The 121,896-nt window shown below is 48.4% G+C and overlaps 1 protein-coding gene across 9 annotated transcripts; it reads right to left on the bottom strand.

Annotated features, from left to right (window-relative positions):
* Positions 1-10,139: 10,139 nt before the first annotated feature.
* On the bottom strand, positions 10,140-121,144 carry HDAC8 (histone deacetylase 8). 9 transcript variants are annotated; one of them, XM_054040008.1, is made up of 12 exons: positions 121,026-121,144; positions 118,881-118,933; positions 106,409-106,539; positions 103,731-103,831; positions 97,623-97,687; positions 91,422-91,534; positions 87,656-87,733; positions 85,456-85,564; positions 69,666-69,838; positions 67,710-67,804; positions 29,738-29,843; positions 10,140-10,721 (listed from the first exon to the last, which is right to left on the bottom strand). In XM_054040008.1, exons 1-12 carry the CDS (start codon positions 121,113-121,115, stop codon positions 10,699-10,701), a joined length of 1,137 nt encoding a protein of 378 aa, XP_053895983.1. In that variant the 5' UTR covers positions 121,116-121,144; the 3' UTR covers positions 10,140-10,698. The 9 variants fall into 9 exon arrangements, with proteins under 9 accessions (XP_053895983.1, XP_053895981.1, XP_053895989.1 ...); XM_054040006.1 differs by having other exon boundaries at positions 29,738-29,875; positions 67,710-67,808; XM_054040014.1 differs by lacking the exon at positions 29,738-29,843.
* Between the last annotated feature and the right edge of the window lie 752 nt (positions 121,145-121,896).

The raw sequence follows: 121,896 nt of genomic DNA on the forward strand, positions 1-121,896 counted from the left end.
ATCGTCCAGAAGCCCCACTGTTTTTTTTAGCAGGCTTCCTGCTTCTGATATACTTAAAAAAATGTTTGCTATTATTTTTTGAGTCTTTGGCTAGCTGTTCTTCATATTCTTTTATGGTCTTCCTAATTATATTTTTACACATTTGCCAGAGTTTATGCTCCTTTCTATTTTCCTCCCTAGGATTTAACTTCCACTTTTTAAAGGATGACTTTTTGCCTCTCACTGCTTCTTTTACTTCGTTGTTTAGCCATGGTGGCACTTTTTTGGTTCTCTTACTGTGTTTTTTAATTCATAGAATCTTAGAATCTTAGAATATTAGGTTGGAAGAGACTTCAGGAGGTCATCTAGTCCAATCCCCTGCTCAAAGCAGGACCAACACCAACTAAATCATCCCAGCCAAGGCTTTGTCAAGCCGGGCCTTAAAAACCTCTGAGGATGGAGATTCCACAACCTCCCTAGGTAACCCATTCCAGTGCTTCACCACCCTCCTAGTGAAATAGTGTTTCCTAATATCCAACCTAGACCTCCCCCACTGCAACTTGTGACCATTGCTTCTTGTTCTGTCATCTGCCACCACTTAGAACAGCCTAGCTCCAACCTCTTTGGAACCCCCCTTCAGGTAGTTGAAGGCTGTTATTAAATCCCTCCTCACTCTTCTCTTCTGCAGACTAAATAAGCCCAGTTCCCTCAGCCTCTCGTTGTAAATCATGTGCCCCAGCCCCCTAATCATTTTCGTTGCCCTCTGCAGGACTCTCTCCAATTTGTCCACATCCCTTTGGTAGTGGGGGGACCAAAACTGGACACAGTATTCCAGAGGTGGCCTCACCAGGCCCGAATAGAGGGGAATAATTACTTCCCTCGATCTGCTGGCAATGCTCCTACTAATGCAGCCCAATATGCCATTGACCTTCTTGGCAACGATGGCACACTGCTGACTCATATCCAGCTTCTCATCCACTGTAATCCCCAGGTCCTTTTCTGCAGAACTGCTGCTTAGCCAGTCGGTCCCCAGCCTGTAGCAGTGCATGGGATTCTTTCTTCCTACGTGCAGGACTCTGCACTTGTCCTTTTTGAACCTCATCAGATTTCTTTTGGCCCAATCCTCCAATTTGTCTAGATCACTCTGGACCCCTATCCCTACTCTCTAGCTTATCTACCTCTCCCTCCAGCTTAGTGTCATCTGTGAACTTGCTGAGGGTGCAATTAATCCCATCATCAATAAAGATGTTGAACAAAACTGGCCCCAGCACTGACCCCTGGGGCACTCCGCTTGATATCGGCTGCCAACTAGACATTGAGCTGTTGATCACTACCCATTGAGCCTGACAATCTAGCCAGCTTTCTATCCACCTAATAGTCCATTCATCCAATCCATACTTTTTTAGCTTGCTGGCAAGAATACTGTGGGAGACCGTATCAAAAGCTTTGCTAAAGTCAAGATACATCACATCCGCCGCTTTCCCCATATCCACAGAGCCAGTTATCTCATCATAGAAGGCAATCAGGTTGGTCAGGCATGACTTGTCCTTGCTGAATCCATGTTGAATGTTCCTGATCACCTTCCTCTCCTCCAAGTTCTTCAAAATGGATTCCTTGAGGACCTGCTTCATGATTTTGCCGGGGACTGAAGTGAGGCTGACCATTCTGTAGTTCCCCCAGTTCTCTTTCTTCCCTTTTTTAAAGATGGGTACTATATTTGCCTTTCTCCAATCATCCTCCCCTGATCGCCATGAATTTTCAAAGATAATGGTCAATGGCTCTGCAATCACATCAGCCAACTCCCTCAGCACGCTTGGATTCATTAGATCTGGACCCATGGACTTGTGCACGCCCAGCTTTTCTAAATTGTTCTTGACTAAATAGTCCTTAATTTGGGGTATACATTTAAGTTGAGTCTCTATTATGGTAGAAGTATGCTGGGCTCAGGGTGGGAGTGGGGTAAAAGGCTGCAGGGTATGAGCTCTGGAGAGGTCTAGGACTGCAGCCTTAGGAACAGGAGCACAGCACAGTTACCAGGGCAGAAGGAACTCTTACGACTCTGGTTACTGGACTAGTCTGGGCTGTGCTAGGTCCTGTCAGAACATAACAACGGCCATACTGGGTCAGACCAAAGGTCCATGAGAGAATTAGGCATTAAGTGGTTTGATGAGGCTAGGGAGCTGGAGATGTGGGAACCGCATACAGGCCAGCCAGGGGACTGCGGACAGCTGCACAAGCCCCACTGCTTTCCAATGTAACTGCCCAGCTCGCGCTGTCACTGGGAATTTGGCATTTCAGCTCTTTCCCCGCAACTGAAGTTCTGATTGAAGGGGCCACGTTCCTTGCAGCCATTCACTTCTGTTAGCAAAGGACACACGGGAACTAGCTGTAGAGCCTGCCCAGGGAGGAACAAGCTGCAGCTGCAGGGGAGATTGGGGAAGCCTACTGCAGTTGCCCAGGTTGGATAATCTCAGTTTCACACGCAGTGTTTGGTGCCAGTGATCTCTGCTGTGCAATGAAAGCAGCAGCTTCTGGCTTGTTCCTCCGGAGAGGGAACAGCTCAATGCTGGGGTTGGTCCAAAGCTGTGGGGTGCTCAAGGTGTCCCTTCTCCTGTGATTGGAATGTGCCTTTCCTAAGGCTCAGGGGACTACTTGTGTTCACTGTGTCTCTGAGGTTTGTACCATCCCACAGATCCTCCCCAGCTGCTGAGCAAGTGCCCAGACAATGCACAAGTCCAGCACCTGCAGAGGGGCATGTGCACAGCACGAGGGGAGGTGCTCAGTGCTATGACTGCAGTGCGTCTGGTGAAGACACTCCATACTGACAGGAGAGAGCTCCCGCATCGTCAGCATAATAACTCCCCCTCTGCAAGAGGCGGTAGCTATGTCGACAGGAGCTCTCAGGCCAACATATCACTGTCCACACTGTGTAACTTACATCGCTTGGAGGGGGGAGAGGGGCTTATTGTCCACAGGCCACAGAACTTCCCTAAAACAATTCCTGCAGCAGAAAAACAGCCCATCTGGATTTGAAGTGGTCAGTGATGGAGAAGCCACCACGATCTCTGATAAATTGTTCCCATGGCTAATTGCTCCACTGTTAAAATGTGCACCTTACTTAGGGTTACCATTCGTCCGGATTTACCCGGACATGTCCTCCTTTTAGTGCTAAAAATAGCGTCCGGGGGGAATTTGTAAATAACTCAAAATGTCCGGGATTTCCCCCCTCCCCCGGCAGAGCAGAGCAGAGCAGAGCGAGCGGCTGGGAGGGCTGCAGGAAAGTCACGGGCTGGACTCCGGAGCAGCTGTAGAGGAGCTCCGCCCTGCATTCTGAGCCGGCAGCTCTCCCCTGCAGCCTGGCTCCAGCAGCACTGTGCAGGGCCAGGGACCGGGTTTTGTTGTGCTGGGGAGCGCAGCCACGTGTCGGGCTCGCACAGAGCCCAACACCCTGTTCTGAGCAGCAGGGTAAGGGTGCCAGGGGGCAGGAGAAGGGGCAGGGAGGTTCTGGAGGGGGCAGTCAAGAAACGGGGGGGGGGTCGGGAGTTCAGGGGGGGGCTTTTTGGGGGGAGTGGAGAAAGTTTTGGGCAGTCAGGGTACAGGTAGGGGGTGGGGTTCTGGAGGGCAGTTAGGAGCAGGGGTCCCAGGAGGGGGCAGTCAGGGGACAAGGAGCGGGGGGCTGGGAGTTCTGGGGGGGAGCTGTCAGGGGGCAGGAGTGGGGAGAGGGATCGGAGCAGTCAGGGGACAGGGAGCAGAGGGGTTTAGATGGGTTGGGAGTTCTGGGGGGTGCTGTCAGGGGGTGGGGAGTGGTTGGATGGGGCATGGGAGTCCCAGGGGTCTGTCTGGGGGTGGGGGTGTGCATAAGAGTTGGGGCAGTCAGGGGACAAGAGGCAGGGAGGCTTAGATAGGGGGTGGAGTCCTGGGGGGCAGTTAGGGGCAGGGGTCCCAGGAGGGGGCAGTCAGGGGACAAGGAACGGGGGGAGGGTTGGGGGTTCTGGGGGGGCGGGAAGTGGGAGGGGCAGGGGCGGGGCTAGGGCGGGGCTCCACCTGTCCTCTTTTTTGCTTGCTGAAATATGGTAACCCTACCTTACTGCCAGTCTGAACAGTGGCTCATTGTCTTGCCATTTCACACTGGAGAGAACGTCACCCTCTACTGTGGCTAGGGACTTCACTAGACCAGCTCCTACTGCAGCTGTAACCCATAGGAACTAACCCTGTCACTAACAGCAATGCTTTGCCATGGCCTCTCCCAGGTCAGGCCCCCAAGGGCATTGCTAGTGCTAAGAAGTGCACTACTAGTAACACATGGTCTGTGCAGAACTGTTTGCTGGTCTCAGTGTGTTTTGCAAAGGTGGATCGGTGCCACCATCGCCCTCTCAAGAGGGAAGCTGAGCCCCACTTGCCCAGAAGAGAGAGCCTGGAAGAGAACCCAGGCCTTGAGCCCTAAGTAGCAGGATGCCACAATTTGGTTTACAGAAGCATCCTCGGGAGTAGGCTGTGAATCCAAATCCCAAGTCACACTCACCAGCATGGTGCCCACGTCCCCAAAACCAGAGCTCCATGTGGATTGAAAAGCTGGGGGGGAGGTCACACACCAATGGGTTCTTTTCCATTTGCCCCTCAGTTTGGATCTCCCTAGGCCCCTGGGGCCCATGTCCAGTGCTCGCTGGGGAGGGAGGTGTGTGCAGCCCCACTGCGATGCCTAGTGGGCAACTGCCTGTCAATCTTTCATTCCAACCAATCAGCAGAATATGGGCGGCCCCGGGGGGGGGGGGGGGAGAGGAGGTGTTAATCTGGGCATAAGTGTTTAACTAAAGACAAAAGGGAACAATCTCCCCCGGGAAGGAAGGAGGGGAAGAAGGGAGCTCTCTAGCACCCAGGGCTCAATGTCCTGTTCAGGGCAGCAGGGGCAGGGAGCGTTCAGTGGGCAGACAGGGACATGGGAACTGAATCCAGCTGAAGTAACTCCACGTTGGATTTCCTGTTGTTTGCATCCAAAGGGAAAAACAGCATAGATAAAAACAAAGCCTGGCCGCCCTGGGAATCCCATCACCCTGCTATTTATTCCTTCGCAATCTAATTAAAGCAGCAGGAAATTAGCTTTCCTGGAGCTACTGCAGGAGGATGCCAACGACTCTGCGTGAGTGGCTTTTTAAAAAGAAATGGCAAGAAGGGCCAGGGCACATGTGGGGTGGGGGATCAGGCCCCCGGGAACATGCTGTCTCTACTGGCTTGATTTAAAACCAGGTCCAGGGTGGGAATTTCCCCAACGCTGACCACAAGGAAGCCCCATCCCTTGCTGCCACTAAGGTGCAAAACAGAGCAGGCCAAAGCCTATAGTTAGGGCCCTACCAAATTCACAGTCCATTTTGGTCAATTTCACAGTCATAGGATTTTAAAAATTATAAATTTCATGATTTCAGATATTTAAATTTGAAATTTCAAGATGTTGTAACTGCAGGGGCCTGAACCAAAAAGGAGTTTGGGGGAGTTACAAGGTTATTGTGTGTGTGTGGGCGGGGTTGCAGTACTGCTACCCTTACTTCTGCACTGCTTGCTGCCTTCAAAACTGAGCAGCTGGAGAGCGGTGGCTGCTGGCCTGGAGCCCAGCTCTGAAGGCAGAGCTGCTGCCATCAGCAGCGCAGAAGTAAGGATGGCATGCTATGGTGTTGCCACCCCTACTTCTGTGCTGCTGCCTTTAGATCTGGGCCCTCAGTTAGCAGCCGCCGCTCTCCGGCCACCCAGCTCTGAAAGCAGCAGCTCAGAAGTAAGGATGGCATGCTGTGGTATTGCCACTGTTACTTCTGTGCTGCTGCCTTCAGAGCTGGGTGCCCAGCCAGCAGCTGCCGCTCTCCAGCTGCCCAGCTCTGAAGACAATGCAGAAGTAAGGGTGGCAATATCACGACCCCCCTAAGATAGCCTTGCAGCCCTCCCTGCAACTCTCTTTTGGGTCAGGATCCCTATCTTGAGAAACACTGGTGTCCCCCATGAAATCTGTATGGTATACGGTAAAAGCACACAAAAGACCAGATTTCAGAGTCTATGAAACGTTTTTTATGGCCGAGAATTTGGTAAGGCCCTAACTATAGGGTCAAGTGCTTCTTGGGATAGGCACAGCCAGGGCCTGCTGCAGCTTGAGAGTGGGGGGCGCAGTGAACGGGGAAGGTCTCTCTCCCCTTGCCTAGCTTCTGGCAGGTTCCAGGTGGTCCTGCAGCAGCTTCACTGGCAGAGAGCGACCCCACTGGTAAATCAGGCCAGCCATGGAGGAGGCTCATACTGCGCCCCCATTGCATCAGCTGATGGCAGGGGGGACCTAGCACCCGAGAATCAGGCCCCACTGCTACAGGGAGGCTGTGTTCAAACAGCAGGCCCCAAGCATGGCCAGTGAGGCAGCTGGCACTAAACGCTACCCCTCCCCCCCCCCCCCCCCCCCCGTATAGAGAGACAAGGTGGAGATAGTTTTTATGGGACCAATTTCTGCTGGGGGAAGAGAAACATAAGCTGAAAATCAAAGATATGCCTCCCCCACCTTGTCTCTCTAATGTCCTGGGACTGACACGGCTACATCACTGCAAACCCCTGGTATTGGCAGAGAGGCTGAGAAGTGGGTTCCCCTCTTGCCCCTATGGATGGTCCCACAGCTTAGCGGGAGCATGAGGCTGGAGCCCAGTAACCTGCAGTGGAGGTGCAATGGGGATTCATAGATTTTAAGGCCAAACGGGACCATTCTGACCATCTGCTCTGACCTCCTGTGTAACGCCAGCCAAATGATCCACCCAGTGTTTCCTGCACCTGGCCCAGAGCTGGGGAGGAGCGGAGGAAGTGTCCATCAGGGTGGGTAGGAATGACAGGGGTGAAGGAGCAATGCAGGCCCTGCTTACCCTGCAGCTGGCCCTGCCTCCACATCAGCTGTAGTGAAAGGGGAGTGCACTGCACAGGATGCAGGGATTGCTGAGCCTGGTGCGATGGATCGAGGACACCAGGCAGCACCTTTTGCCAGCCCAATCCCCCTTGAAAAACACACCACCAAGCGGTCTGTCCCTGCGGTGCCTTGCCAGGCTGCATTGACCAAGCTGAGCCATTTAACGCTCCCAGCTGGCTTCCCCCAACTCTGTTGCTGCAACGCAAAGACACTGCAAAAAGCAACCACCGATGGGCTCCTAGTACCCAGGGATAAATCAAAGGCTCTTGCCCCTATGTTTCTATGTCCTTCATACTGTATGTGAATGAATGAACACGCATGTACACCCCAAACCAAACCCATGTACAAGCCAAAACCACCGGACAGACATACAGGGGGACAGATGCACTGACTAGATAACCATCATTAAAAGCAGCTGCAGTGGCAGGGACTCCTGTTTCTGTATGTTTAAGGGAGCGCCTAGAGCAGAGGTGGCGATTTTCAGCAGGAGAAGGCAAGCATAGGGGGGAACTTGGCTTTCTCCAGGGTCATAGGTCTAGACCAGCTGGAGCTAGCATTTCACAGCTTGGTAACCACATAGTCTTGTTTTGCATCTAGTTATTGAAGTTTGCTTCCATCTTCCCCGTGGAACAGACGTGGGGACTGCAGGGTAGGCAGGGCTTTGCCATGCACGACCCTGTCTTCCTGCCTCCAATACCAGACCCACAATCCTTGCAGCTTGGCTCTCTCTCTCTTTGGTGCAGGTAATGTGCAAACAGCACATGTGCCTCGCTTTAGCCACCCCCTGGAGGGCTCACAGGTACAGCACATCTCTCTGTGCCAGGCAGAAAATGGGCTCAGCCAACGGTAATGCTAATGCTGGCAAGCGCTTTGCACAGGTCTTTAGAGAACATTAGCAAGGCTGCTTTAGGCTTCAGGGCAGCTGCATCTTGCGAGCTGCCCCACCTGAGGACTCAGAGCCAGGCCCAAATCCCAGCTCCCAGGGCTGCAGCTCATGGCCATTTCAAACAGGGTTAAAAAGTTAACCCTTTCTTTCCAGTCGTCTCCTCACACACACTGCCACCTTTAAATGTAACCACAGGATCTGCTCCCTCCCAACCTAGCTTTTCCTGCCCTGATGTCATGACCACAGCTTTGACACCTCACACTGATTTCCACAGCAGCACACTGACATTAGGCAACCCGGTATTATGACTTCAGATGTGGTGGGGGGGTTCATGGGGGACAGCCTTCGCTGTCACACTTCTATTCAAGGAGAGCAAAGGAAACCCCAGAGACAATCAATCCCCTTCCCCCTCTCCAGGCTGCCTTTCCCCATGTTTGCTTCATGCTAGTTATTCCCTTATGGATTCCAGGATTCGTTGGGGTTTCTTTTTTTTAGTGGGAGAGGGGGAGGAGCTTCTAAACCAATCGACAACCAACTAATGACAACTCAGCAGGACAAAGCTGACTGCTTGGACCACCCTGCTGCAGCCCAGGGGCAGGAGGCACTAAAAGCTTTATACACAGTGAAAAAACCACTCTCCCACTGGGCTGGGATTTGTTTTTAAAGGGACACAACTAATTTTAAACATTGTTTCTCGCTGTTCTGTTTCTAATAATCCCACAGAATCCCCCTGGGGGTACGTGTTTTCCAGTTGAATTTCTGTCTTTCTAGTTTCACAATTTGTTTTCCATCTGCCGATTCCTAGAGCAAAGGAGTGAGGTTGATGGCAGGTTCTGCTACGCGTTGTTCATCTGCCCCAGGAAGGAGACCTCTGTGCGTTTTCCTTGAGGGCTGGAATTTGTGAAGGGGACTGCTCAGAACTGCTGGGCATGGCGGGGGACAGCGCAGGATCTCACTCTTCATAAAACAGGAAGCACGTTTTAAGTGAAGTTGAGTTATATTTGCACCACTTCTGACATTCTCCCTTCCCCGCCTTCATCACCTTCCTCAAAAAATAACCTCCCACCTGGGAGGCTTTTATAGGGGAATGCCCCACCTACAACTCATTCACTCCCAGGTTTCCAAGCAAGCACTGCACAGCCCTGCACAAAGAGCTGGGGCTTCCAGGGCAGGGGTTCTAGATGCTAGTATTGGTGAGCTGCACAGCCATTCACATCTGTTTGCACTGTATTTTGTCAGCAAATGTTCCTCCTGGCACTGGGCCCAATTCATAAATTTTCAGATCTGGAGTCAAACCCTCCTGCATTTCAGGGTGGCTGAAGCTGGCGTGGCTAGCTGGCACTCTGCTGTGGCTCCTGCATTCAGCACAGCTGGGGCACCTAGTCCAGAGACCACCACACTTCACATGCTGCTGGAATCACCTGGAAGAGCAAAGTCCGTCTCCAGAGAGGCCACTCTAGCAGTGCCAGTTGATTGGCAAACAGGCCCTATGGTGAACGCAAGGTACTTTCTGCGGCATGGCAGATGTTTATCAGCTGGATCCACTGCTCCAGCTTCTGGTGGTGATTATACAGTAACTGCCTGTTCAGGGGATGTGCCCCAGCTATCAGCAACAGAAATAAACGGCCTCCTGGGGCTTGCCGGCAGCTTAGCTTGTATCTTGGCCCCCTTCCAGGGTCTGAGTGCAAGCTGCTTGTTGGTTTCCTGGCTGCAGGAGGTTTAGGCTGTGGTGACAAGGCACTAGCTGTGAACAGAGCACCAAGGAGGGCCATGTTGGCAGCTCATCAGGAGCCAGAGGGCTGCACTGACATCACAATGGGTCAAAACCACATGCACTGACAAAAGCACTGGGTGCTCAGCCTGCACTTAGCTGTACCCTTGTCAGTAAGTGTTCCTAGAGGAAGTGGCTTCTGGCAGGTGAAGCCAACCTCTGGAGGCCAAACCCCTGGAACAAAGGGTTAACTGTGGTGTCCGGCTCCCCCAGCAGAGTGCAGAAATCTGGATAACAAGCTCCAGTAAGACACTTTCCTCCTCCGGCAACTACAGACCAATCAAGCCCCTTTCCCCAGCGACAGAGAGCAAATGCTGGGGCCAATGCCACACAGGGGTAGCCTGGATCACTGAGAGATAGCAGTGCCTCGGTTAGGCTGCCTGGGAGCCCCAGTCACGGACCAGGACCCCACTCTGCTAGGTGCTGAACAGACCCAAAACAAAAAAGACAGTCCCTGCCCCACAGATCTTACAATGCACGTATAGGACAACAGATGCCTACAGACAAAGGGGGAGTCCAAGGGCACAGGGAGCTGATACTGCGCAGGGTGATAGGCAGCTTGCAAGGACATGGGACACAGCGGAAATATTTCAACTCTTTTATTTGTTTAAAAACACGTTTGTGGCTCCCTCCCCAGATAAGGGTGCAGCCAGGATTACAGGCCCTGTGCCTATCGCTCAACGCGTCCCCTCTGGAGTTCACGTCACAGCGTCTACACCTACAGCCTGTGGTCTCACCAGGAGGGCAGCCCAGTACAAGTGGCACAGGCGCCAGACTGTGGAGAGTCTGTGGCTCAGAGTGGCCCTCGCCCACCACCTCCCTTAAAAAAGATAATTAGAAAAACCATCTGCAAGAATAAAAGCAGTTTTGTAAAAAATAAGCTGGAATCTGTTGGAACAAGGGGGTGGAAGTTGGGAGCTCCCCTATCCCCCAGCACTGGGGCCACTGTGTGCTCACAGCCACCGTAGAGCCGCAGCCACTCACTGCTGCTTGGAAATGTCAAAAAAAAAGAAAAAGAAAAAAAAAGTAATTTCTTCCAAATTTCCCCTGCAGCCACGAATTCTGCAAGCTGCTCACATAAACACACTGTCTTCCGCACAGGAAACGCTCCGCTGTTGTGGAAACATGAGCTTTCCTTTTCAGCTAAACCACATGCTTCAGATTCCCTGTAAACAAAGGGAGAGAGAAAACAACATTTACATTCAGACTAGCTTCAGTCTCACAGGGAGGCAGACCAAGGTATTTTTTTGGCTGCGTACAGGGCCTAGGGTGACCAGATATCCTGATTTTATAGGGACAGTCCCGATTTTTGGGTCTTTTTCTTATATAGGCTCCTATTACACCCCCCACCCCCCGTCCCAATTTTTCACACTTGCTGTCTGGTCACCCTAATAGGGCCCTTTGCTTCGTCTTCAATGCTGCTGTACTCCAATTGGGGGTTGTTCCTCTCCTTCAAAACCCCAGGAAGAAGGGATTTTCGAAAAGTGTGTTGAAAAAGCACTGATGTGAAATCCAGCAGGGCTGACCTCTGGGAGATTAGAGCGCTGCTTATGACATGTCCCTCCCCCGTCACTGGCAGAGCTGACAAATCAGTAAGTGATACAGACACACTAGCCCTCAAAGCAGATCGAATTCCCAGCATGCCAGACAACATCTTGTTCTCATTGAGGGGGTTTGTGCAGGGTTCCACAGCCCTCTTTCAAACCCAGCTTTAAGGGGCTGCTAAGGGGAACAAATCATTTTCATTAAGCATTCGGACTGGAGGCTAATAATTAGTTCAGATGTATCAGCCATGAACCCTTAATTTCTTTAGGTCTTTGCTTGCTCAGGATGTCCTATAGAGCTGGAGGCACTGCCTGGCCTCCTTTCTTCGGCGACCCTCCCTGGCACTCAATAACAATTCTGTCTGGGTAAGAGACGCAGGATCTGATTGTTAACTGGAATCATGTTGGATCACAACAAGCTTTGAATTTTTGTTCTCTGACCACTCTTCTGTTGGAATTTTAACAGCTTTAAGCTAGGGTTAGAAAAAGGTCTTCAAGACCCGGGTGTTTAAGGAGCATGTAAATTAAATGCCTGGGTTTGAACCACATGGCTGGTGTGGAGAAAGTGAATAGGAAAGTGTTATTTACCTCCTCACATAACATAAGAACCAGGGCTCACCCAATGAGATTAACAGGCAGCAGGTCTAACACAAACAACAGGAAGTGCTTCTTCACACAACGCAGTGTCACCCTGAGGAATTCATTACTGGGGACACCGTGAAGGCCAAAACTCTAACTGGACTCAAAAAAGAATTAGGTAAGTCCCTGGAGGATAGGGCCACCAATGGCTATTAGCCAGGTTGGGCAGGGACATAACCCCATGCTCTGGGTGTCGCTAGCCTGTTTGCCAGAAGCTGGGAGTGGATGAAAGGGGATGGATCACTTGATGATTGCCCTGTTCTGTTCATTCCCTCTGAAGCTTCTGGCACCAGCCACTGTTGGAGACAGGACACTGGACCATTGGTCTGACCCAGTATGGCCGTTCTGATGTTCACATAACCCCGAAGCATGCAGCCCTGCGGACAAGAGCTGTAACCCTAGTAGATCTGCCCACTACTCAGCGTTAGGACTGGCTGGCACGCGAATGTGAGGCTGTGATAGGACACCGAGGTGCTGCAGTAAGTGATGCTGGTGATTCTCTGATTTCTTTTTCTGAGGCTTGATCATCATCCCTCTGCAACATGCTAGCCTGACTCTATTGCTGAAATCCTCAGCCAGGTCCCCATCTCCTGTCAGCAAGTCTCAAAGATCCAGCCCTCCCACCAGGAGCAGTGTATTGCTGCCTGCCTATCGCACAACTCTGACTTCCCACAGAATACTGACTCAAGTTCCAGGCCTTGGTCCTTATCTTCAAGGCGTTCCACAGCCTGGATCGAGCAGATAAGACTATTGTCAACAACTTCTCTCCTCTGGCATGCTGGATCTCTCTACCGTCTGCACAGGAGAGAGCTTCCTCAGGGGCCAACCTGAGTCTGTGGAATGAATTCACCCAGGAACTAAGGACCATCACAAACCACCCCTCCATCCGCTCAAAGGGCCAGACACATTTCTTTGGCCTGTCTTCTCTAATATAAACACGTGGCAGCATGTACAGAATTATACAAACCTGCAGACCCAAGCACTGTACTGCACACTTCTCCTGGGAGCAAACATGACAGATGTTAGCCCGCTGCTTATTGAATGACTAGAAGGCACTCAGATACTCCAGCGATGAGTGCAGTATGAGAACCCTAGATTTTCCCAGCCAAGATTAGTGGCCTGCTCCCATTGAAATCTAAGGGAGTTTCTCCATTTTCTAGGCTTCAGTGGGTGAAGGGATCAGGCCATAAGATGGGAAAAAACACATGGGCTTAAATTGTGAAAGTCAGGAGGCCCAAGTCCACGTATGGACTGATAAGCAAATTGATTACTGGCCTGACAGCCCTACATACAGATGGATACCCTCTCTACTGACACGATAACATATACAGGGCAAGCTTCCCTCTCACTGCCCTGTTGACTCACCTGGTCCCTGACCCTGAGAAATCTTCCCAATGGGTGACAGACTCCACTGGTTATTCAGTCCTACCCCTCCATGCTGAGGTCCCAGTTGTAACAGTGGCTTTTGTGATGGGGACACCATCCATATTCATCCCCACCGCTCTTGGGAGGCAGGGAAGGGCTGTTATCCACGTAGTACAGACGGGGAACCGAGGCCCAGAGAAGCCAAGGGTACATCCACGCAGAAATGCTACAGTCATACAGCAGTAGGGCTGCAGTTGCACGGCTGTAGTGTAGACACTTACTGCAGCAATAGAAGGCTTCTCCCATCGCTGGTGTAACTCCACCCCGCTGAGAGATGGTAGTGGTGTCTACCCCAGGGCTTAGCTTCATTAAATCACACAGAGCACAACATTTTCCACAGCCCTGAGTGATGTAGTTAAGCTGACTTAGCTTTGTAGCACAGACCAACCCACGGTGACGTGCCTAAGGTCATACAGGCAGTTTGAGCTGGAGCAGGTCTCCAGAGTCTTAGGCTAGTGCCATAACCACTGAGCCATCCTGGGAAACAGACGACTAATCTCGTCTCCCTTTGATGAGCAAAAACCCCTGTAAGCCCTTGGATCTCCTCAAAGCAGCTGCAGTGCCAGGAAGGTGAATGGCAATTCTGTATCTACACAGAAGTGAAGCTCTAGGTGAGATCCTCAGCAGATATAAATTGGCATCAATGGCGCTGAGGATCTGGGCCTATCTACAGCTTTTATTCTTTAGGTCTCAAACAGGAAGAATTGGCTGGGGCTTCCCAGGACTCTTGGCAAACAATTTGGCAACTCTAGCTCAGTTACTTTCAAATATGCAACAATTACAACTTGATAAAGATGGCACACAGGCCTGCGCTGGGATTCCCTCCCCCAATTTCAACACTACCAATTTCTCTGTAGAACCACTGCTTTACATCCCAAACAGATCATAAAGGCTTTTATTGCATGCCCGAGGAATGGATGCACCACTGTGTAAATTTACTGCTTTGCACAGTAGTTAGGGTCTGTTATGACCAGCACAGACTTGGCTGGAAAAGCCGACAGCAGCCAGAACAACTGAGCAGTCAGCAAAGCAAAGACTAAAATTAAGAACAGACTTGACTGTGTTGCAGAATTGTAGCTGTGCTAAGGTATCATTCACACCTTGCTGGCCCATGGTCATCGCTTCCCTAAACAAAGCCAGTGGGACCCTCTGCTTTTCACAGATGGAGACTCATGAAATTATCATCATCTCGCTGTGATGTTTCATTATCTCGCTACGTCACCACATGCATCACACAACAGCAGCGTAACAATGTCATCTCATTTGGGTCTCTCCCTAGCTGCTGGGAGGACAGAGGTCTTTTTCCTCTCCTCCTCCCAGTTCTGGATCGTGACCCAATACATGCTTGCTGGTATGGAGGGGAGGACAGCATTTAAGAAGCTAATCCCAGTAGCTTTCTGCTCTGCCGGAGCCACATGTGCACTAGGCAGCATAACACCATGCTCCTGAGTGGGGTATTGGCAGTGTGACTGAACCTGGCACCTTGGGATCTTAAAGCATGAGCCTCTCCTGCCTGAGTTAAGAGACTAACCCAGGCTGGTGCAGGCTCAGCCACTACTAGAGGAGGGCAGAGCACTGCACAGGGTGGGACTTGCCTGCTCTTGGTGGTCCAGGGCACTGAACAGAATGAGTTGAGCGATGACCAGATACATGCACCCCAGAAGAGGCGCTGACATGACTGCAAGTGGTGTGTAAATGCTGGTCTGAAGACCTTTCTCAGGCAGACACACGTCTTGGCTCTGGATTGTTTGGCTGGCTCGTTCACCAATTGATTTATATTTACTAAATAATGAAATTAAAGCTCTAAAGAAAGGAGAGGGCAGAAAGAAAACACACCATGCTGCAGTACAGGACACTTCGGTCTGGGCTGCTGCCACGCATTTGATGGCTCTCTATCCCAGGCCTTTGTTATTCTCCATTGTTCTGCTTTTTTGGCACCATGGAAAGCAACTTGTTTTATTTTCTGTTCTTCATGCAGCCAATTAAGCACTTCAGGCACATTTAATCAGTGATGCTTTCATTTTATTTGTTTCGGCCAGACAGCCTCTAAACACTTGGCAAGACTGGTGCCAACTGGCGAGCACACGCTGCATTCTTTCACAACGGCCTACGTTTCAACAGACTTGACAGTCTAACTTCATTTAAAGAAATGAACCCTTAGATAGGCGATTCTGGCTTGGAACTGCAGGGAGAGGAGTGCGTGTTTATATACATCCTACGCTACGGTGGGAACACTGTGCCCCTCAAGGCTGTTCACATCCCCGCTCTTAATCAAAATATAATTTAAACCGGGGTGGCTGAAGCCTGGCTCACGGGTCATTTAAAGGATTCTATAATGTGACACACAGCTGCCTTCATCTTTAATATAGAACTACAGGCTCCCAGCATGCAATGCTCCACGTAGAGCTGCAGTTGGGTCATGATGGAAAATTGCATGGCAGGAGCTGTACTCGCTGCAGTTTGCACATCAATACTCAACATGGACTGAGCATGGGTGCAAGTGGCTACATTTCATGCAAATTAAGTGAGGTTCTCAGGTTCCTAGCAAGTTACCAACACAGCTCTCAGCTGTTGTGAACCAGTTCTTAGCACCTAAAGTGCACAAGCAAGGGTGCATAGAGAGAGGAGGTTACAGTGATGTTAAACAGGCTGCAGCAGGGCCAGGAAAATTAGCAACAGCCAGTGTCTGGCTAGCTGTGAGGGCACCCTCAGCAAGTTCACAGATGACACTAAGGTGCGGGGAGAGGTAGATACATTGGAGGGTAGGGATAGGTTCCAGAGTGACCTAGACAAATTGGAGGATTGAGCCAAAAAAAATCTGATGAGGTTCAACAAGGACAAGTGCAGAGTCCTGCACTTAGGACGGAAGAATCCCATGCACCGCTACAGGCTGGGGACCGACTGGCTAAGCAGCAGTTCTGCAGAAAAGGACCTGGGGATTACAGTGAACGAGAAGCTGGATATGAGTCAACAGTGTGCCCTTGTTGCCAAGAAGGCTAATGGCTTATGGGGCTGCATTAGTAGAAGCATTGCCAGCAGATCGTGGGAAGTGATTATTCCCCTCTATTTGGTACTGGTGAGGCCACCTCTGGAATACTGTGTCCAGTTTTGGGCCCCCCACTACAGAAAGGATGTGGACAAATTGGAGAGAGTCCAGCAGAGTGCAACAAAAATGATTAGAGGGCCGGGGCACATGACTTACGAGGAGAGGCTGAGGGAACTGGGCTTATTTAGTCTGCAGAAGAGAACAGTGAGGAGGGTATTTGTTAGCAGCCTTCAACTACCTGAAGGGGGGTTCCAAAGAGGTTGGAGCTAGGCTGTTCTCAGTGGTGGCAGATGACAGAACAAGAAGCAATGGTCTCAAGGTGCAGTGGAGGAGGTCTATGTTGCATATTAGGAAAAACTATTTCACTAGGAGGGTGGTGAAGGACTGGGTTACCTAGGAAGGTTGTGGAAACTCCATCCCTAGAGGTTTTTAAGGCCTGGCTTGACAAAGCCCTGGCTGGGATGATTTAGTTGAGGTTGGTCCTGCTTTGAGCAGGGGGTTGGACTAGATGACCTCCTGAGGTCTCTTCCAACCCTAATCTTCTATGATCTGAGGTAGGGATCGGAGGACTTAATTTGCACTACTGCACTTCTCCATTCAGCTGAGTCTTCTCTTCAGCACTGACTCAAATTGCAGCCTCACCAAAGCAGAGATTGCCCCCTCCAGCATGCAGGAGTCTCTTCCCACTGTCTGGGGAGTGGGATGAACCCTCCCTCCAGCAGATAGCCAGGGTAAGGGTTTCCTCCGCTTGACCAAAGCCAGTGCTGGCTACTGAGAGATAGACAGGCAGGGAGGACAGGAACTCCCAGGATTCATTTATGGGTTGTGTTCTCCAGGAGGTCGGACTATATGATCACAAATGGTCCCTTCAGGACCTGGAATATATGAATCTTTAAGTCTCTGTCTCCCTCAAGTTCATGAACTGAAATTCCATTTCCTTTAAAGCTGGCCTTGCGCTCACAGTGCTGAAGCCTCTTCCAGTGATAAATAGGCCTGACATCACATCCAGTAAATGCAGTTCCCAGGGCACTATGGCACCTGGAGGAAAACAGCTGATTCCCAAACAACAGGTGCTTGCAGCAGTGAATATTACCCACCTATCACCGGAGTCAGAGATGGGCTCTGCACATTCTCATGCTTGGGATGCACCAGTGGTGCAGCTTCAACTGGCAGAACCTTCTAGCAGCAGTGCTCACTGAAGCCCTCCCACCCCCTTCCCTCAGTGCTCCTGAATCCTGTTAGGGCAAGACTATAAAAGGGGATGCTATACTCTGGCCCCCGTCCTTGGTCCAAACAGGACTCCAAGGAAGAGAAGGCGGCAGGTGGGGAGGGTGAACATGCAAAGTCCGTCTCAAGGAACTCCGGTTACAGCTGAGTAACCTTCAGTTCTTCAAGGGGCCTTTGCACATTCCCAGGACTTCTGCAATGTTGGATCCCCAGCACTCCTGCCTCCGGATAATGGGCTGCAGCATGCTAGTTACACACTGACTGTCTTACTGAGCCTCTAATCTGGCTGCCAGATCAAGGGAACAGGGTTTCGTAAGGGTCTGACACAAGCTGCAGGTGGCAGCGCTATAGATCTCTAAAGTTGGGGTAGGTCTAAGGTAGGCCATGGACACTGCCTTGGCCCTTGTGCAGTGTGATCTAAGCCCCACTGGGATAGGATCAGAGATCTGCTGCACCATTCCTCCACACAAAGCCTCGCCCACATACACAGGCACTTTGATGCGACTGATTTCTATTCTTTCCCCAGAGGAGCTGCACAGTGTGGGTGATTTCTGAACTGCTCAGACCTGTCCAGCTAGAAAGCTGAGGCTCTCCTGCTATCTAAAGCATGTAACTTTGCCTCCCCTGAGTGAATAAAAGAATATCATGTTGATATTCTTTTATTCCCCTGAGTGACGTCTGGGGAAAATATACCGGCAAGTTAATGGACTGGTTAAGTGGAATTCTGTCACCACCTCAGAGAGGAACTGACGGTGTAGATGAAGAACCACTTTGTTTTTGGAGGGCTGTAAAAGATGGGGCAGCTGTCAGAGCCTTTAGCTCACTTGCTCTTCTAGCAGATGCCACGGTCACAAGGAAGCCTGTCAACTGAAAAGTGAAACAGGGAACATTGTTCCAAAGCTCAAACAGAGCCTCCATGAGCTAAATACCAAGACTGAGGTCCCATGTTGGGTGGTTCTTTGACTGCAGCATAGACATTCATCAGTCCCTTCAAAAGTCTCTGTACTGCATCATGACTAAATTAGGGTTGTCAAGTGATTAAAAAAATGAATTAATTAAATTTAAATTTAATTAAAAAAAAGGATTAATTGCGCTGTTAAACAATAATAGAATACTATTTATATACCGGTAAATATTTTTGGATGTTTTCCACATTTTCAAATATAGTGATTTTAATTACAACACAGAATACAAAGTGTACAGTGCTCACTTTATATTTATTTTTTATTATAAATATTTGGACTGTAAAAATAAAAAATAGTATTTTTCAATTCACTTAATACAAGTACTATATTGCAATCTCTTTCTCATGAAAGTTGAACTTACAACTGTAGAACTGTATTAAAAAAATCTACATTTGTAAGTTGTGCTTTCACGATAAAGAGATTCCACTACAGTACTTGTATGAGGTGAATTGAAAAATACTATTTCTTTTATCAGTTTTACAGTGCAAATACTCAGGACACAAAGGAGAAGGTAGAGCCTGATCTAGCCTCAGACTGTGGATCTGAGGTGGCTGTATGGGAGGCAGTACCAGCCCTGGTAAAGGAAGGATTGAGCCAGGTGAGGTATTTCCCACAGGGGCGTCGGTACATGTTCTAGGGAGGGGTTCCTGTATAGCTGGGGAAGCGTGCACCTGCCAGGGAGTGGGTTTAGTAAGTTTCCCCAGAGAGGAAGACAAAAGAAGAGAAATTGGCCCAATCATCTGTGGTTTCTTTCCTGTATCTTTCTGCCTGAGGACACTATGTTCCATGTTGTGTGAAGGGCTTTCTGATCTGACTGTGGATCCAGGTGCTGAACCTAAGCGACTATGGTAATCATGGACCTGGGAGGGACCAACGAATCCGAGGTGACTTTAAGTGCTTCATCGGCATCACCTCTGGAATCCGAAGCCTTGTTTCCTCAGGAGTATGCATCTTAAAAAGCCTTTTGCCCTCCACATCACCCCTTGATGTGCATCTGGGTTCCAAGGCATGAGGCTGAAGTCGCAGAACTGATCCATCAGTGTAAAAGCTGTTCTGACAAATCTGGGACACAGCGCTCTAGTGAGGCTTCTGGTCTGTCTGCTACTGTGGCTGGAGGGAACTGAGGTGGGCGGAACACAGCGCCGCCTTTTATAGCTATATCCTCAGAATAGTCCGGAACAGAGGAGCGCGCTGACGGGCACCATTTTGAGAAAGTTCCACTGGTCCACACTGCACCATCAGCATATCCCGAGGGTGGAAAAAAACAGTTACTCACCTTCTTGTAACTGTTGTTCTTCGAGATGTGTTGTTCATGTCCATTCCAAGCAGGTGTGTGTGCGCCGCGTGCATGCCAGCTGGAAGATTTTACTATAGCAGCATCCATAGGGTCGGCTTCGGCGCCCCCTGGAGTGGCGCCTTCATGGCGCTGTATATAGGGGCCAGCCAACCCTCCACCCCCTCAGTTCCTTCTTGCCGATACTCCAACAGAGGGGTAGGAGGGTGGGTATTGGAATGGACATGAACAACATATCTCGAAGAACAACAGTTACGAGAAGGTGAGTAACCGTTTTTTCTTCTTTGAGTGATTGTTCATGTCCATTCCAAGCAGGTGACTCACAAGCCCGAACCTAGGCGGTGGGGTTGGAGGTTACTGCAGATTGGAGGACTGCGCGGCCAAAGGCAGCATCATCTCTGGCCTGGTGTGTGATGGCGTAGTGCGTCGTAAAGGTGTGGACTGAGGACCAGGTGGCCGCTCTACAAATTTCCTGCGTTGGGACCTGGCAGCGGAAGAGGCCTGCGCTCTTGTGGAGTGGGCCGTGATAGGCGGGGCTGGTATATTGGCCCGACTGTAGCACTCCCGGATGCAGGTTCTGATCCAAGCCAAAATTCGCTGTGAGGTGACCGGGAGCCCTTTTATCCTGTCGGCCACAGCCACGAAAAGTTGGGTTGACTTACTGAAGGACCTTGTCCTTTCGATATAGAAAGCGAGAGCCCTGCGAATGTCGAGGGAATGCAGCCTATGCTCCCTCGCAGAGGAGCGTGGTTTCGGATAAAAGATCGGGAGAAAAATGTCTTGACCCATGTGAAATGGAGAAACCACCTTAGGCAGGAACGGTGGGTGCGGCCTGAGTTGGACCTTGTCCTTGCGGAAGACGGTGTACGGGGCTTCAGACGTTAGAGCTCTGAGTTCTGACACCCTCCGGGCTGATGTGATAGCCACCAAGAACGCTACCTTATATGAAAGATATAACAGCGAGCACGAAACCAGCGGCTCAAAGGGGGGGGTCCTGTGAGGACGGACAGGACCAAATTGAGGTCCCAAGCCAGGACAGGTTGACGGATGTGTGGGAACAGTCTGTCAAGGCCCTTAAGGAACCACGTAACGAGTGGGTTCGCAAACACTGAGGTACCCCCCTCTCCCGGGTGGAACGCTGAGATTGCAGCAAGGTGTACTCGAACCGATGAGAGGGTCAGTCCCAGGTGTCTCAGATGCAGCAAATAGTCCAATATGAGGGGGACTGGGGTGAGCGAGGGAGCCTGGCCCCGTTGTGTGGCCCAGAGGGAGAAGCGCTTCCACTTGGCCAAGTACGTGGTCCTTGTAGAGGGCTTCCTGCTACCCAGAAGGACCTGCCTGACCTGATGAGAGCATTGCAACTCCACCGGGTTTAGCCATGGAGCATCCAGGCTGTAAGGTGGAGCGACTCCAGGTTCAGGTGAAGCAGGCGACCGCGATCCTGTGTGATCAAGTCCGGGAGTAGGGGCAACCTGAGTGGCACCCGCATAGACATGTGCAGGAGAGACGTGTACCAGTGCTGGTGCAGCCAAGCTGGCGCTATCAGGATGAGCCGAGCGTGATCTCTGCGGGCCTTGAGGATTACTCTGTGAATCATGGGAATTGGGGGAAAGGCGTAAAATAGCTCATCTGTCCATGAGAGGAGAAAGGCATCTGTTAGGGACCCCGGACTGCGTCCCCTGAGGAAGCAGAATTGGTGACAGTTCCTGTTCTCGGTGGAGGCAAACAGGTCCACCTGGGGATGATCCCAGAGCCAGAAAATTGAGAGAACTATATCCCAGTGGATAGACCACTCGTGACCCTGGAACGAGCAGCTGAGTGCGTCCGCGAGCCCGTTTTGCACCCCCGGGAGGTAGGATGCTGTCAGGTGAATCACGTTCTGTACGCAAAAGTCCCATAATGCGAGGGCTTCCCAGCAAAGGGGAGAGGAGCGAGCACCACCCTGTTTGTTGATATAGAACATCGCTGGAGTATTGTCCGTGAGGACAGAAACGCATCTGCCTGCCAGCTGGGATTTGAAGGCTATGCATGCGAGGCGCACAGCTCGTAATTCCCTGACATTGATGTGGCGCGAAAGATCCTCTCGTGACCAAAGGCCTTGGGTTCTGAGGTCGCCCAGATGTGCACCCCATCCTCGATCCAATGCGTCCATTACCAGGGAGAGGGAGGGCTCGGGGTCAAGGAAAGGAACTCCTGCGCAGACCACCTGCGGGTTGAGCCACCATTGAAGGGAGTCCAGCACCTGCCGAGGTAACGTCACCACCGATTCTAGGGAGTCCCTGACTGGCCGATAAACCCGTGCCAACCAAGACTGGAGTGGGCGCAGTCTGAGTCTGGCGTGTCTCACTACGTAGGTACATGCTGCCATGTGCCCTAGTAATTTGAGGCAGCTTCTTGCTGTGGTGGTGGGGTAACGTTGGAGGCTGAGGATAATGTTGGATATAGCCGGAATCTGGCGTCTGGGAGATATGCTCTGGCGTGTGTCGAGTCCAGAACCGCTCCTATGAATTCGATTTTTTGGGTTGGAGATAGTGTGGACTTGGCCTCGTTGAGTAAGAGGCCGAACTCGAGGAAGGTTTGCCTGGCAAAGACCACCTGAGCCTCCACTTGCGCCCTGGACCTGCCCTTGATGAGCCAATCGTCCAGGTAGGAAAACACCTGGATCTTGTGCCTGTGTAGGAAGGCAGCCAGGACTGCCATGCACTTCGAGAAGACCCTTGGGGCTGCTGACAGACCAAAGGGCAGAACCGTAAATTGTAGATGAGCGTTGCCCACGAGAAACCTGAGGTAAGGCCTGTGCCGAGGGATTATCGCAATATGAAAGTATGTGTCCTTTAAGTCGAGGGCGGCATACCAGTCTCCTGGATCCATGGAAGGAATGATGAAGGACAGGGAGAGCATGTGGAACTTGAGCTTCTTCACAAACTTGTTGAGACCGCGCAAGTCTAGAATGGGTCTGAAGCCCCCTTCCACTTTCGGTATTAGGAAATATCGAGAATAGAAGCCCTTGCCCCGTAGCTCCTGAGGAACCTCCTCTACTGCCCCAATGCGAGGAGGGACTGAACTTCTTGAAGTAGAAGTTGCTCGTGAGAAGGGTCCCTGAAGAGGGACAGGGAGGGGGGCTGGTGGGGGGGAGGGAGGAAAACTGGATAGAATATCCCTCCTTTACCATGCGAAGCACCCAAGCGTCGGACGTGATCCGGGACCACGCACGATAGAAGGGGGACAGACGTGACGAAAAGTAAGGCTGGTAGGATCCAGAGTTCTGACTGGTAGGTCGTCCTCGACCGGGCCATCAAAATGGTGGTTTAGGCCCCTGTGTAGGCCTTGGTTGGGTAGAAGACTGGCTGAAGGGCTGCTGTTGTTGCCTCCTCCTGCCCGTCCTTGGCCTTCTGCGCGAGGCATCCCTTCGATTTTGAGGTTGGTACGGCCGAGGGGCCTGCGGTGGCCTAAACTGTCTATGCTGAGTGACAGGGGGGTGGAGGCCTAGTGAACGGAGAGTGGTCCGTGAGTCCGGTTTTCTCTGAGAAGAGCGTGGGCCCTTCGAAAGGGAGGTCCTGGATCGTTTGTTGGACCTCGTGAGGGAGGCCGGACACTTGAAGCCAGGCTCTACGTCTCATGACCAGACCAGTCGCCAACGTGCGTGAAGCTGAATCGGCCGCGTCCAAGGCCGCCTGTAGGGAAGCCCGGGTAATCAATCTTCCCTCCTCAACCAGGGCTGAAAACTCAATTCGCGACTCCTGCGGAAGGAGGTCCATGAACCTAGACAAAGCCGAGCACGTGTTGTGTCCATACCGGCTCACTATGGCTTGCTGATTGGCAATGCGCAACTGCAGGCCCCCCGTTGAATAAACTTTGCGCCCGAACAGGTCCAACTTTTTGGCCTCTCTATTTTTAGGCGTAGCCCCCTGAAAACCCTGGTGTTCCCTCTGATTGGTGGCATCCACCACTAGAGAGTCCGGGGGAGGGTGTGTATAAAGATGTTCATAGCCCTTGGTTGGAACGAAATATCGCCTCTCAGTCCTTTTGGCCGTAGGGGCCAATGAGGCAGGGGTTTGCCACAAGGTGGGTGGGCTGTGTCCGCAATGGTCTTTATGAGAGGTAGGGCTACCCTGGATGGGCCTGACGGGGTCAGGATATCAATCACCGGATCCGTGTCCACCTCGATCTCCTCAGTCTGGATCGAGAGGCTTTGGGCTGCTCAAGTAAGCAATTGTTGGAGGATCCTATTGTCCTCCAGGGCCGGTGCCACTGAAGTTCCCGCTACTGCCTCGTCCAGAGATGAGGACGAAGAGATCCCTTGAAGAGGGACTTCGTCTATCCCCTCTCCCTCTACGAGGGCCTGCGCACACGGTACTCAGGCTGCGTGGCCGGTACCGGGGTCGACACCGAGTGACGAGGTGTGCTGGGCGGTGCCTGCGATGTTGGGAGCAAGGTCCCCGTCGGTGCCATTGTCTGGCTAGGCGGTGCCGTGTCCCTTTGTGACACACTCCTGTCAGACGGTGGTGCCGGTGGCATTAGCGGCGGTACCGCGGACTTCGAAGAGACATCTGTCGGCTCGTGAGCGGGGTCCGTACGCCTGACCCACTGACTGGTGGTAGGCCCACGGCGACCAGAATGGCCACTGGGGGGGCGGTTGCCACTGCTGCTGCTGCCACTGTGGTGGGTATGGCTGGGCACTCGTATGCGAGGACCATCGCCTACTTCTCGATCTTTTAGAGCGGTACGAGTCCGCCTCCGAGTCTGAAGTTTCCGAGTAGGAGGACATAGGAGGCGCGGTACCCACTGTCGCCATAGAGGGTGCTGTCTGCACCGGTGCCGCAAGAGAAGCACGGCGTGGGTAGCGTGGTGAGAGCAATTCCGGTTTACCCCTAGATTGATAATGGGGCCGAGCTTTGCTTCCTCATAACCAAACTCACTAGCTCTTTTCCCATTTTTCTGAGAGCGAGATGCCCGACAGCTTATGCCCTACTGTAGGTTGGTCTAAATAGGGGCCTATACTGATGGGTTACTAGATTCCTGCTCAGTGAAGCAACCTTATGTATGCAGCCCAGCAAAGCTTTGGCTTTTTTGCTGCTATATTGCATTCCAAGCTCTGTCTCAATTGTTTTCCACTAATTTGCCTAGTTACTGCTGCTTTCCCACGCCCTGCATCTCCTTCCCGTGGAATATCTGTGCTTTGGATCTGCCCCCCCACCATGCATTCACTCATTGTTTTCCCAGGATATCATATTTTATTTCCGATTTCCTCTGTGTCCCTTTGTAAGTTTCATTCTGTCTCTCCCGGTCTATCTCTGTTTGACTCCACCCTCTCTTTAAATCATCAGCCCAGGTATAGGTTTAGTCAAGGCCAAAGAGCTCCTCAGGTTTAGTGAACAGTTCTCTTCCTTTAGCCCCTCCTGGCTGATGAGAGCCAGGATAAAACAACTGACACAAACTACTAAAAAAGTGATTATCAGTGACTCCCTTTCTCTTGGAAGTGAACTTGCTAGCCCACTCTAAAAACACAAGTCAACATGACCAAAATAAACCCAGTAGTTGATGCATAAAATCTTCCCAACTATCTTCCTTTCTCTGACTTTCCTTTCCTAGGCCAGCTCATTGAGAAAGTAGCTATGACCAAGATCTGAAAACAGGTGATACTGGTGGTCATATGGGACTCTTTGCACCCAGGCGTTGGACAGGAACACAGAACAGATACCACTCTAATGGATGAGCTCCACATCCCCAAGAGCACCTTCAGGGATATGTCCTGCCTACCCTCCTCTTCAGTATTACATGGAACCACTTGGAAAGATGCCAAGACACCCTGAGCTCCGCTGCCAGCAATATACCAACAATGTTCAGCTGGACATTTGGTTTTGTAAAATGCAACCAGCACCACCACAAGAATGTCCCAGCAGCTTCAAGAGATCAGCACCAGGAGAGCAGCTGACTCAAACTGAGCTCAGGCTGGGAAGGGAAAACACCCTAAGGAAATAGCTGAAACCCAAAGCATCTCCCTCCTATCCATCTGCCTTCCATTCTTAACTGCTGCTAAGCCTCCAGGTCTGTACTAACCCTGGACAAGTAGGTAGCAAGCTAAGAGACTTCTCCACTTTCTTCCTAGGGTAACGGGCAGTATAGAAAACCCTGTGACTAGATAGACACGGGACACGTGTATACACAATTTTTCTGTTTGCAGTATAACTAGCTTGCCCTCCATCTGTCCTTCTCAGGAGCTCCCTTCTGCTAGCAGAGATGCCTGTTGTGTTTGGAAGATGATTACAGCTAGGTGACTAGAATCCATCCCCCAAACGCTCTTATAATCCAGTTAGCAATATGATCATACCACATGGCCCCACTGTTCTCCATCATCTTTATTTTTCTACCTTCTTTTAACTGAAAAAATTATTCTAAACAAATACATTGAAGCATAAACCACCAATTTACAGTTCATGCTAGAAGCAGCAGTCCTTTCTCTGGTGTGATTTCAACAAAAGCAGGCTTTAATTTAGAGTGCCGAGACAGGGATCTGAATTCAGTTTGGCAAATGGAGCTCTGGGCACGTGGTTCCTATTAAGAATGTCCATCTGGATCTGCCACAAAGGCCCCATGCCTTTTGCATACATTTTGAATGATTTATCATGTACAATACAGAGGCAGAAGTTCTTCCTTCCTTCCCCACAACTGTTTAGAAGTGGTTGTAAATCCAAGGTGGTAATCATAAACCACAAGTTTGTACAGGACTCCAGAATGCCAAGACATTCCTAAAGTTAGACTCTAATCAAATTTATGGGGTACATTATTGAACAGAATACATGATGCAAAATAATCTGTTCCCCAAGTTTACATCATATGTAGTCCTCGCAACTCCAGTGACCTACCATCTATTTCTGTATGGAGCCTCATTTATCTCCCTAGCATGAATGACTTGTAGCACTATGTGTGTTCACAAGAGAACATAAAATTTTATACTTTTCAGAAGTCCCTTTCTTACAAAACAGCATCGGCACTAATCCAATAATCAAACACCCACTGTTTTCTCATAGGCCTGTTAATAGGCATTTGTGCTGTGCAGTCCAGCACACACCTTCTGATTTGTATTTTAACTGATCCAGCTGATATTAGGAGGAGTTTTAAATGGACACTGAAGTGACACAAATCTTTTCTACAGTGTTTCTACCTCTACGCAAGATTGTTAAAACTGAACACCAAGGTCAAATTCACTTTTCCCCAGTACTGCTTTTGGTGATCTTTCTGCAATCCACTTACAGTTCATTCAGTAAAACAAAACTGGTCAGTTTCAGTTTCCCTGCAGCACGTTTCCTGCGGTGTATCCAGCATGGCAGGAGGGTACATTTTAGAGCAGGGGTGGGCAAACTTTTTGGCCTGAGGGCCGCATCGGGTTTCGGAAATTGTATGGAGGCTGTGCCTCCCCAAACAGCCAGGCATGGCCCGGCCCCTGCCCCCTATCGCCCCCCCCCCAGAACCCCTGCCCCATCAACCCCCCACACCCGCTCCCTGTCCCCTGACCACCCCGGAACCCCCGCCCCTGACTGCCCCCTGCTGCCCCATCCAACCCCTCCTCTCATTCCTGACTGCCCCCCCCCGGGACCCCTGCCCCATCCAGCCACCCCTTCTCCCTGTCCCGACTGCCCCCCCACCCCATCCAACCCCCCCCCCTTCCTGATGCCTCCCCCCAGGACTCCGCCCCATCCAACCACCCCTTCTCCCTGTCCCCTGACTGCCCCTGGAACCCCTGCCCCAACTGCTCACTGCTGCCCCATCCAACCCACCCTCTCCATCCTGACTCCCCCCCCCCCCCCGAGACCCCTACCCCCATTCAACCCCCTGTTTCCTGCCTTCTGACTGCCCCAACCCCTATCCGCCCCCCCCACCCCCGACCACCACCCTGAACTCCCCTGCCCTCTATCCAACCCCCCTCCTCACCGCGCTGCCTGGAGCACCTGTGGCTAGCGGCCACCCAGCTGGAGACAGCCACGCACCGCACAGCACAGAGCACCGAGTCAGGCCCCGGCTCTGCAGCTGCGCTGCCCCAGGAACTCGCAGCCCCGCCTCCCAGAGCATTGCGTCAGCGGCGGGACGAGCTGAGGCTGCGCAGGAGGGGGAACAGTAGGGGAGGGGCTGGGGCTAGCCTCCCAGGCCAGGAGCTCAGGGGCCGGGCAGGAGGGTCCCGCCGGCCGGATGTGGCTTGCGGGCCATAGTTTGCCCACCTCTGTTTTTAGAGTAGGGTTAAACCGATTGTATAAGAAATCATATACCAAGTCACAACACTTTTTTTAAAATATAAAGGAAATTCTAATTTTTTCCCTACACAGAGCTCGGAGTGTCTCTTTATAACTCAACTTCTATCTAGTTCAGAATGGCAATGGAATCTGGGAATTGAAGAAAGAGCCCTAATCTGCATTTAATTAACTACAAAACTTTGCTCAAGCGCTTGTGACGCAGGAAGGGAGCGCATCTGGACTAAAATATGTAATTTACACTAATAGGGGTATCCAGATATGATGCTAGCCCCTCCACCTTTGGAAACTGGCTGGTCCAGCAGCTGTGATGTGTTCTAAGGATGTACATGAATGCTGCTGGGGCCAGGTAACCCTGCTCCTAGACATAGTGGCTTTACAGATGGGTTGCAAACTAGTTAGATTCAGTCTCATCTTATCTTTTCACAGAGTAGAAGGCACTGGAGAGTTCAGTGAATTGGGACTGGAACTGTGCTATGGAACTTTCCATCCTTCGGTGGTTATTTGGTGGTTTACAAGAAATGAATTTGGGTTCTCAATGTAGTTCCCAATGGACCAACATCCACTCAAGCCACCTCCATTGCACATGGCACTCACTGGCCTCCTTGACATCAGACTCCAGAGAGGCCAAGGAAGGAACGGGCCATGAAGAGCAATCTTCCCTCTCACCTCTAGAGATTATCCTTCCATGTTGGGGTGGAGCATGGTACTAAGGGGGTGTGGGGGAATCTGTCGCTGCCTGTGCTGGTCTGGATCTGGGGATACAGGACAGAGTGCAGTCGACAGGGCTCTTAATACAGCACCTGGCACAAAGCTAAATTTTAAGTTAAAACATTTCTAAAGGAGGGTGTGTGTCTGAGGCAGGCGTGTGTGTCCGCAGGGAGGGAGGAAGGAAAGAGAGTAGTGCAAGCCTGAGATGGTGCCAGAAGCATGTTAAGGGAATTAATGACTAAAATTGGTCAACCAAACTGGTGCAACCAAAGGCTGCATTCGGCAGCGTACCAAGAACCCAATGTCTGAAATCGATTGGTGGAGCACTGGGCATTTTATAGCCACTGTCCCATTCAATACAGAAATGAAGTCCAGTCAGACCATGGATGGCAGCATGGAATGCTCTATCCTGATCTAAGCAGCAGGGCCGGCCCGCTGTTCCCCACATGCCACTAGACAGTTCAGAACAGCTGAAGTGTGCTCCGTAAATGTCCCTAGAATTAGGCATCTTGAGAGGTGTGTGTGCAGGAGTGGGGAGCTAAGAGTCCCCTGTTGGTCCAGCAGAGCCCAGATCTGTTGACCTTTGAGGCATGGTATAAACACATTTCTCTTGGCTGGTGCTCAGAGATTTAGCTTTAGTGGACATGTGAGCCTATTGCTCTGTTAACTAATTCTCTGTGCTTGCTTTAGTGTCTGTACAGCAGCCACAGACAGGTTAAAACAATGAAAAATAAACAAGCACCAGGCCCTGGGGTTTCTGCAGGTTGCCCTTTCGTACTGAAGAGGATGACAGCTGTGGACTGCCTTTTTTGGAATTCCACAGGCCACAGACCACAGTGCAGCGGTCACGCCTATAGAAACATTTGCACTTCACAACTAACCCGTTACCACATCCAACACTGGGCAGAAGATGGATGTCATTGTATATTATGACTTGTCAAGCACATGGAGTTCAGCTTTCTAGACAGAGCCATAAAGATACTAACAGAAATATTCTCCTCCTCAATGTATTATTTTTGGGTTTTGCCACAGCCAGCAGTCTGTCTCTCAGAGCAGTAAGGTGGCAGGAGGTGGGGGAAGCTCACCTTTGATGATGCTGAGGATTTCTTGGACTTTATGTGGCTCGTTGCGGTCTGGCCTGCAGCTCGGTGTGATCTCCAGCACGTAATCAGGACCATACTTTGTGAAAAACTGCAGGGAAAGGGAAATCAGCAAAGTCGTCGCTGTGCAGGGCAGAAATGGTTTGGGTGAGGTTCAAGGAGAACTGACCTGAAAACAATGCAGTAGGGGGAAGCATCTGCGGTGGGACTAGGGGTAATGGAGACAGACTCCCATCCTTGTTGTTCACTAGGTTCCAAATGTGCTCCTGATATCCCAAATAGAGAGCTTTTGTCTCTCTCTAGTTTAGTGGCTATTTCCCCATCTCTATTAAGGAGACTGAGTTTCTTCCCAGCTCTACCACTGATCCACTCATCTGTAAAATACCTCTTCCCCTCCAAGGTGGTTCACATAGCTTAATTAATTAATGCATGTGTTATGGAGCTTCTACCTGCTTGAACTCTACAACTGCTCTAACAATTCAAGTTCCATATATGAGCCATATTTTATAGCACTGCAGCTGTGAATACAATTTTATTTGTCATCCCCTTGGCACATCCGGCAAATCCATTTAGCATTGTTATATCACACACATGGGTACCTACACACCTGTCTGTATTAAATGAGAACACACAATGAAATCAACACTCCGGCTGGATTTCCTTGTGGTAGAGTGGTGACACTTTGAACCCAACCCCCTGCACAGCTCTAGCACAAAACATTATTTCACTGGCATGATCCCTGCACACCGGGAAGGTGCTACATCAGATAGGAAATACAGTAAGGAACAGGGCTATGCACAAGGCTGTTAACATACCTCTCCATACAACGTGCTACAGATGTGCAACTAAGACCTGGTCTACACTACGAGTTTAGGTCGACTTTAGCAGCATTAAATCGAATTAAGCCTGGACACGTTCACACGACGAAGCCCTTTCTTTCAACTTAAAGGGCCCTTTAAACCGGTTTCTTTACTCCACCTCCGACGAGGGGATTAGCGATAAAATCGGCCTTAGCGGGTTGGAATTGGGGTACTGTGGACGGAATTTGACATTATTGGCCTCCGGGAGCTATCCCACAGTGCTTCATTGTGACCGCTCTGGACAGCACTCTAAACTCAGATGCACTGACCAGGTAGACAGGAAAAGCCCCGCGAACGTTTGAATTTCATTTCCTGTTTGCCCAGCGTGGAGAGCATAGGTGACCACGCAGAACTCATCAGCACAGGTAACCGTAATGGAGTCCCAGGATCGCAAAAGAGCTCCATCATGGACCGAAGGGGAGGTACAGGATCTGCTCGCCATATGGGGAGATGAATCAGTGCTAGCTGAACTCCGTAGCAGTAAACGAAATGGCAAAATATTAGAAAAGGTCTCCAAGGCCATGAAGGACAGAGGCCATGGCAGGGATGCACAGCAGTGCCGCGTGAAAATTAAGGAGCTAAGGCAAGCCTACCACAAAGCCAGAGAGGCAAACGGAAGGTCCGGGGCAGAGCCACAAACATGCCGCTTCTACGCGGAGCTGCATGCCATGTTAGGGGGTGCAGCCACCACTACCCCAACTGTGTGCTATGACTCCGTCACTGGAGAAACACACAGGGAAGCGGGTTCGGGGTACGAGGAAGATGAGGATGAAGATAATGTAGATAGCTCACAGAAGCAAGGAAGCAGAGAAACCGGTTTCCCCAACAGCCAGGATATGTTTATTTCCCTGGACCAGGAGCCAGTAACCCCCGAACTCACCCAAGGCGTGCTCCCAGACCCTGAGGGCACACAAGGGACCTCTGGTGAGTGAACCTTTGTAAATATTACACATGGCTTAAAAGCAAGCGTGTTTAATGATTAATTTGCCCTGGCAATCGCGGCCAGTACAGCTACTGGAAAAGTCTGTTAACGTGTATGGGGATGGAGCGGAAATCCTCCAGGGACATCTCCAGAAAGCTCTCCTTCATGTACTCCCAAAGCCTTTGCAAAAGGTTTCTGGGGAGGACTGCCTTATACCGTCCGCCATGGTAGGACACTTTACCACGCCAGGCCAGTAGCATGTAGTCTGGAATAATTGCATAAGAAAGCATGGCAGCGTATGGTCCTGGTGTTTGCTAGCATGCAGACAACATCCATTCCTTATCTCTCTTTGTTATCCTCAGGAGAGTGATATCATTCACGGTCACCTGGTTGAAATGGGGTGATTTTATTAAGGGGACATTCAGAGGTGCCCGCTCCTGCTCGGCTGAACAGAAATGTTCCCCGCTCTTAGCCACGCAGTGGGGGGGAGGGGTGAAGTGATCATCCCCGATAATTGGGTGTGTGTGGGGGGGAGGGTTAGTTGGGTTTGTGCTGCATGTTAACCCGGAAACCGCAGCCCCTCCTTTTACATTGCAAACCCATTTTAAATGGCTAACCCAACGGGTGCTTGGTATGGGAAATGAGGGCGTTACTGTTTGAAACCATTCCCACATGTTAAGAAGGTTAAAAAAGCCAAAAGACTGTGGCTTACCATGGCTGCCTGCAAGCCGAAATCTGTTGCCTGGCAATGCGTGAGTGATCTCTCACACAAAACCGGCAGGCCCTCAATATAAGAGGAAAAATGCGACCTTGTAACGAAAGCACATGTGCTGTGTAATGTGAACAGCAAAATTTAACGTAAAAGAGTGTACCCATTGTTCTCTAAAATGTGTCTTTTTTAACCACCTCTGCCTTCTCCTCCACCAGCTGCAAATGTTTCTCCTTCACAGAGGTTAGTGAAGTTTAGAAGGAGAAAACGGCGGACCTGGGATGATATGTTCACGGAGCTCCAGATGTCCTCCCATGCTGACAGAGCACAGTAGAATGCGTGGAGGCAGTCAATGTCAGACTACAGAAAAGCACAGTATGAACGAGAGGAGAGGTGGGGGGCTGAATCGCAGGATGAATAGAGCAAGTGGCGGGCTGAAGATGATAGGTGGTGCCAGCTTGCAGACAGAAGGCAAGAGTCGATGCTCCGGCTGCTGGAGCATCAAACTGATATGCTCCAGCATATGGTTGAGCTGCAGAAAAGGCAGCAGGAGCAGAGACCGCCGCTACAGCCTCTGTGTAACCAACAGCCCTCCTCCCCAAGTTCCATAGCCTGCTCACCCAGACGCCCAAGAACACGGTGGGGGGGGCCTCCGGCCACCCAGTCACTCCACCCCAGATGATTGCCCGAGCATCAGAAGGCTGGCCTTCAATAAGAGTTAAAGTTTTAAACTGCAGTGTGTCCTTTTCCTTCCCTCCTCCCCCACCCATCCCGGGCTACCTTGGCAATTATCCCCCTAGTTGTGTGATGAATTAATAAAGAATGCATGTATGTGAAGTAACAATGACTTTATTGCCTCTGCAAGCAGTGCTCAAAGGGGGGAGGGGAGGGGAGGGTGGGGTGGTTGGTTTACAGGGAAGAAGAGTGAACCGGGGGGGGGGGGGGGGGGCGGAGGGTTCATCAAGGAGAAACAAACAGAAGTTTCACACCGTAGCCCGGCCAGTCACAAAACTCGTTTTCAAAGCTTCTCTGATGCACACCGCACCCTGCTGTGCTCTTCTAACCGCCCTGGTGTCTGGCTGCGCGTAATCAGCAGCCAGGCGATGTGCCTCAACCTCCCACCCCACCATAAATGTCTCCCCCTTACTCTCACAGATATTGTGGAGCGCACAGCAAGCAGCAATAACAATGGGGATATTCTTTTCGCTGAGGTCTGAGCGAGTCAGTAAGCTGCGCCAGCGCGCTTTTAAACATCCAAATGCACATTCCACCACCATTTGGCACTTGCTCAGCCTGTAGTTGAACAGGTCCTGACTACTGTCCAGGCTGCCTGTATATGGCTTCATAAGCTATGGCATTAAGGGGTAGGCTGGGTCCCCAAGGATCACAATAGGCATTTCAACATCCCCAACGGTTATTTTCTGGTCCGGGAAGAAAGTCCCTTCCTCCAGCTTTCGAAACAGACCAGAGTGCCTGAAGACGCGAGCATCATGTACCTTTCCCAGCCATCCCACGTTGATGTTGGTGAAACGTCCCTTGTGATCCACCAGGGCTTGCAGCAGCATTGAAAAGTACTCCTTGCGGTTTATGTACAGGGTGGCTTGGTGCTCCGGTGCCAAGATAGGGATATGGGTTCCGTCTATCACCCCACCACAGTTTGGTAATCCCATTGCAGCAAAGCCATCCACTATGGCCTGCATGTTTCCCAGAGTCCCTACCCTTGATATCACCAGGTCTTTGATTGCCCTGGCAACTTGGATCACAGCAGCCCCCACAGTAGATTTGCCCACTCCAAATTGATTCCCGACTGACCGGTAGCTGTCTGGCGTTGCAAGCTTCCACAGGGCTATCGCCACTCGCTTCTCAATTGTGAGGGCTGCTCTCATCCTGGTATTCTGGTGATTCAGGGCAGGGGAAAGCAAGTCACAAAGTTCCATGAAAGTGCCCTTACGCATGCGAAAGTTTCGCAGCCACTGGGAATCGTCCCACACCTGCAGCACGATGCGGTCCCACCAGTCTGTGCTTGTTTCCCGGGGCCAGAATCGGCGTTCCACGGCATGAACTTGCCCCAGTAACACCATAATTTGCACATTGCTGGGGCCTGTGCCTTGTGAGAGGTCTATGTCTATGTCAATTTCCTCATCACTCTCGTCGCCGCGCTGCAATTGCCTCGTCGGCTGGTCCTGGTTTTGCTTTGGCATGTCCTGGCTCTGCATATACTCCAGGACAATGCGTGTGGTGTTCATAGTGCTCATAATTGCCGCGGTGATCTGAGCGGGCTCCATGATCCCAGTGCTATGGTGTCTGGTCTGAAAAAAGGCGGGAAACTAGTATCTGATGGATGGAGGGAGGGGCGAGTGACGACATGGCGTACAGGTACAGGGAATTAAAATAAAAAAAGGTGGCTGTGCATCAGGGAGAAACACAAACAACTGTCACACAGAATGCCCCCGACCCCCCCAAGATTGAACTCAAACCCCTGGGTTTCGCAGGCCGTTTATTTCACGGAGGGAGGGGGAAGCAAATGAATACAGAACAAATCTATTTTTTACATCTTAAGCAGACGACGGTGCAGCATGACTGATAGCCCTCGGCATCTTCTGGGTGCTTGGCAGAAAATAGCATACTACGTCTGATAGCCATCATCGTCGAGACTGTTCAATAGGACTGAGCATATCTGCCCAGGTGCCCATGATTGACAGCCACTGCAGTATGACGACGACGGATATCAATCGTAATATACAATCTTCTACCAAAAGGCAAGGGGCTGCTGCTGTGTGCAATGCAGCCCCACGTCTGCCAGCCCCACGTCTGCCAGCACCCAGATCGCCGATGAAGGCTACCAGTCATATTGCACCATCTACTGCCAAAAGGCAATTAGCTGCTGCTGTGTAGCAATGCAGTACCACGTCTGCCGGCACCCAGATGATATATGGTGACAGTGAGCTGAGCGGACTCCATGCTTGGCGTGGTATGTTGTCTGCACAGGTAACCCAGGTAAAAAGGCGCAAATCGATTGTCTGCTGTTGCTCTGACGGAGGGGGAGGTGCCTGACGACATGTACCCAGAACCCCCCGCGACACTGTTTTGCACCATTCAGGCATTGGGATCTCAACCCAGAATTCCAATGGGTGGCGGAGACTGCGGGAACTGTGGGATAGCTACCCACAGTGCAATGCTCCGGAAGTCGACGCTAGCCTCGGTACTGTGGACGCGGTCCGCAGACTTAATGCACTTAGAGCATTTTATGTGGGGACACACACAATCGGCTGTATACAACCGATTTCTATAAAACCAACTTCTATAAATTCGACCTAATTTCGTAGTGTAGACATACCCTAAGTCTATAGGAGAAAAACTGCAGTTTTTCATATTAATACAGAATACCATAAATTATTGCATGAGCACACAACACCGAGCACAGAACCAGCACATGGGAGGTTTTAAAAATTCAGCTGGTTTTGAGTTAAGTGTGTTAAAAAAATGTATACATTTGAATTTAAACTTAGCCTAAAAGGTTGGCCAGTTTACGAGAAAGTAATTAGGCATGCAGGAATCAAGCTTACTCTATAAAATTAAGGGAAAGACAAACTAGTTGTACTCCCCCTTGTGATTAAATGATACACAGGGGGAATATAGGAAAGGTGTCATTTGGCAGCTCCAGCAGCTGAGATCCCCCGTTTATCTACAAATACGTACAGCACAGGCAGCAGCTGTGAAAGCTTTCCCCCATTGAGCCAAAAACGTGCTTCAATTCTGATGATCAGCAACCATCTCCAGGAGAGGAGAAGAGAAATCTCCATAGCTCAGTTAGTTCTTAACTTTCTTGGCAGCCTTGGCAAGAAGTGCCAATTGTGACAACAAATTTTGACATGGACCCCTTTTCCCTAGGTCATAACTTCCAGACCACATAGACCAGACATCCAACACACAGCTAAGTCTTCATTCAGTTCATTATTGATTTGGGTGGGATTTGAGTCTGTGACAGAGTTGAAAGGTTTTGTTTCTGGTTACCACTCTCCTAAAACTATCCACGTACGGGTGCTATGACTGAGGAACACAAATATGGGTAAACTGCATTCTAAGAGAAGTGCTGGATGGCTTTACAGTGGAACAAAATTGGAGTTGTTTATTTAACCCTCCATTAAAGGATAAATATCGTATTTCAGAGGAAGTTGCAGCATATCTTTCATCATTTCATGCCCTCATTTTAGCCCATAAAACAATACAAAAGGACTAGGGCTGTCAAGCGATTAAAAAAATTAATCGCATGATTAATCGCGCTGTTAATAATAGAATACCATTTATTTAAATATTTTTGGATGTTTTCTACATTTTCAAATATATTGATTTCAATTACAACATGGAATACAAAGTATACAGTGCTCACTTTATATTTATTTTTGATTACAAATATTTGCACTGTAAAAAACAAACGAAATTGTACTAGATGAATTGAAAAGTACAATTTCGTTTGTTTTTTACAATTATGTACAAAAAATAACTGCATTCAAAAATAAAACAACGTAAAGCTTTAGAGCCTACAAGGCTACTCAGTCCTACTTCTTGTTCAGCCAATTGCTCAAACAAGTTTGGTTACAATTTGCAGGAGATAATGCTTCCTGCTTCTTGTTTACAACGCCAACTGAAAATGATAACATGCATTCACATGGCACTGTTGTAGCCGGCGTCAAGATATTTACTTGCCAGATGCACTAAAGATTCATATGTCCTTTCATGCTTCATCCATCCTTCCAGAGGACTTGCATCTATGACGAGTTCTGCTCGATAACAATCCAAAGCAGAGAGGACCAACATATGTTCATTTTCATCATCATGAGTCAGATGTCACCAGCAGAAGGCTGGTTTTCTTTTTTGGTGGTTTGGGTTCTATAGTTTTCGCATCGGAGAGTTGTCTTTTAAGACTTCTGAAAGCATGCTCCACACCTTGTCCCTCTCAGATTTTGGAAGGCACTTCAGATTCTTAAATCTTGGGTTGAGTGTTGTAGCTATTTTTAGAAATCTCACATTGGTACCTTCTTTGCGTTTTGTCAAATCTGCTGTGAAAGTGGTCTTAAAACGAACATGTGCTGTGTCATCATCTGAGACTGCTATAACATGAAATATATGGCAGAATGCGGGTAAAACAGAACAGGAGACATACAATTCTCCCCCAAGGAGTTCAATCACAAATTTAATTAACGCATTTTTTTTAACGAGCGTCATCAGCATGGAAGCATGTCTTCTGGAATGGTGGCCGAAGCATGAAGAGGCATACGAATGTTTAGCATATCTGGCAAATAAATACCTTGAAATGACAGCTACAAAAGTTCCACGCGAATGCCAGTTCTCATTTTCAGGTGACATTGTAAATAAGACGCAGCTAGCAGTATCTCCCATAAATGTAAACAAACTTTTTTGTCTTAGCGACTGGCTGAACAAAAAGTAGGACTAAGTGAACTTGTAGGCTCTAAAGTTTTACATTGTTTTGTTACACTTTCACAATAAAGAGATTGTACCACAGCACTTGTATGACGTGAATTGAAAAATATTATTTCCTTTATCATTTTTACAGTGCAAATATTTGTAATAAAAAATAATAATATAAAGTGAGCACTATACACTTTGTATTCTGTCTTGTAATAGAAATCAATATATTTGAAAATGTAGAAAAACATCCACAATATTTAATAAATTTCAATTGGTATTCTATTGTTTAACAGTGCGATTTAATCCCGATTAATTTTTTTGAGTTAATCGCATGAGTTAACTGCGATTAATCAACAGCCCTAAAAAGGACCTATAGTAATGCTCACGGCAATGGAACAGCAGATTAAAATACTGATCTTCTCAGTCATTTAGACTATAATTTGAGCACTCTGCCAGTATGAACAAGACACACGGATTCCTCCTAGAATGTTAGGAGGTGAAGGTCATGTAAATGGAAGGGTCATTTTTCCTAGGGGTAAGATTTCAGAAGCACTTAAATTCCATTTTCAGAAGAGACTAAGGCCTTAAATCACTTTTGAAAATTTTAACCTCGCTCTTCAATAAAGTCTTAGATTTGACTGATGGTCAGACTGTCATGATAATAATGGTAATTTCTATCATATGCATACCTCAAATGCATATGGCATCTCCACTAGTTACATTATATCCTGAATACTCAATGGTTGTTATAGCACACTACCATCCTAGTGGCTACTAATGATAAACTTACAATACAGTTTCCATGCACATCTACTTTTCACATGTCCACAACTTTCTGAAATAGTCACCTTTCGAGAGCTGGACATTTTCCTTGCTTGGTTTGTGCCCTGAGGTGAATTTGGAAAGGGTTTTCCAATTCACCTCCGGTTCACGTTGTGGGAGAACTATGAACATTTTTCCCATGGTAAAAAGCATTCTTACCTTGCTTAACAGGGCTACAGCAAAAACAACTGACACTTGAATGGAACAGTGGTTTTCAACCTTTTCATTTGCAGACCCCTAAAAAATTTCAAATGGAGGTGCAGACCCCTTTGGAAATTTTCGACAGTCTGCAGATCCCCAGGGGTCCACGGATCACAGGTTGAAAGCCACTAGTCTAGAGCCTTTGGTTTGAGTTTGCAAAGGAGCTTAGTGCAATGCATGTATTAGCATGTAATAATGCGCAAAGCAAGTTATTTCAAGGAATTTACACATTCAGCTGAAAAAGCTGCTAAGCTCAATAAGATCTTTTAATTTCATTTCTATAAAAGAAACAGGAAATAAAATGCAAAACACTGCACGTTAGGGTTGCAGAGTTAAGTCACAAAAAGTTAGAAAATGAAAAGGTTATGGTTCTAACAGCAAAGTTGCCTCAGTTGCACTATTTTCTATTCCTTTTTCTTCTGTAAAAGTATATCATGGTTTATGACATAAGCAGGGCTGGCTCTAGGCACCAGCTAAGGAAGCAGGTGCTTGGGGCGGCCAATACAAAGGGGTGGCACTCCATCCGCTATTGGGGCAGCACGTCCGGGTCTTCGGCGGCGGGTCCCTCAGTCCCTCTCTTCCTCTTTGAGCTGCCGCCGAAGTGCCGCCGAAGAATGGAGCGGCACAATTGAGCTGCCGCCGATCGGCTTTTTTTTTTTTTTTTTCCCCCGCCGCTTGGGGTGGCAGAAAACCTGGAGCCAGCCCTGGACATAAGTATAACATGTCCATAAAAATGAGTTATGGGCAACAATGAGGATAGTACTGTTATCGGAGCCTAAACTTTTGCATTTCCAGACTTTAAAATCACAATACTATTAAAATCACAAACTCCACATGAATACAGTTAATTAATACTGCACATGAATACAATTAATACAGCAATTAATTTCCAAGGTATATCTTATTGTTTATTGAAATGCAATTTTTTTGTATTTAATAACTAATATCCCAATCCTGCAAGTGGCTTCATGTGCAGATGGTTCCAAAGACTCTGTGTGGATGCAGAGCACGTGAATGCTCAACTGTGCTAAGTTATTTTCTGTTTTAGAACAAATTTTGTGAATCTTAAAATAGCTTTTTTACATAAGCACAGAAAAGCAATGTCTAAATAAATTCTCCCAGCCACTCCTCAGTTAAACATGCAGCAAATGACTCAGGGGAATTTCCTTATTTCTGATGAGCTATGGAGGGCCAAAAAAGCCAAATCTAAGACTTTACTGAAGACACCCCAGCCCCAAAAAATCTCTGATTCTCTTTGAGATGGTGGATTTTATTAGACTTAATGTTTCCAAAACTGTTACAAACAACCCAGTCACATCAGCCGTCTTGAAATCAATCCCTCACAGGCTGGATGTTGCCAAGGGATGGTATTCAAGGCATCGAAAAGACTCATTATGGTTTTTCTCTTGGCAGAACAAGGATGCTAAGAGAAGACAACTTTGTGCTCCAATAATGACAAAGACAGATACCTTCATTTTGCTTCACATTCATATATCCTTGGCAAAAAAACACCTTAGATGTTATAAGCCCAGATTTTTAAAATTGTGGGTACAAACATTGTAGAAATACTGAAGAGCAGAAATCATTTGGTGCACTATTCTAAAAATCTGAAATGGGAAAACATTTGAAAGGTACTTAAATTAAATGAGAGTAATGTGCGCCTGAGTCTGCCTCCCTGGTGAGTCAAGCTTATGACATTTCAGTGACAACATTCCATTGCTGATCATTCTAATGGATGGAAAGATGAAGGGGACGGGAGTGATGCCATGGGAGATTGGACGTGGGAGCTGCTGCCCGGAAGGAAATAGAGAGGGGAGAAATGAAAAGATTCAAAGAGAAGGAAAGAGGGAGAGAAAGGAGGATGAGAAGTGAAGAGAAATAAAGGGTAGAAATAACAGTGCTCCTAAAAGGGAGGAGGCCAAATGCAACGCCAAGAAACTGAACAAAACAACAAACTTCATTTACTACATAAAAGGCTAAATTCTATCCTTGATCTTACCGCAAAACTCTCCCTGACATCAACAGAAGACTGCAGCAGATGGAGGGGAGCATGCAGTCCTACACTTACCACCTGGCCCACTGTATTGCCAACCCAAAGCATGCAAAAATCATAAATCAGCCCCCCCCCACCCCATCATGAGATTATTTAAAACCATTAAATGTGGGGTTCTTTTTTCTGATTCTTTAGGGGTGACATTTTCAAGCCTTTCTCCACAACCAAAAGAGCTAGAAACTTAATTTTTAAATGAAAGCTGAGTTCCTCTCACAGCCATGTGACTCAAGGAACTGGGAGCTTTAAGAAAAGCACCAAGTATCACAAGACTTAGCAACACTGAGGACCGGTACATATCCAGTTGTTCCACTTTCAACTGCTTTGTGGCAACATGTTTCAGCAAATACTCTCTCCCAGGACATGAACTCTTACTGTTTCCTTAGAAAGGGGAGCAAAGCCTGTGTTTGTATAGCAGGAAAGTGGCCCCTGGATTACATTCAACCTGCTCCGATTAAGGATCTCAAAAGGCTACCCAGCCTGACAGCTTGATTTCCAGGTTTCAGTTAATCAGAATAGGAGTTCCTACTTAAAGCAAAGAAAATAAGGAATCAGGAAGTGCCAGCCCTTGTTTCTCTGTAGAGGTGTTGACAGGCTATTAAATCATTAGCGGTTCTTTGCCAGGAGTAGCAGAATAAATCTGGGAACCTGACAAATGGACAGCAGCTCTGTGCACAGAGACATATACACAGAGAAAGTACATGCTGTCATCTCATAACTGTGTAAATATTTCAGCTGACATTTTCATTAGATCCCAGCCAGTTTCCCACACATCAGTGTTTTTTAAATCGGCTTCCACCTGTTCACAATCAATATGCTAACCTGTCCCTAAAGTACAATGCAGGCAGCCTGGATTAGCATCCAGAAAGATTACCAAGTGCAGGCATGTACAGAACAGAAGTGGTGTACATGCATGAAAAAGGATAACTCCCAGAAGACATTACAAAGTTAATGACACATGATGAGATTTTTCTTTTTCTTCCCCTTGCCATTTAATTACTTAAGAGACTAGAAGGTAAACTGTTACATACCTGCTCAAAGCAGTAGCTTTGAATTTACACCGGAGTGAGGAGAGAATTTTTGTTATCTTGGAGCCTGAATAATACTGTGAAGAAGTTAAGTCTGCAGTGCACAAAGGGGAAAGATGATTTCAGATCCAAGGAACAATGGAATAGAAACCATCTTGAATGACAGATTATTTAGATTACAGTAGCATCTGGCAGCCCCAACTGAGATCAGGGCCGGTATGTGAAGCACTGTACAACCATATAGTAAGACAGCCCCTTTCCTGAAGAGCTAATGATCTATATAGACAAGACATACAAAATGTGGGAGGGGAAACTGAGACACAGAGAGGGAAAGTGACTTGTCTAAAGACACACAGCAGGTCAGTGACAGAGCTGGAAAAAGAACCCAGGCCTTCTGGCCCCAGGCCAGCACAATAGCCACAAAGAGAGGAACCCATTATGGTAAGAAATGAACAGTAATTTTAAATTAACCAACTGAGACTGAGGTAAGTTGGTCAGAGCTTCTTGGAATGTAAAGGGGGGTGAGGGGGCTGAAGGAAAAGAAGACCCGAAAGAGGCAGATGATGTATTTCTTCCCCTTCTGCACCCACTCCATGCTTTGGAAAGAACGGTTACTTACCTTCTGTAACTGTTGTTCTTTGAGATGTGTTGTTCACGTCCATTACACATTAGGTGTACGCGCGCCGCGTGCACGGACGTCGGAAACTTTTTCCCTTAGCGGCTTCCGTCGGGCCGGCGGGGCCCCCTCCTTCCCGCCAGAGCGGCGCCCCGCTCCAGGGTATATATATCCCTGCCGACCCGACCCCTCCGGTTCCTTCTTGCCGGAGACTCCGACAGAGGGGAAGGAGGGTGGGAAGTGTAATGGACGTGAACAACACATCTCGAAGAACAACAGTTACAGAAGGTAAGTAACCGTTCTTTCTTCTTCGAGTGATTGTTCACGTCCATTACACATTAGGTGATTCCCAAGCTTACCATTGGAGGTGGGTAGGAGTCAAGGTACAACTGACTGTAGCACAGCCCGACCGACCATCGCGTCCTCTCTGGTCTGATGATGGATCGCGTAGTGGGCTGTGAAGGTATGTACGGACGACCAGGTGGCTGCCTTACAGATCTCCTGGATAGGGACCTGCGCCATGAAGGCCGTTGAGGACGCTTGGGCTCTAGTCGAGTGGGCCCGGATCTCCGGGGCCGGAACATTGGCAAGCTCATAACAAGTGCGTATACAATGCACAATCCATGCCAACAAGCGCTGTGTCGAGATAGGCAAGCCTTTCATACGTTCCGCAATAGCAATGAACAGCTGGGGTGTTCTGCGGAACGGCCTGGTCCGTTCCAGGTAAAATGCCAACGCCCTTCGGACATCCAGGGTATGTAGGCTGCGGTGGTGAGGGTCCGTATGGGGTTTAGGAAAAAACACCGGTAGGCAAATGTCCTGCCCCATGTGAAACTGTGATACCACCTTTGGGAGGAATTTGGGGTGCGGCCTCAGTTGCACCTTATCCTTATGGAACACTGTATAGGGTGGTTCCGAAGAGAGGGCTCTCAATTCCGATACCCTTCTGGCCGATGTGATGGCCACGAGAAACGCCACCTTCCACGAGAGGTGCGTGAGGGAGCAAGTGGCTAGGGGCTCAAAGGGGGGACTCATGAGTCTTGTTAGGACTAGGTTCAGACTCCACGCCGGGACAGGCGGGCGCGAGTAGGGAAACACCCTTTCCAGCCCCTTGAGGAATCGGGCCACTGTGGGGTTGGAGAACACTGACACTCCCAACTCTCCCGGATGGAAGGCCGAGATAGCGGCTAAGTGAACTCTAATTGAGGCGGGGGCAAGCCCCTGATTCTTGAGGTGCAGTAGGTAGTCCAGGATCGACGGAACTGAGGCTTGTAAAGGCTGTATGCATTGAGGCTCACACCAGTGGGAGAACCTTTTCCATTTTGCCAGGTAGGTCGCTCTTGTAGAGGGCTTCCTACTATTAAGGAGGATTTGCTGGACTTGGTGAGAGCACCTGTGTTCTGCATCATTCAGCCAGAGAGATACCATGCCGTGAGATGTAGCGAAGATAGGTTCGGGTGGAGTAGGCGACCTTTGTCTTGCGTGACTAGGTCGCGATGAGAGGGGAGGGTGATTGGATCGGCTATGGACAGTTCCAGCAGGGACGTGAACCAATGCTGGCGTGGCCAGGCCGGGGCGATAAGTATGATCGTCGCCCTGTCCCTGCGGGTCTTGAGGAGAACCTTGTGTATGAGTGGGAACGGAGGGAAGGCATATCTCAGGCTCCCTCCCCATGGGATCATGAAAGCATCTGCTAATGATCCCCAGCTGAGGTTCTGGAACGAGCAGAACTGAGGGCATTGGCTGTTGTCCCTGGTGGCGAATAGATCCACCCGGGGAAAGCCCCACCTCCGGAAGATCGAATGCAGGACGTCTCGCTTCAACGTCCATTCGTGCATTCGGTAGGATCAGTTGAGGCGGTCTGCTAAGCCGTTTTGAATCCCCGGAAGATACGTCGCGATGAGGTGTATCGCATTGGCTATACAGAAGTTCCATAATTGGAGTGCCTTGTGACAGAGGGGAGAAGACCGTGACCCGCCCTGCTTGTTTATATAGAACATGGCGGTAGTGTTGTCCGTCAGGACTGCCACGCTGTGACCTTTTATGGTGGCGCGGAAGGTCTGACAGGCGAGGCGAACCGCTCTTAGCTCCTTCAGATTGATGTGAAGCAGCTTGTCTTCTCTGGACCACAGCCCTTGGGTCCGCAGTTCCCCCAGGTGCGCCCCCCAACCCAGGTCCGATGCATCTGTTACCAACGTCAGAGTGGGCTGTGGGGCAGCGAAGGGGATCCCTTCGCATACCTGTTGGCGATCGAGCCACCAGCGTAGCGAGCCGAGCACCTGGTTTGGGATCGTGACTACTTGATCCAATGGGTCTCTGTTGGGGCGATGCATGTGGGTGAACCACAACTGTAAAAGGCCGGAGCCTCAGGCGGGCATGTCTGACCACGTGTGTGCAAGCTGCCATATGCCCCAGAAGCTGCATGCAACACCTTGCCGTTGTCGTGGGGAACTTTTGGACCGAGCTTACGGCTCTGTGAATTGACATGAACCGTGCCTCTGGTAGGCTCGCTTGTGCGGTTACCGAGTCCAGGGTTGCACCTATGAAGTCCAGCCTCTGTGTGAGGACTAACGTGGACTTGGGCACATTGACCCGGAGGCCGAGCTTGTCGAACGTCTGCAAGGCCAGCGTCACGTGAGATCGGACCTCGGCCTCCGACCTGCCCGCGAGTAGCCAATCGTCCAGGTACGGAAACACACGCATCCTTCTCTTTCGAAGGAAGGCTGCTACCACGGACATGCATTTCGTGAACACTCGTGGTGCTGACGCCAGGCCGAAGGGCAGGACCGTAAATTGGAAATGGCGCTGGTCGACAACGAAGCGCAGGAATCGCCTGTGGGCTGGATTGATTGCGATGTGAAAATAGGCATCTTTCATATCGAGGGCAGCATACCAATCCCCCGGATCCAGGGATGGGATAATAGTTCCCAGGGAGACCATACAGAAGCGAGCTTTGATCAGAAACTTGTTTAGATCGCGCAGGTCCAAAATAGGACGGAGGCCTCCTTTTGCCTTGGGGATCAGGAAGTATCTGGAGTAGAATCCTTTTCCCCTCAGGTCTGTTGGGACCTCTTCTACTGCTCCAGCAGTGAGAAGGGTCTGAACCTCCTGCGTGAGAAGTTGCTCGTGAGAAGGGTCCCTGAAGAGGGACGGGGAAGGGGGATGGCAGGGAGGGGGCGAGGAAAACTGGAGGGTATAGCCCGCCTTCACTGTGCGCAGGACCCATTGGTCCGATGTTATGCGCGACCATGCCCGGTAGAAATGGGACAGGCGGTCTTTGAAAAACAGAGGAGGATCCGGTATGGAATATGGTACGCTGTCCTCGGGCGTAGCTTCAAAAGCCTGGTTTATTCCCTGGCTGTGGCTTGCCCTGGCCATGACTCTGGCCCTGGTTAGGCGTATTGTTACGTCTCCGCCTGTTATCCCTGCCTCGACGGCGGTACGGCTCGTGTCGGGGGCGAGGGTGGTATTGCCTTTGCGGCGGCTAGGGTTTAAAGGGCTTACGCTGCGTTACCGGAGTGTGCATACCCGACTTAAGGGTCGCTCGTGAGTCCTTAAGGCTATGTAGCCTGGCGTCCGTCTGGTCGGAAAACAAGCCCGAACCTTCAAACGGGAGGTCCTGCAGTGTGGTCTGCACCTCTGGCGGGAGACCTGAAGCCTGCAACCACGCCGAACGCCTCATCACGACTCCCAACGCAATTGTTCTAGCCGCAGCGTCGGCTGAGTCTAGTGCGGCCTGTAATGAGGTCTTGGCCACTGCCATTCCCTCATCCACCAGGGCCGTGAACTCCTGATGCGCGTCAGGTGGGAGGGAGTCCTTAAACTTGGCAACTGATGCCCAAGAGTTAAAATTGTGCCTGTTTAGAATCGCCTGCTGATTGGCGATCCTCAGTTGAAGGCCCCCCGATGAATAGACTTTCCTCCCGAATAAGTCCAATCTCTTAGCTTCCTTGCCCTTGGGGGCAGGAGCTTGCTGGCCATGCCGCTCCTTTTCGTTGACCGCCGAGACCACCAGCGAACAGGGGGACGGATGTAGAAAGAGGAAGTCAAACCCTCTAGATGGGGCGAAGTATTTCCTCTCCACGCCTTTTGCAGTTGGCGTACTGGAGGCCGGTGTTTGCCACACCGTCTTATAGTTGGACTGTACTGTCCGTATAATTGGGAGAGCGACTCTGGAGGGGCCCTCTGGGCTCAGGATATCGACCATGGGGTCGTCCTGCTCTACAGTCTCCTCCGCTTGCAAGCCCAGATTGAGGGCTACCCGGCGAAGCAGGTCTTGGTGTGCCTGATGGTCAATCGGGGGAGGGCCGGACACCAGTGTGCCCGCTACCGCCTCGTCTGGCGAGGAGGAAGAGGTCGGGGCCTTCTGCCCATCCTCATTGTCCTGCAATCCGGCATCAGCCAATTGTTCCTCTGCGGCCTGACCCGCAGCGTGGGATTGGGACGGCACCGTACTCGGTGCCGAGTCCACTCCTTCCCGCTCCGGTGGTCTAGAGACCGTTGCCTCCCTATACAATGGCGGACGGTGCCGCAGGAAGCGGGATCGGTACCCGGATGGTCCGGATCTCGAGGCCCTCGATTGGGGCCCTTGCTGGTGGTAGGCCCAGGGTGTCCAGAATGGCCATTGGCTCGGTTGGCCCCATTGGGACTGACCGTAGTCCCTGCTGGCCTGTGACCTATGGGCATACCCGCCGTACCGGTCTGAGTCAGTCCCCGAGACCACGGACGGTGACCTGGAAGGCCACGGTGGAGCCGTAGGATGGTGCCGGTCCGGTTTTGGGGAGTAGCGCCTCTGCTACCAGGACCTGGAATAGCGCCTCGCCGACCTGGACTTGGAACGGTACCGGTGATCGCGGGACCGGGAACGGCTACGGCTGGTCGGCCTTGGGTAACGAACCGCCGACGCTTCGCGGTGCCGACTCGTGCTCGGTTGCTGAGTCGGTGCCGACCGCTTGCTGAAGCCCGACTGCTGCGGTGCTTTCTGCGCCGAGGGCAACCGGGAGTCCACCGAGGCGGAGCTCGACCGGGACCGGTTCCTCGAGCGGTGCCAAGACGGCGACCGTGATGGGCGCACCATCGCCGGCTTGCCCCTGCGCGGCAGCATCGGCGGGGCGCCCTCAGCGCGTGCCGGGGCCTCAACGGACAAAGCAATGAGGTCCTTAGCTGCCTCAAACGTGTCCGGAGTGGAGGGCTGTTCCACGAGCTCCTCCAGCCCTTCATCCTCGCTCGACGCGCCCATCCCGGGGCTCGACGGGCCTTTCGGCACCGGAGCCACTACCGGGGTCCGTGTTGGGGCCGTATCGGCCTTAGGGGCACTCGAGGTCTTTACCGGTGCCGCCCTCTTGTGCGGGGAGCGTCCTCGGGCCTTAGGTTGGCCCTTCGCTTTCGCCGGCGAAGACGATCAGCATCGTGCATTTCCCCGCTGGGTCGGTGCCGCGGGCTTCGGGTGACCCGCCGGCGCCGGTTCCCGCACCGATGCCGGGGCGCTCCGCACGGAGGCAGACGGTGCCGTCGAAGTGGAGGGCTGTAACGCCGTCTCCATGAGCAGCTGCTTAAGGCGAAAGTCCCTCTCTTTTTTAGTTCTGGGCTTAAAGGCCTTGCAGATCTTGCAGTGCTCTTTCTGGTGAGCCTCCCCCAGGCAACGGAGACACGAAGCGTGGGGGTCGCTCAATGGCATAGGCCTGCGGCACGTGGCACAAGCCTTGAAGCCTTGGGCGTGTGGCATACCCCGCCGCCCAGGGCCGGTGCCGGGGCTGAACAAACAACCCCGGCAGGAACTTTAAGTACCCTAATGAGCTGTTAACTACTGGCTCAACACTACTACAAACTAACTGATAACTGCTAGATAACACTAATGACTATTGCTAAGGGACACTCTCAGACGAGAGGCAGAGTTGTTCCAACGCCGCCACGGACGGTAAGAAGGAACTGGAGGGGTCGGGTCGGCAGGGATATATATACCCTGGAGCGGGGCGCCGCTCTGGCGGGAAGGAGGGGCCCCGCCGGCCCGACGGGAGCCGCTAAGGGAAAAAGTTTCCGACGTCCGTGCACGCGGCGCGCGTACACCTAATGTGTAATGGACGTGAACAATCACTCGAAGAAGAACTGTCAAATCCTCCAAGACATATATTTGCAATCTCCGATCTTACTGTGCTTTGAAGGGCAAACTTTAGTCAGCACAAACCAATCTACCAGCTAGTTTCGTGGTGAAGTAGAACCTTGAAGGGGAACACAAACCACTAGATTACTGGGGATATAGATCCCAGAGTTTGCTAAGCCAGTTCCCCTTATTATGTGCAGCTTGGGAAGGGAGATTCCCTTTTAACAACAGGTTCGGTTCCTCCACAGGAAGCAGAGGGGAGTAAGGGTGGCCAGCCCACTTCCCTAAGGGCTGACAGCTCAGCAGGACTTCCGTGCATAAAGCCATCTACACATGAGCTCTTGCCTAGAGAAGTCCTGGCCACCCACACACTTCGTCATTTCTTCAGGGAAGTGATTCTGCATTTAAAGGGGGACCTCTTCTTTACTCCAGCAGAGGAGAAGAGTGAATCTTTCTGTGTCTGAACTCAGCAGGGAACAACACCCTGTTTCAGATAGACTCAGAGGTTAGGATAAATTGTTGTTTTAAACGTCCTCTTTCCTTTAGACCATGTGGTGGCTTTATAAACAGCCTGGGAATCTGTATACATTAAATCCATACCCTCCTTGACGGTATCCTGGCTTAAGGGCGTTTAGGCTTGCTGCCCCTTTCCACAGCGCACCGTAAAGCGTGTCCATTAATAATAAATCTGTTTGGCCATTGGTGGAATGAAAGAACAGGAGAGTCCTTGAATTACAACCCCAGTATGATCTGAGTTCCCTATGGTGTAGCCCTGGACATCCATTCCAAGTTCAGGCTGCTTCAGAAGAGTGCGTGCTGAGTAGACTCAGCATTCAGCATTTGGGAGATACATGTGTCACAGTTACATGCATGGTGCTCTAAGTCCAGACCGCCCAGTGAGCTCAGACAAATAGTGCATAGCCATCCTCAGCTTCAACACTGAGGTGCATTGTGCAACACTCCTGGCTGAGCCGAGCCACCAGGCCACTCCGATCAAGATGGAGAAATTCATACTGTGCCTATGTATGGAAGACTAGGGTAGCTGCTACCCGTCTAGTTGATGTAAATTAGTTGGTGGGATAAGCTTGACTAGCTTTGCTGCACACCAAACAGCAGTGCACTGAATCCATGGTCAATGTGTAAATTAACTGTTAAAACTAAAAGACCCAAAATCAAAATAAGTCACCTCACCTTCTTGCCTACAGAAAATGGTCACATGCTGCTGGAGTCCCACGCAGCACCTCACTATGAAGAGTTAGACAAACAACCGAATGCATCTGGGTGTCTCTAGCACTTCAGGCTTGTTCCCTTTAAACGAAAAGGGGTTTTCCAAGCATACAAGCATGGGCTTTTCTTCTTACTAGCATTCACAGCTGTGGATGCCTCTATCTAGAAATGTACACTGTGCTCCTCACCCTGCTCCCTGCCTTTCCCATCACAGGCAGTTCATGTAGATACCTATGACAATAGTATTTTGGTTAGCTAATCAACAGGAGCCAACATGCCTCACTTTTTGCTCCTTTGTCTGTGCATCAGCACTACTGAGGCGCTAAAGCAAAACTGCATACAGCTCTGGAGACAGGGTTTCAGCAATGAGCCTCCTAGGAGAGATTAGTGCTAATATGAATTGGCTTTTATCATCTTCTGAACCTATGCTCTGACTTGCTTCCTCTTGTCAGTGCTGGCGATAAGTGCCAGATTCACAGCCCTGGAGAATGAATATCTGTTCTTGGGAGCAGTACAATGTGAGCAGCAGTTGTATAAGCGGTCCCACCCTGACCCCAACAATGCCTCACAGCCTGCAGGGGCCATCTCTGGGGTGAAAGGCTCCTTTAGTACAGTAGATCAAGCCAGAACACAGCCTGCTGCAAATCCCCAACCAGTATTTATCAACATGCCATGACTAGCGATGGGCTGATCTCAGAAGGCTCTAAGGTCTGGTTCAGATGAGCACCCAAAGCTGAGAATCTCTGCTGAATTCTCCAAACTAGGCTGGAAGTTTCATGAAACTCCCAGTGCTTTATACTGCTGATTGGATTGGGAATATTGTGAGGACAGATGCTGCAATCCTGGCCCTGTGTCATTTCTGTCTGGAATCAGGAAAAGCAAAAGCAGAACAGCCATAAGAAGAAAGAAAAAAATAGTTCAAGTGAACTTTCTCAAACATTTTGGGTGAAAGTGCTGAAGTAGGGTAGGTGTGTCTTGCCAATGCCTAATCCTTACCCCCAAATCATCTCTTCCTTCGGAATGAGAAAATTCAGAGCCCAGAGCATTGCTGAGTATATACAGAATAGGAAAACTGAAAATAGGTAAGGACAAGATCTGCTAAGAAAGGTGAAGGGAATGGCATATTCACCAGTCACACCAGGACTTCATTGTATCCACTGCATTCAACTGGCAGAAAGGGGCCTTTACTTTTTGCTTTCCTATCTCATTGCACTGAAGAATATTAAAGAGTGATCTAACAGTCTCCAAATCTCTCTTCTTTCACAGCACACTGCCAAGCTGAACCCTCCTGTACATTCCTTCTGTGAACTGACACCATTTATCCAAGAGTCCTGACTGGGTGTTAGTTCTAGGCTTGTGTGTGCCAATGACTGCTTAAAAGTCCTAACTAATACGCAAACCATTCTTTCCACAGCTCCACTCGTTTATCAGTCCTGGCTATTAATTTCTCCCTGACAGATAGACAATTCCAATCAGCAACGTTTCCAGCCGACTGTTCTTCCTCTGAGTGACAGGCGGATGCATCAGTTCCTGCACTGGCTGAGGGGTTGCAAAACAATGGCTGGAAAACACCACAGAGCCACTTCCTGTTGTAAACTCTATCCTCTGAAGAGGCAAAGAAAACAGCCAGTGCTCCTGTGGGACGGCATGTTTGTGTTTGCTTGGGAGGGAGGCGGCACGTGACTGTTTCTCTTGCTGGAGTTTTTAGGAGAATTTGCCTGGCCTACAGTGAGCAAGAGGAAAAAAATGAAATAAAAAAAGCCCTATTTTCGCCCAGTGCAAGGAGAGTTCATCTGCAGCGGGGAAGATGATGGAATATGGGGCACTTCAGAATGAGGTGTTTAGCTTTTTTTTTTAAAAGCACGTTGCCAATACATGTGGCATGGCCTGTCCCGGGATGACCATCCTATCACATGATATTTCAGAGGGGGATGGAAAGTGCCCCCATCTCCTCCCTGCCTGTGCAGCAGACACACCGGATTTGTATACGCTGGAGAATTCATAGAATATCAGGGTTGGAAGGGACCTCAGGAGGTCATCTAGTCCAACCCCCTGCTCAAAACAGGACCAATTCCCAACTAAATCATACCAGCCAGGGCTTTGTCAAGCCTGACCTTAAAAACCTCTAAGGAAGGAGATTCCACCACCTCCCTAGGTAACCCATTCCAGTGCTTCACCACACTCCTAGTGAAAACGTTTTTCCTAATATCCAACCTAAACCTCCCCCACTGCAACTTGAGACCATTACTCCTTGTTCTGTCATCTGCTACCACTGAGAACAGTCTAGATCCATCCTCTTTGGAACACCCTTTCAGGTAGTTGAAAACAGCTATCAAATCCCCCCTCATTCTTCTCTTCTGCAGACTAAACAATCCTAGTTCCCTCAGCCTCTCCTCATAAGTCATGTGCTCCAGCCCCCTAATCATTTTTGTTGCCCTGCGATGGACTCTTTCCAATTTTTCAACATCCTTCTTGTAGTGTGGGGCCCAAAACTGGACACAGTACTCCACATGAGGCCTCACCAATGTCGAATAGAGGGGAATGATGATGTCCCTCGATCTGCTGGCAATGCCCCTACTTATACAGCCCAAAATGCCGTTAGCCTTCTTGGCAACGAGGGCACACTGTTGACTCATATCCAGCTTCTCCTCCACCATAACCCCTAGGTCCTTTTCTGCAGAACTGCTGCCTAGCCATTTGGTCCCTAGTCTGTAGAGTGCATGGGATTCTTCCATCCTAAGTGCAGAACTCTGCACTTGTCCTTGTTGAACCTCATCAGGTTTCTTTTGGCCCAATCTGCTAATTTGTCTAGGTCCCTCTGTATCCTATCCCTACCCTCCAGCGTATCTACCACTCCTCCCAGTTTAGTGTCATCTGCAAACTTGCTCAGGGTGCAGTCCACGCCATCCTCCAGGTCATTAATGAAGATATTGAACAAAACCGGCCCCAGGACCAACCCTTGGGGCACTCCGCTTGAAACCGGCTGCCAACTAGACATGGAGCCATTAATCACTACCCGTTGAGCCCGACGATCTAGCCAGCTTTCTATCCACCTTATAGTCCATTCATCAACCCCATACTTCTTTAACTTGCTGGTAAGAATACTGTGGGAGACCGTATCAAAAGCTTTGCTAAAGTCAAGGAATAACACATCCACTGCTTTCCCCTCATCCACAGACCCAGTTATCTCCTCATAGAATGCAATTAGGTTAGTCAGGCATGACTTTTCCTTGGTGAATTCATGCTGACTGTTCCTGATGACTTTTCTCTCCTCTAAGTGCTTCAGAGTTGATTCCTTGAGGACCTGCTCCATGATTTTTCCAGGGACTGAGGTGACCTTTGTATCAGGTTGAATGTGAAGGAAAATACTGGTAGCTATTCTTCAGGGTTATAAAACTGACAGAGAGGGAAAGAATTTGCCTTCAAGATGTTGGACTAAACAGAGACATTAGAGTGACAAGGTGGGGGAGGTAATATCTTTTATTGGACCAACTTCTATTGGTGAGAGACAAGCTTTCAAGGGGAACAGAGCTTTGAGGGGTGCATGAAAACTTCAGGGACTTAGATAATACCCAAAACTGACCATTTGCATGCGACTTATGCAATGACAACACAAGCTAGCCCAGCCTAAAGCACTTCGGGATTCCATATCTAATCACAATGTTTGGGGAACTCAACAATGAATTGAAGCCTGGGAGAACTTGTGCTCAGAGAGCCCAACCCCTCAGCACAGGCAGCTGGACAGAAACAATTCCTTTATGAAGCACAGTGCTACAGTGCAGAAGCCCATTCCCAGAGAAAGGAAGAGAGGACCAGTTACTTCCCTACATGGCTGACAGTGGTGATCTGAGAATAGCCATGACTGAAACCAATTAAAACCAGCAGAACACTGAAACCAGAATTGTGCCTGCCCATGCGAGGGTCTGAACGTGGCCTCAACTCTCTTGAGATGGTGGATGGCATAAGGAGAGGGCATCTGCTTCATCTTATACCTCCTTTGGCCGCTCCTCCTGAGGCACCACCACCCCTCTTGGCAACAGGTAAATTACAAATTTTGCAAACCCACCGAATGGGCAAATAAGTTCAAGCTGCACTATGCCACCAGACAGCCACTGTGTCACTTACACTACTGCTGATCTTAGTCCAGACACATCCTGGGCAGCTTCACCCACTTACATCATGTTCGAGTTTGGCCCTAGATCCCTACAATTAAGTCAATGAACCCTAAGAAGTCTATCATGTGACTCACTATTAAAGGCAGCTGGATGTGCGAAACCATTGCCTAGAGAAACAGCTTCAACCTACAGAGCTTGTAAATCCAGCTCTGAATCACTTCCCACAGTTCAGGATACTTGGGAAAGCATCACTGCAAACCTCTCATTCAGCTGGCCATTGCAACTCAAGTTAATAAACCCTAATCTGGCTAAATGCCTCCGCCCTCCCTTCCCCATCCATATCCCCTTCATCGCCCAAGCCTTTCCTCCAGCTCTCCTCAACACCACTACACACTAACCTAGCAAAACTAAAAGCCCCTTTTCTTTCCAAGTTACTGTATACACAGATCACTTGGACCTTGCCTACACACAAAGGTTGCCCCAGTGTAACTTTAAAACAGCATAACCATTCAGGTATGGAACAGCTTCCATATGAGGAGAGATTAAAAAGACTGGGGCTTTTCAGCTTAGAAAAGAGACGACTAAGGGAGGATATGATAGAGGTCTATAAAATCATGACTGGTGTGGAGACAGTAAATAAGGAAGCGTTATTTACTCCTTCTCATAACACAAGAACTAGGAATCACCAAATGAAATTAATAGAAAGCAGGTTTAAAACAAACAAAAGGAAGTATTTCTTCACACAATGCACAGTCAATCTGTGGAACTCTTTACCAGAGGATGTTGTGAAGGCCAAGACTATAACAGGGTTCAAAAAAGAACCAGATAAGTTCATGGAGGATAGGTTCATCAATGGCTACTAGCCAGGATGGGCAGGGATGGTGTCCCTAGCCTTGGTTTGCCAGTGGCTGGGAATGGGCGACAGGGGATGGAACACTTGATGATTACCTGTTCTGTTCATTCCCTCTGAGGCACCTGGCATTGGTCACTGTCGGAAGACAGGATACTGGGATAGATGGACCATGGGTCTGACCCAGTTTGGCCAGTCTTATGTTCTCGTTCTTAAAAACCGATTTGAGTTAATCTGGTGCAAACCCGTATGTGGACACACCTCAATTGGTTTGCAACTTGCTTTTACTGATTTAGGGTTTGTCTATACAAGAAATTTCTCTACAGTTAAAACAGGTAGAACGCCCTGTGTATACAAGTCCCTAGCTTACATCAGTAAGGAGTCCACTGGCTCCAGCTCTCTACGTCTCCTCTCCATTCAGGGGCACCCACAGAGCAGACTGGGGGGAGAACCCCCAAACAACACTTGAATTGCTTCGCTCTAGGATTTGGTTTCACTGCAGCGTTAATGCTGGTGAGGGGCACTCAGCTTTGAGCACCTGGGCTAGCCTAGCTGGGTGAGAGCAGAGACATTGCAAAGGCCTGCCTGAGTGTGCCCATTCCACTGAGCCCATGTTGGCGTTGCACTCCCCTGCATGGCACTATGACTGCTGGGGGTGTATCCCTTGGGCCTTTTTGCTGCAGTGAGCTGAGCTGCTCTATGATTATCTCCCAGCAAATTGTGGAAGAAAATGCCTGTCCTTCTGGGCACAGAAGGAATTGTAAGGCAGCACTGGAGGACTAGCAGCATCCATGTGACTTAGCCTGCAGCCTCACTGCAAGTGGGCAGGTTACCAGCCTGAGTGAAAGCTACACCCAGGCTCTAGCCTATATCCTCAGCTTGGCCAGCTACTCTGGGTATAAAGCACCAGCACGTCTCAAGTCAGAGGTTTGTGGGTGTGGACGGGAGCTGGGATAGTGTCAACACCAGAGTAAGGGCTCAAGTTCACAATGCAGTGAAGACACACCCACAAGCTGCTGGGGTTGAGTTGCTTCTTTTGATCTCTTGTGATGGACAGGACGTAGAGCAGGTGAAGGAAGATTGTTAGCCCAAATGTAGATTGCACAGGACAGGCAGATTATCTCTGCTTTCTTGCCATCCTGCCTGGAATGGCCTTGCAGCTTCTAAAGATAGTCTTTAGACAGTCTTTAATTAGTTGTCAAAAGTTGCTAAGAACCTTGGGAGGGGTTCTGTAGCTGTATTTACAGAGCTTTCCATCCTTGGAAACAACTGCCCATCTCTGCAAAGCTCCTGAGGTTTAGGAGTGGTGTTGCTCTGGAAGCCAGGTCTTACGTTACCATTAACCTGTATATGTTAAAAGCTGTGTCAATAAAGTGGGCATTTTATTGCTGCTGCAGCCCTAGTACAAAATCTTTTTGCCAGACAGATTCAGCCAAGCAGGGACAGAGTGGTCAGAAATGGCCAAGGACAGCTCTCTGGTTAGTTAGGAAAATATCACTCCCACTATTCTGACATCATCATCAGCTTTTCTGTGCAGTGGCAGGAGTTCAGAACACTGATGAACTTCCTCCTAATGAAAAGAACAGGAGTACTTGTGGCACCTTAGAGACTAACAAATTTATTTGAGCATAAGCTTTCGCAGGTTACAGCCCACTTCATAAGATGCATAGAATGGAACATATAGTAAGGATATATATATATATACACATATAGAGAACATGAAAAGGTGGGAGTTGCCCTGCCAACTCTAAGAGGCTAATTAATTAAGTGAGCAATTATCAGCAGGAGAAGAAAAACTTTTGAAGTGATAATCAAGATGACCCATTTCAGACAGTTTGACAAGAAGGTGTGAGGATATTTAACATGGGGAAATAGATTCAATGTGTGTAATGGCTCAGCCATTCCCAGTCTCTAGTCAAGCCTACATTGATGGTATCTAGTTTGCATTCAAGTTCAGCAGTTTCTCGTTGGAGTCTGTTTTTGAAGCTTTTCTGTTGCAAGATTGCCACCTTTAAGTCTGTTTCTGAGTGACCAGAGAGGTTGAAGTGTTTTCTTACTGGTTTTTGAATGTTATGATTCCTGATGCCAGATTTGTGTCCATTTATTCTTTTGCGTAGAGACTGTCCGGTTTGGCCAATGTACATGGCAGAGGGAAATTGCTGGCACATGATGGCATATATCACATTGGTAGATGTGCAGGTGAACGAGCCCCCGATGGCGTGGCTGATGTGATTAGGTCCTATGATGATGTCACTTGAATAGATATGTGGACAGTGTTGGCATCGGGCTTTGTTGTAAGGATAGGTTCCTGGGTTAGTGTTTTTGTTCTGTGGTGTGTAGTTGCTGGTGAGTATTTGCTTCAGGTTGGGGGGGCTGTCTGTAAGCGAGGACAGGTCTGTCTCCCAAGATCTGTGAGAGTGAGGGATCATCTTTCAGGATAGGTTGTAGATTTTGATGATGCGCTGGAGAGGTTTTAGTTGGGGGCTGAAGGTGACGGCTAGTGGCGTTCTGTTATTTTCTTTGTTGGGCCTGTCCTGTAGTAGGTGACTTCTGGGTACTCTTCTGGCTCTGTCAATCTTTTTCACTTTAGCAGGTGGGCATTGTAGTTTTAAGAATGTTTGATAGAGATCTTGTAGGTGCTTGTCTTTGTCTGAGGGATTGGAGCAAATACAGTTGTATCTTAGAGCTTGGCTGTAGACAATGGATCATGTGGTGTGTCCTGGATGGAAGCTGGAGGCATATAGGTAAGTATAGCCGTCAGTAGGTTTACGGTAAATTCCAGTGTACCCATTGCCCAGTGTCCTGTAGATTAAACTGCAAGCTGATGGAAGGGAGGAGTCATTCCCAGGTTCATCAGGAGCAGATGCACATGTCACATTTTATTTGTCCACAAAGAAGTATAACTATTAAATCACAATGTAAACTTGTAAGGAAGAAAGGAAGAAAGAGATTTACTGATGGAGGAAAGGTTAGAATGGAGTGCACACTGAACAGCAAGAGATGGTGGAGATGTGAAGGGTGTAAACACAAAGGACAGTCTGGTCCAAGGGGGAATGGGATAGTGGGATGAAATTAAACAAAGGGAATCAAGCAGAGTATCTGAGCTTTTCCCATTATGGAAATCTTTTCAAAGGAGGAATATTTTCCTAAGGGAAGTGGTGGAAACCTCATTGGTTCCATCACATAAAACTGAATAAAGCCCTAAAGAGTCAACTGAAGGGATCATTCGTTCAGTGGCCAGAGTTCGCTCTGGCGGGGAGGGCTAGATAAGACCTACCCCAGTATGCTTCCCTCCCTGTCTCCCCAAATCTCTAATTTCAGTGAACCTGCTTTTTAGAGAAGCCATTGGTGATTGTTACCAGCCCAATTTTACCTGCTGGCAACCTTCAGTCTTGCTCTGTAACTCCTAATAAAAAAAAATTTCCATGCAGAGAGTGACCTAAATGCTACAGATGCACTCCTAGGTTTAGCAGGGTGGGCCCGATGCCACTATATTCCAATTAGTCACAGGGCTAACTACTGCCCTCTTCAAATGTTGGCTGTATGGAGGAGGTCTATCGAGCAGTGCAGTTCTTAGACATGCAGAAATCGCACTAGTTTAAAGTGATTCAATTAAAAAGTTGCAAACACATCAATTTAGACCTCACTTCTCTGGATTTGTTTTATGGATACTATTTTTCCACAGGCCCCTTGCCTCATTCAGCACCCAGGATGGATAGTGCACTGGGGCGACACTGAGGCTGTGACCTGAAGAAGGCTGCTGTCTGTAGGACCCCTACCTCGCTGTTGCAGAAGTTGGAAGGTGCATCATGAATGAGGGAGGGGACTGTGGGAAGAGAAAGGGATCTGATTTACAGAAGTGCTGAGCACTTGCAGCTGCAGCTAAAATCAATAGAAGCTGTGCTTTGAAAATACAAAGTGCTATGTAATGCTAAGTCGGTAAAATTAAGTCCTAGGAATTTCACATCAGACACCCACAATTTAATCTCTCTGTGGCTCACAAAAAAAGCCCATAAGGTAGGGGCCCTGTGGAAAAATCAGCATCTAATCATGTAACTAAAGACTGCATCATAATGTGTATGCACAAAGGGGCTGAATTAAGGTTGCATAGGTATAGGACAGGAAGTAAGAGATCAACCCCCCTTGCAGTGAACTGAGATATAAAGGAAACTCCATTTGTAGCTCAGTAGAAGGAAAGTCCCAGACATGCTGCGCCGGGGTTAGAATGAAAGTTTGCCCAGTGGTGGGGCAGAAAAGCTGACTTCAAAAGAGGGCTCCCCGTTTGCCTCACCCTCATTGAATAGTTTCATTTTTTAAAACGCAATCCCAGGGGCTAGCCAGCCTCATAGGTAGAAGGCGCCAAGCAGCAAGGAGACACTAGAACAAGCACAAACACACACAGGGGAAACAACAAAAGGGCTACACTATGCTTACAATCAGGCTTTGTGATGGCTTTTTTTTTTTGTCGTCCTAAATGCAAATCTCTCTTTTCCCCGCCCCAAACCCCTCGCATGGTCTTGGAAAGGCAGGCCTCCTGTTTGCTCACTTCTGGGAGCATTGTGGCAGCTGGTGGAGTGGGGAGTGGAGTGGAGTTTATTCAGCAGGTACAAAGTCTCTTTTGTTTCCCAGACAGGGCTGAGCTGCTGCTCCTCAGGGCTCTGGGAGAAGGGGAGGAGGCACCTCAGTAAAATGACTAGGTTCTGTTTGTGGTATATAAGCAGGACCACGCAGTGTCTCTTTGATCCCTGGTCATGAAAAGAGCACAAAAGATTGAATAAAAGAATGAAGACCTATACAAACTGGCTACAGGGACTTTGTCTGCCACAGGACCTCCTCCTGCAGTAGAAGTGCCCTATATTATTACCTCCCCCTGTGGTGGTCACTGGTTGTCGGTCCCTTTCATTAAGATGCCAATATCCCCATTCCTCTTCCCCATCCCCCCCCACATACAGAGCTCAATACGCCCCACTAAAGCTGCTTTGTGGCCCTGGTACTGAATGCATTGCAGGCTTGCTGCTGCCTGGATACTTGCAATCAGTAATGCAAACAATTCAGTCACTGCAGGTGCAGAATGAACACACTGTCCCGTGCAGCAAGATCTACTTTTCAAGGTTTGTCCTGGTAAATAAACCCTGAAAGGACATGATGTAGCACATAAGCCACAAGATGCTTGGCTGAGAGCTCATTAAAACTCATTTAAGACTGCACCTTCCTCTGGTATATTTCATGTCTATACCATGCCCTCTGTAATTTACATTGTAAATTCCTTAAAGCAGAGATCCAGCCATCCTGTAGGTTTAGCAAATAGCCTAGCACACTGATGCATGCACTTTCCTTTTCCACACGCTTCTCTTGTTAAGCAAGTCTACTAACATTACCACTTTCAGTTCATTTTTTTTGTTCAGGACCTGAAGTAGGCTAATGAAAGACATTTTAAAAGATTCCTGTTGACTGGCTCACTGCCCCAAGAAGCTGTACTGAGAGGGTGCACACAGTGTGGTTTGATAAAATGGCTTGAAGAAATATGCTCCATCTGGATTTAGAAAGAGGATGATCACATTGTGAGTCAGTACTGCATGCTGGGATGCAGAATGTTTATAAACATCATTTATGTATTAAATATAAGAGCAGGTGGTATGTGAGAGCTTATTAGGTGAGACTCCCAGACTTATCACAAGTTGGCAGTATGGCTCTTCAATGGGCAAGGGTTAGACATCTCAGCTTCAGTGCACATGATCTTCCACTACCCAGTGCGAAAGCACAGGCAGGATCTTTACTCTTAGCCAAATAAATATTATGCTCAGCGTTTTGAAATGATCCTGTTCAGCAGGGAGAGGTGGAAGGGGGGTGGGTGATGTTAAGAAAACAAACAAAATCTTTCAGACTTCTTGTCAAGACAGTCAGTTGCAGAAATTGTTGCTCTTGGTTGTAGTTCAAGAGCTAGAAACACATGGAATCTCTGATGGGGAGAACTGGAAAAGTATATTTAAAAACTGAAAAAGGAAATCCTTGCAAAGGAAATATATTCATTAGCCTGGGGAGCTCTGGGCTGAAGGATATTATTGATGCAAACTGCTTACAGTTTCAAAACAGAATTATGCATTTATATGAAAAACAGCATCTGTAGTCTAGTGAGAATAAAAATCATGGCTCTCAATCTTCATGCTTCAGGGCAAAAAACTGATTCCCAGCTGATCACACTCACTCTCCCTCCCAGATAGTAATAGATGCACTTTTTAAAGAATTCCTTCCTCTGAAGCATCCAGGATTGGCCATTCTCAGAGAGAGGATACTAGCAGGCTACCTGGCTCATTGGTCTATTCCAATATAGGAGATTTACTTATACCAGACAGCCGTAGGACATGCATGGGATTTTACAAATTACATAGGAGCTGCACTATAATCAACAATCCTGTCTTCAGCAGTGTCATGTGTCAAACCCTTTGGAAGAAAGTGCAAGGAACCCTGTAGCGGACAATTATGGAATAAACCTGCCCATGGGGAACTTTTCTTACTTGACCCCTGTCATTGAGTGGTCAGTTTGTGTTCTGAAGCCAGATGGTTTCATACCCCTTACATTTATCCTACTTAATGTAACCATGGCTCTACTTAGGTCCTTACATGATGTCCATCACTGTGGTCTCAGAACACCTCCCAGAAAGAATCAATATACAGAATCTATTTCTCTCTTCCCATCCGCATCTCCCCTCATATTCATCAAATCCCTAAACTGACCCAATCATTTCGATCACTTCATATGAAAGTCTTCCCAGTCCTCTAACCACATTGATGGAACATCTCTGGACCCCTCCATTTCTGCTTTTTCTGAGATGAAGGAAGCAATAACTGAACACAGTATCACTGATTCTAAACATTTTCAATATCAAGCCGACTGCTGCAGAGGAGCATGTGGATCGGACAGAGACTTCTCTTAGAGGAGAGTCTATTGATGAAGATTCTCTAAGTTATAGTCAGGAGTAGAGGATGGAAGAGGATAATGTAAGGGCCAGATCAGACAAGAAACATTCACATAAAAAAATGGACACATCAGAAAAGGGCAGACAAATAGACAAACAGTGACAAGTTTTTAAAGTGCTTGTACACAAATGCCAGAAGTCTAAATAATAAGATGGTTGAACTAGAGTGCCTCGTGATAAAGGAGGATATTGATATAATAGGCATCACAGAAACCTGGTGGACTGAGGACAATCAATGGGACACAATCATTCCAGGGTACAAAATATATCGGAAGAACAGAACAGGTTGTGCAGGGGGCGGAGTGGCACTATGTGTGAAAGAAAATGTAGAATCAAATGAAGTAAAAATCTTAAGTGAATCCACATGTTCCATAGAATCTCTATGGATAGTAATTTCATGCTCTAATAAAAATATAATATTAGGGATCTATTATCAACCACCTGACCAGGATAGTGATAGTGATGATGAAATGCTAAGGGAAATTAGAGAGGCTATCAAAATTAAGAACTCAATCATAGTGGAGGATTTCAATTATCCCCATATTGACTGGGAACATGTCACCTCAGGATGAAATGAAGAGACAATATTTCTTGATACTTTATAACAGGACCGCTTGGAAACAGTGACCATAATATAATAACATTTAACATCCCTGTTGTGGGAAGAACATCTCAACAGCCCAACACTGTGGCATTTAATTTAAAAAAGGGGAACTATGCAAAAATGGGGGGGTTAGTTAAACAGAAATTAAAAGGTACAGTGACTAAAGTGAAATCCCTGCAAGCTGCATGGACGCTTTTTAAAGACACCATAATAGAGGCCCAACTTAAATGTATAACCCAAATTAATAACACAGTAAAAGAACTAAAAAAGAGCCACTGTGGCTTAACAACCATGTAAAAGAAGCAGTGAGAGAAAAAAAGGCATCTTTTAAAAAGTGGAAGTCAAATCCTAGTGAGGTAAATAGAAAGGAACATAAACACTGCCAAATTAAGTGTAAAAATGTAATAAGAAAAGCCAAAGAGGAGTTTGAAGAACAGCTAGCCAAAAACTCAAAAGATAATAACGAAATGTTTTTAAGTATATCAGAAGCAGGAAGCCTGCTAAACAACCAGTGGGGCCCCTGGATGATCGAGATACAAAAGGAGCGCTTAAAGACAATAAAGTCATTGCGGAGAAACTAAACTAATTTTTTGCTTCAGTCTTCACGGCTGAGGATGATAGGGAGATTCCCAAACCTGAGCCGGCTTTTGTAGGTGACAAATCTGAGGAACTGTCACAGATTGAAGTGTCACTACAGGAGGTTTTAAGTATCAAAGGGGTAGCCGTGTTAGTCTGGATCTGTAAAAGCAGCAAAGAGTCCTGTGGCACCTTATAGACTAACAGACGTTTTGGAGCATGAGCTTTCGTAGGTGAATACGGATGCATCCGAAGAAGTGGGTATTCACCCACGAAAGCTCATGCTCCAAAACGTCTGTTAGTCTATAAGGTGCCACAGGACTCTTTGTTGCTTTTAGACGAGGTTTTGGAATTAATTGATAAACTTAACATTATCAAGTCACCAGGACCAGATGACATTCACCCAAGAGTTCTGAAAGAACTCAAATGTGAAGTTGCGGAACTATTAACTAGGGTTTGTAACCTGTCCTTTAAATCGGCATCTGTATCTTCCACCAATGACTGGAAGATAGCTAATGTAACACCAATATTTAAAAAGGGCTCTAGAGGTGATCCCGGCAATTACAGACCGGTAAGTCTAATGTCAGTACCGGGCAAATTAGTTGAAACAATAGTAAAGAATAAAATTGTCAGACACCTAGAAAAACATAAATTGTTGAGCAAAAGTCAACAGGGTTTCTGTAAAGGGAGGAGGGATAGCTCAGTGGTTTGAGCATTGGCCTGCTAAACCCAGGGTTGTGAGTTCAGTCCTTGAGGGGGCCACTTAAGGATCTGGGGCAAAATCAGTACTTGGTCCTGCTAGTGAAGGCAGGGGGCTGGACTCGATGACCTTTCGGGGTCCCTTCCAGCTCTATGAGATAGGTATATCGTGTCTTACTAATCTATTAGAGTTCTTTGAAGGGGTCAACAAATATGCGGACAAGGGGAATCCAGTGGACATAGTGTACTTAGATTTCCAGAAAGCCTTTAACAAGGTCCCTCACCAAAGGCTCTTACGTAAATTAAGTTGTCATGGGATAAAAGGGAAGGTCCTTTCATGGATTGAGGACTGGTTAAAAGACGGGAACAAAGGGTAGGAATAAATGGTAAATTCTCAGAACAGAGAGGGGTAACTAGTGGTGTTCCCCAAGGGTCTGTCCTAGGACCAATCCTATTCAACTTATTCATAAATGATCTGGAGAAAGGGGTAAAAAGTGAGGTGGCAAAGTTTGCAGATGATACTAAACTGCTCAAGATAGTTAAGACCAAAGCAGATTGTGAAGAACTTCAAAAAGATCTCACAAAACTAAGTGATTGGGCAACAAAATGGCAAATGAAATTTAATGTGGATAAATGTAAAGTAATGCACATTGGAAAAAATAACCCCAACTATATATACAATATGATGGGGGCTAATTTAGCTACAACGAATCAGGAAAAAGATCTTGGAGTCATCGTGGATAATTCTCTGAAGACGTCCACGCAGTGTGCAGAGGTGGTCAAAAAAGCAAACAGGATGTTAGAATCATTAAAAAGGGGATAGAGAATAAAGCGGAGAATATATTCTTGCCCTTATATAAATCGATGGTACGCCCACATCTTGAATACTGCGTACAGATGTGGTCTCCTCATCTCAAAAAAGATATACTGGCACTAGAAAAGGTTCAGAGAAGGGCAACTAAAATGATTAGGGGTTTGGAATGGGTCCCATATGAGGAGAGATTAAAGAGGCTAGGACTTTTCATCTTGGAAAAAAGGAGACTAAGGGGGGATATGACAGAGGTACATAAAATCATGAGTGATGTGGAGAAAGTAGATAAGGAAAAGTTATTTACTTATTCCCATAATACAAGAACTAGGGTCCACCAAATGAAATTAATGGGCAGCAAGTTTAAAACAAATAAAAGGAAGTTCTTCTTCACACAGCGCACAGTCAACTTGTAGAACTCCTTGCCTGAGGAGGTTGTGAAAGCTAGGACCATAACAACATTTAAAAGAGAACTGGATAAATTCATGGAGGTTGTCCATTAATGGCTATTAGCCAGGATGGGTAAGGAATTGTGTCCCTAGCCTCTGTTTGTCAGAGGGTGGAGATGTATGGCAGGAGAGAGATCACTTGATCGTTACCTGTTAGGTTCACTCCCTCTGGGGCACCTGGCATTGGCCACTGTTGGTAGACAGGATACTGGGCTAGATGGACCTTTGGTCTGACCCAGTATGGCCGTTCTTATGTTCTTATCCTAACATTATTTACTTCTTTGGCCCTGCTATACAACTGAACAAATACTTTCATTCAGCAAGCCATAAAGATGCCCAAGTCTTTTTCCTGTGTGATTATGTGTAGGCAAGGAATAGTTGGAATGACTTGTTGCACATCACTTTGGTAGCTGAAATTCATTGTTGACAAATGCATTGTATTGATCATTCACTTAGCATGGTAAGGTCCTTCTGCAGCTCTTCGATCTTCTCTGGTTTCAATTAACCTAAATAATTATGTCACCTACAAATTTTATCACTTCATTGATCACCCCCTTTTTCTAGATCATCACAGATATTCAATAAAAGGGGTCCTGGTATGTGACCTTGTGGCAGGCATGCCGTTGCTAGCCTTCTGCATGATGACAATGGACCATTTCTTCACACTGGTTTCACCACCTCAGCCAACATTTGACCCATGACAGTACTTCATCTTTCTTTAATAGTTTCTTGAGAGGGACTTTGTCAAAAGCTTTTTAAAAGTCAATTTTAAAATCCAAACAAATGTAACTGACTCAACTTTATCCACTATTTTGATAACACACAAGTGTATTCTAATAGATTGATGGAGTTGAGCCGCAGTTTCTACAAAAGTAAATCCTTTCACTCCATGCTCTGTTCATATAGGTGTTTTATAGGTTTATTCATTATTTTTCAGCCAATTTACCTGGCATTTAAATAAGGCATCATAGTCACGTTCCTTGCCCTGAACAGTTTACAGTATAAATGGTGCAATACAAAGACTAGGGTACAAGAAAGCTGCATCAGCTGATTGGCAAAGGAAACCTAAGTGATCGAAGTGGGCTTTAAGCAGAGAGGGAAACTGCTTCATGTCCAGAAAGAGAGGCTGTTCCGGGCACCAGGGACAGCATGATTGGAGACACTAATATGGAATATGAGAAAGCATTAAGGAGAAATAGCTGAACTTGGGAAATAGGATGTAAGAAGGTAGAAGTAATGAGATGTTGGCAGGGCTATCAGACCAGAAGGATCAGTGCACCTTCACACTACGATCATTCCTAGGGTCTTAGATTTGGAAACACAGTTTACAAAGAAACAGATTCTACACTTCCTCTGTCCATCAACAGCTGTTTTGTTGGCTGAACCAGTTGGTGGTCACACCACACTGAAATGTAGAGAGTCTTTTACTACCATCCTTTTCATGATCTGACAACCAGACATGACGCTCCTGGCAGGCATTGAGATCAAAAACCTGCTTAGAATTCTTAAGCTGAGCTGATGGCTCTACAACTGGAATGAGGATGTCTGCTGGGCAGCCAGTGCAACTCCTCCTCCAGATCCCATGCCTCTTCAACCACTGTGATCAAGGGTCACCTCCAAGCACGCCCATCTGGGAACATGCATTCAAGACAGCTCTTTGAACATCAGCTTCATCTCAACCCTTGAAAATTACAAGCACTGTAATGCTACAACCGGAATCTTCTGCTGATCTGGTCTGGACAATTTCAGACCCTAAACTCAGAGCAATCCCAGCTTCGCAGGCAAAGCATCCCCCTTTCCATAACCCATTCCCTGGCCAAACTTGTTCAGATTAAGAAGTCATAAGGCCTGGAGCCAAATGATGCAACGTTATATGCATAGCAACATCCTCCAACTGTTCCATTTCTGCATTACACTAATCCCTCAGTACTGTTTAGAAATCATTAAATGCTGAATATTCAGATTAACAAGAAAAAAAGGTAATGACTGATACCTGTTAATTCCTGAAATAGTACCTTATTTACTCTCCATGTATACTCAAGGTTCACTCAAATGTTCCCCAGCTGTGGTCAGAGGTTCTCATTTAAATAGGACACTCTTAAAAAGGCTTCATAAGCCTCACAATCGCTAATCACCTCTTTCAAGCTTGAATCTGAAATTCCTTTCCTTTCCATGAATTTGCTCTTTACCTCATTCTACGCATACTGGTTGGTTAGATCCTCAAGATGAAAGGCACTACAGAAGTGTCAAGTACTGTGCTGTTATTGTAGGGCTGGGCTGAATACTCCGGTTCGTTTTGGTAGGGTTGCTAGCACTGAACTTTGATGTGGGAATGGAAGAGCACTGAAGCATGTGGCTTGGGAAGAAACACCCTAGTTATCTGGGTTCAGCAAACAGATTGACAGGTGCAAAATTTTATCTAGACAGCATTCCTTCAAGTTGATCCCCTTGTCCTGTTCAACACTTTAGGATACCATTGTTCAGATCATGCATTTCAAGATAGCTTGTGTTAAAAGAACAACACCTGGCCCCATGACCCTTTGGAATAGCAGCAGTTGGTACAGTTTGGAAGTTGCATCTGGAACTTTCTATAAATCCAGGGAAAACAAGGCTAAATTTAACTTGAGAGAGGGCTTGCTTTTTTCTGGTGAAAATATGTGCATGTCCCAAAGAGTTCTTTGTGCAAACAGGTGAACCCCTCTCTGAAACTGACTGGCTTCCAAGATCCCTTGTAAAAAGATGCAGATGGTCTCGGGTTTTGGGAACAAGAGCCCACTATGCTGCTGGGACAGTGTGTTATTGTTACAGGGGCGTCTCGCAACAAAACAGTATTGAGTGGCAAGGATGCCGTTTTGATTAGGTGGAATGACTCAGCTCTCATTCTAGGAGAAGGGATGGTTTGTCAGAGCCTTACCTCGTGATCTGGGATCTCGGAGGGTAGCGTTCTCCCCAGGATGACCCCGGTCAAGTATGTCCAGCAGCGGGCTGTGTTGGCAAGGTTGTAGCCTCCTGTCTCCAGCAAGAATCGTGAAATTAGGAAGGGGAAGAGGGAGAGAGAATGAGAGAAACAGTTTTAATGAAAGGAATGCATTGTTGAGAAGCAAGAGACTTTATATCTGCAATGCATATGAATAAAGCTTTTTATTTGGTCTTCCCAAGTCATGCACAGTAATTGTATTTTGCACCTGTTGGATGCATAGGGCTAAGTTAAAGCAGTTAATCACCTGTACTAAGAAGGGAGACTTGCAAAATTGAACCCACAGGTCATCTCAGCAATTGCACATGCAATATCATCCACTCCTCCTGATCTGACTTCAAGAGATACCTGCAAGCTGCAAGCCTTTGACTCCAAGGGTCAAGATTTCCTAAGGTGACATGGTGGGGAGGGAGATGCTCAGGCTCTGCATGGAAGGAGTTAACGTGAGTGGAGCAGAGCAGACTAATCAAGTACAGCAGTTTGGGATCTCCCTTTTAACCTTAGCTTGTGATCCAAAATGAAATCAAGGATAAGCAACACTGATCATTCGCTGATAAAATTTCCATCGGTGCCACCTTCTGAGCAAGAATCCCTCTGGAGGGGAATTTACTCTTATTTAAAAGTAGTGACTAAAATATGAAGCCAATTAAAGTGGTGAAACAACCTGTGAGTAGATTCAGCATCTGAGCATCCCCAAATTAACACAAACTCCCAAGTGGGGCTCATTCTGGGGCTCAGCAAGTCAAAAGCACCAATCTATTTGCAGTCAGCACTGCTGATGTCCTTACTTGTGCAAGGGGAATCTTTCCACTCAAATAACTGTCAGAAACTTTTAGGAGTTCTTACAAACAATGAAGAGTAACTTAATCAAAACTCCACTTTGGGAGACTGAAAACAGTTTCACAATCTCTTTCCCCCTTTGCCTTCTGGCAAACATCAATCTCCCTGCTCAGAACGGAGCCATCGGGGGTACTTAATTTTGTTATTTTCCCTAAGACAGTGGCTAGTTTTCCTCATTTCTTGGCAAGAAGTGGTAGATAAAACAAAATTCTCTGTGCCTCTCCTCCTCACGCTCACAGCTGGTTTTAACACTCAGAACATTCACCAAACAACTAGCAGTAGCTAGGTCAAATTTTAGGCCCACTCTATTGTACTTGATGATATCCCTTAAATGATACAACCTAGCCCCAAAATGATAGCTGCTACTCAAGCAGCTGATGCTGTGGGTAAGGCAACTTCCAAAAGAAGCTGAGGAGATTTCCTGGGACAAAGTGCTCCCCACTTGCCCCATTTTGTTGACACGGAATTGCTTATTTCCCATCCATTGGACAAGCAGCTAGTAATATTGAGTGGCAGAATGTGCTACAAGCCAAAAAGCACTCAAGGGGCTTCCATTAGGTATCAAAATTCTGCTTTATTGTGAATGAAGCCAATAAAAGATTCAAACGCTGCCTGAATCCAAATGAGATAATTCATTGCCAGATGCCCAAGCTAGGTCTGGGAGCATAATGCTTACTTTTAAAGAGAAGCCCCGCAGTGCAGATCACAAGAGCTGGGACTCAAAGCTGGCATTGAGCAGACAGGGTCAGAGGTGACTGGGGTTAACAGCTTCTGATCTCTGGAGGGGCCAAGCAACCTTTAACCCAGGATCTCGGAGTCAGGAATTGAGACTTGGACTTGTTGGTACCAAGGAGTTGAAGTCTGTGTACAAATAGCACTGCATCAGCAATACAGTGCCCCCCTTATGCTATGCGTGCTCAATTTCTTCAGCTGCCCTTCTCAAATTATGCCGCTTTCAGAAGCAGAGGGGCTCACTATCAAAGAGCAGCTTCAGGGGAGCAAGCTGTATTAACCTGTTACTTGAAGAGCAGAATAAGTCTCTCATGCACTTACCTCCTCCCAGGATGAGAGTAGCCAGCTGCCACTGGAGAATGTACTTCAGACACTTGCCAATCCCCACTGGAGTCATGTTAAATGAACACATGGGGTCCCCGGCTATCGTATCTGCTCCCAGCTGCAGGACTACTGCTTCCGGGTTGAATGCCGTGTACACCTCCTTCAACACACTAAATGCAATAAAACAAAACGGAGTTCCCACAAATGGCCACACCTCCATGGAACATTGAGACAGTATGATGTGTGCAGGCCATTTCAGCCAGCTAAACCACACTGTTACTTTGCCTTTCCAATCACTGGCTAGGCTTTACATTTTGAGCAGAGAAGTACTTTCCTATTTCCCAGAATGCCACTTTGGTCAAAGTTATGGCAGGCATGGTAGACCTGGACTCTGCTCTTCAGTCACATTGCACGCTAAAAGGGCCTAAAAACAGTAAGGAAATGGGAATGATTTTGCAGTACCATCTATACCAACAAAGATCCAGGCCAGAGGCTCCAAAACTATGGTCCAGAGACCACCCTTAGCCTACATTTCTGGGGGAAAAAAACACTTCTACCTCAGCAAACAGGGAGAAAAATATACCCAGATCTCACTTGATACATAATCATAAAACAAAGTGACAAATCAGAGAGCTGATTACAGGTAACAGCTCCTACGTGACAATGATCTTACATTTATATGACTTTCATCCAGACGTATCCCAAACATTAGTGAAACTTCAGCCCCAGTTGTACTAACACTTGTTCACCTAAGTAACTTTACAGATGTGAGCAGTCCCACTGAGCTCAAAGTTATTTACGTGCACAAATGTCTGCAGGAACAAGGCACTGGGTTTTATGAGCTTCAGGTGAAAGCATTACTTCACTCACCAGTGCGGGCTTGTCTACCTGGTGACTTAGCTCATGCCAAGCTGGGGTGTAAGTCTACAGCACACTAACTGGCCACGCAAACCCTGCTACTGCAACTAACTGTTCTGGAGTGCACTCTGATGTACTGTTATGGATTTTTAAGTGTGCAGCAGCAGGGTCCACATGGCAACTTAGCGTGCAGCAGGCTAGTGAGCTGTACACTCACACCCTTGCTGCACACTACGTTGCCGTGTAGAAAAGCCCTGAAGTGCACCCATCTCTGGGTGAAACGCAACAAATGTTTAAGAGTGCAGCAGTGTCCAGTGTTAGTTCATGAATAATAGTGAAGAATATGGCATCTACACAGTAATAGTTTAGGATAGGAAGGGAAGAACTGTATCCATGTCTGACTGCAGAGGTAAATAGTAGGTAATTACCCACACAGAATTTGGGAGGGAAACTAAAGCTAAGATTCCTAATCTTACTACATGCCATGGGATCTTTAATGGCCTTATGGCTGTTAAAATAGAAATAAATACACACAAACAATAAATATTACGTAGACAGAATATACAATGAATATACAATGTACTTTCAAACCTATGAAAATATCCCAAACTTAACATCTGCAGAGTGCTGAGAAGTGTTGGAAGAAGGCAGCACACCCTAAAGATGCCCCATATGTGCTGAGAGCTTGGCCCAAGGGCACAGGACTTCTCAGTGGAGTGGGAATTGGTATAAAATGAGGAAAATGATGATTTTAGCAGATTAATAACCTGAAAAAGAAGACTCAAAATACCACCACCCCCCATTAAAAAAAAAATAACCTTGAGTTCTTTCTTCCTGTCAGCAGCAGACAGGATTTAAACTGCATTAGTAAACACTGCACCTCCCCATACAGTCACAAAGGGCACTGCAGGGTTTGCTACCTTGGCATTGTACTTTTTTTTTGTTTCTATGATACAAGGATCACATGTAATCAATTTGCCTGACACACTTTTTGCCACACACTGGGGATTTTCACTGATCAATAACACGAGACAGTCAAGTCTTTGTATTTTGTAGGAACTCTAATAATTTGTAAGTCTATCTGACAACCATGATGTGAAACTACTGGAACATACAATATCACTATCCACACCAGGGTGCTTCAGGAGGGAGCTGACCACACCCAGCCAGCAAGTCATGGGTTTGAAGTTTTGTACCCCTGCCAAAGGGAAGGGATGTAGGGAATGCATCAGGCTACAGCACATTAGTAACTTCCTTCTAAACACATAAGGTGCCCATCTCAAATTTGGTATGTAACCGGGAAACATAATCTGTACAGCATGGCTGATTCAGGTTCAGGTGCATTCAGCAAGCAGAGCTGCACAAATGGAAACATCACCAGGACACAGTGTGGGAGAGTGGATGTCTTAGGGGATTAGCAATAGGATACAGATTCTTCAACTCTACAGCAGGCCACTGCTCCAGAGCCAGCCCAGGGCAGGTATGACCAAGAGTTGCTACCATCCAAGGGCTAGTTCAGTGGGTCTCAAACTTTTTTACTGGCAATCCCTTTCACATCGCAAGCCTCTAAGTGTGTCTCCCCTAATAAATTTAACACCCTGTAGCGGGGTGGTTACCCCGCTCCTGCCCTGAAGGGCTTAAAACGGCCAGGGAGAGGGCTGTGGCAGGGAAAAGCTAGGCTGATTGGGGAAGTAGCCATAGGTGGGCTATGCCCCAATCAGGCCCAGTTGGTCCCTATAAAAGGCTGTGAGCCAGAGGCCCAGAAGAACTCTCTCTCTGCATTCAGAGAGAGAAGGGCCTGGCTGCAGGAAGCTAGAGACAGAGTACCTGAGTGGAGCAGGGCTGGGGACAGGCTGAGGAGCTGGGGAGCTCCAGCCTGGAAAGCCCCAGGCTGTGGCATAGCAGAAGGCCAAGAGGTACTGGGGGTTGCAGAGGGCAGCCCAGGGGTAGGCCAAGGCAGCAGGTCCAAACCCAACCTTGCCAGTGATGAGTAGGCTGATACTGCAGTCTGCCCCAGGGCATGGGGCTAGATGATGACTGGCAGTAGCCTTATACTGAGGTGAGGTGGGAATAGTGGGTGGGGGTTCCCTGGGGCGGGGAGACCCTAAGACTGAGGGGTTACTGCCAGGGGGCAGCACCCCAGGTAAAAGGGCACCAGGGAGGGACACGGGGGCCAGAGGACATGCGTATCACCCTGGCCTGCAGAGGGCGCTCTGGAGCTGGAACGAGCTAATTCCCAGAAGTCACCAGCAGGAGTGCTGCAGGGATGAGTCCGCTCCTCTACATACCCTTTTTAATATATTTAACACCATTATAAATGCTGGAGGCAAGTGGGGTTTGGGGTGGAGGTTGATCGTTTGCGACCCCCCCATGTAATGACCTTGCAACCCCCTGAGGGGTCCCGACTCCAAGTTTGAGAACCCCTGGGCTAATTGGTAGACAGCAGAGGGGTGGGGGGAGGGGAAGAGAGGGAGAGGAGGAAGAGAAGAATCACAATTTAGTGGATAATTGAATGGGTAAATAAAAACCCCACCCTCACAATTAACACAAAACTAGGCCCCATGGCTGGCAGGCTCAGAAGGGAGAACAACAGCTGGATGGCCTCTGGAAGCCAGACTCCTCTCTCATCACTAATGGAGGCTCTTTGAGGGCTTGATAATAATGACTGGGGTTGGGGAGGATATGCACTGCGATTGCCCGTGCTTCAATTGTACTCTTGATAATATAGTTAAGTCCCCTGGGCTGTCAATTCAGAGCTAACCTCGAACACACCACCCAGGGTGCGTACTCTCTCCCAGACAAGCTCCCGAGAGTAACACCAGCATTCTGGGGAGAACATGCCAGGAGGTTGATGTTTGTCTATTTGCACAGACAATGTCTCACCCAGATTTCTCGTCACACTCGAGTGGCCCCCACTATTCACATCCTTCCACCGAAGGACCCCACACTGTGGTAATCTTCCCTCCTGCAAGGGTTCATTCAAACCCATGAGTGCTGCTCCTTCAGTTGTCTAGGGAGCGTGTGTGTGTGTAGAACTCTGGTCATTGCACAGTGATGCAAGTCATTCCCTTCCCCAGGGCTAGGGATACTGCCTCCACATTGGCCTCCTTAGTCTTAGAGCTTGTTCACCCCGCTGCTCTCATCCCTGTGTGCGACTATCCCAACTGACCTTTCCCCAGGATACTCCCCTCTGCTTAGGTTCTCTACTTCTGTTAGATAGACACTAGTTTCTGGCTACCTCAAACAGCTTGCTCTCTCCTAACAAGATACTCTGCATTCCTCGAGGCTCCATTAGCAAAGGGCAGACACATGTGAAACGCTATGGCCAGTGGAATGTTTGCCTCTTGCTAGAGAAGAATGGGAAGGTCTGTTACCAAGGCCATTAGATCCAACGTCATACAGGCTGAAATTGCTGCCAACAGCCACTTTCCAAGATACACATTTTGAAGAAGTTTCATTTGATGGGCAATTTTGTGAGAGCTCTCCAGTGCCAACGACAGCTCCCATTGAAACCTGTAAACGTTTGCACAGGTCTGGTTCTCCTTAATCCTGCCTCATCTAGGGGACGTTCTCTTCTTGCGGCAGAATCCACCACTTCCACAGAAGGCAAGAATTGCTACCACACAAGACCCGTGATTATTCCTAAAAGAGCTACCCTGGACACATTAAAGCTGTTTCTAGCCACGCAGAACCAATCCAGGTCCTAAGTCTTCCCAACATTTCTCAGCAAAGGCTCCCAGTTAGGACAGTGAAGCATCCCTTCAGGCTGCTCTGACCATTTTGCTCACAATATAAAGTTTTTAACTTCAACATTCATCCTAAACAGTGCTTTTCCTTTTCAAAGCACTTTGCAGATCTTACCTAAATGATAAATATCAATACTGCCTAAGCTCCTGGAATCTCTGTTAGAGCACGTTGATAATTCAGCCCCATGCTCAAGGAGGGAGTAACTCTTTCTACTGATCTGGGAAGAGATGAGAAGTACTTCTCTGCAGTCAGCTCCATCTACATTCTGGAAGAATTTCTTCTCTAGGCAACCTCTGATACCGGTGCCAGATTTGGCAAATGGGCTAAACTTCAAACTATGCAAGAATGTAACAGAAACCAACTCCAGGTGGCCAGAGAGCATCCAGTCAGCCCAACACTCTAAGAGTTTGTCTATCTCACAGGATTCTATTATGCCTGACCATGACTGTGGACAATCAAGTGAGGTGACAATGACCATAGCTTAGTGGGCAGCGTAAACGAGGACAAACTGGGTTCAGCATTGTGTCGGCTACCTGATTTTAAACCCCATCAGGGCAGCATATGGGGAGAAAATGGCATTGCCTGTGCTGTGCTTTGTGTGGCTAAACAGAAGCCCTCAGTCCCCAGGGCTGTCAAGCCAACATCTTTCATCAGCTCTAAATTCACTCAAAACAAGGAAGTGGTAGAAGTATAAGTGCCCCTTTGTTACATACTGAAAGGTCAGAAGAATGGAGCCTCCTGACTGGAGTGCAGCTGAGGGTGGGTTTGTGTTTGGGTGGGATATGAAAGCCAACCACTCTAGTTTCTTGAGTGAAAACAGAATGAAAGCCAAAATGTTATCTAGCCTTGATTACCCTCATTAGGGATCGCACAGGCACAGGGAAGGACTGGAGGCATTCAAACCTTCTCTTGGCTAGTCACGAGTGAATCTCAGTACGGTTTGTGGTTTTGAAAAATCTGGAAGAGCTCCCAAAGTTTGGACTCCTCTTCAAGCATTTACCTTGACCTTTGGAAAATGAGTTATGGAATAGTCCCCTAACCCTCATGAAACAGTGTCCCAAACCCACCAAACTACCACCCCCCAATCCTTTCTCCTTCCCAAAAGCCGCTACACTCAACCGTAAGTGATTCTGCCTCTCTCCCCGCTCAGCTTGTTCTCTCTGTCCTTACAGATGACACCCATTCCTTTCCAGATTAAACAAAGGCATCCTTGTTCTGATTCTCCTTCCTTCTCAAAATCCCCATGACTTAAGGCTGAAATCTGCCCATGAGGCTCATTTAATGCAGGTCACTGGTATGAAAGATCTTTTACTGCCTGGAGAGCTCTGCAACACCTGTGCATAGCAATCCATCAGCCACAATCCAGCTCCAGCCAGTAATAGCCAAACCTGATCATCATCTGAAGGCTGTTCAATACGCCTTATGGGAAGCACACTGGACCCAGGACTGACACCTGAGGAACTCCACTTGATATCGGCTGCCAACTAGACATCGAACCATTGATCACTACCTGTTGAGCCCGACAATCTAGCCAGCTTTCTATCCACCTTGTAGTCCGTTCATCTAATCCATACTTTTTTTAACTTCCTGGCAAGAATACTGTGGGAGACCATATCAAAAGTTTTGCTAAAGTAAAGATATATTACGTCCACCCCTATCCCCATATCTCATCATAGAAGGCAATCAGGTTGGTCAGGCATGATACCCTTGGTGAATTCATGTTGAGTGTTCCTGATCACCTTCCTCTCTTCCAAGTGCTTCAAAATGGTTTCCTTGAGGACCTGCTCCATGATTTTTCCAGGGACTGAGGTGAGGCTGACTGGTCTGTAGTTCCCTGGGTTCTCCTTCTTCCCTTTTTTAAAGATGGGCACTATATTTGCCTTTTTCCAATCATCCAGGACCTCCCCCGATCACCACCAGTTTTCAAAGATAATGGCCAATGACTCTGCAATCACATCAGCCAATTCCCTCAGCACCCTCGGATCCATTAGATCTGGACCCATGGACTTGTGCATGTCCAGCTTTTCTAAATAGTCCTTAACCTGTTATTTCACCATTGAGGGCTGCTCACCTCCGCCCCATACTGTGTTGTCCAGGACAGCAATGCAGGCGCTAACTTGTCTGTGAAGATCGAGGCAAAAAAAAGCATTGAGTACTTCAGCTTTTTCCACATCTATCACTAGGTTGCTTCCCCCATTCATTAAAGGTCTCATGCTTTCCCTGACCTTTTTCTTGTTGCTAACATACCTATAGAAACCCTTCTTGTTACCCTTCACATTCCCTGCTAGCTGCAACTCCAGTTGTGTTTTGGCCTGCCTGATTACACCCCTGCATGCTCGAGCAATATTTTTATACTCCTCCCTAGTCATCTGACCAAGTTTCCACTTCTTGTAAGCTTCCTTTTTGAGTTTAAGCTCACTAAAGATTTCACTGTTAAGCCAAGCTGGTCGCCTGCCATATTTGCTATTATTTCTGCACTTCGGGATGGTTTGTTCCTGTGCCCTCAATAAGGCTTCTTTAAAATGCAGCCAGCTTTCCTGAACCCCTTTCCCCCTCATATTAGCCTCCCAGGGGATCCTGCCCATTAGTTCCCTAAGGGAGTCAAAGCCTGCTTTTCTGAAGTCCAGGGTCTGTGTTTTGCTACTCTCCTTTCTTCCTTTTGTGAGGATCCTGAACTCAACCATCTCATGGTCACTGCTGCCCAGGTTGCCACTCCTTCTACTTCCCCTACCAATTCTTCCCTGTTTGTAAGCAGCAGGTCAAGAGGAGAATAGCCCCTGGTTGGTTCCTCCAGTAGTTGCACCAGGAAGTTGTTCCCAACACTCTCCAAAAACTTCCTGGATTGTCTGTGCACTGCTGTATTGTTCTCCCAGTAGATGTCAGGGTGACTGAAGTCCCCCATTAGAACCAGGGCCTGTGTTCAAACTAGAAAGAAATGAAAGCTTGGGTCTGGGTTTTCAGGCCTCATTTCAAAGACCATGGCCTCTGTAGGGTTTAAGTGCAAATCTTACCATTGTTGCAACTGTTATTTTTGCAGGGCAGTTTATTTTTAATCATGTCAACTTTACAGAGTCTGGCCGAGCACTTAAAATCAATGTCTTGTTGCATGATGAAATCCAGATCAACTCAAAGAAATCCGGATGGTGGGCCAGCCATCTTGCAATTGTTGCAGATGCTTTGCTAGGTGCAACCCCTACAAGCATAGGCACTTCACCTTCCAAGACTACCCCCCAAACAGGTACCAAGCCCAGCATTCGAGCAGTGTTCCCATTCTTACCTGTTGGGTCTGCACTCTGAATAAACCTCTCTCTTTATGAGAGCTGCACTGCTTGTACCACATCCTGATGTCCAGGTCCTGAGCTTGGACTCTTCTAATTAGAGATCCTCCATTTCCTTCCCACATGCTCCATGGTTGATTTCAAAGCCTGGCATGTCATTAGTTTTATTCTGAGGTCTCAGGGGAGCTTTCTAGAAGCCCTCCCTCCACCTCCTGACTGATGGAAGTCCCAGTTATCAGGCGTGCTGAGTAAGATGGCAGGGACTGAAGAGTGGAGGTGGCAGGCTGACTGGAGAAGTGCAGTGGTTTTGCTTGGGACAATAACTTGAAAAATAATAATGATAAAAAGTGTGTTTAAAACAGGTCAGGCATAAAGTGACCAGGCAGCCTGATTTTTATTTCAGCTGGCTGTTTCGTGTCTGTATTAACACATCTCCTCTTTCCACAGCAGCAGGTGTGGTTCCAGCCTAATTCCAACATTATTTCATGGAAAGCCTTGAAAACAGATTGTCTTTGAGTGGGTACAGGGTACCATGCTTATTCTCTTAGGGTACGTCTTCACTTACCGGAGGGTCCGGCGGCAGGCAATCGATGTTCTGGGATCGATCCCGGAAGTGCTCGCCGTCGACGCCGGTACTCCAGCTCGCCGAGAGGAGTACGCGGCATCGACAGGGGAGCCTTCCTGCCGCGTCTGGACCCGCGGTAAGTTCGGACTAAGGTACTTCGAATTCAGCTACGTTATTAACGTAGCTGAATTTGCGTACCTTAGTCCGAAGTGGGGGCTTAGTGGGGACCAGGCCTTAGTCATTCTACATTTCAATGTGCATGAGTTAACAGGAGCAGCAGCCACCTTCTGCATCCGTTAGCAACAGTTTATCACATGGCTTTGCAATACAACAGCTGAAGCATGCAGGGCTTAAATTCAGCCGGAGCCCACTGAAGCAGAACTCCGGAAAATATTTTCAAACCCAAGGGAGCCCTGGTGCACCTGCCATGAGGCTGAAGCACCAAGCCTGGGCACGACCCCACCCCCACAGGACTAAACCCCTGAGCCCCCGCGCTTCCCTCCCATGGGGCTAAAGCTCTGAGATCCTCCACCCTGCAGCTGAAGCCCTGAGCCCCCCAAATGGGGAGGGGAGTGGGAGGCTCTGGGAAATCTCTGAGAATTTAAGCCCTGGAGGCATGTATCTATTTAAGTTTTACTTTGTATTTTACACAGTTATGTTTATATTATGCACGCACCACACTTGGAGGGAAGAGCCCAGTTCTCCCCACCTGACTCCATTTTCACTTGTGCAAAGTGAATCAGGACCACTAGCCATGTGATTAGACGAGGTAAGTGAGATCTTACTGTGTGCAGTTCTGGTCTCCCATGTTTAAAAAAGATGAACTCAAACTGGAACGGGTGCAGAGAAGGGCGACTAGGATGATCAGAGGAATGGAAAACCTGTCGTATGAAAGGAGACTAGAGGAGCTTGGGTTGTTTAGTCTGACAAAGCGAAGGCTGAGGGGGAATATGATTGCTATCTTTAAATATATCAGAGGGATAAATACAAGGGAGGGAGAGGAATTATTTCAGCTTACTACTAATGTGGACACGAGAACGAATGGATATAAACTGGCCGTGGGGAAGTTCAGGCTTGAAATTAGACGAAGGTTTCTGACCGTCAGAGGGGTGAAATATTTGAATGGCCTTCCGAGGGAAACGGTGGGGGCGACGGACCTGTCTGGTTTTAAGATTAAGTTAGATAAGTTTATGGAGGGAATGGTTTAATGGTAAAACATAGTAGCCAAGGAAAACCAAGCAATGGTACGTAAATAGTATAATGGCTAACAGGGGTCAGGCTAGAGACTCTTGCCTACATGCTCGGGGTCTTACTGATCGCCATATTTGGGGTCGGGAAGGAATTTTCCTCCAGGGTAGATTGGCTGAGCCTCTGGAGGTTTTTCGCCTTCCTCCGCAGCATGGGGCAGGGATCACTAGCAGGAGGGTCTCTGCCAATTGAAGTCACTAAAACACAGGATTGGGGACTTCAACAGCAGAGTCCAGGGAAGGGGTAGGGATGGTTTTGTGGCCTGCAGCATGCAGGGGGTCAGACCAGATGATCATAATGGTCCCTTCTGACCTTAAAGTCTATGAGTCTATGAATCTTTTATTGTACAAACTTCTCTTGGTGAAAGGGACAAGTTTTGAGCATCACAGAGCAATACCTTAGATCTGGAGAAAGTAACCTGAGTGTTACTCTGCTCCAAGGTGGGACGGATTCACATGTGCTGTCAGAGACCACTTAAAATGGGCAATTAAGGGCTGGCAGATATTAAGGTGAGTGACAAACTGGTGATATAAACCATAAAACCAGTGTCTCTGTTAAGTTCGTGGTTTTTAGCATTCAGCCAGAATTATGAATTTAAGTTCCCAGGCTCGTCTTTTGAAGATGTTTTGCAGGTTTTCTTTGAGGATGAGGACTCAGAGGTTGGATATAGAGTGATCGCTTTGTGAAATGTATCTGCTCACTGAGGATAGGTGGTTTATCTTATCATTTTCCTTTGTGAGTTCATTTGAGACCATAGTGATTGTCTGGTTTCATCCATGTTGTGAGCTTTTACACTCACTCACATGTTGTGATAGCCACATGTAGGACCCCAGTTCTTCTAGTCTAATATCCTGCCTCTTGAAAGGTGTGTTGTGGGAGGTATAGATCATCATAGCAATGGAGATATGTCTGCAGGTTTTGCATCTATTGTTCTGGCAAGGTCTGGTGCTGCTTTGAGTTGGTGTGTCTTAGGTCAGGTTTACACTAAAGAGTTAGGTGACCCAGCTATGTTATTCAGGGGTGTGGAGAAAAAAAAACACACCACTGAGCAACCTAGTTAAGCCAACCTAACTCCTGGTGTAGGCAGTGCTACACTGACAGAAGAATTCTTCTGTCAACCTAGCTACTGCCTCCCAGGGAGGCGGATTGACTACAGTGATGGGGAAAACCCTCACATCACTGTAGTGAGTGTCTACACTGATGCACTACAGCAGCACAAGTTTAAATGTAGACATAGCCCTAGTCTGTGGGGACGTTCCATGGGAACAGCCTGGGTACTAGGATGGTTCCACAATATGCCAATCTCTTCATGGGCCACCTTGAAGAAGAATTTCTGAAAAATGCATCATAAAACCAACAATGCATCAATGATATTTTCATCCACTAGACAGATGACCTAAACGCCCTCAGATTTCCACCACAATTCAACCACCACCATCCATCCATCCAACTAGTTCTAGAACACATCCACACTAGCATCAACTTCCTAGATACCACAATCAGCTTCAACAATGGAACCCTACAGATCATCACACTTACTTCCGCTGACCCAGACACCTCAAGAAATCTGTTCTCTACAGCCAGGCATTCAAGATACCACAGAATATTCTCTGAGGAGAAAGTCCGGGGTACGCACCTTAACACACTGAAAACCGCCCTCACCAAACAAGCACATTCCATCAGAGAAGCAGATCAATGCTGTGATGTTGCATTCCATATGCTTTATGGAAATATGTTTACGAATATGACATAACTGGAATAGGCTTTATACTAATGACACCTTGTATGGTGTCATTAGAAAGCTTGTAATCTACTAAGTGTGTTCATCCTACTTGTTTGCATGTATTATTTCTATATCTGGAGTTAGGAGAATAAGATATAAACTTGTATCACTGGAATAGGTCACCCAAATACCCCAGGAGAACCTGATGCTATACAGTATGGCCCACACATGCACTGACTGCACACCCCCAGTTATTACCTATCACTCCACATTAGAACCCATGTGGGGTATCAAACAATTAGAACCCATATTTGATGGGGAGCATACCCTGAAAGAAATCTTTCCCGAACTTCCTCTTCTGCCCTTCAAGCAACTCAACATCCCCACGCTCATCATCACCAGGACACATCATCTCAAAGCAGCACCAGACTATCAGAACAACAAATGCAAAACCTGCAGCCATATATCCACTGCTACAATGATTATACTCCCCCTCCCAACACACTTTCAAGAGCCATGGGTCCTACACATGCCTATCAGAACATGTGGTATACCTCCTCCAGTGTATCAAATGCCCCGACAATAACTATGTGGGTGAAACCAAACACTATGCTCTTGAATGAACTCTCACAGAAAAGCAATAAGACAAGATCATCTTGTCACCCAAGGCCACACACTTTTCACAAAGCGATCACTCCATATCCGACCTCTCAGCCCTCATCCTCAAAGGAAACCTGCACAAAACCTTCAAAAGACAAGCCTGGGAATTTAAATTCATATCTTTGGCTGGACACTAAAAACCATGGACTTAACAGAGACACTGGTTTTATGGCTCATTACACCAACTGGTCACCCACCTGCTAAGTCTTAATTGCCCACTTCATTTTAAGTGGTCTCATACAGCATGCATGGACCCCTTATGCTTAGCAATCTGCCCCATCTTGTGTTTAGTTTGGACACTCTGGTTACTTGTTCAAGACTTGAGAAAGAGCTCTGACACTCAAAAGCTTGTCCCTTTCACCAACAGAAGTTAGTCCAATAAAAGATATTACCTCAGCTACTTGTCTCACTCATATCCTTGGACCAACAGGCCTACAACAACACTGCAAACTATAAGGTACAGAGATGTGTGATAAATGCACATTCCATCTGCCTCACTTGCTCTCTCTAATCTCTGATCCCATTTCCTCAGGACTGGGCCTAACATTCCAAAATCTGAAATGCTTTAAACAGGTGTCTTGTTTAATAAAAAAGTCAATCTGCCACAAAAATATTTTCTCCTCTCCATTCACCCACCTCTCTTATGTTCACTGACTGTTCAGTCTAGGCCAGCAGATGGTTTATGATCTGATATTGCTTGACTCATCAAAGCTAGAAATGAGCATTTTGTGCCATTGTGAAAGGGTGATTCCATTTTCCCCGAGAGGGGGCTCAACCCTTGTTTTGATCCTGAAAGGTCCTGAAACTAAGGCACGAATGCTTAGAAAAGCTAGCTTAGATCACGTTTAAGATGTACTATAGTTTTCTCTCCCTCAAAAGCCTGTACAGAAGAAATCACCACACCTGATCAGATCTGGTTCTTCTAGTCCAACATCCTGCCTCTGACAGTGACCACTGCCAGACATGTCAGAGGTAGGGGCAAGAAACATGCACAATAATATGGAATAACCAGCCCATAGCAGCCATTTCCTCTTAACCCCAGGCAATCAATGGTCAACACACATGCGGAAATCTGAAGATTTCTATACTTGTATCCTATATAATGTAACTGCTGGTGTTATCACTAGGCCCAAAGTAACTAAGGCTCCTGACCTTCAGTGATGGGATACAAACATCCAGTTCCAAACCTTCTTAAACTTGCTAATACATTTTAAACCTCCTTCCCTACTAAAAACAAAACACACAAAGGTATCTGTGCTATAAAGGTTTCACATTCATTCTTTTGGGGTGACCTGCATAACTCGTGGTTTCTCCAGTCAAGAGTAATGCAACAATCCCAAACTCATGCTGAGAAAAACTTGATACCACAGCTCAGCATGTACTGCTAATATATAACCATATACATATGTGTATAGTAATATGCTATGCACTGGAGTGTACTATGTATGACCCTTCTGAACTATTATTTTACAAATATTTACTGCTTTTGTACATCACTGACTCTGTTAGACGAGAATTAAGTAAATTTCTCCTCCTCACATCATTAAATGTGAATGCACCATACTAACTGCTACAGCAATTTGAATAAACATGCTGTGAAATATTTCTGTTTGAATTAAGAAAATGCCCCTGCAAGTTCTGGATTATTTATTAGTATGGTTCTCCACATCTGTAATGTTGTTCAGGTGCTGTATTTTTATCTTCAGAAGGTTAATATTTAAAATAGATGTGAAAGTACCTAACTGACCCACTAATTAGAGCACTTTTTCAGGAAGATCAAATAAGTTAGCTATTCTGGATGATCTTATGAATAAGAGATAGTCATTGATTAGCTAGAACCCACGTAACTTTCTCTTTTGATGGAGGAAATAGGTAAGTGCCTAAGTTTCCAGAGCACTGTGTGTGTACAGATTTCTTGGACATCTCTACACTGTATATGACTGATGCATACTGCTGCAGATGAGTATCCAGCTCTGCTGTTGGCAGTCTCTAACGTCTCATCTCTGGCTGCCTTTATCTACAATATTTTAAAGACGTCAGACTTTTAAAAAAACAAATGTCACACCTTGGCCTCTGTTCCACACAAGGGCTATTACTAACAATTACATTTAATTGGGGTCTGAGTCATTCAATTTCCAGAAACAATAGGCAATTATACATATACCATACCACCCAAGAGCAGGATAGGAGTTTATCTGCTACAACAAAAGTGTTCAAACACAAGCACTCTTATTTATAGAGAGGCAAGTTCAAAGTGCACATGACTTAAGACTCCACTAGCAAAACTTCCTTTTTATTTATTTATATCATTGTGCTGCAATGGGTCAGTTTCCATAGAGATGAGGAAGGCAGTTGCCACCAAGAGGGAGGGAAATGGCATGGTTTTGCATAACTTTTTACTGGTGCTTGGCTGTGGGAATGCCAAAGAGCAAGTCTAGAGCCCAGATATTTGCAAAAGAGGAAAAGGCGGCCCACGAAAGGGGGCTTCTCTTGCCAGCAGGGGTCACTGATGAGAAGAATACAAGGAAATACTTTGCACAGGGAGTAGTCAGTTTACAGAATTCATTGTCACAGGAGGTCACAGAATCAAATACCATGACCACTTTGTAAATGGATGGATAATTTGACTCTATGATCATTGTTGTAGGTCAAAAAAGAAGTCAGAGGGAAGGGATCTTTTAGCTTATTTAACACTCTCCAGCCCAATGTAAGATTTTCCCATTTAGCACACTGGACTTCACAACTGTTTTATATTTTCAATGTATTCTGTTTTAATTGTTTTGAATTTGGGTTTACATCCCAACTTGAGTCACAAGTAGAAACAAATCTGATGGTCTCATTCTACTCCTGGGTGGATGTTTATTGGATTCTTAAAATCACTTTGTATTTTGACACAGTATGCTCAGAAGTGATCCAGGACTGGAATCATGGAGGTAGTGGAGGAAGTTGGGTACTGTATAGATCAGGACAAACACGTATTGCCAGAGCTGGATTGGGAAGCTTGCACAATGACTGTCTATCATGTGTCTTGAGCTAGCAACTGGTTTAGCCCTTGGCTTTCATGAGAACTAGATTGACATACAAATGCATGCAGCAGCAGTGTCCTAAAGTTAATCACCTTTAGAAAAAAACAGGCCCTGGATTTCATTTTTTGCCAGAGAGGCTGATTTAGTGGTTTGTGCCATGCACCTGTGAAGGTGCAGAATTAGACTTCTCTGAACCAACCGTTCCAATTCCAGCAAAGATGGCTCAGTCCTTAATCCTTCCAAGATAGATAAATAAATTCAATGGAGGTTTGCACTTGAAATGCTTTGCAAACAACCTTAACCTTGTTCCCCAACCATGGCCCTCTCTGTATGGACACTAGAGATTCCATGGCACTTAGTCTAAGAGTAGATATTTGCCCCATTGTGCTTGGTTTAAATTACACCCTCTGCCCCTCAAAATAAACACACACAGATAAACTGGGTGCTTGTCCCCTTCCACCTAGAGGTGGATGACATTGCTGCTCAGTGCTTCTGTATATACAATCTGTATAGGGATTGGGATCCTACAAGGTAAGCTCACCAGTTAACATAGCTTTGTGTCTTTAAACTGACACCATAAAGGGGCCACAACTTAAATAATAAAAAGATTATTAAAAATCTGTACAGGTTTTGTTCTCTGAAATCCTCTATTCAAACAAAACAGATAGAAAATGGGTCTCACGTCTCGCAGATCTGGTAATATTTCTCATCCTGAATGCCATCCTGGATAGGTACGTTGACACTGTAATATCGCCCCTTCCCCAGGCCAACGTCAGACACATCTCCTGTTCCTGAGCAACAAAAAACAAACCCGAACTATCAGTCAGCTAAGGAGAAAATGAGCTCAATAACATTGGCTGAACAGATCTGGGATGTCTTTCAAAGGATGGGAAGATCTGAGGCATAGTACACCTTCAGAAAAGTCTGCACTCTACTTCCAACAGGGGAGGTTTTTGAGTTACTTTGTTCAAGAAGTATCTGCCCTGGAGAACATACTTCTAAGATTTCAAACTCTGCAAACTACAGCACCAGAGAGAGTTCAGAGATTTCAATACATTAGCAACAATGGGAGAGGGAAGTGTGTACGCCCAGATCTACACACAGGTTGCTGCAACTGACAGTGAAAGGGGTTTTGGTAGAATCTGATGCTAAAGGGAGACAGTTAAAGGGATACTGCTGAAGTTTTGGATAAAAGCCGCTGACCTATCCACGTGCTAAGGCTCTACATTCCCTAAGGTGTATAATAAATACCATTCTGGCAGACAGAAAGATGGTCCTGTGGTTAGGACTTGGGAGATTTGGGTTTGATTCCCACCTCAGTCACAGACTTCCTTGGGCAAGTCACTCAGTCTCTCTGTACTCAGCTCCCCATCTGTAAGATGGGGATAATATTTCCTTTCTCACAACCATAGCTGTAACTTTAAGCACGTAAATCATCCCAGTGAAATCAATGGGACTATTCAAATGCTCAAAGTTAAGCACATGCTTAAGTGCTTTGCTGGATTGTGGCCAGAGGGCTCAGCACCTGGCAGGACAGACCTACATGGGTTGCACGCCACCTCTGAACAGGATATGGTGAAGATAAAACTTGTCTTAAGAGGTTTCTTGGTCTGTATCACTGAAAATCATTTCCTAACACTAAACCAGAATGGATTTAGAAAGATTTACTGATCATTTATGATCTTCAATGACTTTACATTTCACTCAGCTCAGACAGTAAAACTAGACTCGCCAGTTTCATGAAGGATTTCCATAGTCAGTTACACTTTCTGCACAGCACTGTTGCGTTTGAGTTGCCAACATCGCAGGGGATGTCTGAATTACATTTTCCTTCAATTACAAAAGCTGACATGAATTGAGGCTCTTAAGATTTATTTAACACTAAACCTAAAAAACTAGTTAAATGTTCCCTTTAAACAAAAAAAGCTATTTTTAAAATTTTACTTCTGATTGGAGCAAACAGTGTGTCACATGAAAAAGTGGAAAACTCTGGTAAGAGTTGCTTCTGTACATCTAATCATATCACAACTGAAAGCAGGTAAAGAGGACGACTGCAGACGTTTCTTGACCGAGTCCTGCAAAGCTTTCACTAGTGCCAATGGAGCCCTCCCTAGCCATTGACAAGCTAACTCATACAGTATCATACATTTATGGTGGCGTGTAAAGTACAAACACTGCCCACCCAGCTAGCATGGGTATAAATAGCAATGTAGAGACGGTGAGACAGGGCTTAGACAAGAAGATTAGAGTGCCCTGCATACCTGAACTCCCATGGTAGATATTCTACACGGGCTGTGTACAGCCCAAGCAGTGCCTCATGTGTCTACACTGCTATTTTTAACAGCATAGCGTCCCTGCTGTCTCCTCGCTGCCAGAGCCTTTCGCTGCACCATGTAGTGTCTGTACGTGACACACTGCAGTAAGTGAAGACATAGCTCTAGAGAGTCCCATGTTAGAGCCTCACAGCCTCCCGCTCTTGAAAAAGGCACAAGCAAGGGTGCCTTGCATCTCATTGCATTGTCCCCTCTCCCCTCTAAAGGTACGCAGAGGGTGAGGTTGCCCTCAGTGCCCCTTCTGGGCTCATCCAAGCCCTGCTGATGTTCTGCTTTTTTCTCTGCTAGACAGCAGGACACAAGCCCAGGTAGAGAGTGGCAGCACAGTGGAATGGACCCAGCAGTGGTCGTGCCCTTGAGGTTTAGTGTCAGGAAGAGGCTGAGGAAGTGCACTACTGAGTGTATGGGCTCCTGTTGTATTGTTTTCTGGGTAGAGAGAGGATGCAGACACAGACGGGTGGTGGGAAACCTGGAAAGAGTGAAGGGGACAGGACTTAACCCAAGTGCAGAAACTCTGCTAGTTAGTGAAGCCATAAGAAGATTGCTTGCCTGGGAAAAATCCTGGTGAAAACTTATGCAGAGACACAGTCATGACTTTGGAGGTGAAACTAAAGGCATCTTCCACACCTATCAGAGAGAGAGAAAGAAACTCAGGTGTCAATTACTCACATGAACTACACATTACAAAGAAATCACAAGAGCACACCTCAAACAAGCAGTAGGGGGAGGGGGAGAGAATGCGCAAAAGGCAGACATGACACAGTAAATCCTTCCTTAACAAATGGAGACTAGTTCAAATGTGGCGTGGGTCACAAGCGTGGTCTCAACCTAATCATTGGTGAATGCATCTCCACATCACAAATCATTGCAAAAGTCCGCAGCACTGGTATTGTCTGCTCAGACTGGAAGAGCAGAGGGCAGCCTGGCAGCTCAGAATTAGAGTGCCCTGGAACAGACCTGTCCCTGATTAGAACCGGAGTTAATGGTCCATCCCTTTTAGCAGTACTCCAGTTCATCAAGCCTCTTTTTAATATACATAGATGCTGGGAAAGAAGTTGCAGAAGACTTAACACAAACCAAATGTGGTGGGGAAATGGACCAAAATGAAACACACCATAAAAATTAGGAGAGCAGGAAACGTTAAATAGCGTTGAAATAATGGCCCCAATGCAGAGAGCAGCTTCAGTCAAGGACCGTTCTGGCTTTAGTTTTATAGAATCATCATTTAGTACGGACTGCTGCAACATCACAAATCTGCATTGACGACATTAAGCAATTAAGCTCTGGGATTGGCCATGACACAATCCTGCGTTCTGTATGGAAGGCAAGAGATCGTGAGGAAATCCTCTTGCTTGAGACCCCTTGGTGGAGGGGCTTAATAGAATTAGAGCTTGTTAATACAGAGCTTTTGTTGTTTCTAATATTCCACCGTTGCTCAGATCACCACCACAGGGCCGTGTGTTTTAATAATACAGAGCAAGCACCCGGGGCTGGGAGAGACACGCAAGACATCTCCTATCACGAGTCAGCAACTAGCCCCAGGTGCTCAAAAGGTTAGGTGTCTAAATACCTTGAAGACCTGGGCCTAAGTGAATTGAGGGAACCTCACCTTGCTAAGTGGAGAAAAAGCCATTCTTTACAGCAGCGGTTCTCAAACTTCATTGCACTGTGACCCCCTTCTGACAACAAAAATTACTACACAACCCCAGGAGTGGGGACCGAAGACTGAGCTTGCTGCCCCGGTTTGGGGGGCCCAAGCCCGAGCCCCACTGCCCCAGGTGGGAGGCTAAAGCCAAAGCTCAAAGGCTTCAGCCCCGGCCGGGGGCATGTAACCTGAGCCCTGCTGCCCAGGGCTGAAGCCCTTGGGCTTCAACTTTGGCTCCAGGCAGTGAGCTTGGGCTTCAGCCCCGGACCCCAGTAAGTCTAACGCCAGCCCTGGTGACCCCATTAAAACGGAGTCCCAACCCACTTTGGGGTCCTGACCCACAGTTTGAGAACCCTGCTTTACAGCAAGATGAAAGCTAGCACCTCTGGCTTGTGAAAGCTGCACTCTAGGCATCCTCCTCCATACACGAGTCTGTTTGCAGGGCCCCAATGCCTCATCACTGTTCATTTCCCACTAAGAGCATTGGCGAGGAGACACGAGCTATGGCGCTGATGATACCTCACCCTGCCCTAGCTCTTCACTTATATCAGGGGTCTCAAACAGGTGACCCGCGGGGCTATTTCCTGCGGCCTGTGCGCCCCCCCCAGCCTACCTCCAGGCCAGGGGTGGGCAAACTACGCCCAGGGGATTGCCCCCCTTGAGCCCCGTGCCGCTCCCTGAAGCGGTTGGCATCACGTCTTTGTGGCTGGGGGGCGGGGGGAGAGCAGAGGGCTCCGTGTGTTGCCCTGGTTTCCAGGCACCACCCCCCCTACAGCTCCCGTTGGCCGGGAACGGGGAACCGCGGCCAATGGGAGCTTTGGGGGAGGTACCTGGAGGAGCAGCAAGCAGCGCACGGGGGCCGCAGGGACATGATTCCAGCTGCTTCGCGGGGCCGGGGCCGGCAGGGAAGCAGGCAGCCTGCCCTGGCACCGGTGTGCACCGCTGCCAGCCCAGAGCCTTAAGCCCTCCTGCACCCCACCCCCCAACTCCCTGCCCTGAGCCCCCTGCCTGCACCCCAATCCCCCTGCCCTGAGCCCCCTGCTGCATCCCACATCCCTCCTGCACCCCAACCTCCTGCCCTGAGCCCCCTGCCTGCACCCCAACCCCCTGCTGCACCCCAACTCCATGCCCTGAGCCCCCTGCCTGCACCCCAACCCCCTGCCACATCCCTCCCCCCTCCTGAACCCCACACCCCAACTCCCTGCTCTGAGCCCTCTGTCAAACCCTGCACACCTCCTGCACCTCTGGGGGCAGGGAGGGGGCGGAGTTGGGGTGGGGACTTCAGGGAAGGGGTTGGAATGGGGGCAGGGAAGGGGTGGGAAGAGGCAGGGCAGGGGCGGAGCCTCATGGAAGGGGTGGAGTGGGGGCAAGGCCGGGGGCAGCAAGGGGTGTGTGTGTCAGTGATGTGGCCCTCAGGCCAATGAACTAGTCCTCATTTGGCCCCCCTCGTCATTTGAGTTTGAGACCCCTGACTTATATCAACCCACGTGAATCAGTCGTGCGCTCTACCAGTGGTCAGGTAGAGATCGGGGCCTGGATTTGGCCTAGCTGACAAAGGCTCAACTCGCTGAAGACTGCAATGATACTGGTAGATTGGGGAACACAGTTAAAAGATTTGGCCAGAATTATACCTGTCCCTCTGAAAGCGTATGTGCCGTCTTAGGATCTAGCTAGATCCCCAGCCACTGCAATCAAGACACCTGTTTCACACCTCCATTAAGTAGAAGGCTAGGACTTTTTTGGATGCCACTAATCCACACCTTTATCACCCTGACCTGAGGGTATCACCATGCACTCGGCATGGGATTGCACCTTAAACCGACTAGCAAATCTAATTGTGTGCAGACTGCAGAACCACACTTGCTATACAGGATATCAAGGCAGGATACCAGAGCTCCTGGATCTACACTGGTTTCTGAAAACCATGTAAAGGTGTTGGCTCTGACCCATTAAGCTCTAAGTGGTCTGGCCCCTCCCATTTAAGAGAACCTCTCACTCCTTGTACTGTACTGCTGGAGTTTAGCTCCAGTTCATCTGCTGATTCATCTGCTTGGTGTTAGAGAGAAGGACCTACTGGCAGGGTCTTCTTCTAGAGGGGCCCTCAGCTGCATAGCCTCCTCCCTCCTCCCCCACATCTAAATAGTCAAAGTAGCCTGAAACTGCCGAACTTCAGGGCATGCTGCAAATCTCATCTATTTTCACAGCCTGAAGAGCAGCCCTAATCACCCTTCTTCTATGGGACAGCAGAACTGCTTTCTTTCCCTTAGTTGTGGTTGATTAATTGCAGGAATGTTTTTCTAAAAAGTTATTCTATAATTTTAAACAGCTATTCTGCTGTGGGAGTCCAGTGGCCTGCGTTACACAGAAGGCCAGACTAGGTGATCACAGGTGTTCCCTCTGGACTTGGAATCTATGCAAGAGCGGTAATGGGGCGAGGCTGTTCATTTGTGTACATTTTGTTTGAAGAAGTGGATTTTATTTTATGGCTGAGGTGTCAAGAGTGCAGCACTGGGGCTTTGCATATGGTTTTATAAACCCAAACAAACAGGCACAAAGTGATGCTGGTAATCTCCATTGCAGTAACAGCCCCTCGGTGATCCTGGCTACCACAAAGCTTCCCCGAAGCACTGCTCTGCCAGGACCACTTAGCAGCCCGCATGGCTGCCTTACCATCCCCATGATGCAAGTCCAAGTCAATATAGAGGATGCGGTCGAATTTCCGACGCAGGCGCAGGATGCCCAGGACGGCGTCGTTTAGGTAGCAAAAGCCAGAAGCTTCATCTCTGCAAGGAAACATTCAGGAAGTTCAACATTCCCAAGCGGAGACAAGATAGCTGCTCGCCCCAACCTTTGCCCCTTCAACCCTCCACAAACCCCATCCGGCAGCACAGCCTCCATCTTGTGTGGACTAAAAGGAGGAACACTAAGGCACGGGTGTCAACTAGTTCCACAGGTCAGGAGCAGCAACGTGAGAGCCAGCCATTAGACACAGAGTATCTGATCAATTACATGGGACTTTGGAAACCTGGGCTCGATGTCCAGCTTGAAATGTTAATAGACCCCTTGTCTACACTGCCGTTGGGCTGGAGCTCAAGCTCTGGGGCTGGGAGGGGGAGCTTGAGAGCCTAAGCCACAACAGCTACATAGCCAGTGCTAGTCTGTGTACCAGGGTGGCAGACTCGCTCCCAGTGGCAGCCTAGACATGTCCACTATGGTTCAAGTTACAGGGCCTCCCCTGTTCCTTTACCAGACTTGTCCATGTTCTCAGACCTCACTGCTGGAAATGTTGCTGGATATTCAGCTCTGCTCAGTATCCCCACCACCACCACTCTCCGCCTCTGTGGCACAAGATTGTGGGTAGATGGGAACAAGCTCTGGAGAGTAGTCTTGTAGTTTCTAACACTCACTGCTGCAAATGGGCACTAGTGCTGTCCAGAGAACCTCTAGCTCCATTAACAGAGCAACTCTGGAGATTGCTTCTCTAAAAGCATCCAGGGAGCATTTTTTAGTTTTACTAACATACAGGCTATTTTTCTCATTTTAAATGTTTGACATTTAAGACTATGGCTTCTGCTTAACTTCACATGGGGTCCGCAGTAATAAAACTGCTGAACCAGTACATTAAGAGAGCCCCTGCTAGACTGTCCCCCTCCTCCCCCACCAGAACTGGGGACAGGCTAGCAGGGGCTCTCTTAATGTACTAGGGACAGAGTATTTTAGCATACTAACCTTATACCACAAGTGACATGGCTTCCTGGACTAGTCTCTTATAGACCACGGCCCACATTACAGAGCTAACAATTCACAGTAGGACTGACAGTCGTCTCTGGGACTGGACTAGCAGAGGATGCTGAAATTGGGCACTTAGCTAATGGGTAAAACTAAATAGCAGTTCAGGACTGGTGTAGCAGGGGTCACTGCAGTGCAGGATTAGTCCGCACTGGAAAGACCACAAAGACAGGCTTGGGGAGGTGAATTGGCAGGGCTGTGCAGGGAACCTGCAGCGTCCACCTGCCCTGTCTCTTGGCCATCTTTATTAGAATCATATGAATAATGTGGCAATTTTGCAACAAAAAAAAATTCAAAAAACAGACTCCAAAGAGCAACAGCGAGTCCTGTGGCACCTTTAAGACTAACAGATGTATAGGAGCATAAGCTTTCGTGGGTGAATGCCCACTTCGTCGGATGGTGGCTTTCACCCACGAAAGCTTATGCTCCAATACATCTGTTAGTCTTAAAGGTGCCACAGCAGACTCTGTTGCTTTTTACAGATCCAGACTCTACCCCTCTGATACTAGACTCCAAAGAGAGACTGCTGAACTTGAATTAATATGCAAATTAGATACAATTAACTTAGGTTTGAACAGAGACTGGGAATGATTGGGTCATTATACTAATTGAATCTATTTCCCCATGTTAAGTACCCTCACACTTTCTCTGGGTCATCTTGATTATCACTTCAAAAGTTTTTTTTCTCCTGCTGATAATAGCTCATCTCAATTGATTACCTCTTACCGTTGGTATGGCTACTTCCACCTTTTCATGTTCTCTGTATGTATAAATATCTTCTTTCTGTATGTTCCAGTCTATGCATCCGATGAAGTGGGCTGTAGCCCATGAAAGCTTATGCTCAAATAAATTTGTTAGTCTCTAAGGTGCCACAAGTACTCATGTTTCTCTCCCCAAAAAGAGCACAACTGGACTCTAAGCCAGGGCAAGTCTCCAACAGCTAGATCACTCTCATGAAGAGAGTTACTGTCCCCACTTACATTGGCTCAAGTTTGCATTAGATGCTGATGGAAGGAAACACCATTGTTCTCTGTACTAGGACTACAGCTTCTACACCAGATGGGAGTGCCAGTGTAGACGAGCAAAGGGAATTGTTACCACTGTGGGGTCTACATAGCCAGGCATTGGACTGGAGGGGTCCTCCAGGATCATAGAGTCCAGTCCCTGGCAACCCTAATCCCATTCATACACACAGGCCTAATTCTTTTAGATGACAGAGTGAGATGATACATGGATTAAGATGCTGGAAACCACCAGGATCTACTCTCTACTAGCACTTCTACTATTGCTTTCACCAGTGGAGTTGACCAAGATAAAGCTGGTGCAGATAAGAGCAGTGAGAGAACCATCTTAGGGAAACTACGGAAGGGACACTGAGAATTACTGGCTTTTACTGCTGCAATCCTAGTGTGACTGACACACAAAAACAATCTAAGGAGAGCACATATGGATCCCTTTGACAAGTGCTTTCCATTTTTTGTGCCTAGCTGATAAGAGTGGTTAAAGGGGTAACTACAACAAGTCATACTGAAAGGTGAACTGTCAGGCTGGAGGGATGTTACTATTTGTGGAAAAATTGGAAAGAGTCCAGCGGAGGGCAACAAAAATGATTAGGGGTCTGGAGCACATGACTTATGAGGAGAGGCTGAGGGAACTGGGATTGTTTAGTCTCCAGAAGAGAAGAATGAGGGGGGATTTGATAGCAGCCTTCAACTACCTGAAGGGGGATTCCAAAGAGGATGGAGCTCGGCTGTTCTCAGTGGTGGCAGATGACAGAACAAGGAGCAATGGTCTCAAGTTGCAGTGGGGGAGGTCCAGGTTGGATATCAGGAAAAACTATTTCATTAGGAGGGTGGTGAAACACTGGAATGCGTTACCTAGGGAGGTGGTGGAGTCTCCTTCCTTGGAGGTTTTTAAGGCCCGGCTTGACAAAGCCCTGGCTGGGATGATTTAGCTGGGAATTGGTCCTGCTTTGAGCAGGGGGTTGGACTAGATGACCTCTTGAGGTCCCTTCCAACTCTGATATTCTATGATTCTATACTATTGGAGCTCCTCAGGGATTGGTATTGGGACCAATCTTATTTAACATTTCCATTAATGACTCTGGAACAAAAAGTGGGAGTGTGCTAATAAAATTTGCGGATAACACAAAGTTTGGAGGTATTGCCATTAAAGAGGAGGACTGCAACATCATAAAAGAAGATTTGGATGACCTTGAAAACTGGATAACAGAAATGAGATGAAATTTAACAGTTCAAAGTGCAAGGTCATGCACTTAGGGACTCACAAGAAGTTTTTTTTTTTTTTTGCTATAAGATGGGGACGGATGAGTTGGAAGTGACAGAGGGGAGAAAGACTTGGGTGTATTTCTCAATCACAGGATCACTCTGAGCTGCCATAAAAAAGGCAAATCCAATTTTAGGATGCATCAGGCGAGGTATTGCGAGTAGAGACAGGGAAGTGTTTAGTACCATTATACAAGGCACTGGTGAGACTTCATCTGGAATACTGTGTGCAATTCTGGTCTCCCATGTTTAAGAAGGATGAATTCAAACTGGAACAGGTGCAGAAAAGGGCAAGTAGGATGATTCGAGGAACAGAGAAACTACCTTATGAAAGGAGACTTAAGGAGCTTGCCTTGTTTAGTCTAACCTAATGAAGGCTATGGGGAGATAGAATTGCTCTTTCTAAACACATCAGAGGGACAAACACCACAGAGGAAGAGGAGTTATTTAAGGTAAAGGCCAATGTTGGCATAGGAACAAATGGATATAAACTGGCCATTAGTAAGTTAAAACTTGAAATTAGATGAAGGTTTCTAACCATCAAAGTAGTAAAAAGAACAGGAGTACTTGTGGAACAGCCTTCCAAGGGGAGCAGTGGGGGCAAAAAACCCCAAACCCTAACTTGTTTCAAGACTCATCTGGAGAGGATGGTATAATGAGATTGCCTATAATGGCATCTGGCCCACCCACGATTTCTATTAGCAAATATCTCTAATGGCTGGAGATGAGATACTAGATGGAGAGGGCTCTAAGTTACTATGGTGAATTCTTTCCCAGGTGTCTGATTGGTGGGTCCTGCCCACATGCTCCGGGTCTAACAGATCGCCATGTTTAGGGTCAGATAGGAATTTTCCCCCCAGGTCAGATGGGCAGACATCCTGGAGGATTTTCACCTTCCTCTAAAGCTTGAGGCTTGGGTCACTTGCTGATTTGAACTAGAACAAATGGTCGATTCTCTGTAACTTGAAGGCTTTAAATCAAGCTTTGAGGACTTTGGTAACTCAGCCAGTGATAATGGGCCTAATTACAGGAGTGGGTGGGTGAGGTTCTGTGGCCTGCGACGTGCAGGAGGTCAGACTAGATGATCAGGATGGTCCCTTCTGGCCTTAAAGTCTACGAGTGGCAAAGAGGCCTTTTACATCCCATCTGTGCTGAAAGACAAGACAACAACATCAGCTGTTTGGGTCTTTTGAAGCTGTAAATATAGCAGATGACAAATTTAAAATACTAATCAAGGAAAAGTAGAACCAGCTATTGCCCAAGTGCACCTTCCAGGATGGAGAATTAGCTGCTGCAAAGATGCCTCCTTTGGGATAATAATATTTGGGATAATTTATCTCCTAGATTCATGCTGGATGAAAGCTTTGAGCATGGTTCCAGAGGTGAAAGGTCAGCATTTGATCAATAAAAGGCACCAACCCTTAGCTCCAAGCCATCCTAGACTATTTTGAACTTCAAGCCTTGAACCCATGAAGACTGTGGTTTCCATTTCCATGCTTATGACCTCAGGAAGCAATTATGCCTACATCCCGCCTCCCGCACAAGCAGATTATTTTGACAAAGGGGCACTTATTCTGGATACACACCACTCTGACTAGGAATCCAAAATAAAAGTGTATGTGTGTGTATACACCCACACCCCAATGGTTGCAGAAAAAGCAGCAAGTTAAAGAAAGATAAAAGATGAAGAGTGTACTTATTCACTTTCAGTGTGGCACAGCAGCTCCTGCCTCTAAGATACAAAGGATCATTATTAGTTAATTGCATGTACCGAGACAGCGTGTGTCCAACAGATAAACCCTCTCCCTTCATTCTGTTTTGCACTATGCTTACAGCTTGCCTGAATATTGCTCAGTCCTTTCAATGTGCCAAGTCCAAATTTAAGACAGAGACCCATGTTAAAATATGTGGGATTATCATACAATTAATCTAATGATTTTACAGTACCGCTAATTATTTCTGAAGACATGGATAACTGATGAAGTACCAAAAACTAGTGAAGAGCAAGTAGACAATATTCAAAGAGAAAAGGAGAATGATCCTAGCAATAACCATCTGAAAGTCTAAACGCAATCCCCAAGAGAAATGATGGACCATCCAGCATGAAGAAAAGTCACCGAATGGACTCATGCGCAATAAGCATCATGAGTTTATAAAGAATAATTCTTTAGACAAAACTGACTTTTTTGGACAGAATTACTAAGGTTCCCTTAGCCTGCTGGCAACTATGTGCATCATATATTTGGATTTAGTAAGCCATTTGATGCAGTGTCTCACAATATCTTTTATGTCTCATTCCTTGTAATCACTTAAAATCTATCTTTCTGTAAGTTAATGAACTTGTTTTATTGTTTTATCTAAACCCAGTGTTTGGAAACCTCCATTTGAGATAATAGAAAATAATATGCATAAACCCTTTTAATGAAATGACAAACTTTCTATGAGCTTGTATTGTCCAGGAGGGTGCTGGGCAGTACAAGATGAATATTTCTGGGGACAGGTCTGGAACTGGGAATTTGCTGGTGTCGCTCTGTAATATAATTCATGAGTGGCTGGCTAGAATCACCTATATAATTCAGCTGGGAGTGATTTTGCATGTTAGAGGTTGTATGTCAATGGACCAGGAGTGGTTGTTTTTACAGTGAAGCAGTGTAAAAGACATCCCCAGTTGAAGAGTTGAAGGGACACAGTTATCCATCAGTCCAGACTGTACCCTAGGAATGGTACAGCATATCCCATTAGAATTTAATTCTACTGATGAACAAGAAAGAGTGATTTGGATTCTACTCTCCCATACCTTTGCAGGCTCTGCAGACCCAGAAGTAAAAAGCTTGTTTTCCTCCTTAACATCAGCAGCTGAGTCTGTATAATTGCAAGGAAGAGATCTTTGGTGTTAAAGCCCTGTTTTAACAGAATTTCTTTTCAGAGAACAGCTGATCTTCCAGACCGATTTTTCCCCTTTTCCATACGTGCAATGAGTTGAAGGAGGGCAAGTTAACGAACAAGCCTGAGCCTTCATTGTCAAAATCAGGGGTAGGCAACCTTTCAGAAGTGGTGTGCTGAGTCTTCATTTATTCACTTTAATTTAAGGTTTCATGTGCCGGTAATACACTTTAACGTTTTTTAGAAAGTCTCTCTCTATAAGTCTATATTATATAACTAAACTATTGTTGTATGTACAGTAAACAAGGTTTTCAAAATGTTTAAGAAGCTTCATTTAAAATTAAATTAAAATGCTGATCTTACGCCGCCAGCCTGCTCAGCCCGCTGCCAACCTGGGGTTCTGTTCACCTAGGCTGGCAGCGGGCTGAGCGGGGCTGGCAGCCGGGACCCCAGACCTGGGAGGGGGGGATTTCAGGACTCAGGGCAGAGGGATGGGGGCTGTGGGAGTGCAGGGCAGAAGGCTGGGTGTGGGGGGGGTTTCAGAGGTCAGGGCAGAGGGCAGTGAGTGGGGGGGGTTCAGGGTGCAGGGCAGAGGGCTGGGGGGGTGCAGGGCAGAGGGCTGGGGGGGTGTCAGGGGTGCAGGGCAGAAGGCTGGGTGTGTGTGGGGGAGTTCAGGGGTCAGGGCAGAGGGCTGGGGGTGTGTGGAGGTGCAGGGCAGAAGGCTCGGGTGTGGGGGGGTTCAGGGCAGAGGGCAGTGGGGGTGTGGGGGATTCAGGGCAGAGGGCTGGGGTATGTGGGGGGTGCAGGGCAGAAGGCGTGTGGGGGTACAGGGCAGAAGGCTGGGTGTGGGGGGGAGAGCTCAGGGGTGTGGAGGTGCAGGGCAGAAGGTTCAGTGTGTGTGGGGGGGTCAGCTCGTGGGGGTGCTCCCAGCCCCCTGCCCTGAGCGGCTCATGGCAGGGGGCTGGAAGGGATATGCCCTGTTCCACCCCCTTCCCCAAGGTCCCGTCCCTACCTCTTCTCTGCCTCCTCTACGGAGCAGGGAGCACGCTGCCACTCGTCCCCCTCCCACTCGCAAGGGCCATCAGCTGATCAGCGCAGGGAGAGGGATGGGGAGGAGGAGGGGCAGGAAAGCACCACGCTGGTGGAAGAAGCGGGCTGGGGGGAAGCTTGGCTGCCGCAGGACCAAGCTTCTGCCTCCTGTCCCTGCAGGGGAGTGCCGTGAGTGGGGGGGCTGAGTGGGGCTTGGGGCCGGGACCTCGGCAGCGTGCCATTCAAAATCGGCTTGCGTGCCGTAGGTTGCCGACCCCTGGTCAAAATGGTCACCCCCCTGGAACTGGAAGTTCAGAATCGAACCAGCCAGATTCCCCTTTTTCCAATACCTATTTTATTACTAGAAAGTCAAATCCCAGTATTTCTGCCTCCCCTTCTCTCCTCCCCACCCTGCACCACAGTTCAAGTTGCCTGTCAATTGCATAAGTCCCGTGAGATCTGACTCAATGACTTTTACAGAAAACGGCTTCTATGATTTTATAGCACCATTATTTCCTCTATTAAAAATGGGGGGGATGGTAAAAAAACCTGGAATCATTTAACTATTGAATTTCATACCTCATTCCCTACATTCTCTTTAGAGATCATTCCTCCAATGTGCACTCTTCTGGTGCTAAAGGGTCCCAGTCAACTTTTTAAAAAGCCACAGTCTGAAAGTGTTTGGCCTATTGTGATTATAACTAGCACCTAAAAGGATTACAACTGAAAGTTCAGAAAAAATGACATTCCCCTACCCAGCTTGTTTACTTTTGTGCATTTGACAATGCCTTGTGGGTAGCTCATTGCCCTGTTTCCCATGTTCCTCTGTTGTTCCCATGGGTCTTTTGCACAGCACAGAAGAGAAACATCTTGATATATTGGAAAAATGTCATTGTAAACCCATTAAAATTGGCAGGGGAACATCTACTACTATAACTCCATTTTGAAATTGACTAGATTTCACAATTAGCCTGAAAAAGCCGCACAGACCAATTTATCTGCCATAAGGACTGGGCCTTAGTCTCAGTCTGGATTACAACACAAATCATAGCAAGCAAATTAGCAGTCTAGCAGCCCCAATATAGAGTTGTGGACCTAATTAAGGTTCTAAAGAGATACAATTTGACTTTTTTGGAGTTGACTTAAAAAAAAAATCCTTGTTTATGACTAAATACCTGTTAAACAGCATAGCCTGAGGATTTTCCTTTTAACGTCCTTTTTAAAAAAGGCTTGAGGGTTTTTCGGCTCCCTTTTCATTTATAAAGGTCATTTAATGAAGAGAGAAACTGACCATATAAGGCAAACTGAAAAAAACAAACAACCCAAAACACAGAGTTTTCGCTAACCTCTTCCACTTACAGTTGTCTATATGCAGCACATGACTCTTGTGTTTGGGGAGGCAGGATGTGAGCACCAAAAGCTCCCTAGAAGTGGGAGGAACCACCAGTGCCTGTACAGTGGCCCCACCCCTGCTCCACCCCGATGCCCAGCCCCTGCGTGGCCTCTTCCCCTGAGGCCCCATTCCCCACTCTGCCTCTTCCCACCCCCACTCTGCCCCCTCCCCGCCACTTGCTCCTCTCCGCCTGCTCCTCCCTGCTCACTCCTTTCTGCCCCCTCCTGCCTTACGGGTGAGCGACAGGAGGGAGAGGGCGGAGAGGAGCGAGCATCGGAAGTCTCAGGGGGAAGAGGCACAGCAGGGGCAAGGCCACGGTTCGGGTGCCAGTGCCTCCCCGCAACTTCTCAGGAACTTCCAGTGGCAGCACTCCAAAGGTGGTGCGCATCCACTACAGCGGCGTTACAGTTACAGGACCGTCTGCACCTCTCGTCCCCGTTCTGGGCTGTCTGAGCGCTATCGCCTCAGGTGTTCAGCCTCTTGCCCTCATCTGCTTCCGGGTGGAATCTCCCACTCTTAGACAGGTACCCAGGTACATAAGCTCTAGGTATAGTTGGGGTTATCACCCTGCAGGTCCGACTGGGTTTGGGCACCTGTAACCAGCGATAGTGACCAATTGCCGTCTTGACACAAAGCATTTTTATTTAGCAATTAGAAGTTGGATATGAGTCAACAGTGTGCCCTTGTTGCCAAGAAGGCTAACGGCATTCTGGGCTGTATAAGTAGAGGCATTGCCAGCAGATCGAGGGCTGTGATCATTCCCCTCTATTCGGCATTGGTGAGGCCTCATCTGGAGTACCGTGTCCAGTTTTGGGCCCGACACTACAAGAAGTATGTGGAAAAATTGGAAAGAGTCCATCGCAGGGCAACAAAAATGATTAGGGGGCTGGAGCACATGACTTATGAGGAGAGGCTAAGGGAAGTGGGATGATTTAGTTTGCAGAAGAGAAGAAAGAGGGGGGATTTGATAGCTGCTTTCAACTACCTGAAAGGGGGTTCCAAAGAAGATGGATCTAGACCAGTGGTCTCCAAAGTGGGGTGCGCACACCCCAATGGGTGCACAAGAGAATCCTTGGGGGTGCGTGGCAGGAGGAGCTCCTTTTTTTTTTTTTTGCTTCGGCAGTTCGGGTGGTAGAGCCGGTGCATCAGGGGGTTGGACTAGATGACCTCCTGAGGTCCCTTTCAACCTTGATATTCTATGAGTCTATGAAACGTTGAATTCTAAAAAGTGCACATTTCACTTACTGATTTTAAAATGTCTTTCCAGCTTTAGCTAAGGTACCACTAGGGAGAGCTCTAGGTTAAGTCAGAGGGTTTTCCTAACCCTTCAGTGGATTTCCCCCCACTTCTGCCAGTATGTGGAGTCTGTTAAAAAAAGCTCAGGGGTGGGCAAACTTTTTGGGCCGAGGGCCACATCTGGGTGGGAAAATTGTATGCAGGGCTGGGGCAGGGGGTTGGGGTGCAGGAGGGAATGCGGGATGTGGGAGGGGGTGCGGTGTGCAGGAAGGGACTCAGGGCAAGGGATTGGGGCAGAGGAAGGGTGTGGAGTGTATGAGGGGGCTCAGGGAAGGGAGTTGGGGTGCAGGAGGGGGCTCAGGGCAGCGGTGCAGGAGGGGTGCGGACTGCGGGAGGGGGCTTAGGGCAGGGAGTTGGGGGGGTGGGGTGCAGGAGGGGTTTGATCTCCGGCCTGGCGCCGCTTACCTAAAGCGGCTCCGGGGTGGCAGCGGCGCGCACTGGGGCCAGGGCAGGTTCCCTGCATGCCTGCCCTATCCCCGGCCCTGCGCCACTCCAGGAAGAGGGGGCTGGGGCTGGCCACTTCTAAGAGCGGCATGGGGCCCGCGGCGCCACGGGAGGCAATCCCGCAGACCGGATCCAAAGCCCCGAGGGGCTGGATCCAGCCCAAGAGACGTAGTTTGCCCACCCCTGCTCTAGCTGAAAGTTGTGTCAGTATTTCCATTATAAATGTCTGTTCTCAGGAGTAGAATATAGCACACGTTGAACAGAAAAGTAAGTAGTTGGGATTTTGAAATCAGTCTCCAAAAGTCTCACTGAAAATGTCTTAGGGAGTTCTAGTGCACACTTAACGCTCACAGGACAGCTGCATTGACAATGATGTAATGATGTCTTTTAGCGTTATCCTTGCTCAGAGAAAAACAACATGAATGGCTCAGCACATCGGAGGCAAAATTGTTGAGGTTGTTTCTTAGTTCCAGGCATCACCGATGAGGGAGATCCCAGGCAGTGTAGTCAAAACAGAACAGCACAAGACGTCATTAAAAAGCCATTCATCCTGAGCAGAATGAGACTGTTCTGCCTGACTAATCTGAACTGTGCCCACTCAGTGGAAACAAAAACCAAATCCAGATTTGGACAGTTCTAATGCTGACCTGGGGGTTCACCTTAAACTGCCAGTATTTTTAAATGGATCCCCAAAGTGTGCACATTGTCCTTACTTCTTCCCAGAGCTCCCGGTCAGCTCAGGAAATGCACTGCTGCAGGAAAAAAGCTGCAGCTGGATTTCAAGGGGATGAGAGAACTTTTTGAATGACCCCATCTGGTAGATACACATAGAATAGAGGGACCAAATGTCATGCTTCAAGGAAAACACTGGGCCGCAAAGATCAGGAAGGAATCTTGCCCTGCCCCTAAATACAGCATTCCACAATTGATGAGGTACTTCCCAAGGATTTTTTTCCAATGCATCAGCTATAGATTACTATCACAGACAGTATACCAAAAATTGACAGGCTGTTGGTCCAATCTGGTATGGAAAATCTTATGATTCTATTAGAAAGAGGGGTCACTTTCTCATCTGCACATGGTATTAAACACAGCCCTTGTGCTTCAGAAGATAAAGTACTACTTTCTCCTGAAACTCAGAGAGCAATAAGGGGACAAGCCACAGCTAACTTTAGAAACATTTTTAGTCCTGTGACCTCCTGGGAATGAGAGCAACTTAGGGGCAAAGTTCCCATCTCCTCTCCTGCTGCTCTGAAATATTGTTATTGACAGTACATTACTGCTCTATCTCAGATATTACAATACAGATCTAACAGATACTTTCAGAGCATAGGAAGGAATATGAAGAGCCAATTCTATTTCAACTCACCTCTTCTTAAATATTTCATTTGTCTCCAGGTTTCCATTCTCTTCAGTTCTTGGCAACACACCAGCAGTTTGCACTTCTATCTCAAAGTACTTTACTAGCATTAAGCCTCGCAACACCCCTATGAAGTACTATGAGAAACTGAGGCATAGAGAAGTTAATTGATTGGTCTAAGTCACACAGCAAAGCCCATGGTAGAACCAGGACTTAGATGCAGGACTCTTGGCTCCCATTCCTCTGCACTACACAGCACTTCTTCCCCAGCTGCCTCTTGTCTTTCAACCCACTCAACCTCTTCCCCGCCCCCCCCCAAAATTCCCAATTCATTTGTATTGGTCTTTTTGGATGCTATTGTTTCTCCTCGCCCTGATGGTTTGTGTGGAAAGCTAGGAGCTATCGGGCTCGATTCAGATACCAGGTTGGAAAGCACACAGTAACAGGTTTTCTTCTTACTTCTTTGCATGATGCCACCCTCCAGGCCAGTTAATCGCTACCTTGCACTTGCCATCCATCAGACACTGGGCTGCTGTGATGCTGGCCCCTCCTACAGCTGCTGCATAGTCAAAGATACCTTCAGTGGCTGGACAGTCATAACCTAGGGGCAAGAACCAGAGAGTGTCGCTCAGGACAGAAGACAGAAGTGGGAACATCACTGCATTCCTAGTGGGAGTACACCAGGGAACTGTATTTAACTTTAGTTACAGTTCTGGCTTCCCATTCTGGCTACCGTAGGAAGCCAAAGCGAGGCTGCTGGCAAGGGGACTGACCTCCTTTGAGCATGGTCCATGTGGAAGATGCCATCCTCTGGCTTTCCAAGGTGAGTTTCTTTGGGCCGTGCTCCACAGGAAAAAATTAAAAGCCAAATGGCTTTCTCAGACCAAGAATACTCAGGGGTTGTATGGACCCCTCCTGGCTCAGCAACAAGCAGGTGTTAGGCCAGTTAGCCCCATTTGAACCACAAACACTGGTTCGGTTACCAGATATATTGGGTTGCTTTGCTCTATTCCCCTCTTTCACATGGAGTACCTGCAACTCCCCTACCTGCCCAACAACCACACAGCACATCCTTAGTCTCCAGAAGCAGAGCCCTTCTACACTTGAACACTATCATGAGAACTCAGTGGATGCGGACCTAGAATGTAACCCGCTCTCTCACCTCCAGCACCACCCCACGCATTGGAGACCTTTCCAGGCATATCCAAAATCTCAGGATATGTCTTCACTGCAATCAGAGATATGGCAGCAGCACGTCAAGCTAGTTTTGCTCTTGCTAGCTCAAACAATACCCGTGAGCTGCGGCAGCACAGGTTAGTCACTCAAGTGGGCTTCCAAAGCCTGTGCTGCTGCACATGCTGCCCTGGCTTCACTGCTACTGTTATTGGAGCTTGCTAGATCAAAGCTATTTCAACTATGTGCTGCAGTCACACTTCTGATGCACTGGAGACAGACCCTCAGAGCAGCACAGAATTTCAGGACCAGTTTCTAGAATTAAACCTGTCGCCTTGGAAGAGCCTTGAGTGTTTTGTGCAGAACTCGGGACTCTGCAGTAGGGCTCAGTGTAACATCAGGAAGGAGGCAGTGTCTCCCACTGTTTCACACAAAGATGACAAACTTCACCTCCCACTGTGCAGCTGGAAATGCTAAAGCCCTTCAGAGTGCTGACTTCAAGGAGTAGCTGCAAGTGCCATGGCAGGCAAGTGAGCAGTATAAATCCACTATAGAGCACAATGCTATTGTACGTGGTTGGAGCCCACTGAGCTCTTGCTATTCCCGTGATTCCTGCTTGCATATGCTGCAGCTCAATCAACGCCACTCCCAGCTTGTTGGACATCTGCCTTTTCTGTTGCTGCAAGGTGCATGGGTTTGGGTGCTGCTTCCTATCAAACGGCTTTTCAAACACCTGGAACATCAGGACACATCAAAACATCCAGTGGAGAATCCAATACCCAAGAATCATGCTGAGCAGCAAAGATGACATTGGCAATTAAGTAGCCATCATTAGGTTTTCAAGTTAATGCTCCACTGAGGAGGAGGAAGACACCACCCTCACACCCACCCCCTTTGCATCACTGGTTCAGGAAGCCTGGCTTCCAGACCTCTTAAGAAACACTGGAACAGGTTACACCATGGACCACTCTCTGGTGCCCTCTGCTTGTTTGAAACTGAAAGTGAAGCCTCGGATCCCAGGAACACAGCAAGTTCCCCATGATGATCACTGTTTAATACCCACCTCCTGCCCCCCAGAAACCCATAAGCTCTAGCAGTTCAAATAGCAGCTTTGCACATCCACACTAGAGGTATATGGATGGAGTTATACCAATGGCTAGAATCGGGACCTACGTGCAGTCTAGACAAGGTTTAAGTCACTCTTTGTTCAGCCATGGCCATTGAAGTACAGTTCTACTCTGAAAGCGGCCTTGTCAAAATGTCTCTTGGAGCTCCATCTTTATCTGGGGGGGGGGGGGGGGAGGGGGTATGTCTACACAGTCTGCAGCAGCATGCCTCCCAGCCCATGTTAACAGGACTAATTAGAGCTCTAAAAATAGCTATATAGACACCCCTCCCCCTAGGTTTCAGAGCCCAGGCTGCAACTTCAAAGCACTGTCTATGCAGCTGTATTTAGAGCATTAGCACAAGCCCCACTCACCAACCGAAGTCTGTTGACCCAGGCTGGGAGGCTTGCTGCCGCAGGCTGTGTAGACATACCAGCTCAAATGCACTTGGTTTCCAAGTAAACTATTGTTTTGTGTCTAGTTGCCAGCCTACCAACTCACCCAGTGATCTAAGAGAGATGCTGGATTCATTCCTTGTCACACCAGCCCAGTAATACAGATTCTCGAACTGAAACTCATTATGTTAATGATGCATGAGCCAGAATAGAATTTAGCTCCCTCTCGCAAAGCTGTGCTGCCTCTTCTAGGTTAAAAGGAGCAATTTTTAAAAAGGTTTGCACTGGGAAAGCTAGTAGTTCTGCCAATTAACACAGGGAGAAGATCTATGCAGTAAGAGCAGCCCATTTTTACAGTCACTTATCAGAGCAGAAACGGACTTTGTTTAAAAGGCTGAAAAGGAGAAAAACCTTTGACGGCTCCTTCTGGAAAATGTGCAAGACTTCAAGCTCAAAACAAACACAACCATCTTCCATTCATCTTTGCTTAAAAAGGCTCCTTACCCAGTCCATACTCCACGGACTCCGGGTGGTCATTGTCCCCTTCCTCGCTGACCTTCTGGAGGTGCTGCAGATAGGCATCAGTGTGAAAGCTTGCCATCTCCTCCATGGAAGCCACTTTGGGCTTGACTATCCTAGCAAGACAGATGGAACAAAAGCAATAAGGCAGATTCACGAGGCGTAGCGGGAACTGTTTGACTGGAAGTTCCTCAGGTTAGGGATCTCGAATTAACTTATATTATATTAAGATACACAGGACACAAAGCTCACAGCAAAGGTTGCCATTCTGACTGAAAAAAAGCCTCCTGCTCTGAGCTGGGCCACTGATTTTAATGGGTGTGAGGCAACGTTATCGTGGTTGCCTTTGATGTGGAGCACTTGCAAACTGGCTTCAGATTACTGTGCAATTAATCTTTTGCCCTTGTTTGGATTCCATTTCTATTTTCACTTTTATTTGATGCTATTCTGAGTTTGGCTGACTGTCTACAGATCCAAACATTTTGGTCACACACACAGATAGGTAATACTCATGAGCGGCCAGTGACCTGGCCGTTGAGGAAGCTAGTTCCCGGCCCCTCCCCTTGTGTCCCCCTCTCCCGCTCCCCTCTTTCCTCCTTCCCCCTCAGGAGCCCAGAACATCCCCACCATGGCCGCCAGCCCCAGCCCCGGTGCGCCAGGCCGCAGCGCCCCCAGCCCCCGGGCACCCAGCCCCAGATGGCGCAGCTGCAGCCACCCCCAGCCACACCAGGCAGCACGGCCCCAGCACCAGCCACCCTGAGTCCCTGTGGGAGGCAGGACAGCCAGCCCCAGCCAGCCAGGGCAGAGAGCTGGGAACCACAGGATGGAGCCTGGCCTGGGGGTGGAGCCACGCTAGGCTGTTTTGGGAGGCACAGCCTCCCCCTGCCTATGATACTCACCACCCATGATAACACCTGTGTGTCACAGCCTGGTCTAGTCCCACTCTCTGAACAGACACTAGTCCATTATGATGGGATCCAATCTTTGGATGCCACATACTGCTAAGCCCCTGGGACTGGAGAGTGACTGGTCGCTGGTCGGAGTATTGTGTCTTTCAGGCGCATTCCCTAGTGCAGAAACACCTCTCTTGGGCAATAGGACCCTACAGTCTGGCCCCCCAGACTCCAGAACCAGTTTCATAGCCTTCCTGAATCCCTAGTTGTGTAGACAAATTCCATGGAGTCCACCTAGCTATGGGAGCTCTGCTTTCTAGTTAACCCCTTCAGGGGCAACATCACAGTAAATCAAGGATACCCAGGCTTAGGAAACGAATGCGTTACCACACCCACATTTTACTGTTACGAAGCACAAGAGTTACAGATCAATGGAAAACAGCAAACTCCTGAACGCATCCCCCTCTGTCTTATCTCACCCCCCTGCCCCATTGTGAGTCTCTGTGTTTGGTCAGTGCTCCTGGAAGAAGCAAAGTCCCTCCTGCCTCCAGTCTCCCCAGCTGGTCTCCTGTTTTTAATGATGAATTGGCCCCTTGGCTTAGAGAACATAAACCAGGTCTAAAAGACCAGGAGCACCTGTAATATTTTATGAATATCATATGCCCACCCATTCGATCTATTATTGTGTTGTTTGCTATAGGATAACAAAGGATTCATTCAAGCAGGGGTTGCTTGCACATAGCAAGAAAACGGGACAACAGCATCAGAAAGGACAATGCAAGTGTCAATCACTTTGAAGTCTGACCTCTGATACCAGGCAGACTTCAACAGTCTGGAAACTACAGGAAGGGGATCCAAGTAGGAAAAACTGGAACAAAGAACAATCCTTGAAGAACAGGAGAGAACGAGGCAGAGGAGTAGGCTGAACCCCTGTACCCAGAGATGGGGGTGTCTGGGATAAACAAGGTCTACCAGTACCTACATCTATAGTACGACGGATATGTGTGACCATAGATTTTTTACTGTGTTTAAAACCCCCTTCTCTGGTTATCATAGGCGCTGACTCTGTGCATGGAGCGCCAACGGAAAAAAAATTAGTGGGTATTTAGCACCCACCTGCAGCCAAACTCCCCTCCCCCCTACTCCCACCTGCCAGTGGCCCCGCCAATCAACAGAGTGGGGGCAGGAAGAGGCGCGGTGGGGGCGGGGCCTGAGCACCCCCAGGGACAGTTGGAAGCCGGTGCCTGTGTTGGTTATGCTTTGTTCCTACTGTTGGGATTAAACACTACTTTGTTCTAAGAAGGCTGCTGTGTCTCACTGTACTCACCATGGGTCAAAGCTGCCAACGAGAAGACCCACAAGTAGCCCAACCTCTTTGGATCTGTGGAGCAACCTCAGTTGATACACAAGGCACTGTAGCCTGAGAGTGGGAGAATCATGGGACTCCACCCAGAGATAGCTGAAGACACAGGGCATGTCACCTGTGTGACTAGAGAAGGGCCAAATGTGCAGCTAGCTCTGGAACCGTGACACTGGCCGCCACCACAATAACTGCCCCAAAACTTCCACTGGGGAATTTCTAGGCACCACCCCATCGGGCAAGAGGAAAAAACGGTTACCTACCTTTCATAATTGTTGTCCTTCAAGATGTGTTGCTCATGTCCCTTCCATTCTAGCTGTGTGCACGCCCACATGCGTGGCCAGAGATTTTTGCCTTACTGCTATCTGTAGGGCCAGCAATGGCGCCCCCTTGAGTGCCGCGATCATGCAGCGGTATATCAGGTGCCACCGACCCTACACCCTCTCAGTTCCTTCTTGCCAGCAACTCCAACAGAGGGCTAGGAGGGTGGGTAATGGAATAGACATGAGCAACATCTAGAAGAACAAAAGGTAGGTAACCGTTTTTTCTTCGAGTGCTTGCTCAGGTCTATTCCATGCTTGGTGACTCACAAGCAGTGCCAATGGAAATGGGCTTAGAGTTCAGTCTTGCAACGTGCAGCACTGCCCTGTCGAAGCCAGCATCATTCCATGAGTGCTGGGTCAGCGCATAATGGGATGTAAATGTATGGACAGACAACCAGGTAGCCACTTGGCTCAGCACCTGAGCCAAGGCCGCTGATGACATTTGCACTTTTGTCAAGTCCGCTTTGATTATCGCCGGTGGAGGCACACTCACCAGCTCACAGCAGTATCGGATGCAGGCTGTGATCCAGGATGAAATCCTTTGAGAAGACACTGGGCGATCTTTCATCCTGTCTGCCACCGCAATAAACAGCCGTGTCCTGGAATGGCCGTATCCTGTCGAGACAGAAGGCCAGCACCCTCTGGACATCCAGGGCATGTAACCTGCACTCCTCTTTGGATTTATGGGGCTTCAGAAAGAAGACCGGTAAGAAAATGTCCTGGCCGGTATGAAACTGGGAAACTATCTTGGGCAGGAACGCTGGGTGCGATCACAATTTTGTAGAACACTGTATAGGGTGGTTCTGACATAAGTGCCCGGATTTCAGACACTATGTAGCTAAACGTAATCACCACCAGGAATACAACCTTCCAGGAGAGAAAGAGAAAAGAGCAGGAAGCCAGAGGTTCGAAGGGAGGCCTCATGAGCCTCGACAGCACAAGATTTAAATCCCAGGGAGGGACAGGGTTCCAGACGTCTGTGGCATCTTTGCCCTCACCTTTCAAGAGCCAGACCATCATGTCATGAGTGAGGACCGACCTGCCTTGGAACAGAGGATGGAACACAGAAATAGCAGCCAGGTGGACCCTGATCGATGACAGGGACACGCTGTGACGTTCCCCTGGTGTTATCTGGACCGGTGATCTGCTATGTCAGTCCAATCCTTGCCCCTGGGAGCCAGCCTTACCCTGCTCTGCTATGAGAACCCCCACTCCCGGGCTGTTCACGCACAGCCTCTAGCACGTAAGCTGCTCCCAGCACGTGAGCGAGCACTTTTGGCCAGCCACTGCTTGGATTGTGCAACCAAATGACACTAGCCAATATCTCCAGTCCCAGAAACAATCCTAGGAACTTCCGTCTTGCAGTGTCCAGTTATGCCCGCTGGACACTGCAAGCTTATATGAGTTCATCAATTTAAGAAATTGATATGTACCAGGCTTGTTATCCCAACGGGAGTCCGTGACACGCTTCAAACCAAACGCATTGTGAGAATACTTAATATTTAAATAAGGACTGGGAATGGCTGAGCCATTACAAACATTGAATCTATCTCCCCTTGTAAGTATTCTCACACTTCTTATCAAACTGTCTGTACTGGGCTATCTTGATTATCACTTCAAAAGTTTTTTTTCTCTTACTTAATTGGCCTCTCAGAGTTGGTAAGACAACTCCCACCTGTTTATGCTCTCTGTATGTGTGATATATATCTCCTCAATATATGTTCCATTCTATATGCATCCGAAGAAGTGGGCTGTAGTCCACGAAAGCTTATGCTCTAATAAATTTGTTAGTCTCTAAGGTGCCACAAGTACTCCTGTTCTTCTTACAAACTAAGATGCTTCTCACCACAGGCTGGCTGGTTGCCCTTCAGCCAGGCTCTCTCCTTTGATCAATGCTTCAGTCGCTTGGTGGTGGTGGTGGTGGTGGTGTCTGTGGATGGAGGTGGAAGGGAGAGGAAGAGCATGGCAAACATCTCTCTCTTTTATCACGTTCTTTCATCCCTCTTGGCTCTGCCCCGCTCCCCCTTCAGGGTCAGGTGAGCATTACCGCATCGTAGTCCCAAACTGACCAAAGGAAGGGGGGGGTGACTCACTCAAGAGTCCAACAGATCCTTTGTTGTTGCTTAGGCCAGTGTCCTTTGTTCTTGTGAGGCTGGGCTTGTCCCATATTTGCCCTGATGAGGTGTAAACTACCCCTCTGCTCCTGAAGAGTTTTTGCCTGGGCTTGTTTTAAGCCATGAGGACACATTTTCAGCCTCATAACTATATACATGAAATTACAACCTATAACATTACTATAACAACAATGCATCATGAGCCTTCCAAAAGACACCAGACATGACAAACTTTGCATTGGATACCACACAATCATATTATAAGGATGAACATGGGAGTGTAGGGTGTTCCCCCAAGATACAGTGTCACACCCTGAAATTTGAGGTGCAGATGATAATCCAGGATCACCTGCAGCGAGGCCTGTTCGGCGCAGACGCGCCAATCCGAAGCCCAGCATGTGAATCTTTTCCACTTTGCCAGGTAAGTTGCTCTGGTGGAGGGCTTTCTGCTACCCAGCAAGACCTGTTGTAGCTGGGTTGAGCATTCCCACTCTTCCGCATTCCGCCATGCAGTAGCCATGCTGTCAAGTGCAACACCTCTAGGTTTGGATGCAGGAAATTGTCGTGCTCTTGGGACAGCAGGGCTGGACAGAGAGGGAGCTGCAGTGGCTGAATCAGTGCTTCACGAGGAGTCTGTGAATCAGTGGCACTGGCGGGAAGGCATACTTCAGGGCTCCCGACCACAGGATCAGGAAAGTATCTGACATGGAACCCCGGTCCATCCCCTGGAGTGAACAGAACACATAGCATTTCCTGTTCTGGCAGGACACAAACAAATCCACCTGGGGAGTTTCCCACTTTTGGAAGATCATACTAGCTGCCTCCAGATGGAGCGATCACTCGTGGCGAGACGAGAAGGTCCTGCTGAGGGAATCTGCTGGCACATTTTTGGTCCTGGGCAGGTGCACGGCTACCAAATGAATGGCATGCCGCACACAGAAGTCCCAAAGGCTGAGAGCTTCTTGGCAAAGGGCTGACGACCTGGCTCCGCCCTGCCTGTTGATGTAATACATTGCAGCAGTATTGTCCATAAGGACCTGCACCAACTTGGACATCAGGGGGCGCAAGAAAACCTGGCAGACCAGGAGAACTGCCCTTAGCTCCCGGACATTGATGTGAAGGGCCAGATTGTCCCACAGCCAGCGGCCTTGAGTGCTGAGCTTGCCCAGGTGAGCTCCCCAGTCGAGGTCAGAAGCATCTGAAACCAGGGTCAGGGATGGGGCCATGAAGGGAACACCCTCCAACACCAACCCGGGGTTCAACCACCACTTCAGGGATGACAGGATGTGATCCGGCACCCTGACTACTCAATGTATGTTGTGTCTGTTGGGGGTGTAAACAGACACTAGCCACGCTTGAAGAGGCCGGAGGTGGAGCCAGGCATGACTGACCACGTATGTACAAGTCGCCATGTGGCCCAGCAACTGCAGGCAGGTGTGAGCCATGGTGAGCAGGTGCGAGATCAGACACACCTCTGGAAGGAAGGCTCTGGCTCGTGTGGAATTGAGAACCACCCCAATAAACTCCATGCATTGGACTGGCCTCAAGTTGGAATTTTTCTCGTTTATCAACAGGCCCAGGTTGCGGCAGGTGGAACGCACCAGATTGAGGCTGCTCTCCACTTGTTCCCGAGACCTGCCCTTGATGACCCAATCGTCGAGATATGGGAAGACCTGGACCCCTCAATGTCTTAGGTAAGCGGCCACTGGCGCCATACATTTTGTGAAGACCTTTGGAGCCGCTGAGAGGCCAAAGGGGAGCGCCATAAATTGAAATGGAGGAAACATCTGTGACCATGGAATATGAAAATATGCATCCTTCAAGTCGAGGGCAACATACCAGTCTCCTGGATCCAGGGAGGGGATGATGGAGGCCAAGGAGACCACGAGAAACTTCAACTTCTTGAGAGAATTGCTGAGGCATCACATGTCCAAAATGGGTCTGAAGCCCCTTTTTGCTTTCAGGATTAGGAAATAACGGGATTAGAATCCTTCCCTGTCATTTCCTGAGGGACCTCCTCCACCGCCCCTCCTGAATGAGGAGTTGCTCATGTGAAGGGTCCCTGAAGAGGGCCAGGAATGATGGGGAGTGGAAGGGAGGAGCGGCCAAAAACAGCAGGGTGTAACCTTAAAACACTATCTCCAGAACCCAAGGGTCTGAGGTGACTCGGGACCAGGCCGAACGGAAGGGATGAAGATGGCTGAGGAAAGAACAGGATGGATCCTGCGGTTGAGAGCGATGCACCAGAAAATGAGTGTTTCTGGCCCCCAGGGTGTTTTGCTGGGCCGGGCTGCACAGGTGAGCGGGAAGAGGAAGGGCAACGGTGCCTGAAACTAACATCTCTGTCCCTTCTTCTTGCAGTTCCTGTACAAGGCTGCCAAGGCCTAGATGGCCGGAACTGCTTTCTCACATGCTGCGGTGTATGCATGCCCAACGAGCGAAGGGTGGCCCGAGGTCCTTCAACCCATGCAGCCTTGCATCCTTCTATTCTGAGAAAAGACCAACCCCATCAAATGGGAGGTCTTGTAGCAAGGTCTGCCTCATAACCACCGACGACGTTAGCACCCTAGCTGTGGAGTCAGCCACATCCCACACCATCTGGAGGGAGCACCCTCCACCAGGGTGCCAAATTCCTGGGCCAAGCCAGACAGGAAGGACTCTGAACTTACGGAGGGAGTCCCATAAATTAAAATTGTATCTCCCTAGGAGGGCCTGATGGTTCACCACCCGGAATTGCAGGCTGGCAGTTGAATGAATTTTTCTTCCAAACAAGTCCAATCTTTTGGCCTCTCTATTTTTGGTATTTTTGGTGGGGGGGGGGGGGGGGGGGGTGTCGAGCTGGTATGACCTTGTTTATCTTTTTCATTGGCCGCAGAGGCCACCAGCGAGTCCGGAGGAGAGTGGGTGTAAAGGTATTCAGATCCTTTGTGTATTTGTGTAAAAGTATTTCTTTTTGGCCCTTTTTGAGGTGGGAAAGATGGGTAAGAGGGTTTGCCAGAGGAGCTTGGCATTCTTGAGGACACCGTCATGCACTGGTAGTGCGACACGGACTGGGGTAGAGGCTGACAGGACATCAAAAAAAAATATCCACCTGCTCAGCCATTTTCTCCACCTCCAGGCCCAAGTTCTCAGCCAGCCGACGAAGCAGGGCTTGGTGTTCTTTAAAATCATCCAGTGGGCTGGCCCTCGAGGGTCCTGCAACAGCCTCAACTGGGGACGAAGATGACGATTGCACCGCCGGGGGAGAGAGGCTTAGGGGTGGGTGCAGTTTCCTCTGCCTTGACCTCTGAGTCGTGCCTGATGCACCAAGCCTGGTGCCATTGGTGCCACCAGCTGTTGCTCCGAGGCGGTGGCCGATGAATGGTGTGAAGGGGGCAATGCCATAACCAGCACTCCCCACGCGCTCCAGTAAAGCCACTGCCCTGGCCACTGGCCAGGCTGCCTAGGGTGTCCACTTGCACTGGTGCAGTCTAGGCGAGGGGCTGAACTGAGATTCCGTGCCAGAGGAATCCCCTTCCGGCGACCACGGTGGGGCTGTTAACGCCTGAGTTTGTTTGCTGACTGTCACCGCCGGAGACCAGTGCCTGGAGCGAGGGGACCGGTGCTGGTATCGAGGGGACCAGTGCCGGGGAGGACCAGAAACGCGACGGGGAGCACTCCCACAAGGCCAGAACCTGCGCCAAGAGGACGACTGGTGGGAGGGCAAACAGTGCCGGTCGTACGGAGACCAGCATCTTCCTCTAGGCGATCCATGCTGAGATGGTGGGGACCGCGATCACAGTGCCAGTGACCTAGGATGAGCCCCAGAGGATCTAGGCTGTGATTCCGGTGACCTGCGGTGCAGAGGTGGAGAGCATTGCTTCATCTTGGGGGATCGACAGTGCACTACTACCCCGAGGGATCTTAGCAGCTGGCCTGCCCTCGTGGGGAGCCTTTACCGATTTCTGAGACATGTGCTGTATTGGAGGCGCAGGCAGAGGCCTTTGCTCTCTCAGCCCCGGGGAAGCTTGTAAAGGTGTTGGTGCCATCTGGGGGTTTAGGTCCCATGCCGCTCCCGGGAGTTGGTGGTGGATCTTTCAAGGGGCTAAGGGCCCGGACCGGGGAGGCACGAGCGTGGGGCTCCAGAGTGGCCGTGTGGCTCGAAGTGGGTCCCTTGCCCAGTGACCCATATCCCTTCTTGCCTGATGCCAGGGAGCCATGCTTCCTAGCCTTCTTTTTGGGCACTGGCGATGGGGAATGGTGCTGGGCGGAGCCCGGTGCCTGGAGCACACCGAGGCACTCAGTGAGTCCTGGTGGGACAGCATGGAAGCCGGACGAAGGGCAGACTCCATGAGGAGAACCGGTAAATGAATATCCCGCTCCTCCTCCATGCGGGACCGCAAATTGATACAAATTCGGCACTTATCTCTATCGTGTGATTCCCCCAGGCACTTGAGGCAGCTGCTATGGGGGTCACTCACAAGCATAGGCTTGTTGCAGTCTGTGCAGGGCTTACCTGGGGCGAAGTCCCTGCTGGGACTCTAACTGCTAACTACACTTAACAACTACTTAACACTAACTACTATAAACTATTTACAAGGCCCTAAGGCTCGAAGTCAGTAAGACGAAAACTGCTAGCCCTAGCAATGCAAGGAAAGGCACTCCGACTAATCACCACAGGCGGTAAGAAAGAAATATGGGCTTGGATACACTTGCAAGTTAGAGCGCATTAAAACAGCCCTGGGTGCCCTAACTCATGACGCGTCCACACTGGCAAGGCACATAGAACGCCTGGACTCCGCGGCTGGAGCGCTCCTGGTAATCTACCTCCATGAGAGGCATAACACTTGCTGCGCCCCGGCTGGAGCACTGCTGGTGCTATTACTGGTCTATTACTGCGCTCTGATTGGCCTCCAGAAGTGTCCCACAATACCTTGTCTAGCCACTCTAGTCATCACTTTGAACTCTACTGCCCTGACCTCAGGTGACGAACCGTCAGATCCGCTCTTTAAATTCTCTGGGAATTTTGAAAATCCCCTTCCTGTTTGCTCAGCCAGGGGTGGAGCAATCTCAGCGAATCTTTCCAGGTAACCATGCCTCCACACGCCAGGCGAGCCCCAGTATGGAGCAATGGCAAGGTGCTGGGCCTCATCAGTGTTTGGGGGGAGGAAGCTGTCCAGTCCCAGCTGCACTCCAGTTGTAGGAATTACGATACCTTCGGGCAGATATCAAGGGACATGATGGAAAGGGGCCATGACCAGGACGCACTGCAGTGCAGGGTTAAAGTGAAGGAGCTGCGGAATGCCTACCGCAAAGCACGTGAGGCAAACCACCGCTCCGGTGCTGCCCCCGCAACCTGACATTTCTACAAAGAGCTGGACGCAATACTTGGGGGCGACCCCACCTCTACTCCGAGTACCACCATGGACACTTCCAGGACCAACTTATTCTGTGGAAAATGTGGGGACAGTGTTGAGTATAGGGGCCCCCTGCAGCTGTTGGCTCTCCCCAAGGCACAGAACCCCTGAGGACAGTACAGCCATGAAACAATCAGTCCCCCTTGCCCCTGTGCTTACTCACCATTTTGGGGCTCTTGTGGGTTATGTGCGCTCACTTTGGGATGGGCAATTTCTATTATTGTGTACACTGTACTAGTCTTTAAGTTTGGCCGAATCATTGCTCTGTCTGGTGTGAACAATGCTGCCTCTGTTAATTGTTGCATTTTGGCTTTACAGATGCAACCTTGAGATTCCAGCCGTTGTTGTTATCAACGGCTGAAAGACTCCAAAGAATCAGGAAGCATCCACGAAGAAGCAAAGAGGACATGCTACATGAAGTCATGCAGCAGTCCCTTAATGAAAATCAAAAAGTGCAGGAGTGGCAGGAGAGTGAAGGGAGGGTCCACCAGCAGAATGCAGATCGCCGGCACCAAAGCACAGAGCAGCTGCTAAGCATCATGAAGACCAAGCGGACTCGATACAGGCGGTTATAGCAATGCAGGCGGAGCATATCCGCGCCCGCTCCCCCTGGCAACTCTTGTCCCAAAACTCTTTCCCTTGTGCCCCCCATGTCACCGCCAACCCATTTTCCCCAACATCCGGGTTCTTATTGCCAACAGCAGCCTCCAACATCTGTAGCTTCACCACCCAGTCCACCTGTAGCTTCACAAACCACCACCCGCTTCTCCACCATCAGGGCAACTCTCAATCTTGTGTCCTTGCGCCGCAGGGTGGGGGCAAGCTCAGCACACAGTCCCATGAAAGTGGCTTTTCTCATCCAAAAGTTCTGCAGCCACTGTTCGTCATCCCAGACTTGCATGACGATGTAATCCCACCACTCAGTGCTTGTTTCCCAAGCCCAAAAGCGGCTTTCCACAGTGGTGAGCATTTCCGTGAATGCCACAAGCAATCTCGTGTCGTAAGCATTATGCGAGTGGACATCATCATCGGACTCCTCACTGTCACTTCATAGCTTAAGGAGTAACTCGACTGCAATTCGTGACGTGCTGGCGAGACCCATCAACATATTCCTCAGCAGTTCGGGATCCATTTCCACGGACCGAAAGAGAAGACAGAGCGCACAGTACAAAAAACTGTTGAAAGATGGCGCCAAATGTGGACGGAAGCACAGGGATTGCTGGGATGCGAAGCGATGCATCACAGGGCATTAGGACAGGAGCCAGAATGTCCCGCATCCTCCCACCCCCTTCCCACAAGCCACGGCACCAGAATGGGAAGAGGTGCTCTGTGAGATAGCTGCCCATAATGCACCGCTCCCAATGCAGCTGAAAGTGCCGCAAATGTGGCCACGCCAGTGCACTTACAGCTGACAGTGTGAACACATGGCAGCGCTTTCCCTGCTGTAGTCTCCAAGGGCTGGTTTAAGTCTGAGCGCTCTACATCTGCAAGCGTAGCCAAGACCTGAGAGGGCGTAGGATCGTCGGCGCCTGATATACCAGCGCATGAGCACGGCACTCATGGGGGCACCACTGCCAACCCTACGGATACCGCTAAGAAAAAAAATCTCCAATGACCGTGCATGTGCGCACACCTAGAATGGAATCGACATGAACAAGCATTCAAAGAAGAGCTGGGATTCCTTTAAGATGCTATTGCTGGATGCTGCTCAGAGGTTCTATCATCTGTAGCAGGCTAACAGGCGTCCAGTATGTTTGAACACATACACCAGCCCCCTTAAGCACTGGAAAGGAAGTGGAAACCTCTTTTCCTCCTTACCCAATTCCCAACACTCTCCTGAAGGAAGGGCTCTTCAATACCCTACTCCAAACCTCTGCCTGAGTCCTTTGTACCCCACAAATAGCTCTAAGACCTGGCTAGACTGTTCTCAAGCAGCAGCGAGAAACTGACATGGTCTATGTTGGTTTCCCAGCTGCCCATCAGGCTCTACTAGCAGTGGGAAAGCTAATCAGTGCTTGGTCACTGTCACTCATTAATAAAAGTTGAGGATGGCATGGCACGGCACATTTAAAAAAAAAATGCACTAGATATTTATTACCTGGAAGACTTTTCTCATCAGATTCTGTGGTCTGATGATAAATAGCATTTGTCATAACTACTGTAACACTGTCCATTTAGCAGAACAAGCAAACTCTGCGTACAAATCAACAACACAAGAAGTCAGTGTATGGGTTTTATGAATGCACAAATGCAGGGCCCAATCCTGCACTATGCTGCATGGCATTGAGTTCCCGGAGAGCTGAGGATACTCAGCACCTACAGGATCAGGCAATTAGCATACACTCTTCAGGAAATAGATGATGTGACTTACCTCATGTGGTCGAGTAAGGAATATGCTTTGATCAAAGAATGCACCATACTGGCCTACAGAATAGAAACGTAAGAGAATAGGTTACCAAGTTATGCAAGGGTTACCAAGTAGGCCTGCACCATACGTAGAAGAATGTCCCTAACCCAGCAGCTTGCAACCTAATCCCCACACAAACATAGAGCAGATATGTCAGCGATCCTAAACTGAAATGGTGCTGATGTGTACCAAAGGTCCTTCATTATTAGTCTTTACCAATTTCCCCCCAAAATTCCTGGGTTTTGAAAAAAAACAATATTCAGGTTTTACTGATTTTCATCCAAATTTTGGCTTTTTCAGGACCCAGGAATTTTTCGCAGGGAAACTGGATAGGGCTGTGTGGAAGGGTGAGCCAGGTTAGGAGGGGGTCTATACACCAGGGGCCAGTAGTCAGGGGTGCAGCCTTCTGCTTCCCTTCAGAACTCAGCCCTTCACCATGGCCCCATCTGCTTCCTCCGCACAGTGGCAGAATGAGACAAGCGGGGAGCTAGGTCCTGGAAGCTGAAAGGGCTGGACTGCTGCAGGGAGTGGAAGGCTACTGCCACATGGTAAGACTCGGCTTCCCCCCACCCCCACTCTGCCCTTTGATTTCAGTTTCTACCTATTTTCTCCAGTTTTTTTTTTTTTTTTTAAACATTAATAAAAAATGAAAATCCCAATAAATTAAAAATAAAATAAAAACAAACCCAAAGGGCCTTATATATACCACGCAGGTGACATCCATGTGATACACTGCATTTATCATGCATCTTTGACCATCTCACTTGGACTCTGCCCATTGATCCATCTCCCAGGGACTATGTCAACCACTCCTGAACTCTGAACAGCTTCAAAGAGCCTTTTCTTTGTTTTCCTTTTCCTTTTTTTTAAGTAAAAGGAATCACTCAAATATTTCTTTCCCCCCACCCTTATGTGGATTTCCTTCCCAGTGTGACTTGGATGGGTTTAGTGCTTGAAAACTATGGTTATAGGCAGCCTTGGAGAAACCTAAACAGCAATGCAGATACAAGGCTTGAACATCCACTCACTCCTATTCACACGTGAAATAGTTCTTCTGAAGAATGTGGCATTTTCAGAATACATGTGGGTGCAGAGTTTGGTATAAAGATCTTATCCAGGTTTATTTGGAAGCTGTCTGTCTCAAGCCAACACCCTAATTTTGGCACTACTCAAGCAAGGGGGAGTTATCCTCAAGCTTGTTTCACTCTTTCAGCTAGAAGAAGTTTTGTATGCACTTAGGCTTCCCTGGATCAGAGGACACTGAAAATGTCCTAGCATGTGGTGCTCTCCTCCATACCAGGAGACGCTGGCAATCCAAGAGACTGGAAGACAACAGCTTGGTTAGAGACTGCCAGGTCTGCTGAGATCTCCCCTCTGGAGTTAAGCACAGGGAAGAGGAGAAGATTTTTACATAAACGTTATCAAAGCAAAACAGATTTATGCCCTGTTTTTCTAAACAAGGTTCCCTGCTCCCAATTTCTCCCTTAGCCAGGTTTTAAAGATCCTTACAAAGCTTTCTGGGGTACATTAGCTCCCATATTGCTATTTCATCACATAAATCTTTTCCACTTGGCAGCTCCCCTTTTCCCCTCAGCCAGCTGAGGCTCTGGAGCAGGAGCATCTCTTGCTATGTGTCTGTGTGGAGCTGGGCACGAGGGTGTCCTGATCTCGGACAGGGCCTCCAGATGTACAAATAACAATTATAACACAGACGTTCTCACCAGCATGGGGGGCGGAGAGGGTACTTCACTTCACACTGTTTTTATACCCACCCTACTGCTACTCCCAGGCCGCTGGATTACACCAACCAAGTCTCAGCTGTGATAGTAAAGTCACAGCCTGCTCCCCAGGGCCCACTAATCTCTGCCACCTCCACCCAGAAACCCCACCCCACACAGGACGCCCCAAGCTTCCCACCCAGCCCATCACAGCTCCCCGCCCGCAAACTCCTCACACCGCACCGCCCCACCCTGTTCCCAGCAGGCCCCCCCAAGCTCCCCACCTGCACCCCACACTGCCCCCAAGCTCCCCACGCCGCCTCCCACAAAGCCCCCCACGCCACACTCCAGTGTCCTACCCTGCCTCCCACAGGGCCCCCCGCTCACCCACCCGTTTAGACACTTTGCAGAGCGAGTCGCACAGCGCCAGGTACTCCGGGCTACAGACATAGACCGGAGGCAGCGGCGGGGCCGCCTCCATCGGGCCCCGAGCCGGCTCCGCGCCCTTCAACCTGTGCGGACCAACGGCACGCCGGCCCCTCGGTACGCCGGGAGCTGTAGTCCTATAGCGCGGCCTGCCCTTCCCAGGGCATGCTGGGAGCTGTAGTCCTATGGGACATTCTCAAACTTGTCCTCTTTCTAAAAGTGCAGTGCCCAGAACTGGACGCAGTTCTCCAGCTGAGGGCTCACCAGTGTGGAGCAGAGTGGGACAGTTCCCTCCCGTGTCTCAGATACCCCACTCCTGTTAATACATCCCTAACCATATGACCCTTTTCCCCTCCCGTGTCTCAGATACCCCACTCCTGTTAATACATCCCTAACTATATGACCCTTTTTCACAACTGCATCGCTCATGTTCCATCAGTGACCCACTAGCACCCCAGATCCTTGCCCACAGTGCAAGCACCTGGGCAGTTATTCCCCATTTTGTGGTTGTGCATTTGAGTTTTGCTTTCTAAATGTTGCACTTTGCACTTATTTTCACAGAATTTCATCTTTTAGATTTCAGACCAATTCCTCACCTGATCAAGACCTTCTGAAATCTAATCCTGCCCTCCAGAGTGCTTTCAAACCCTCCCAGTGGTGTAGTGATTGTAGATCACATTCTTTCAAGAGAAGCATTCACTTTAGTGCCTTGACTAAACACCTGGTCACATTATTTAGAACATAAGAATGGCCATACTAGGCCAGATCAACGGTCCATTTCCAACAGTGGCCGGTGTCAGATGCTTTAGAAGAAATTAACAGAACAGGGCAATTCA

The sequence above is a fragment of the Malaclemys terrapin genome, chromosome 9 (assembly GCF_027887155.1).
Source record: "Malaclemys terrapin pileata isolate rMalTer1 chromosome 9, rMalTer1.hap1, whole genome shotgun sequence".
Classification (NCBI taxonomy): Eukaryota; Metazoa; Chordata; order Testudines; family Emydidae; genus Malaclemys; species Malaclemys terrapin.

Bases quoted from the DNA above. Each gene is read 5' to 3' on its own strand.
- HDAC8 (XM_054040015.1), bottom strand. From the start codon at position 121,115: ATGGAGGCGGCCCCGCCGCTGCCTCCGGTCTATGTCTGTAGCCCGGAG. The intron at 106,540-118,880 runs GTAAGTCACATC...CTGTCTTGCTAG, and splicing joins TCCTTACTCGACCACATGAG to GATAGTCAAGCCCAAAGTGG. The intron at 69,839-85,455 runs GTGAGACCCATT...TATTGCATTTAG, and splicing joins TATTACCAGATCTGCGAGAC to TGTGTTGAAGGAGGTGTACA.